Raw genomic sequence first — 144,179 nt, forward strand, 5'->3', positions numbered from 1 at the left:
ATCAGTATCAGGTTGAACGCCATCTGACCATGATGCATGATCTGATAGAGAAGGTGAATTAAAGCTGCTGATCGGTCCTTAATATCCTGGACACTGGTACTTTGACAGAGTTGACTTCTCAGACGGTCCCACACGTTCCATGGGGGATAGATCTAGATACCTTGATACACTCGGAAATACCTCACTGTCATGCAGACATTTCATAGACCATGCGCCATGTTTAGAAGAGCATTGTCCTGTTTGTAAAATAACATCACGAAACAGTGAATGAGAGGTAACACTTGAGGACACAGGATGTCCAAGACGTATGGCAGCATGATGGCTTATATGGTTGAATGTTCTGTGAAGTCTTCCTCGGCCCCTTGAGTCACTAGTAGCGTTGACGTGAAAGTCTTTCCCGTTGGCTTCCAACACCACGATGACAGGAATAACACCACTATGCATCCCCAAAAAATTGGAAAATCGAGTTTATCAGCTGAACACAGTGAGATGCCATTCATCAATGATCCATTTTTCTCGGTCAGGACACCACTCTAAGTGCAGGCGGTTGCAGCCTATGAATGGAACAGTAATTCCCTAGTTCAACTGATGCTAGTCTCAGACACGGGGATAGCGCAGAATGTTGCATGGAGTGCATTACTTGTTATTAGGTGGCAGGTGCAGACATGAAGGTGTTGCGATATGCTTGGTTCACAATACAGCTAGCTGGCTTCTAGTGGCCAGTGGTCATCGAGCAGAACCTTGACGGAGATTATGCCTGACCACACGTTGCCTTGCAGTCCTACTTCAGGTGATTGCCACGTCCAAATGCCCCCCAGATCCCGATGCTCCTCGATTCGACCCGCCTTCCAAATGAAGATCCACAATAAAGCTCATCTGTAACTCTCTCCGGTGCTGATAACGCTTTCACACACGAGTACTTGCCATCTCCATGTCCTTCACAATGACCAAACAGAATCTGACTGTTCAAGCCCCTTACATACCATATTAGGTCTAGTAACGGCACTGACCATTAACAACATCAATGCAGTCTGGTGGTCGTAGTGCCTTTCACGGAGAACTGGTTTTACATACCCGTCACTCGTGTGTACGTCCACCGAGTTATGTTGATATCCGACCACGTCTTCTGAGTGCTTCATTTATTTCTTCACGTAGTGAGCTTGCAAGGAAAACTCCCCATCACACCCGTCTCACCAGATTTAGTGCTCAAATGGCCCTGTGGACAGTCTGTCAAAAACTAAACACAGACCAAGGGTGAAAACGGGAATAAGGTGTATTAAACTGTGAAAAAAGAAGAAAACTAGGAACAGTGAACGGTACAAGCTAAAGTTGTGGAATGGCGATCAAAATCCAAAGACAACTTTGTCGTGGTTGTATGGTCATGGTCTCGCAGTGCAAAGTGGGAGATCCATGTTCAAATCTTACTCGCACACCATTTTTTCCACAAAATTATAAACGTTCTGACCATTCATTGACGTGACTGTTCTCCTTCTGTAGTCTTGGTGATTGTCATACTGTATACTGGTTATAGAACATGAATCATGTGGTAAGAATATATTACAAGTAAATGTGATGAATAGTGACAGCAGGCGAGATCCAGCACAGACCTCTCTCAGAAATGAAAACAACAAACAAACGGGTGTGACCTGTGTTACAACAAAGGAAATCTAGAGTCAAAACTTCCAAAACGTAAGGCAAGAATCATAACATGTGGTACATGTATAGAACAAATAGGAGGTACATACGTCTGGAGGTCCCTTACTTACAACTCGTTGTTGCAAAAGACACGTCATTGTCCGGACCGCTAGTAGACAAATTTGTGGGGAAAAATGGATGTAAGGGAGATTTGAGTACAAGTGTCCCACATCACAGTCAATCACCGTGGCAACATAACCACTACCCCGGAAAACTGAATTAACACGATGTGGCAAACTTTAATTGTGGACTGATCACCGTTTCTATTTCGCTTATGTTCTCACAGTTCTGTAGACTTTCCTTTTCTCATGCTTCATTTGTGTTCAGTTTTTAACGGGCTACCTACGGCACCATCTTACCACTGAACCTGAAGGAGGTGTGGTGGGGAGTTTGTCTTGTCAGTAAGGCACTGTGTCAGGCGTGGTAGCTGCTAGCTTAGGGAACTGATCCGATGAGTGCCTGAATGTTTAGAGACTGGCGATGTTCATTAAGAAAGAAACCCTTCTTTTAATTTTAAAATTAATAACGTCCAACAAAATTCATTACAGGAGGAAATATAACTTAATTTAGTAATGTGCTCCCTCCAGTGTTCTTTGTTTTGGGCTATCACTTGTTTGAAATATGGCTGGTACCTGTTGGGTGTAATTTTCGCGCATTTTATTAAATATTCATCAGTTAGTTCAGAAAGTCATTTAGGGGTCATATAATACTTGTGTAGAGACTCAGCCAAATTTCCGGCTGAATCGCTCAATAGCTGAACAACCGGTCCGTTTAAGCCCCTTCAGTCCATCCGCTCTTACAATTCTGGTAGCTCCAGTTCTAAAGCTGAAAGTAATTGATCGTGAAACAGGACAGCCATCCCCACAGTGTAATCAGCAATTGAATTTTCCAAGTACGAAAATATAGGTTCAAGTGTCTTCATATCATCAGACTTGTGATTTATCTCTTCAGCGAGGCCATAAATTTTACATAAATAATGTTGCTTTCCCATCTGAACGTCGGAAAGAGTTTCAGTGCTGTTTTCCAAATATTTTAAATGACTTAATGTTTCATTCTCAGCATCTTCCCGAGATTATTATATTGTTATGAAAGCTAACATACACTGAACTAAATCAGAAATAGGTTATCCATTCCCTTGTGTTGATATGTTTAGCGTTTATAAATGCTCAACAATATCAATGCAAATAAAAATGTAACACTACGTTTTTTTCAGAATCGTGTATCTACGAAAGTTCTTGACCGAATGCATTGAAATTTTCACACAACGTTGCATTCTAATAAAAATGGTTCAAATGGCTCTGAGCACTATGGGACTTAACTTCTCAGCTCATCAGTCCCTTAGAAATTAGAACTACTGAAACCTAACCAACCTAAGGACATCACACACATCCATGCCCGAGGCAGGATTCGAACCTGCGACCGTAGCGGTCGCGCGGTTCCAGACTGTAGAGTCGGCCGGTGTGGCCGTGCGGTTACAGGCGTTTCAGTCTGGAACCGCGTGACCGCTACGGTCGCAGGTTCGAATCCTGCCTCGGGCATGGATGTGTGTGATGTCCTTAGGTTAGTTAGGTTTAATTAGTTCTAAGTTCTAGGCGACTGATGACCTCAGAAGTTAAGTCGCATATTGCTCAGAGCCATTTGAACCATTTTGAACCAGACTGTATAGCGCCTAGAACCGCTCGGCCACTCCGGCCGGCTGCATTCTAATACAGGAGTGTTTTTAGATACCTGTTTCTATATATATATTTACATAACTTTTTGAGTTTTTTTTGTAACAACACTCCCCTATTATTGAATTTATAATAAATTATATAATACATATGTTAAAAAGTACGCATATAAGAACAACAAAGCAACGTTGTGTCAAAATTTCAAGTCATTTGGTCACAAACATTGAGATATTTGTGATTAGGAACATTTTCAGTTCCTGTATACGTACAAACGTAATGTTCGTTTCGTCAAATTCTAAAATCACCGAAAATTCTTCACTGATTGCTTTTCAATTTCGACATAACATTGCATTCGTATATTCACGTGTTTTTATAATAACTACTGGAAAGACATCTGGTATATGCATAATTTATATGTAAAAATGTGGGAAACGTTATAAAAATGTAAACGTTGGTTTGCTTAAAGCCGTTAATCTCCAAAAGTTCTTTAGCAACTACTTTGAAATTTGGACATAACGTTCCATTTGTATACACGCGTTTTTATTTACCTGCTTTTTAAATACATGTAATACATACATTTATATAAATTCAATTACAGTGAAACGTTGTTAGCAAAACAGGAAAGTAATATTTTTGGCTTATTCGTTTATGAGTAGAATACTACTACAGAATCTGAATTTTCGGTAACGATAAACAAGGCTCAAGCCTGGAGACAGGGGGCAAGAGGAGATAGACAGGAGTGTGGGAAGAAATGGACATATAAAACGGGAAGGAGGGGGTGGACAACGAGAGACGGCAGAAAGAGGTGGTGAGAGGGGGGTCAGGGGTAGAAGATGGACAGAGAAAGATGGGAGGCAGTGGTTGACTGAGGGAGCGAGAGAGAGAGGGAGCAAGAGGAGATGGAGAGAGAGAAGAGGGGAGGAAGTGGACAGAAAGAGGGGTGGAGGTGATGGGCAGAGAGAGCATAAGGAGGAGGATATGGAGATGGAAACGGGGAACTGGAGATGGACAGGGACAGGGGAGAAAACGAGATTAGGACGTATTTCCAACTCTAATACATATTAGAAAGGTGTGATTTTCTGTTTCGTCTTTCTGTTTAAACAGACTACGTCACCACAAAGCGTGACCGGATACAGCTACTATATAGTGAGAACCGTTTTTATGGCCCACTTTTGATGAAATTGAAGGTAAGGTTTTCCTCTTTGTTGCAGAAATACAGGGTGGCGCACGAAATGTGTTACCATTTTGTTTTTGAATATAAACTTTATTGTCAATACAATCTGAAAGGAACATATACTACAATGAAGAGCCGTCCATGGAGATTTGTTCTAACTCAGCACATGCTCAATATGTCCACCATTTCGTTTCCTAACTTCCTTCAAACGAACACTGAAGTTAGTGATTACCCTACGGCACACGTCTTCCGTAATTTCACTGCAAGCTTGAAGAATAAGTCTTTTAGGCTCCATTAAATCACGTGGACGTTTCGGGATCATTTTTTTCCTCTAGGTACCCCCAAAGAAAGCGACCTGGAAACCTCAGTGAAATGATCCGCATGTCGAAATACTCGTGTAAAAACTCTAACACAGTGTTTGCAGTATGTGGCCTAGCTCCATTTGCATGAACCACTGCGTGTTGAAGGACAACGCGGTAGCAAGAAGCTGTGGAATTTAATGGAGCTCAGAAGACTTATTCTTCAAGCCTGCAGTGAAATTACGGAAGACATGTACCATAGGGTAATCACCAACTTCAGTGTTCGTTTGAAGGAAGTTAGGAAACGAAATGGTGGACATATTGTGCATGTGCTGAGTTAGAACAAATCTCCATGGACGGCTCTTCATTGTAGCATGTGTTTCTTTCAGATTGTATTGACAATAAAGCTTATATTCTAAAACAAAATGGTAACACATTTCGTGCGCCACCCTGTAATTTGATTGTATCCAGTGACGAAGTAATGCCAAGATACATCAGAAAGCTCGTCAGTATACGTTTTATTTATGAAGGATTTGAAATGTTGGTGTGTTTTTCCGTTTAAGAGGACGTAGTTGAGAATGTTTAGAGGTACCTGCATAAAATATGGTACTGAAAATATCTGCCGTGTACGTCCTGTAATTATGCCGAAAAAGTGACTTGTTAAGCGAAATATGTATCGTGAGCTGCGTGTTACCATCCCTCTGTCTAACGAAAATTACATTTATGCTTCCACTATAAAAGCAAAGAGCCCCTGATCGTCCGGAAAAGTATCTTGTTACACTATCTTTCACTTAAAACATTTTGGAAACAGTTACGAAAGACCAAGACCGGTATTCACTCTCTCATCAATAGTCTCCTGACACCTATAAGTGGACATTAAGATGGAACAAATCCACCCTTCCCATTTATGAATGCTGTGTATGGCCACATATACCCAAACAAGTGGTACATTTTTCTGTGGGTTTTACATATTTCCCATTAGCCACCTTCGGCAGAGATGTTTTGCTGTCAACGAATACGGTTTTCTGCTACTAGCGACAGTACTTCTCCGAAATGACTGAATAGGATGCTCCACAAGAGCTTATGCTGGTCGGCCATCTATGAGGATATCGACGTAGTTTGCTATCGTTTTTATAGTGGTCGACAGCGGAGGATTTTTCTGTACAGTGGCCTCACCTCCAAGGAAGGTTTCACTATTTGGTTTTCCAGGTTGCGGCGGTGGTAGTCTGGGCGATTCTACGCCATGACGCATCTTGTTGTGTTCTCTGTTACCATTCCGCACACACACTTTGCACTGCTGCAACACTTCATCCCACACAAGCAGCAATTTCCCGGGTGGGTGCATCATATTCTCTCATGCTAATAATTCGCCCTTTTTCTAACTCATTGATTTGATGGTAAGGTCAAGGCATCCATCTATGAGGCACCCTGCACGTATGCTCAAGTCACACTAATCCATTACCTTCGGTTTATAGCGACAATGAGAGCTGCTGGCACATTTTACCCCCAGATGGTGGTCTGCAACGACATCGGTGCTGACCTTGAACTAGCGGGCCAACATGGTTCAATTGCAAATACTTTCTGCAGAACACGGAGGTTTCCCTACTTGAATTGAAGTGCACTCATCTTAAAGCCTGCAGGATCTGGTTTACGACGAGGCCGTGCACCCTCGTGACCACAGCTCTTACTTCTGGCAGTCCACGCGCGCCTCCAGCAGTTACGGCGTGTTCTCGCAATGCGCGGACCTGGCTCCTCCTGAGTCCCCAACCGATCTACCACACTCACACGACACGGAAAAACAACGACGTCGCCCCAAAAGTAGGTCAACAGTTACTACGTATCGATAACCGCCGCTGCTGCCACTAGTGGACAGACAACGCTTGTGAAACGAGTGGAGCCAGTCAAGACGAGAAGAAGACAAGCTACCGCAACCTTACCAACTGAAGGATATGGTCTGGCCTCCAACAGAGAGCGGAAACCTACAAAATGCACCAACGAGAGCTGCAGCCAGTCCTGAGCAGTCCATTTGGCATGCCGCTGGGCCCACCTGTACCACGCTGCATAGTGTCGTGGTTGCAAAGATGGACATTGTCATGGAGGTCGGGAGTGAAGTTCCGCATCATGCAGCCTATTTTGTACAGTTTGAGTCATAACACGACGTCCTGTGCCTGCACGAAATGCATTATTCAACATGGTGCCACTGCTGTCAGGGTTCCTCCGTGCCTTAATCGGTAGGTAGCGGTCATTCACTGTAGTAGTAGCGCTCAGGCGGCTTGAGCGAGGCATGTCATTGACATTTCCTGTCTATCTCCTCCATGTCTGAACAACATCGCTTAGGTTAACTCTAAGACGCCTGGACACTTCCCTTGTTGAAAGCCCTTCCTGGCACAAAGTAACAATGCGGACGTGATCGAACCGCGGCACTGACTGTTTAAATGCATGGTTGAACTACAGACAACACGAGCCGTGTACCTCCTTCCAGGTACTGAAACTGATCGGCTTTCGAACACCGTCCGTCTAATAGGCGCTGCTCCTGCATGGTTGTTTATATCTTTGGGCGGATTTAGTGTGGGCGGATTTAGTGACATCTGTGAACAGTGAAAGTGACTGTGTCTGTGACACAATATCCACAGTCAATGTCTATCTTCAGAAGTTCTGGGAACTGGGGTTATGCATTTTTTTGATGTGTGTATATACAGTACCACATTCACGCGAGTTCAACCTGTTCCCCGCCGAGAAGTCTGTGTTATGTTCTATGAAGGTATTGGCAAGTAAAACATAAGTTTTTCCCGAAAGGCGGGTCACATTGGCCCTTTTCAGTAGCAGAACCTTAGTCATCATCTGTACTTATTACTCCCAGGGTCGCTTCGGTAGCACACAGCGTTTAGAACCGAAACGGCATTTGATCAATGGCATAAATTGCGATTTTGCTGGAGGTATCTTCGGGTTACAGAAAGCCATCTGTGAAGCCACTACTCTGGAAGTCACCTACTTGCCGCTACTTTACGTGCTGACACTTTACTTTGGATGCCATTTGAATATTACATTTGATCTGTCTCTTACAACCTGCAGTATGTGCTTGGACACGTGAAGGATAGCGATATCAATGAGCAGCACAGGATCATTGATGTAGGAACTACCACATCTCTGAGCATTCTGATGAGAGCAGGCATAGTTTACTGCCACCACAAGGGCAGAGTTGCCCTGGTCCCATCTTACCACTCTCGAAAGTGCAGGTTCACAAAAATAGTATCAGCACGAGAGAAGAAGTTATCCTGTCTTTTGGGAACGAAGTGAGGCAGTGCAGAGCGAGAATAAAAAACACAGTGATTGATCCAATAGAATGTGGAATGCTCTAAAAAGTGTAAATATAAAGCGTGGAATAAAGAATACACACATACGTATAATTTATACATACAGGAATTCAGTGGGTAATTACTTCAATAAGTAAGGAGTTCAGCCATGCTCCGCAGTGCAACATACCTGCCTTGACGTGTATAAAAGCTGACAATATGGCCAGGCTGTGTGTGTTGCGACTGCTGAGCTTCGAAACAACATCTGCTGTGTGTTGGCTGCCACTGTGAGGCCACCAGAGTCCTTCCACCATCCAGGCACGACCAATGATATGGGCTTCACTTGCAGTCTGGGAATGGGTCGAGCTAACATCCTCTCAGCTTGGAGCCATGGGGGTCGGAATGCGCCAACCTCCACACTTCAGACTTAGGACGACCACTGCTACCACTGAGGTTCGTTCTGCTGGTTCGTTCCGACGGATGTTACGTGAGCAAAGTCGCTGCCCTCTGACGCAGCACAAAGGCACAACAATAAGCTGTTAGGAAGGCGCCACTAAGCAGAGTTGACCGAGAGAACTGACACTAGTACGCCTTCGTACGCCCACCGCTACCTGGATTCACCGACAGCCGCCACTGCCCGCACCCTGTGCGCAATGCATGTATGCCTACTAACTCAGAAGTCTATTAAGTAGTTGTCACCACTGGCTGCTTTCATCTTCTGCACTTCTCTCCACCTGTACCACTCGTGTGCATGCGAGAGCACCATTCGCATTATACAGATATTATACCTATATCTGTCAAAGGATGCAAATAAAGAGTTCGAAATATACAAAGAGGTCCATCTGAAGTTTCAGATGAGATTATCTCGAAAACTATACATCGGGTAAAAATAGTAGGAAAGACAAGATTGTATGATCGAAGGGGGACATCAAATGATACTACACCTGATCTCCAGCCTCCGCCCCCTTGGATGGGGCGGGGGGGGGGGGGCAACTTTTAAATCTTAAATGGAAGCACCCATTTTTTATTACAGATTTGGATTCTCCATAAAAAGTACTCAAGTTTTGTCTGAAACGGTTTTTTGAACCATTGACAGATGGCGCTGAAATTGAGAAACAATTAAAATTGGGGAAGGACTCTGGTTTATTGAGAATTGTCCGAGAAAGACGCATCAAATCGATAAAAAATTTACTGTCTCTGATGGACACACTTCCAGATCATCCGCTCTCAAAACTCCACCATCTCTCTCCCCACATCCACCACTGCTGGCGGTTCACCTCCAACTGCGCAACGCTACGCGCTGTTCACATCCAACTGCTCAACACTACAATAGCGAATATTACAACAATTCCAGTCAGCCACAGACTGCACACAACACAGACAGTGATTTTCATACAGAGCGCTACGTGGCGTCACCAATATAAAAACCTAAACAGCCTACCTACAAACTAATCTTGTAGTACATTAGTGCCTGTATTTTACAGTATTTGTATAGTTCAGTGCAATGATCCTTCAGACATGAATGTATGTCCGAAGGAACCATGCATCGAACTATACTGAAACTGTAAAATACAGTCACTGCACTAATATACCACATGCAAAAGTGAAGCCAACGTGACGAGAAAACTACGAAAGTTGTCTGAAAAGTACTGCATTTTTTCTTCAACAATTCTTTATTGAACATAAAGAGAATTACACGAAAGAATGGTGTTTTATCTATATACCATGTTTTTCCCTGTAATCTCTATCCCGTTCTATGGCCTTCCTCCAGCGCGAAATTAATCGTTGTCCTGGTGGCGGAGCCAGTGCTGCACTGTGTGAATCACCTCCTCATAGTTCTCAAAAGGTCTTCCACTGTCCAGTCGTAATGAGTATGTCCTCGCGAATGACGTCAGCTTGCTGCAACATGTCAGGTGTGACAGCTGGAGATGGTCTCCCCGACCGCTGCAAATCGAGGAGCTCCTCTGACTTTTTATGAAACAGATCTGATGATGGTCATTTTAGACCGAAAACGGTACTCTGTTAGCAAACAGTTTGTGATCATAGACTTAAAGTAGAGGAAACTTATTGCATGTACGGGTCACTGTCTTATTCGCGACAGTGTCGCAGCTTGTGAGACTAACTGCTCTTCTGTCCACAGTAGATGCTCCACCGACTTTGCACAAGCGTCCGTGAAAATTTCCCACAGTTTATTTCTCTGCAGTTATAAATTCAATGAGGGCACTTTGCTTGTAACCTACATCACCTACAGACGTCATTTTGAAACTGTTCTGCAGCTACGCCATCTATCGGAAATGACGGAGCGTTCTCAGGAGACTTGAAATAACACTTACGTAACTTTACGCATTTGTGGCATTGTTTTCGGCTCAGGAAAAAAATGCGGTGCATTACTTTCTTGGTAACCCTCATAAATAGGTCTTTTCCTGTGTGGAAAACAAAAATCATGCGAGCAGCGAGGGATGTGGACACTGCGACATGTGGAGGTATGAGTCGTTCACGCAAGAGGCTTCGGATAGCCGAAGTGTTTAGGGTACCTCCTTGCGACGTTTCGAAAATCTGGGTTCGAGTCCCACTCTGATACTAATTTGCATAGGTTCCTGGCAGACTGTATATCTGTTGCGTAATCGTATTCAAAATTTGCTAATACGTTTCATAATAAAATGTTGCAATAGATAGAAATTAGGAAGTGGCTAGTGCGCATATTTTTAGGTAACTACTGACAAATTTTTTATCTCTCAATTCAGTATGTACTAGCGCCTTTTAATGTAGCAAGTATCTTTTATTGTAGCTGCGCTTTCAACTCATAGCTTTGGGCTACAGTGTTGTAAAGTGTGTAACTATGTTACGATTGCTTGTTAAACTGTCTATATTAAAGTAATGTTTTGTCGTTGTTCTAGCTTCGAAATATGTTTACACTAGGCTTTAATTAGCATTTATAAGAGTTCTGGGTGTTGCATACGATTTCAACTTGTACCGCCGGCCGTGGTGGCTACGGTCGCAGGTTCGAATCCTCCCTCGGGCATGGATGTGTGTGATATCCTTAGGTTAGTTAGGTTTAAGTACTTCTACGTTCTATGGGACTGATGACCTCAGATGTTAAGTGCCATAGTGCTTGGAGCCATTTGATTTTTTGATCAACTTGTACACATAAACTACGCCTCTCACATGCTTTCGGCTCGGCGGTCTCCCCTCCCTGGGATTTTGATATGAGCGCAGCCAACTTACCTGGCGTTACGACTACCTCGAATCCGGCTGCTGGCTTCGTCACCAGGATACTGGAAAGTTAGGTGAATTGTCGCTGCTACATCGTAGCATGGCGCCTCCATCAGCTGTTAATGGAATACAGTTCTTCACCTAACTTTACTATCTATCTTTTCGTGCGAAAATAATTTTATTTCTATTCTTGGTTGGTCTTTGAGCATTCGATTCAATTTTTACTTGTCTTCTTTTTGGGTTGTGATAAACAGTTTACTTTGTTTCATAAGATTCTGTGTATACTGGCACTCCTGCTTCATATACTTTTATTAAGGTTCTATGGGTTCTACCGTGCCTGACTGTATGTAAAGGGCAACCTCCCGTCTAACTGACTCAGTGACTCATCGTCGGTGAGCACAAATTACTAAGGGTAGAAACTTCACATTTGGAAAAGTTGTTGGTCTTATACTGCAGGCGTCGTTTACGAAGAGATATGCCGAAATATCACCCCTAATGGAGTGAAATAGGGGATGAGAAGTTTTTTGAAAAAATGTCGTTATTAAGGCAGTTTTGAAGCTAAACTTTCGAAAACTAGCGTCTCGTTTATCGGTGAGAAATAAGGAAATACATGTTTCAGCATTTTTGAAAAGTTAACCCCAATAGGGGTGAAGTAGTGGGTGGAAGTTTGTTTTGAAAACAAATCCTTATTAAAGAATTACTGAAGTATTTTTAAAGCTACATCTATGAGAACAGATATTTGGCATATTAGTTCAAATAACGGAGATGAAGTATGTTATGAAGATACTTCATCATGAAATAGTTTCAAACCTAAATCTATGAAAATTAGAATCTGACTTCCCAGCTAGAATATATAGAAGAGACTTTGGAAACTCAACCCATATAGGGGTGAAAGAGGGGATTAAAGTTTTATGGAAATACTTGATCTCTGAAAATTTGTATTTGACATCTCTGGCATTAATAAAAAAAATACACATCTCACTGCTTTAGGAAATTCAACCCCTAAGGGAGTGAATTAGGTGCTGAAATGATTTATGAAAGTCTGTTATTGTGAAAGCGCTTATAAAGCTAAATTTTTGAAAATAATTTTTGGCTACTCGGTAGGAAATTAAAAAACAGATCTTTCACTGTTGTTTTTGTTAATTCAACTGTTAAAGGGGGTGAAATAGGGCCAGACAGATTCATTGACTCATAATCGCCTAGCTTAAAGTGCTAGGAACAGAAACTTGAAATTTGGAGAGGTGTGGATATCATACTGCAGGCATCGTTTAAGAAGCGATTGTCCGAAATTCCACTCCTAAGAGGGTGAAATAGGGGATTTATGGCATTTCGAAACTATAATCTCCATTAAGGCTATTTGGAAGCTAGAACTACGAAAATTGGTATTCGATTTCTCAGTCAGAAACAAAAACAGTTGTTTCAGTAATCAACCACGAAGGGGGTAATATAGTGGACGAAATTCTTTTGAAAACAAATCAATGTTAAAGAAACTATTAAAACATTTTTCAAGCTACAACTGGAAAAAAATGAGAGTAGACATCTCGGTTAGAAAGAAAGAAATAGTGTTTGGGGATGGAAGTTTCTTTGGCAATATCTCCACAAGAACGCAAAGGACATGATGAATTGGACTCCTGCTACTAGAATCACTTTTTGGTCAGAAGTAAATTCGGAAAAGACCACGCTTCTGTGAACTTATTTAGCCTGCAAAAGTTTAAAAGGTGCTGCAATGTGCGAACAACAAAAAAATTCCATTAAAGAAAAAGAAAAATAAATCTTTGCAGGCCTTGATTACTATTCTTCGCATATATTACGTATTATTTTCGATCTGATACTATCAATTACTTCAATAAAGTATGTTGTCCTTTCGAATGCTGAACAGCTGTACATCCGTTTTAACAAACCTGTTACACTTTTCTGATTTGTTTCAATGAACTTTTCATATTATTTACTGATTCTTTGTAGGATATCTTTATCGTCCGATCCTTACGTGACGTTGACGTACCTATGATTTAAGCCTGTACAAACTTCTGAAGATGGAAGATTAATCTATTGAAACAGGTAAGATAAAATTCATAAAGCTTTTGTACAGATTACGATTGATTTTTGGTGAAATGAATCTGCACTGAGCTGCTGAGAGGCAGCTATGAACAACATTAATAACCATTAATTAGGTTTCATCTAGAAATGTTTAATTCATGTTATCTGAAAGTCTTTTCTTACCAGTTCGCGACTTCTTAACAATTTTTTCGTCATTTCACGCTGATGTAAGGACTTGAGCTGTTTTATCTCCGCACGCATGTAGCGTTCTGGTTTTGCTGTGCGTATGTAATCCCCAATTTTTTTTTACTTAAGGAAGACTCAGAGAGCAAGTGCATCAGGAGACAAGCCGAACTGCGCAGTATCTATCTCGAAAGTGTTATTAAACCCTTACAGCAGTCTCAAAGACGAAATAAAATTACAATTATCGTTGCCCATTTAGTCAACAGGGAGAGCGGTGTGCTGGCCACATGCCCATCCACACCCGCATCCAGTGACGCCTGTGGGCCGAGGATGACACGGCGGCCGGTCGGTACCGTTCGGCCTTCATAGCCTGTTCGGGTGGAGTTTAGTTCTTTATTGAGTCAGATTTACCTGCAGGTACCGTTGTATTTAACGTAGTAGGCAGTTATAGGAATGACACCTGAGTAATTCTCACATGAACGATCTTATAGCATAGAGGCTTCGTTAGTGCGAAACAAAATGGAAATAAACTACGAGTGAAATGTGCCATTTGTGAGGAGGTGTCTAGAAACTCCTTCCATCACTAACCTAGGTGAACCTCTTCCTCTTAGTTAGGGCTCTGTCTTCCTCAAGGTGTCCAAAAATTTTAAAGATCGTTCACAAGTCGTTTCTGGCTTTTATTGACAAAACATCAGTTACAGTACAAGCATAGCGAGTAAACCATGCATTCATTTCCTTCGACTTTTATGAACTGAATGACGTTTTTTCATGAGGGTGACATATTCGAGATATTATTCCCATAGTTTTGTATTCCATATTCTCCATTCTGAGCACGACTGTTTTCCCATTCTTGTTACCAGAAGCTGAAATGGAACTTGCAGTGCTCTCGTTCACTGGTTTCATTTTGTTCACAGCATTCTGAATCCGTCTTTTCGGTCATTCCGTAAGATTTCCTTGCACTGCTTCTTTTGTTTGAAGCTTCAGCTCATTATGAGGTTATGAAATTATTTTTGCGAGCGTTCGCATTTTGCGATTGCGATCTATTCAATTGTGTTTTTAAGCGTAGGAAGCCATTCTGAAGAAAAATTGTATCTAAATGCTCAATATTATTTTTGGGCATTCTGTCAGTGGCCGGCTAGAGTGGCCGAGCTGTTCTAGGCGCTACAGTCTAGACCGCTACGGTCGCAGGTTCGAATCCTGCCTCGGGCATGGATGTGTGTGATGTCCTTAGGTTAGTTAGGTTTAAGTAGCTCTAAGTTCTAGGGGACTGATGACCTCAGATGTTAAGTCCCATACTGCTCAGAGCCATTTTGAACCTTCTATCAGTACTAAAACTAAATAATCTCATAGTAGTTCTGAGAAGCTTCGTGACTATGACAGAGACCTGCATACAGACACCGACTATGTCCAGGTAAAAACACGTGAAGTTTTGTGTAGACTCATATTATAGATATTTTATGTTTCATTAAAGTCTGGATACAACTCTCTTGGTAACTGTAATTTCCAGGGTTTCTTCCGCATGTATTTTCTCTTCAATTCCAGATTAGCAGGAAGTGAAAAGAAATTCCTTGCTGAACGATGGGATACGTTTGTTTATCAGATCTACAAATTTTCGGCCCGATTTCACAGTTTTCTGTGCATCATCAAGTTGACGCATACGTCTTACCATTCTGTATCATGTTTAAGTTATATAACTATCCACTGCTTCCCTTGAAATCACTGTAACCTACGTCGTGCGCAGTTTGACGTGCGTATCGTAATAGGTCGCTATCACACTAATCCTACACGCTGTACAGAGCATCCTTGAAACTGGCTAACAAGTGTGCCTTGTCCACCCATGAATATTCGCCATTCTTCTTATAAACTGTACGTTCATATTACTGCCAATTTATTCGAAATTCGTTCATAGTTGTCTTTTTCCTATGCTGCAGATAATCTCTCATGTACGTAATTATGTTCTGTATGCCCTCTTTGGACCACGATTGTCCTTTACTACATTGCACTAGAGACGAGAATTGTGGATTCCTGTCTGACAAGAATGATTAATATAATGTTCGGAACTTGTTTCAACATCACTTTCACTTGTTAAGCGTGTATCGTCATCATTGTGATCCTCATGTTGATTGTCCGCACAGTTGAGCAAAATACGACACGACGCATTTCACTGACGCACCCTGCAGAAACGCTAATATTTCATCTTCACTTTTTTCCTGCAGAATTCCTTTGTTTCCTTTCTGAAGAGATGTTGTTCATATGTTTGCACTGTCTGCTTTATTTGTCGTTGGCATTGGTCTGCTTTCTATCGACACCACTAGCACTGTAGCACTGTTATGAATTACTTGTCGACTAAGCAGTTGAACTACGCTTCGTAGCCTCATGCTATGCTTACCATTGGATACGTCCAGTACTACTCCCTGTTGCATTAGCAGCCGATATTGTGGTTGCATCGTAGGCAACATTTGGGGCTACCCTTTGCTTGGCTACTCTTTGATTGTGGAGATGTTTTGCTCACGCATAGTATCTTTTTGTATATTTGATGTATAGGCGCCAAATTCAGCAGCTGTAACGATACGGAATACGAATTCTCCGTGGTGACACAATGATCAACTGGAAATGTAGCTCTGATCACCTGTTTCATTTACACTGCTGTGAATTATAGCACCCAGTGTCCCCAAACCCAAATTTTGACCTTTGCTCACTGCATACAACTTTCGGACGAACAAATGTGAATGGTCACAGTTATCAGATTTGGCACTGCCGTGAACCACACTGATAACTCTAAACATGTTCGTCATTAAAACCCATTGTGTTTAGAAACTGCGAATAGTTTACGGCGGAATGATCGTAATTGAAACAGGGGAACATTATTCTGAGATGACTTCCCGATGGCACTGGCCGCATTATGCGACAAATGTTTAGACCTACTTTCGCCGCCTTTATGTGTGCTGTAGGTCATAGGCACAAGGCATGATGCGTCGCGATCACCTGACCAATGGCGGCCAACGCATGGAGCCCGGCGAAGAGCGGTGGTTGACCCAAGTGCGCTTCTGCTGAACCACGCTAAAACTGTTCCCATCTGGAAAGACAGGCAGGAGCTATTTCGTGGAAATGTTATTAGATGTTCTGTGGGTCGTAAAATAAAGTGAGTTACTCTGAGTCTCCATAAGAGCTATTCTTTTGGCAGACAGACGAAGCACGAATAATCTCAACCCATCAACTTCGCGCTTACAATGCTTGGTTTAACAACAACGCTACTAATATACTGACGGAAAAAAATCAAAACATCAAGAAGCAGTTGTGCGACATAAAAGGCGTGTTTCTACATGTGAAAGATGATGTCCACTCAAATTTCGCATCAGTTCTATAAGAGTCGCGCTATTACTCCCACTATGAGGATAAAAATTGCTTTAAATACAAAGTTGTAACTGTCGTGAGGGACAGTTATCTCTGAGATTGGACGTCTTGAGTTGATGTTAGTCGAGAATACTTCATGGCGACAGATGCACTATTATCAACTAAATTAAATTAAACTCCGTCCGAACAGGCCTTCTACATCTACATTTATACTCCGCAATCCACCCAACGGTGTGTGGCGGAGGGCACTTGACGTGCCACTGTCATTACCTCCCTTTCCTTTTCCAGTCGCGTATAGTTCGCGGGAAGAACGACTGCAGGAAAGCCTCCGTGCGCGCTCGAATCTCTCTAATTTTACATTCGTCATTTCTTCGGGAGGTATAAGTAGGAGGAAGCAATATATTCGATACCTCATCCAGAAACGCACCCTCTCGAAACCTGGACAGCAAGCTACAGCGCAATGCAGAGCGTCTCTCTTGCAGAGTCTGCCACTTGAGTTTGCTAAACATCTCCGTAACGCTATCACGCTTACCAAATAACCCTGTGACGAAACGCGCCGCTCTTCTTTGGATCTTCTCTATCTCCTCCGTCAACCCGACCTGGTACGGATCCACCACTGATGAGCAATACTCATGTATAGGTCGAACGAGTGTTTTGTAAGCCACCTCCTTTCTTGATAGACTACATTTTCTAAGGACTCTCCCAATGAAGATCATTCCACTTCAAATCGTTCCACACGCATACTCCCAGATATTTTACAGAAATAACTGCTACCAGTGTTTGTTCCGCTATCACATAATCATACAATAAAGGGTCCTTCTTTCTATGTATTCGCAATACATTACATTTGTCTATGTTAAGGGTCAGTTGCCACTCTTTGCACCAAGTGCCTATCCGCTGCAGCATTTCGCTGCAATTATCTAATGCTGCCACATTTCTGTATACTACACCATCATCCGTGGAAAGCCGCATGGAACTTCCGACACTATCTACTAGGTCATTTATATATATTGTGAAAAGCAATGGTCCCATTACACTCCCCTGTGGCACGCCAGAGGTTACTTTAACGTCTGTAGACGTCTCTGCATTGAGCACAATATGCTGTGTTCTGTTTGCTAAAAACTCTTCAATCCAGCCACACAGCTCGTCTGATATTCCGTAGGCTCTTACTTTGTTTATCAGGCGACAGTGCGGAACTGTATCGAACGCCTTCCGAAAGTCAAGGAAAATGGTATCTACCTGGGAGCCCGTATCTAATATTTTCTGGGTCTCATGAAGGCCCAACTGTACCGACCGGCCTCCGTGTCATCCTCAGACCACAGGCGTTACTGGATGCGGATATAGAGATGCATGTGATCAGCACACCGTCTCCCGGCCCCATGTCAGTTCGAGAGACCGGAGCCGCTACTTCTCAGTCAAGCAGGTCCTCAGTTTTCCTCACAAGGAGTGAGTGGATCCCGCTTACCAACAGCGCACACCAGACTGGATGGTCACCTATCCCAGCCCGACAGTGCTCAACTGCTTTGATCTCACGGGAACCTGTGTTACCACTGCGGCAAGGCCGTTGCCCACGATTATCAACATCTAACTGATTTTGAACGAGGTCGTGTAATAGGGCTACAAGAAGCTAGACGTTCCTTCTGCGACACTGCAGATATATTTGGCGGTAATGTAGCAGCTGTACGTGATTGCTGGCAGTGGTGTTCACGAGAATGTAACGTCGGAAAAAGACCGGACTCCGGTTGCCCACATGGCATTACCGACAGGGAAGACTATCGTGTTCGGCGTATGGCTCTGGCGCTTCGTACTGCAACTCTGCAACTGCAGCAGCAATTTGAGCAGCAGTTGGCGTCACAGTGACCCAACGAACTGCTAAAAATCGCTTACTTCAAGGACAGCTCCGATCGAGTCACCCTGTAGCGTACTTTTTTCTACTGACCCCGAAGCACCACCAGTGGTGTCAAGCGAGAGCTCGTTGGAGGGCAGTGGACAGGTCTGTTGTATTTTTGACATGAAAGCTACTTCTGCCTCAATGCCTATAATGACCGTGCGGTGGTTAGAAGGTGACCAGTTGATGGCCTGCAAGTAAACCTGTCTGCGTGCTAGGCACACTGGACTTACACCGGTATAGGATACGATTTCGTTTGACAGCATGAGCACTCCCGTGGTTTCTCACGTGCCGTGTCTGCAAAATTGTACGTCAGTCTTTTGACTGGACCTGTAGATCTGCCATTCATGAAAAGCATTCCAGGGTGTGATTTCCAACAGGATAACGCTCAACTCTATATTGATCTTGTAACTCAACATGCTCTACAGAGCGTTGACGTGTTGCCTTGACCTGCTCCAGCACCTAATTTGTCACCAATCGAGCACATGTGGGACATCATCGGACAACAAATTCAGCATCACCCGCAAACAACATTAACCGTCCTGTATTAACTGACCATGCGCAATGAGCATGGAACTCCATCCCACAAACTCACATCTAGCACCTGTAAAACACAATGCATGCACGTCTGTATACTTAAATTCAACATTCTGGCTGCTCCACCGGTTACTAATGCACCAGCATTTCACAATTTCCATGACTTGTCTCACGCTCACATTAACCTGTGATATTTCAATGTTAATTATTTAAATATTATACCCAAAATTTCGTTAATATGAATTACCTTTTAGTTTTGAGATTTTTTTCCAGGCAGTGGATATGCAGTACCACAGCAGTTCAAGTGGAAAACAACACTGCCAATAGAAATCTCCTCATCCCACAGTGTGGGCAGTTTGTGCAAATGGCCATTTGATTTTGTTTCAGTGATTACAAAGTCAAATCGAAAGAAAGCTTTGCGTAACCGTGGCGGCATGTGAACGGCGGTGCGGTCGAAGAAGGAAATGAATGTACTGAACAGGCTGTAATCGACCTGAGGGAGTCAGATCTCTCATCCAGTGTGGCACATTATTCGTCACCCCAATATCATGAGCTACATGAATGTGAAATTAGGTAGTCTGTTGGACTCTGAAGTTTTGGTTCGATTCATATTCCAGACAGTCTTAACTGCCACAAACAGACCCACTTCACCTTTGGTAAAGCCAATTGAACAACGTAGGTTTGCACCATGATTCCAAATCATGATCAGACTTGATATGAGTATTCATTCATTACCAACTGGAGGAGAGTCGCTTCAACTTGAGCCATGGCAGAGGAGTGAGTCAGGGAAGTAGAAACTCTGTGACTAGTAAGCATTCTTATGTTCGAAAGACTCGTATGTTTTTGTGTTTGAAATTTTGATGTGGAAAATATTGCTGCTGGATTGGGATCCGGGCCCAGAATTCCGCTTTGGTGGATTTAACCCTTTCGAGATGATACAGTTCCACCATTCTGCTGTTTCCCAGAAATTCCAATTTAATCAAGATCTCCACGAAAGGTATACCACCACGGATTCAGAAAAAGTTCTTTATTCACACGAAGTGATAAGTACTATTGTCAGGCGGTGTCTGATTGATTCTATATTCTTGATTTCCAGAAGGCGTTTGATACCGTACATCAAAAGCGAGTTCTAATCAAATTGCATCCCTACAGACTGTTATCTCAGTTGTGCGACTGGATTCGTGATTTCCTGTCACACAGGTTACAGTTCTTAGTAACTGGCAGAATGTCATTGACTGAAACAGAAGTAATATCTGACGCTTCCCGAGGATATGTCATAGGCCGTCTGTTGCTCCTATCTACATCTGAGTAGCAGTCTTAGATTATTTACAGATGATGCTGTCACATACTGTATTATAAAGTCATCAGATGATCAAAAACAAATTGCAAAACGATTTAGACGAGGTGTCCGTATGGTGCGAAAGTTGCAGTTCATTGTAAATAATGAAACGTGTGCAGTCATCCACATGAATACCAAAAGGAATCCTCTAATTTACGTCACACAAATTTAAAGACTGTAAATTCAACTAAATACTCAGGGATTACAACTGCAAATAACTTTAGTTGGAATGGGTAATGCAAGCCAGAGTGTACGATTTATTAGCAGAAAGCTGAAAAATTTCAACAGATGCACTACGCTTGTACTTCCTCTTCTGGAGCATTGCTGTGCGGTGTGGAATCCGCAGCAGATAGGATGGACGGAGGACATCGAAAACGTTCAAAGAAGGGCAGCTCGTTTTCTATTGTCGCAAAATAAGGGAAAGAGCGCCATGGAAATTGGGGTTAGCAATCGTTTTTCGATGCTGCAGGATCTTCTCACAAAATTTCAACTATAAACTTTCTCTTCAGTGTGTGAAAGTATTTTGTTGCACCCACCTACATAAGGGAGGAATGATCATCATAGTAAAATAAGAAAACTATAAGCACGGACAGAAAGACTGTGTTTGTTTTTCCTGCGCGCTATTCGAGAGTGGAACGGTAGAGAAATAGAAAGAAGATGGTTCTATGAAATCTGTGCCAGGTACTTAATTGTGTATTGCAGAGGAATCACTTCGATTTGGATGTAGATGCCGATGTGTGTCTGATTTAGAGTACTCGCCTGTTACAAAAATGTTCGTCATGTCATATACAGCTGTAGCATACGCACTCCAAACAACCGCTGAAAAATTATTACGATTTTTTAATATGTATTGCCAACAGTATTGGTACGTGCCGGTTTCAACTCCCAGTGAAACACAGAATTTATTGTCGTGCTTTTTATTCTAGCTCAGACCCGCACCATCTCGCTACACGTGGAACAAACCCATATGTACCGTCTATTTGTGGCTAGGAAACAATGGCGCTGGGTGCCAGGTTAGAATACCGGTAAATCAATCATGCTCTCCTCGTCACTTTAGTTAAATTATCTGGCTACTGTTGAAAAATTTCGATATCTGATGTTCGACTGTGCGTAGTTAACAACATGATTAGGTGCTAGATTCACAACCTCGTCTAATACAAAACTTTATGTCACGTCTCTGTAAGTTTAAACATGTACAGCCTTTGTTAGTTGTCATATTTACCATCTTCCGTTGTTAGTTTACAAAGATAGTAGTTGATGGGTACGAGTCCAGGGCCTCGACCAAGAAAATATTTTCGTTATGTAATTTGGAAGGAAGAGTAGAAGTAAATGTATATCCAGTTTATAAGGCGATTCGCAAAGTAAGACTTGACTGGAAGGACAGCCAATTTAGTTTTGAGTATATACAAAAAGTCAAAGAACTGAAGTACATATCTGCGGTGAGAAGAAAGAAGCATACGTCACAGTGGTAGTAAGACAGGGTTGCCTTCTTCACATTACTCATTTAATACGTTCATCGAGGGGGCAATAACATCAATGAAAGAAAAGACGACTGGAATTAAAATTAATCGTATTCATGTCCACGGCATCAAAACATCAGAACTGCTGATGACGCTGCAATGGTGGCTCTAGTACCTTCCGCCGCGGAAGTCGAACACGCGGCAGAACGAATGGACGTGGTCAGCCCATAGAGGGCTCCGCCTCCGCGGCGGCTGTTCCGCGCAGCGGCTCTCGCGCAGCGAGGGCGCCACCGGTAAGCCACGTGCAGACAGCGGCCAATAGCCGCTCCTTCCGGTTTCGTATGTAGAGACCCGCTCTGCCGCAGTCCAGCCAGTCTGGTACTCGCTCTGGATTTCGTTTCTATCTCGGCGGTACTGCGTTCTGGTCGTTGCTCGTTGTTGACATTTGCCTGGCTCTGGTTCCGAGTGGATTTAAGTTTGGTGTTGTGGTTTCCACAAGCCTCCGTTGTTTATCTCTTCCTTGCTATGTCGCTCATAGTCGGTCGTGGTCGGTTGTTGTCAGTTGTCGCTGGTCTGTCGTCCGACTCGTCCTGTGTTTACCCGGTGGTGCGTGCTCCACCGCCGGCGGCTTCCCCGCCTGGCGGCTCCGATCCGCAGCCCAAGGCGTTCCCGCTGTTGGTTGTGGTTACTACAGGGGCAGACTCAGAGGAAGAACTGAGCACAATGTTTCTAAATCTACATCTGCATCAGTAATCCGCAAGTCGCCTTATGGCATTTGATGGACAGTAATTTGTGCACCACTGTCACTTCCCCATTTTCCATTCCAGTTTTGCATGGTTAGTGGAAAGAACAGAAGGTGATACCTTTATCTTCTTTTGCGACATGTACGCGGAGGAAGCAGTATGTTGGTTGACTCTTCTAGGAGAACACTGTCTTCAATCTTGACAACAAACTATGCTGTAATGGAGAGCGTCTCTCTTGCAGCGTCTTCCCCTTTCTTGAGCACGTTAGAAAGGTACCGGTCAGAGACTTCGACACCCACTCAGCTGGGTGGTGCCCCGTGGCTACTCTAGTGCCTGAGGGCAGACATCGCTTTTTGTACCCCTTAGTTGAGGTTGCATGCCCTCAGGCGCTACAGCAGCCACGAGGCACCACTCAGCTGAGTGGGTGTCGATATCTCTGACCGGTGCCTTTATAACGTGCTCAAAAAACGTTTGTGGGTCGCTCTGAATACGTTGCCAAACTGAATATCTTAGAGAGCCCCTTAGACGCTTTATTTACAAACATTTCAATGTTGCACTCCTGCTGATCACACCACAGGCGAGCCGGAGACGGAGAGCCGCTTCGGATCACTTTCATATTTCGTCGAATGGTTTTGAACCGTCCCTAGAGGATCCACCCTGTATACCAGAGCAAAAATTGGAGTGAGATCGCGTTCAATGGGTATGCTCACCAGTGATGTCGTTAGTATAGTGGTGAATTGTTTGGAGGATGTCGACATTGTAACAAAATCAAAACAAAAAATAAATATAAAGAAGAAAAAAATCATGATTATAGACAAAAAAGTTGGTGGAGGTAAGCACGACATGAAAATTTACAACCCGAGCAAGAAACCGAATTTCAATCTCTATGTAGCACTGTGGATGGAACTGATAGATGTCTGAATGAAATCAAGAGTAGAATGAGGCCTAGAGTGTCCTCCAAAATAGGAAGAAACTTCAATGAAACTAACACATCAGCATCCACACCAATAAATGATAGGTAAAGACCTTAGGCTGGAGGTCCTGGAATATGGCTCAAAATGGCTCTGAGCACTATGCGACTTAACTTCTAAGGTCATCAGTCGCCTAGAACTAGAACTAATTAAACCTAACTAACCTAAGGACATCAAACACATCCATGCCCGAGGCAGGATACGAACCTGCGACCGTAGCGGTCGCGCGGATCCAGACTGTAGCGCCTTTAACCGCTTGGCCACCACGGCCGTCTCCTGGAATATGGATGTGAAATCTGGACGTTACAAAAGCAGAAGAAAGCTGGCCTTGAAGCTGCGTGAAGGTGGCTCTGAAGGAACTGCGAGAACTAATTGGACCGATAGAGAAACAAATAAGATGGTACTGCACGAAACAGGAGAGAAGGAAGAAGTACTCAAAGATGTGAGCTAACGCAAAGTACAACTCATTGGACTCATAATTAGACATGCTATTCAATCTGTATATTGAGCAAGCAGTAAAGGAATTATTCTGTCAGAGACAGCAAAGGACTTGGAAGAGCAGTTGAACGGGATGGACAGTGTCTTGAAAGGAGGATATAAGATGAACATCAACAAAAGCAAAACGAGGATAATGGAATGTAGTCGAATTAAGTCGGCTGATGCTGAGGGAATTAGATTAGGAAATGAGAAACACTTAAATTAGTAAAGGAGTTTTGCTATTTGGGGAGCAAAATAAGTGATGATGGTCGAAGTAGAGAGGATATAAAATGTAGACTGGCAATGGCAAGGAAATCGTTTCTGAAGAAGAGAAATTTGTTAACATCGAGTATAGATTAAAGTGTCAGAAAGTCTTTTCTGAAAGTATTTGTATGGAGTGTAGCCATGTACGGAAGTCAAACGTGGACGATAAATAATTTAGACAAAAAGAGAATAGAAGCTTTCGAAATGTGGTGTTACAGAAGAATGCTGAAGATTAGATGGATAGACCACATAACTAGTGAGGATTTATTGAATAGAATTGGGGAGGAGTTTGTGGCACAACTTCACAAGAAGAAGGGACCGGTTGGTAGGACATGTTCTGGGATCACAAATTTAGCATTGGAGGGCAGCGTGGAGGGTAAAAATCGTAGAGGGAGACCAAGAGATGAGTACAGTAAGCAGATTGAGAAGGATGTAGGTTGCAGTAAGTACTGGCAGATGAAGAAGCTTGCATAGGATAGGGTAGCATGGAGAGCTGCATCAAACCAGTCTCAGGACTGAAAACCACAACAACAACATTCTTCTAGATAGCGTTTTCGAAGACAAGATCGCAGGGGATGGAACAGATAGACTATCGAGAACATCCTATTTAAAAGGAATATGATCAGTGATATGGAGTGTTCCTCATACATGTAAATGAAGAGAACTGCTGAAGAGAGGAAGCTGTGGCTGCAGACGCAACGCTTAGCCTTTGTAAATAAGACGATGTAATTTTAAGCTCACACTTGTTTTTTGAAATATCCCTTCCTCTAATATCTTTGTGTGTGCAAGCATTAAAATCAGTGTCATGTTCAGTAACCTGTCGCGCGACATTTGCTCCATCGGAGTACTAATTTGCATCTGGAGTGACTAAATTACAATGCTGTATTATCTAGTGATGCGTTGTGGTGACTATTTTATATAGTCACATGACTGTATCAAAATGTGACTAAGGACTAACTAGGATGTTACGTTATGCGGGCTGCACGAAAATCCGGCCCAACGCAGTTCATGGCGGTCGGATACTTTTGGACATGATAGAACACAGGCGAATAAAATACGCCACGGAAAAGACAATAGAAGGACTTTATTACTATATTTGCCATCGTTCAAGTTTATTATCGAGGTGGATGGTCCACTGATGTTAGTAAACAAAATTTTATGTGTGTTTGCTAAAGTAAGTATAGGTGAAGAATGAGTCAGATCACACACTTTCAAGTCCATACGTGTCAGCTCCTTCTGTAGACAGCCCTGCTTTAGGGCGTATCAAGTTCTCGGGGTGATACGCACGTTGATGCCTCCGAGAGGAGACGCCACAGCTGCCTTCGGATCCATCTGGAGCTTTGCAGGTGTTTTGCTCGTGGCGCTGAAGACAAACTTGGAGACCAATGAAGCGATGCCGAGCTTGGTCTGTATCAGGCCGAAACGCATACCTGCAGAGAGAAAACAAGGGTTGCTCTAAGTTGTAGGTGGCATTTGTTTTCCAGTAGCATGTTACAATATTAATGCAAACGTGTCTGTGGTTCGTAGGAAACCTTCAGAGGACAAGAAAACTTTATGAAGCCTTCTACATACCCTACATTTTACGGATCACTGGCATGTATATGGCAAGGGGTTGCTTCTACTGCGAATATACTGGAGTTTTCACTCGTTCCACTGATAGATCTAGGACGAAAAAAATTGCAGCTTTGTGTGAGCTGTTAGTAGGCCATTTTCCTTTCTGCATGGACAACGCGGAGTAGATACAATGAAACTCTAGAACATTCATTATATCTACCATGAACGACTGTTCTTGAAGTAGTCTAGCTCTTGCAATACTTTTTTTACACTCTCGCTTGCCACAGAAGCGTTGTTCCCGTTCGACGGGATCCCTTTTCTTGTGCACTTTATGTATTCTGATACTTGGACCTGATATGTGTCCCATACGCTTGAGCAATATTCAAGCATCTGCCACATAAAAATTTTGTAAGCAGTAACTTTTATGATAAAAAGGAACTTTCCCATAATTTTACGCTTGCTTTAACCACATCCGTGCCTATATGATAGCTCAACTTCATCTTTCCACATGTTATTGCGTATGAATGATTGATACAATGCACTGCACGAGTGAGCAATACATTCAGTGCTTACATACATTAGACTATCAGATGTCCGTGTGGAGTAACAACCCACACAATAAGAGAAAATCAGCATCTAGTCATTTACTTCTCCCCTTTGTCCATCTACCATCTGAAATCAACCTTGAACTTGGCATGAAGGTAACAAGACAGCTCTGAAATTACCTGAGCCCCGAGATGAAAACAGCAGAGGCTGACGATTTCGAATCCGAGGAACCAATTAGGCCACGATGCAAGCGATAATCAGAACTTCCCAAAACTTCTCAAACCACAGGAAATAAAACTTTTGGTTATCTTCAACGAAAGTCGCCAAACGAGGGAAACTCGGCGGACGACTTTTTTGACAGATGCTGAAATTTTGTGTTTCAAATTCTCTACAAGACACAAATTTTATAGTTAAGCTCACAAACAGAAATTTACATCTATCGAACACTGCTTCCAGGTACATACTGGTTACATTGTTGTAACGTCATCTCACAGTTAAATGCACCAATAAGGCCTTCAGATAGATGAACCCACATCGACATTTATATCTACAGTATTAAAACCGACAAACTCTGGGAGGTTGTAGGGGACTTCAAAACAAATATGTTTCCCTAATGTCATTTTTTCCTATGGTGAGTATTTAAACCGGCAAATTAATAGAGCCAACAAACACTTTTCCATTTTTTTATGACGGAGAGGCAACACATCAACACCACCCAATTTCAATTACCGTAAATTTTCAAAAATGCCTCCATTGACACGTAAACAAAGGTTACACCGTCGGATCATGTTCTGTCTGACACGGGCGAAAACATCAGGAGTATCCTGAATTGTTCCTGCTGCTGCTACTATCCGGGCCACCAGATCCTCTTCTGATGCAACAGGAGTTGTGTAAACAAGGTTGCGCATCTCTCCCCACACAATAAAGTCCAGAGGGGACATATCTGGGGATCGAGCAGACCATGGTACAGGACTGTGGTGTCACCGCCAGACACCACACTTGCTAGGTGGTAGCTTAAATCGGCCGCGGTCCATTTAGTACATGTCGGACCCGCGTGTCGCCACTGTGTGATCGCAGACCGAGCGCCACCACAAGGCAGGTCTCGAGATACGGACGAGCACTCGCCCCAGTTGTACGGACGACATTGCTAGCGACAATACGGACGAAGCCTTCCTCTCATTTGCCGAGAGACAGTTAGAATAGCCTTCTGCTAAGTCCATGGCTACGACCTAGCAAGGCGCCATTAGCCTTACCTAGTTTGAGAGTTATCGTATAAATGTCTCAAGAAGAACTTTGTACACCAACAAAGAATAAAGTTAAGTATATTCCAAAGCTACGTATTTTCTTTATAGCAGTCATAACGTATCTTGTTCCAGAATTGACGGCAGTCGGCGTGTGTGTACGCGTGCCTTTCTTTCGGCTCCCTTCCCAGTGTGGCGTAGCAAGCTTGTTACGCCACAACAAGGACCACCTCTGCCAATCCACGTTTCTGGGAACCGTCGGTCCAGGAATCGACGCACACGACGACTGAAACGTGTCGGCGCCCCGTCATGTTGGAATCACATGCGTTGTCTTGTAGAGAGTGGGACGTCTTCCAGCAATTCTGGCAATGCTCTGGTGAGAAAATTGTAATAGTGCCCGCCATTTAATGACCTAGGTAGCAGATACGGCCCAATTAAACAGTCCCCAACAACACCGACCCACACATTAAGAAAGAACCACACTTGATGAGCGCTAGTACCTGTGGCATGTGTGTTATCTTCACTCCAAACATGCGAATTGTGCATGTTGAAGACTCCATCAATCCCGAACGTTGCTTTATCGGTAAACAATACAAGGATGGAAATGTAGGATGCATTTCACACTGTTCCAGGTACCACTGCGAAAAATGTGCTCTGGATGGATAATCAACTAGATCCAGGTTGTGGAAACGCTGTAAGTGAAATGGACGTAACAACTGCTCTCGAAGGATTGTTCTTACATTCGTCTGATTCGTCCCCACGTTACGTGCAATTGCACAAGTGCTGATTGAAGGATCCCGCTCCACATGCAGCAAGATGGCTTCCTCAAATTGCAGCGTTCTTACCGCGCGACGGCGTCGCTGTCCACGTAATCTGCTAAATGACCCGGTCTCACGCAGACGTTGGTACACAACAGCAAAGGTCGTATGATGCGGGATATGGCGATTAGGATATTGTTGTTGATAAACCCGCTGTGCAGCTCGTCCGGTGTGGTGCTCTATGTAGTACGCACCAACCATATCAGTGTACTCAGTCCAGGTGTATCGCTCCATTAGTAAACAGAGACAATGCACTACTACATTGGTGGACAGCAGTTACCCACAACTGAAGAGCGTAATATGCCCTCTAACAACTGAAGAGCGTAATACGGCCTCCAATGGTTTAAATAATCCCCATAGGAAAAATTAACATTAGGAAAAAAGATTTGTTTTGATGCCCCCTACAATCTCCCAGAGTTTGTCGGTTTAAATACTTTTCACTCTGTATATCCAGGGTATCCCAGGAGCAATGGTTAATATTCAGGGATACACCTGGAACTATCATTCGGAGCAAAGGTATCTAACAAATATGGGCTCAAAATTGCATACATTGAGAGCTACGAGCCCTTATTCTTCCTCACCACACAGGTGTTCGTAACTCGCAAAATATGCATTTTGGAGTCCGTGTCTGTTGGTCATTTTTTTCTTGTTTTTGTCCATACGACCATCTTTCAAAATATGGAAGGCAAAGAAACAGCAGAAGAATAGATTTGTTTTACTGTATCGAAGATGAAGAAGTGGTCATAGCTCATGTTTATCTGCCTTTTTTTGCTTCAAATGACCGTTGCTGTAATATCTCTGAACAGTGACCATTCCTCCTGGGAGCCAATGTGTACAGAATGAGAACACTGGATATCTCAGCCACTTTTAGTGATAGCAGAAAATTTTTCACAGAAAAGTTTCTTCGCTTGAATGTTGTTTTCATAATCTTTAGGAATGCGGAGGTCTAGAGGCTGGCGCGATATATTAACCTTTTAATAATGCGTTTGTACAATAATTCTATTACATCACGTCTATTAGAACGTGGAAAAAATCCAATGTGTTGGTATCACACGAGTTGTCGCATGACCAGTCGGATGTTTTCTGGTAACAGAAACAGTGCCGCTGTTAATAGATCAAAATGTTTCGCGATATTTAAGATCCCATCCATAATTCTTTAGAAGGCCGCATCACACGTTGAGTGACAAAGGTTTTTGTTCTTCCACTTCTCTCATCCAGTGTGGGTTTTCAGAGTGCCATTAGTGAATGTTGCTGATGTTAGTGTGCCCATGGTTTCTAAATGAACATGTTGGTTAGGAACATGTCATCTCATTGCTATTTCCGTAGCCCCCATTCGGAAAATATTATCCTTTATTGAAATTCATCGTCTTGGAGTTCCTGATGAAGTTATATGTGGTATGGATGAAATTTGTTGAAATTTAGTATTCAAAGAAAACATCACTGGCTGATCCCACTCTCGCGTTAGAGATTTCTCAAGGATTATGTGCTGCTAAGATGACAATTGCACGTTGCACGTTGCACGTTGAGCTATCAACGTTTTTCGCTATCTTGTTTCCTGAAGCGTTTGTACTACGTCTGCAAAGGTAAATAGCGAAGGTGTTGCACAATAAGGACATGTCTCACCATACAAGGACCTTGTCGTCCTCATACTCGGCACCTTTCGCCGTAAATAAAAATCGTGTCGTTTCTCACATCACTTGCGTAGAACATTGTGAAGATCTCATAATGACATTTTTACTCTGTAGTGGAGCGTGCACTGATTTGAATCTTACCGGCAGATTAAATCACTGTGCCTGACCGAGACTCGAACTAGGGGTCTTTGCCTTTCACTGGCAAGTAATATCGATGGAGTATTTTCCAGCGAAATACAAAGGTCCCGAATTTGAGTCTCAGTCCGCCATTAAGTTTCCAGATCTGATAACTGTATGAAGACGTCGTCTACTCGCTACTATAGCAAACTATATTCTAATGGCCTTCATGCAACAAAAATGGCTCTGAGCACTATGGGATTTAACATCTGTGGTCATCAGTCCCCTAGAACATAGAACTACTTAAACCTAACTAACCTAAGGACATCACACACATCAATGCCCGAGGCAGGATTCGAATCTACGGCCGTAGCGGTGTCGCGGTTCCAGACTGTAGCGCCGAGAACCGCTCGGCCACCCCGGTCGGCTGTATACTTCCTAATTGGGTGTAACAACTTGTTAAGATTCCAGCAGCGTGTACCTGAATTCATTCGAAGCCAGCTTTCACGCTCATCTGATCTGGACACCAAACACTGGAAGAAGACTCTGCAGTTGTTCGTAACCAGCGCCCGTCTTCCAATATCCAGCACAGAGGAACCTCACTTCCCTAGCAATATCCCAAGAAACCTCTGTTTTCCTTTCACCATCCTTATTACAGTTCTTAGTGTTCACCCATTTCATAGTCGCTAGTTAGCATTAACATCATACTAAGTGGATTACGCTCCTACCTCTCCCCAGTTCCCGCCCCCCCCCCTTTCCTTACATGGGTGTACATCCAGCACTGTCGCACTTTATCGTTTTGGTGATGTTATGGCGCAGGGAGGGATAGTGTTGCATCTACATCTACATCTATACTCTGCAAGCCACCTGACGTTGTGGCGGAGGGTACCTTGAGTATCTCTATTGGTTCTCCCTTCTATTCCAGTATCGCATTGTTCGTGGAAAGAAAGACTGTCGGTATGCCTCTGGGTGGGCTCTTCGTGAGATATACGTAGGAGAGAGCAATATACTGCTTGACTCCTAGGTGAAGGTATGTTCTCGAAGCATCAACAAAAGCCCGTACCCAGATACTGAGCGTCTCTCTTGCACAGTCTTCCACTTGAGTTTATCTATCATCACCGTAACGCTTTCGTGATTACTAAATGGTCCTGTAACGAAGCGCGCTTCTCTCCACTGGATCTTCTCTATCTCTTCTATCAACCCTATCTGGTACGGATCCCACACCGGTGAGCAGTACTCAAGCAGTGGGCGAACAAGTGTACTGTAACCTTCTTCCTTTGTTTTCGGACTGCATTTCCTTAGGATTCTTCCAATGAATCTCAGTCTGGCATCTGCTTTACCGACGATTAATTTTATATGGCCATTCCATTTTAAATCACTCCTAATGCCTACTCCCAGATAATTTATGGAATTAACTGCTTCCAGTTGCTGACCAGCTATATTGTAGCTAAATGAGAAAGGATCTTTCTTTCTATGTATTTGCAGCACCTTACTCTTGTCTACGTTGAGATTCAGTTGCAATTTCCTGCACCATGCGTCAATTCGTTGCAGAACCTTCTGCATTTCAGTACAATTTTTCATTGTTACAACCTCTCGATAAACTATAGCATCATCCCCAAAAAGCCTCAGTGAACTTCCGATGTTATCCACAAGATCATTTATATATATTGTGAATAGCAACGGTCCTACGACACCCCCCTGCGGCACACCTGAAATCACTCTTACTTCGAAAGACTTCTCTCCATTTGAGAATGACATGCTGTGTTCTGTTATGCACGGGAGTATTAATCAACGAATCTTTTAATACGTACAGTCACCGGTCAGCGCCATTGTTACACTGTACTCTGTCCTAACGTGCGCCTTTTCATTGGTACATTCGGCCCTGAATTTACTTTTATGGATGAGAACGTGCGACGAAATCGAATAGAGCAAGTAGAGGAGCTCATGGAACGAGAGAGTATTGGGCTGTCCTTCCAGTTCCCCAGACTTAAATCCCATTAAGTAAATGTGGGATGCGTTGGGGAGACACCATGCAGTCCGCCCACAGGTATCCAGCAGTTGTAAGTCGCACTGGTAGAGAAATGGAGCGCCTCACCATAACAACCACTTACCAACCCTGTGGCCAGCTAGGCGTCACATTGTAGAACATGCATTGCCATCCGTGGTCATAATACACCCTACTACATCCCGAATAAAATTATTTTGTTACTGACGTTGCAGCGGGTCTAGTAATAGGGTACAGAGAATACCCAACAGTAATACTGGAACGCCTCATGCTCGCGTCTCTGTTTTGAAGTTACATACAGAACCTTGTGATTGTGAAGCGTGACTGGCTGCCTGGTGGCAACAGTACCCCTCCCCACCGCCTTCCCGGGCACTGCACGACAAAGTAATGGGTATGGAACCGAAATAAATAGCGCTGAATTCTGTGTAATTATTGCCCTTGAATGAATGTGTCATTTCAGTACTGTACTCAACTATACCAGCACTTTCAAAGCATGGTCCAAGTTTCTTCGAGCTATGTTACTTGGCAGGGACACATCGTACGAAAATTACTTTTGTCCTTAAGTTTTGCACTCCAGCGTACAGAGAGCATTAGAAGCTCAGGCAGTAGTCCTCTGGATACACCATCAACCTTGTTTTTCTTTGTATCATACATTCACAGCACAGTACTGGGTACGATTTGTGGAAAAGTCATCGAGCCGATCGCATTCCTGTGAAGACACACCGGACGATGAATACGAAACTGTCAGTGGACAGGGTGGTGCAGTGTCTAACGCTCTCGGAAAATCACCATCTACTAGATAATGTAAGTAAGTACAGAAATATGTGTTCTGCACGAATTTCCCTTTGATTCTCACTGATGTTTGAAGATTTCTTTCTTTTCCATTACGAGCGTCAGAGTACTTTGCCTTAGAAAATGCTCCAAGATACTGGAACAGACGAACGTTTTCTACACTCATGCTCATAAAATAAGGATAATTACAGAATTTGGAGCCACACAACGTGGCACTACGCAAAACTGACCCTAACAGCATAGGCACATGGGAAACACACACGACACAGATCTGTAAGTCCACGGTATTGGTGATAAGTTGAGAAAACCGTCCCGAAACACATGCGGTACAAAACGCCACTGTTTCCTGCGCATGTACCCCGTCATCAATATGGAATATGATCACCATGCTCACGTAGACAGGCCGCACAACGGTTTGGCATACTCTGGATCAGGTGGTCGAGCAGCTGCTGGAGTACAGCCTCCCATTCCTGCACCAGTGCCTGTCGGAGCTCCTGAAGTGTCATAGGGGTTTGAAGACTTGCAGCGATACATCTACCGAAAGCACCCCAGACGCGCTCGATTGGATTTAGGTCTGGAGAACAGGCAGTCCACTCCATTCGCATGATATCTTCTGTTTCTAGATACTCCTCCACGATAGCAGCTCCGTGGGGCCGTGCTTTATCATCCACCAGGAGGAAGGTGGGGTCCAGTGCACCCCTGAAAAGGCGGACATACTGGTGCAAAATGACGACCGATACACGTAACCTGTTACAGTTCCTCGATCGAAGACATGCAGGGGTGTACATGCACCAATCAGAATCCCACCCAACACCATCAAACCACGACCTCCATGCAGGTTCCTTCCAAGGACATTAAGAGGTTGGTATGTGGTTCCTGGTTCACGCCAGATGAAAACCCGTCGAGAATCACTGTTCAGACTATACCTGGACCCGTCTGTGAACATAACCTGGGACCACTGTTTCAATGACCATGTACTGTGTTCTTGACACCAGGCTTTATGGTCTCTCCTGTGACCAGGGGTCAGTGAAATGCACCTTGCAGGTCTCCGGACGAATAAAACATATCTGTTCAGTCGTCTGTAGACTGTGTGTCTGGCGACAACTGTTCCAGTGGCTGCGGTAAAGTCCCGAGCAGGGCTATCTGCAGTACTCCGTGGCCGTCTGCGGGCACTGGTGGTGAGATATCGGTCTTCTTGTGGTGTTGTACACTGTGGACGTTCCATACTGTAGCGCCTGGACACGTTTCCGGTCTGCTGGAATCGTTGTCATAATCTTGAGATCACACTTTGTAGCACACGGAGGGCCCGTGCTACGGCCTGTTGTGTTTGACCAGCCTCCAGTCGCCCTAGTATTCTACCCCTCATAACGTCATCAAGATGTGTTGTTTGAGCCATTTTCAACACACAGTCACCATTAGTAATACGGAAAACATCTGTACAGTTACTCGCTGCACCGTACTCTGACATGCACCGACACACCTCTGCATATGTGGATTGCTGCCAGCGCCACTTTGCGACGACCGCAGGTCAAATGCACCCCATGGTCATACCCCGAGGTGATTTAAATCCGCAAACTGCCCACCAGAGCGTTGTTTCACCATGTATCACCATTACCCTTAATTTATGAGCATGACTGTATACTGGTACGTAATTTTGTGAATCAGTTCTCTTTTTTTCTCTGTGGAATGAGGAGTGCCCTGCATTCTTTTCAACAGTAATCGTAAATGAGGCGGTTGCTTTCCTTTTGTCTGGAACTGGTGGAACTGTAGTTAGTAGTCTATTAATAGAAGTACTAGTAGCAGGCTTCTAAGGGACTCGAAGCTTTCGTTCCGATCTCACATGATGTTGGTAGTCTATTTGGAAACAAAATATTTGAGGTGAATGTACGATAACAGAGGCTAATATAAGAACGTTAAAAAAGAAACGAGCAGGAGGCATAATCACAGAAACCAGTACCTGTATGTTAGACGTATTGACCCTTGTTGTTGAGACACTTGTCCCACTGTGACGCAAAGTGGTGAATGGCTGTCTCATAAAATTCCCGGGGCTGTGTGTTAACCAGGTCCGCACGTCCAGCTGGACGTCGTCTTCCGTGGTGAATAGTTTGTCCCTCAAAAAGGGGACCAGAAATGGCGTAATCACTGGGAGAGAGGTCCGGATTGTATGGAATTTCTGCAGGAGTGCCGCGATTGTGTTGGCCATGTGAGGCTTTGCAATGTCGCGGAGCAGAATGACCCCACAGGTGAGACTGCCTGGTCATTTTGATTTGATCGCATGTCGAAGCGTGGTCATGGTGTGCGAGTAACGCTGGGCATTCACTGTTGTCCCGTGTTGCAGGAAGTGAATCAGAAAGGAGCCATCTTGGTCAAAGAAGAACGTCCGCATTACTTTCCCTGCACTCGTGTGGATGGCTTTGGCTTTTTTTTGGTGGTGGTGACCCTCGATGCTTCCACAGGAGGCTATGTCTTTTTGATTCTGGTTCAAAGTGATGACACCATGACTCATCTCCAGCCACGACTCGTGCCAGGAACGAATTCCCTTGCCGAGCATAACGCTGCAGATGAGCGAGACAGTTGGACATTCGACGTGCTTCCTGGTGCGGTTGAAGACTGTGAGGCACTCTTTGGGCACACATTCTGCGCACGTGCAACTGTACCTTCATGATGGTGTGAACACTTACGATGCTCAATCCGACAACGGTGGCTATGGCTTTCTCACTCGGTGGTCCTGGGTAATGAGTGCATCCACCAGCTGGACGATGTCATCGGTAATGCAGAGTGGTGCTCCAGGCCGTGCATCATCGGGTAACGACACCCGTCCTTTCCTGAAGCGCTTCTGCCACGCCTTAACCCTTGCAAGGGACATGCAGTGTTCGCCGTACACTTGTGACATTCATCGATGAATGTCCGTTCCTCGTACTCCTTCCACTGGCTGAAAACAAACACCTCTTTGCTCTTCTTTTGACCCCCGCCCCCTGTCATTTTTTGCAATGCGACTGGCAGCGTTGGACGATACATCTACATTTACAGCCATATTTACATGATCACTCTGCAATCCACTGTCAAGTGCCTGGTAGAGGGTTCATCGAACCACCCTTAAGCTACTCCTCTATCGTTCCACTCTCGAAAAGAACGTGGAAAAAACAAAAACTTAAATCTCTCCGTGCGAGCTCTGATTAAGTATTTTATTATGATGATTTCTCCGTATGTAGGTGGGCGCAATTAAATTATTTTCACACTCATAGGAGAGAGTTGGTGTTTGAAATTTTGTGACAAGGCCCTGCGGCAGCCAAAAACGCCTTTGTTTCAATGATTGAAACCCCAGTTCGTGTATAATACCCGTGGCACTCTTTCGTTTATTTTACGATAATACAAAACGAGCTACCCTCCTTTCAAGTTTTTCGATGTCCTCCATCAGTCCTGTCTGATACGGATCCCATATCGCACAACAGTACTCCAAAAGGGAACGGACAAGCGTAGCTTACTTGTAAGCAGTCTCTGATAGTAGACCTGCTGGTTTTCCTAAGAGTTCTTCCAATAACTCGCAGTCTTTCGTTGGCTATTCCCACAACATACCCGTGTAATCGTTCCACTTTATGTTATTCGTAATTGTAATGCATAAGTATTTAAGATTACAGCCTCTAGATTTGCGAGATTTGTAGTGTAACGGATTCCTTTTAGCACTCATGTGGATAACTTCACACTTTTCATCACTTAGAATCAACTGCCACTTTTTGTACAATATAGGTACTTTGTCTAAATCATTTTTCAATTCGTTTGATCTGATGACTTTACAATACCGTAAATGACAGCATAATCTGCAAAGAATCTAAGAGGGCTTCCATGATTGCGCCCTAAATCATTTATGTAGATCAGGAACGCAGGATATAACCTTACTTGGTGACTCTGCACCAGTTATTACGAAGTATGGCGTTTCTGTCAGAAAATCACGAATCCATTTACACAGCTGAGACGATAGTCCATAGGTCACAATTTAATTAGACTCCGCTTGTGAGGAACGGCATCAAAAGCCTTCTGGAAATCTAAAAATATGGATTCAGTTTAGCATTCCCTGTCGATAGCACTCATTACTTCGTGAGAACGATGTGCTATTTGTGTTTCACAGAATGAATCCATGTTGGTTGGTTGTTAATAAATCGTTTTATTCGAGATAATGTTCGAGCACAGTATACGTTCTAGAATGCTAATACAAATCGAAGTTTGTGAAATGGGTCTGTAATTCATTGGAGTACTATTTCCTTTCTTGGGTATTCGTGTGACTTCTGTAGTTTTCCAGTGTTTGGGCAAGGCTCTTTCTACGAGCGAGCCATTGTATACGACTGCTAAGTATGGATCTACTGTATTACCATACTCTGAAAGGAGCCTCACTGGTATACAACATGGACCAGAGGCCTTGCCTTTCTTAAGGGTTTTAAGCTCCATCACTACACCGAGGATATCTTCTTCTAAATTACTTATATTGGCAGTTCACAAAGGTTTTCTCTTTCATTTTGCATTCGCCCCATATGTGCCAAAAAGTTTTCAGCATTCTGCTAGTATTCCATTAACTGAAGTTGAGTACTAGTATGTTAGATGCTCTGTTGGTTTAGTGGGAAATCTTGTTACACCGTCAATTCTTCTTAGAAATCTCGGTCCACATCCATGCATAACATTTTATTTTTGTGACTCTCCAGGTTTCCTTCATATGCCAACGTTGGCACGATTACTGTTTTGTATACGTCGTAATTGTTTCTCTGCTTACATTTTGGTTTAAGAATTCAAAGACTGTGGCACATATGGATTGCTAGCGTTCTGCGTTTTCCATTAGCGGTACTGCCTTGGAAATATGAGCTGTCACAACCCTAGTAGCTGAAACATGTAATATGGGTTTTATTCCTCAGTGCGATGTACGACCGAACCAGACCCTCGTCATAGGATGCCATTTCTATGTTTTTGCAGTAAAGACCTTGCATATTTGGTACTTTGTAAACAAAGGAGAGCTTGTACAGCAATGTTTGGAACTCGTGTTCAGGTTCACCTTGGGTAATTCGGTCATCGATGAAACAGAATGGCTTTAGTAGAACAATTGCTATTAACCCTCCTTATCTTTTCAGTTCAGAGTGCTGTTATGCACACCAAGAAGATATTTATGATAAGCTACATCATAATGTCATAGTGTTAACCACTATTCCTCTCGTCTTAAATTTCTCCGCCTTGCAATTTCATTCTAATACCAGCCATAAAGCTTGCAAAACCTGGAATAAGATGAGTACATTCCCCCCTTCTACATCTACATCTACATGGATGCTCTGTAAATCGCATTTAAGAGCCTGGCAGAGGGCTCATCGAACCACCTTCACAATTCTCTATTATTCCAGTCTCGTATAGTGCGCGTAAAAGAATGAACACCTATATCTTTCCGTACAACTTCTGATTTCCCTTATTTTATCGTGTTGATCGTTCCGCCCTATGTAGGTCGGTGTCAACAAAATATTTTTGCATTCGGAGGAGAAAGTTGGTGATTGGAATTTCGTGAGGAGTTTCCGTCGCAACGAGAAACGCCTTTACTTCAATGATTTCCAGCCCAAACGCTGTATCATTTGTGTGACACACCTCCCACATATTTCGCGGTAATATAAAACGTGCTGCCTTTGTTTGAACTTTTTCGATGTACTCCGTCAGTCCTACCTGGTAAGGATCCCACACCGCGCAGCAGTATTCTAAAAGAGGACGGACAAGCGTAGTGTAGGCAGTCTCCTTAGTAGGTCTGTTACGTTTTCTAAGTGCCCTGCCAATAAAACGCTGCCTTTAGTTAGCCTTCCCCACGACATTTTCTATGTGTTCTTTCCAATTTAAGTTACTCGTAATTGTAATACCTAGGTAGTTAGCTGAATTTACGGCTTTTAGATTAGACTGATTTATCGTGTAACCGAAGTTTAACGAGTTCCTTTTAACACTCATGTTGATGACCTCACACTTTTCGTTATCGAGGGTCAGCTGCCACTTTTCGCACCATTCAGATATTTTTTTCTAAATCGTTTAACAGTTTGTTTTGATCTTCTGATGTCTTTAGTCGTCGGTAAACGACAGCGTCATCTGCAAACAACCGAAGACGGCTGCTCAAATTGTCTTCCAGATCGTTTATATAGATAACGAACAGCAATAGGACTATAATACTACCTGGGGGAAAGCCTGAAATCACTTCTGTTTAACTCGATGACTTTCCGTCAATTACTACTAACTGTGACCTCTCTGACAGGAAATTGCAAATCCAGTCACATAACTGAGACGATATTCCATAAGCACGCATTTTTACTACGAGCCGCTTGTGTGGTACAGTGTCAAATGCCTTCCGGAAACCCGGAAATACGGAATCGATCTGAAACTTCTTGTCAATAGCACTCAGCACTTCATGTGAATAAAGAACTAGTTGTGTTTCACAGGAACGATGTTTTCTAAACCCATGTTGACTGTGTGTTAATAGACCGTTTCCTTCGAGGTAATTCATAATGTTCGAACACAATATATGTTCTAAAATCCTGCTGCATATCGAAGTTAACGATAAGGCCAGTAATTTAGTGAATTACTCCGACGACCTTTCTTGAATATTGGTGTGGCCTGTGCAACTTTCCAGTCTTTGGGTACGGATCTTTCGTCGAGTGAACGGTTATATACGATTGTTAAGTATGGAGCTAATGCATCAGCATACTCCGAAAGGAACCTAATTGGTATACAGTCTGGACCAGGAGACTTGCTTTTATTAAGTGATTTGAGTTGATTCACTACTCCGAGGATATTTACTTCTACGTTACTCATGCTGGCAGCTGTTCTCGATTCGAATTCTGGAATATTTACTTCGTCTTCTTCTGTGAAGACATTTCGGAAGGCTGTGTTTAGTAAGTATGCTTTGGCAGATTTACAGTTTCTTGCAAAGGATAACTTCTTTCATCACAGAAGGCTCTTCAGGGACTTGAAATACTATTTGGGTGTTTGGTTTTTTCTATATTCTTTTCAATCAATTCCTGATGCATCACCATAATTTTTTATTTAAAACTAGGTGCATAACGCAAAGCCCTTACCTATGCAGATACGGGGTCCCTCACCGAAAGGCAGGTAAACAAAATGATGGCGTGACGCCTTTCGCTCTTCCGTAAAGCGTTCCGGGTCAAACTTTTCCGGATCCGGGTAGTATTTGGGGTCGTGGTGTATGGCGTAGACCGGTATGATAAGCTTGGTCCCCTCCTCTATCTTGACACTGCTGCCTGGAATAGTGTACGCCACTGTGCAGATTCTGTCCAACTCCGTCACAGGAGGGTACTTCCGGAGTGTCTCTGTAAATGGAACAAGAAAATCATACGATAATTTTAAATCTTATTATTACCACACATATGAGAAAAATAGAGAAAAACTTAATAATAAGCGCTTTTGCTAACATAAATTTGGAAGTCACAACTTCATCCTCACAGTTCAGGTTTTTATGTAAGGAGCTTCATAGCGCTGTCAGTACGCCAGAAATGAGTAGATGAAAATGCTGATTTGTCATGTATATGACACCACTATGAAACAGCTCCTAAATCTTCAACATGCAAAGCTTCAAAGAATGTGACAGATTGCCAATAACACCCAATTGGGCTACCGTTAAAATATATTGTATGTTACCTTTTTCAGATTCAAGACTTCGCACAGTGCGGTTTTATTTACTTACTTAAGTAAAGGTCTAATCAGAAAGTTATTTATGCCATTCATTCAATCGTTTACTTCCTCACGTTCTATTAAGATTGTGAAACTTCAGGGATGCGAAACGAGTCAAATACCAGAAACAAACACTGTAACGTATTTCTGAATTGTAGATAAGCAATCAGTAATGACTAGCGCTGATCCACATAATTTAATGCTTCTGAAAATTATTTACGGAGTTCTTTGTTAGCAGAAACTCAGCTACATCAAAAAAGCTTATGTTTCTCCTTTCAAATTACTGATTTGCTGCATTTATGTAATACTGGAAACTAAGAATTAATGTAATCTTACACAGAAATATTGTCTGCATATACGCTGGTGAAGCTAAAGGCCTGTATAATGTGACCTTTAATGACAACTGGAATTCACATCTTGGAGTCAAAATATTATGATAAATAGCTATTATAGAAAGAGTGTGTAATAAGGGAATCTACCACTTCAGTTCCGAATAGTGATGGATTTTCAACCCTCTGCTTGATGTCTCACGGGAAGCAACAGACTTTTGCACCAGAATTTGAAACTCCGTTCGGAGTATTAGCCCTGGAGTCATAGTCTACAGTGAGATGTTTTGAATGGCTCCAGGACCACCTGCAACTGTCAACATCTTGCTCTGCTGGTAAGATTGTTCAGCTTCAGCTTTAAAAGGTTTTTAAGTAAATCAGATGGAATAATTCATCAAATTTGCGATGCTAAATATTATTGCGATGCTAAATATTACGATAGTAGTCTCTTGATCGGTCTGCTATATCAATAAACATACTGATACTAGTGGTTTCGAGATCGATATAGATTATACTGCTGAAAGTATCAAGTAGCAACATAAATTATAGATACACTACATTAGGTTATATTCAAATTCACTTATAAGTAGAAATGTATACCCTTCATAATTATCAGTTGGAATCCGTCTAATTACGAATGACTGCAACGAATTTTCTCGTGTCACACGCGAGTCGCGTTTGTTATTCTAAAGACATCTCTATTGGCCTGAAATATAACCATATTCGTAATTTATACTATTTCATCGTAGATATTGTACTTTCTACATTGGGGATATAAACAGTTCTGTTACTAATAAACAATTCTCTCGGTGATCTCTCTCTCTCTCTCTCTCTCTCTCTGCGTGTGTGTGAATGTGTGTGTATGTGTGTGTGTGTGTGTGTGTGTGTGTGTGTGTGTGTGTGTGCGCGCGCGGGTGGCCATGTGTCTCTGTTGACCTGAATTTTTGACTAAAATAAATACAAACTGTGTCTCATACGCATACATAAAATTATTTAAAAAAAGTTAATAATAATACTAATAATAAAAGCAGTAAGCTTGCACACACCTAACTGTAGTAAAACAAATACAATTCACATAAATGTAAGCACACATATACATTCACAGAACACTAAAATCATAAACACTTGGCAATAACATTCAACAGTTGGCTACATCATTCAAAACGTAGCATGAAGAAAACGTCTTTATTCCCTCTTACTGTGTAAATGATATTTTGTATGAACACAAACAGAAGAAGAGTTGTAAAACCTAAACAATAAAGTGTATAGGGAAAAATCTGTGAAATCTGTAAACAGAAATTTAAACTATAATGTCGCCATAAAAAATCTCAAAATGACAAAAGGGTTATAATGTCAATGTAAAAACTGGGCTATTTTGGAAATCAGCCTTATGCAAACACATTTAGTTTCTTTTTAAATTTCGCCAGATATATTTTAACCCCAATGTGTCATCTTCTGTGGGTGAAAATTTTATTTTCTGTAAAGTACAACATTTGTAATAATTTAATTACTGTAGGCCTAAGAAATACAATATTTGCAATTTGCTTTGTTTTGTTTGGGCACTCATCTTAAAATTAGATCGATAATTTAACTGCATTATTAAACATCTATTTTAGTGCTCGTTTCCTTCGTTTTTTTTATTTTTTTTTATCTTTTATTTTACAGCATGTCATCAGCAAACTAGTCATGAACAGAAATTACTGCGTATTTGTGGAGAGCTGTTTCTAGATTAGAGGTTATGTACGTCTTTGTACTTACGTTTTCCGTCCTGTTTCGTGTCCCTGGTTGTATAGTTCATTGAGTGTTCCAAACAGTGTTTTATTGCAAAGTGTTGTATTTTCATTCAGGACTCTCTTTCCCTATATTATTGCTTTTTGTATTTGGTAGTTCTCCTCTGTTGTGAGTTTTTCATAGAGATTTTTGCATTCTCTGAGGATCTTAAGATCAGTCTCCATGTTTTTTAGGTGGTGGTTTTCTTGTATTACATTGTCTACATACGTGGAGTGTGTACTATGACTTCTTAGCGCTCTGAGGTGTTTGGAGTACCTCTTTTTGAAATATCAGCATGTTTGGCCTGTGTAGACCGACTGGCATGCACTGCAGGTTAAGTGATATATTCCAACTTTGGAGAATTAGCCTGCAGAGGTGTTCTTAGATCTTAGATTCTTGTGTACTGTATTGTTTGTGGGGAGTGAAATTTGTAGCCCTTGTTTCTTCAGTATGATTCGAATCCTGTGTGCGTTTTTGTTGCTGTATGTTAGTATGTGCCATGCCATACTCTTTGTAGGGTGTTCCTGGTATCCTGTGTTTGCCTGGAGAGTGTGTTCTTGGTTCTCTGTTGTGGCTGGTGATTTCTTGATGGTTTGTTCCCTTTTAATTTTTTTTTATTTTGTTGTTCAGTTTGTTTATCATTTGTGTGTTGTACCCGTCCTCTCTGGCTATTTGGTGTATTTTATTTAGTTCCTGTGTGTAGTTCAGTTTGTCCAGTCGAGTTCTGCTGAGCCTGTGTAGCATGTGTCAGAAACTTGAGAGTTTGTGTGCTTGTTGGTGGTTGATGTGAGCGGTTGTACTACTGGCTGTAGGTTTCCTGAAAATTCCAAAATTATGTTCGTTGTTGATATTGGCTATGGTAATGTCTTATAAATTAAGCTTTGTTTCCCCTTCTGTCTAAAGGTTGAATTTCATTATTGGGTGAACTGTATTTATGTCACTGTGCAACTTTATTATTCGGGTATGTGTTTCATCAAACAAGCAAATGATGTAATCTACATATCGGCACCAGTATATAATCTTGTAGAGTTTTTGATGTATGATTCCACTGAATATTTTGTTTTCAAAAAATAGCACACAAACTCTCAAGTTTCAGACACATGCTACACAGGCTCAGCAGTATGGGAGACTTTCCAGAATGATATCTTCAGTCTGCAGCGGAGTGTGCGCTGATATGAAACTTCCTGGCAGATTAAAACTGTGTGTCGGACCGAGACTCGAACTCAGGACCTTTGCCTTTCGCGGGCAAGTGCTCTACCGTCTGAGCTACCCAAGCACGACTCACGCCCCGTCCTCACAGCTTCACTTCTGCCAGTACCTCGTCTCCTACCTTCCAAACCTACAGAGCACTTGCCCGCGAAAGGCAAAGTGCCTGAGTTCGAGTCTCGGTCCGGCACACAGTTTTAATCTGCCAGGAAGTATGGGAGACTGTTACCAGAGGGTTGCAGACGTTAGTGGGCCTTCTATTCCGGCACCAGGTTAACCTTGGCGCTGTGAAGACAGGAATATACATAACAGCTTTAAAAAGACGTCTCTTGTAGCTGCTAGACAGAAATGAAAGAAAAAGCAGCTCAAGATAGGAAAACACGGAGGACATGGTCAAACTTGTGATGAGCCTGACTGAGAAATGATCTCATATACTTTCATAGCACAGAGCTTTGGATCATGATCTTAACTGCCGTCCATCAGTTCCGCTGCAAATGTTGTGTTCCCAAGTATGAAAGAAAAGCTCTCGTGTTTCCAGCCAGTCCGCAGAGTTTAGAAACTGCAACATTTCGACTTCAGCCATCTTCACCATTCCCTGCGGAAGGGAGGGATAACAACACTATCAACCTTCTGGAAGATCGTGAGCTTTTAATCACTGTTCTCACTTGTCTCGTGTTTACAGGTGTAAGCTGTAAGCTTTTCATTTTTCCATGAGTGTATTTAATGTCGGTAGTTGAATTCCCCGTACCTGCGACCACCATGTCGAGGTAGGACATCTCGTGCACGGCTTCGTACGTCACCTGCCCTCCATGTTTGCTGAGCACGCTGTCGACTTCATTCCTGAGGCGGTCCTGGATATGCGGGTTGACTGCCAGTTCGTGGACGCAGAAGCTCATTGTGGTCGATGATGTCTCGAAGCCCGCTACGAAGAAGACGAGGCACTGTGCAGCGAGTAGCTCGTCTGTGAGCGCTGCAACACGATAGACCAACGGTTGTCTGTACACTCAGCTGTTTACTTTCATAAAATAGATAACACTCCATAGAACTACCGAACTAGAGCTAAGTCTTTCTGAATACTCGTCATAGAATACTGTGATTACCAAGACAGCTCACCTTAAATATATCAGGTCAGTAATATAGCAGGTCAGCAACTGGAAGCAGTTAATTCAATAAATTATCTGGGAGTAGGCATTAGGAGTGATATAAAATGGAATGACCATATAAAATTAATCGTCGGTAAAGCAGATGCCAGACTGAGATTCATTGGAATAATCCTAAGGCCGGTGTGGCCGAGCGGTTCTAGGCGCTTCAGTCAGGAACCGCGCGACCGCTACGGTCGCAGGTTCGAATCCTGCCTCTGGCATGGATGTGTGTCATGTCATTAGGTTAGTTAGGTTTAAGTAGTTCTAAGTTCTAGGGGACTAATGACCTCAGATGTTAAGTCCCATAGTGCTCAGAGCCATTTGAACCAACCAATCCTAAGGAAATGCAGTCCGAAAACAAAGGAAGTAGGTTACAGTACACTTGTTCGGCCACTGCTTGAATACTGCTCACCGGTGTGGGTTCCGCACCAGATAGGGTTGATAGAAGTGATAGAGAAGATCCAACGGAGAGCAGCGCGTTTCGATACAGGATCATTTAGTAATCGCGGAAGCGTTACGGAGATGATATACTGCGGTGGAAGACTCTGCAAAAGAGACGCTCAGTAGCTCGGTACTGGCCTTTTGTTGAAGTTTCGAGAATATACCTTCACCGAAGAGCCAAGCAGTATATTGCTCCCTCCTACGTATATCTCGAGAAGAGGCCACGAGCATAAAATCAGAGAGATTAGAGCCCACACAGAGGCAGTTGACCCTAAATAACGAAACGTGTGAGGTCATGCACATGAGTGCCAAAAGGAACTCGTTAAACTTCGGTTACACGATAAATAAGTCTAATCTAAAAGCCGTAAACTCAACTAAATAGCCAGGTATTACAATTACGAAAAACTTAAAATGGAAAGAACACATAGTAAATGTTGTGGGGAAGGCTAACCAAAGGCTGCGTTTTATTGGGAGGACCCTTAGAAAAATTAACGGACCTACTAAGGAGACTGCCTACACTACGCTTGTCCGTCCTCTTTTAGAATACTGCTGCGCGGTGTGGGATCCTTACCAGGTAGGACTGACGGAGTACATCGAAGAAGTTAAAAGAAGGGCAGCACGTTTTGTATTATCGTGTAATATGGGAGAGAGTGTCACAGGATTTGGGCTGGAAATCGTTGAAAGAAAGGCGTTTTTCGTTGCGACGGAATCTTCTCACGAAATTCCAATCACCAATTTTCTCCTCCGAATGGGCAAATATTTTGTTGACACCGGCCTACATAGGGCGGAACGATCACCACGATAAAATAAGGGAAATCAGATGTTGTACGGAAAGATATAGGTGTTCATTATTTAATGCGCGCTATACGAGATTGGAATAATAGAGAATTGTGAAGGTGGTTCGATGAACCCCCTGCCAGGCTCTTCAATGTGATTTGCAGACTATCCACATAGATGTAGATCGTTGCACCATGACGATGGACATGAAACAGAATGACCCCTTCGGACACCGAGAAGACCGTTGCCGTGACTGTCCCAGCGGAGAGTGTGGCTTTGACGTTTTTCTCCGACGGAGAAGTGGTGTAGCGCCACTCAGTGGATTGCCGTTTTCACGACCAGAACCGTAGCGGCCAAACAATTACGCACAGACAGTCCGTCGTTGCACTTTGTGGTCTTCCGTTAGGCGCGAGGAATCCAGCAGGCTTTGAGTACACCAAATGGTGGACGAGTGTGTCGGCACTACCAACACGGTCATCTATTCATACAGCGACATGTTTGACTGTGATCCGTCATTCACCTCAAATGAGAGGGTCCGCACGTTCCATCATTGCAGGAGCTACTGCTGTGTACGGCCAGCCGGCACGCGATGGATGGGAGAGGTTGGTGCCACCTTGTTGCGATAATGACAGACACCTCGTCCAACGACTCACCGCGCTTTTGTTCAATGCCCGGTCTCCGCAGACTTTCTGCTAGCGGCATTTTGAAGTGTACATATAGCGCCACCACCTATTGAAACTTCATGAAACTACATGTGCTCAAGCGGAAATATTCCACGCCGCCCGCAACAAACTCCGTATTTTTTCAGCTGAAAATGGCCAAGAGTGTATTCGAGCCTTCATCTCACTATAATCATATTTTTATCCCTCACACCTACCACATTTAAGAAATTTAATGTTCCTTGATGCCATAGTTGTATGGTGGTGACCTATCCCTTCACTTTTTGAAGTTGTGCTGTGAAACTCTTGCCTTCGAGATTCAAATCAGTAGATCCTCTTTAGCTACACGATTGTCGATATAATCTCAAGAAATTTCCTGTGCCGTCGTAGTTGAGTTTACTCTTAATCATCCGTACTTCAGCGCACTTAAACTCCACAAAAATACCTTCAGGAAACGCTTCTTAAACCACATTTATACTCTACACCAACAGTTTCCCTTCGTTAAGAGAACAGTTTCTTTCTACTCCCAGGCTGCATGGTTAAAATCTGTTCCCGTCAGTTGTTTTACTGTCCAAATAGACAGAGCTTCATTTCCGAATCAAATTTGCCCAGCGTCGCCTGATTCTTTTTTTTTAATACACACCATTACCTACAATTTACTTTTACTGACACGTGCCTTATAGCTTTTCTTCTGGATAAATACTCATTCCTGTCACCTTGGGAGTCTCTGAAGGAATTGTAATGCCATCGGAAATACTTAAAATTTTCGTCTCTTCCCCGGGCTCTCTGATCCGCTCTCCGAAATTTTTCCTTCGTTACCTTTGCTGTTGGTTTCGTGTACTGATTCAATAAAAATGGTATATACCACTGATTTGTCGCACTGCCTCCTCAACTACTGGTTCCCTTCCCTGCCTTTCCAATGCTACCACGGAATTTGTTTTCTAAATCTATGTCTGCGTCTACATCTATACCACACAAGCCACCATATTGTGTGTTTAAGAAAGTACTTCGTGTATCAGTATCACCCCGCTATTTTCTAGTCTGGACGGTTCGCGGAAAGAGCGATTGATATTAAGCCTCCATGTAAGCTAAAGTCTCTCTAGTCTTTCTATGAAATATCCATACGAGGACCATCAGTTTTTGACGTTTTAAGGCAAACCACAACGTGATGCAGAGCGCCCTTCTTGAAGTATCTCCCAGTGGAGTTGGCTGAGCATCTCCGTGACGCTTTCGCGTATACTAAACGAACCTGTAACGAAACGTGCAGCTATTCTTTGTATCTCCTCTATTTGCTGTCTCAGTCCTGTCCGGTACGGATCCCAGAATGTCGAGCAATATTCAAATACTGGTAGAACGAGGGTTTTATAAGCTACCGCTTTTGTGAGCGATACACATTTTCTCGCTATTCTCCCTATCAATCTCAGTATGGCGCCTGTCTTATTTACAATTAGTTTTATGTCATACGCATACTCACAGATATTTTATGAATGTGGCTGCTTGTAGTAGTACAGTTGTTAAAATATCGATGTATCGGTACACCGAGACCACACGCGACAATATCTATTTTCGTATAAGCGATACAATTACACTGATATATCGATATCAAAATGTCAACATCGAGTGCATATATTTTTATTATATATTAAATTTTTTTCACAATTTCTGGTAAATATCTGAAGTTGTTCTTTTGAAACTGTAGTAGAACATAATGTACTTTCAATGTGTGAAGGGGTCTTGCTACTTTTTAAGATTTCACCAAGTGCGATCTGTCCCTCTGACTGTGTGAAGGAAGCATATGTGGCGCAAAAGAAGAGGTTCGATTGTACTGAGGGGAGGAGGGGGGGATGTTAATGGAATAGAAAGATTTCCGATGTGAAGAAACAGCACAGCTGATATTTCTTCACATAGGAATTATTCAAAAACAGTTGCCGAAAATGATGAACAAAAATCTAAATGAGGAAATTGGTCTGCATAGTAGACGGAGACGTGTGAGAGGACATTCTGACGTAATCGACACTCGGCACTACAAAAAGAAACTGCAATGTTTAGCTTCGCCACGCAAATTTGTCTCTCCAGCTGCTAGGACGCCGGCGTTGGCTGAAACAGGAAAACAGGGAAGTCGAGATGAAGTGTTCCAAACAAATCCTATATGTCTCGAAACCGAACGAAGGACCCATCGGACACCTTTCATTACGTCACTTACTCGTATATGCAATTACAATTGTTATCAAAGTGACTATCGCCAAGAGTAAATGTGTGTAGTTTTCCTTTCAATTATTGCTCTAAGGAGGATAGGTAGAGTGCTAGCTTGTTGATGTAAAGAATATCTAATAATAAATCAATACTTTCCGTCGATACATCTAAGGACGGTAATGAATATTTTCAAATATCGATACATCGGAATCCCTATATTTTTAAAAATATGAACAGTCCTGGTTTCTAGTGATTGTTCTTCAATCTTATATCCATGCAATAATTAATCAGCCTTTCTGCCTACTTAAGCACAATATTCTACATTTGTTTACTTTGAGAGGCAGCTGCCAGTCCCTCTACATCTGCATCTGTACTCAGCAAGCTACCTTATGTTGTAAGGTACTTCGTGCATCATTGTTGCTTCTCCATTTTCTTGCTTCAGTCGTAAATGGTTCGCGGAAAGAACGATTGCTGTTAAGCTCCCGTGTGAGCTTCGATCCCTCTACTTTTACGTCCAAAGCCTTTCCGGGAGATACAGGTAGCAGAAAAGAATTGACTCGTTGACTTTAGCAGAAACACACTCGCTCAGAACTTTGACCGCAAAGCACACGGTGATCCAAAACACCTCTCTTACAGCGTCTGTCTCTAGATTTGACTGACTGTCTCCGAGCCGCTTTTCTCTATTTTCAAAAGAAATGGCTCTGAGCACTATGGAACTTAACATCTGTGGTCATCAGTCCCCTAGAACTTAGAACTACTTAAACCTAACTAACCTAAGGACATCACACACATTCATGCCCGAGGCAGGATTCGAACCTGCGACCGTAGCGGTCACGCGGTTCCAGACTGAAGCGCCTAGAACCCCACAGCCACACCGGCCGGCTCTCTATTTTCCGTATCGGTCATATCGTGATACCGACCGCCGAGTAGCGAGCAACGAGCAATATTGGAATATTGGTCGAACGAGTGGTTTGTAAACTATGTCCTTTGTGGGTGGGCCACACTTCCTGGTGATTCTTCAGACAAGTCTATGCCTGGCACCTGTCTTACCCGTGATGTTTTATTCACCTCACTCCATCTTAAATCGCTCTGTACGCGTAATCATAGATATTGATTTTTCTGGAGTCGTTTTATCATACAATAATTGGTATTCCTGCCTGCCTAGGCTCATTACGTTACTTTTATTTATGTTGTGGGTCAGTTGAAACTCCCTTTAACAGTTTTGATCCCCTGCGGGTCTCCTTTCTTTTCGCTATTACTTTGCAGCGTTACGGCTTTTCTGTACACATCATCCTCGAAAATCCTCACGGTACTTCCAACACCACCCACTAGGTCAGTTACTGCGAAAATTAATAGTCCTATAACACTCCCTTGAGGTTCGAACGATACTAGTTTTGCGTGTGAAGGCTCCTCTCAGTTGATAATGTCATGTTGTGTTCTGTTTGCTAGATACTTCTCATTCCACAATCCAAACCTTTGTCCATTCATGCTCAAAACTGTCAGAGCTGGAGATGGAATTTTCAAGTTGACCGTTCAGGTAATATGTAGCCTGATTTTAGCTAGCCTGATACTGTAATGTGTAATAACGCTTCACTTTTTCGGCGACCTACGCTACAATGTTATAAGAAGAGCAAGTACATTCGTATACTCTGTATGCAGTCGTTATGTGTATCCCCGCAGGTTCAGTGCCCTTTCCACTGTTGAGCGATTTCGGTAGCTTCCTACGCAAGCTTTCTTATTTCGATATCTGTCATTCTGTCGTTCGTCCATCGCAGTAACGGAGGAATTTCAGCACGACCTTTTTTCAGTTAAACAGGTATGCACAAAGGCTTTTAGTATTTCGGCCTTATTTGTGTCATGCTAAGTTCCGATGTCATTGCGGGCACGGGGTTTCTGCACAGATGGCTTGGTCCGTTTACTGATTTAATATAAGTTATTGCTTCTGAGGCTTGTCTGTGGAGTCGTTAGACAGAACCTTTCTTCAGAATTCGTTGAAAGCCTTACGTCTTAGTCTGCTTACGCTAATTGTGGCTTCATTGAGTACTTGTTTCTGTTTAGCCATGTTTAAATTTGTAGTGAAGCTATCTTTGGCTTCGTAGCAGCTTTCTGCCATAGCTATAGAACCACGGAGGGTCTTTCTCATTCCTCAAAACCTTGCTCTGCATATACTTGCTTAAAGCGTATTTTCCAATACTTCTGAAAATTGAAACTTCTTGGCAGATTAAAACTTTATACCGGACCGAGACTCGAACTTAGGTCCCTTGCCTCTCACAGGCAAGGGCTCTGCCAACTGGGCTACCTAGGCACGACACACGATCCGTCCTCACAGCTACACATCCGCCAGTATCTCGTCTCCTACAATGGTTCCGAGTTCGAGTCTCAGTCCGGGACACAGTTTTAATCTGCCACGAAGTTTCCTATCAGCGCATAGCTGTTGCAGAGTGAAAATTTCATACTTTTGAACATTGATCACCGATGTTCAACAATGGTAGCGTTGGAGATGAATTTTCATGTTGGCCATTTAGGTAATCAGAAATCTTTATTCGCTCTTGCTAAGGACAAACACCTATATCCCTACCGATAAGATGGAGGAGCTTAGCGTTTAACGTTCCGTCGACTACGAGGTTATTAAAGACAGAGCACAAGCTCGGATTATGGAAGGATGGAGAAGGAAAGCGGCCGGGCAATTGCCTTAAGAGGTTTAGGGAGATGACGGATAACCTAAATGAGGACGGCCGGTGGCAGGTTTGAACAGTCGTCCTCCCGAATGCGAGTCCAGTGTGCTGACAATTGCGGTGCCTCACTCGGTTCTAGCTACCGTTCTTTGGATTCCTATGTGCAACAGAATTCAGCGAGGCTGTAAGGACCTGCTTCCCTGTTATACGCTGAGTCGAAAAACGCTGGCCTGGTGGTGATCAGGAGACCGAACAGGTTGCCTTCACGAGTCGGCTCTCGTATGCTGGAGTAATTTTCGGAAAAGGCATTTAGAACAGTGCCCCTCTCCCAACTGGCTGCCTTAATCACTTGAATCTCACAGGAAATGGCTGGTAAGTTTAAATTTCCCATGCAATAGCCAGTTCATCGAAATCTCCACCTTGTACTATAACATTACGAGGAAGTTTGGGCGTAATAATCTCTTTGATTCCACTCTGATGTTCAGCATCTGCTACGTCCGAGCAAGGGAGTATATAAAAGCATCCGATGACCATGTCTGATCTTCCTTTAACACTTATCTTGACACAAATAATTTCGTATTCGCAATCTGTACTAACATAACTAGATATTACCATATTTTTTATGTCTGTAAACAAGCCTCCATCGTCGGAAGTGGAATATACACTACTGGCCATTAAAATTGCTACACCACGAAGATGACTTCCTATAGATGCGAAATTTAACCGACAGGAAGAAGATGCTGTGATATGCAAATGATTAGCTTTACAGAGCATTCACACAAGGTTGGCGCCGGTGGCTACACCTACAACGTGCTGACATGAGGAAAGTTTCCAACCGATGTCTCTTACACAAACAGCAGTTGACCGGCGTTGCCTTGTGAAACGTTGTTGTGATGCCTCGTGTAAGAAGGAGAAATGCGTACCATCACGTTTCCGACTTTGATAAAGGTTCGATTGTAGCCCATCGCGATTGCGGTTTATCGTATCGCGACATCGCTGATCGCATTGGTCGAGATCGAATGACTGTTAGCAGAATATGGAATCGGTGGGTTCAGGAGAGTAATACGGAACGCCGTGCTGGATTCTAACGGGCTCGTATCACTAGCAGTCGAGATGACAGGCATCTTATCCGAATGGCTGTGACGGATCGTGCAGCCACGTCTCGATCCCTGAGTCAACAGATGGGGACGTTTGCAGGACAACAACCATCTGCCCGAACAGTTCGACGAAGTTCGCAGCAGCATGGACTATCAGCTCGGAGACCATGGCTGCGGTTACCCTTGACGCTGCATCACAGACAGGAGCGCCTGCGATGCTGTACTCAACGACGAACCTGGGTGCACGAATGGCAAAACGTCATTTTTTCGGATGAATCCAGGTTCTGTTTACAGCATCATGATGGTAGCATCCGTATTTGGCGACATCGCGGTGAATGCACATTGGAAGCGTATATTCGTCATCGCCATACTGGCGTATCACCTGGCGTGATGGTATGGGGTGCCATTGGTTACACGTCTCGGTCACTTCTCGTTCACATTGACGGTACTTTGAACTGTGGATTTTACATTTCAGATGTGTTACGAACCGTGGCTCTACCCTTCCTTCGGTCCCTGTGAATCCCTACATTTCAGCAGGATAATGCACGACCGCATGTTGCAGGTCCTGTACGGGCCTTTCTGGATACAGAAAGTGTTCGACTGCTGCCCTGGCCAGCACATTCTCCAGATCTCTCACCAATTGAAAACGTCTGGTCAATGGTGGCCGAGCAAGTGGCTCGTCACAATACGGCGGTCACTATTCTTGATGAACTATGGTATCGTGTTGAAGCTGCCTGGACAGCTGTACCTGTACACGCCATCCAAGCTCTGGCTCAATGCCCAGGCGTATCAAGGCCGTTATTACGGCCAGAGGTGGTTGTTCTGGGTACCAATTTCTCTGGATCTATGCACCAAAATTGCGTGAAAATGTAATCACATGTCAGTTCAAGTATAATATATTGGTCCAATGAATACCCGTTTATCATCTGCATTTCTTCTTGGTGTAGCAATTTTAATGGCCACTAGTGTAGAATGCTATTGCTGTTGATGTCCACTTTTAGCCAGGTCTCTGTTCGTAGTACTATGTGGGCATTATTAGCATGTACAAGCGAGACTGATTCTGGAATATTTCCAGAGACCCTCCGGTAGTTAAGTAATACCGCATTAAATTTTTCTTTCCTTGTAACATTTTCTTTCTGTTTACTTAAACAGCACTAAATTGAGGGGACCTTGTGGTTGGCAAGTCAACAGTTTCCAGCCATGGTACCGATACTTGGGAAGCAAGGGTGTGTATAATATGCGCACCAAAAACATGACAGTTCTCACCAAATCTATTATGAAATCCTTTAAAGATCCAAATCAGGGCCGCTCGACTCGATTCGGGTAATTTGGCAGAGTCCAGTTCCCACACTACAAGCCAGGTTCGGTATTGCAAACGTGTCAAACACACCACAACCTCTGCGTCGTGCCCCGGCCTGCCCAACCACGCTTCCACTGATTCCCCAGCGCCGCGCTGCTTTCCGGCTGTCCACTTTCTAGCGCCACACTCCCGTCGCGGCCAAAATGCACATCAAACGGCCGAGCCCAAAGATCACACCATGCCGACCCGATCGATCAATCGACACGTGCTGGCATGGCTCATTTGTTATGACGAATGCTACGCTCTGTAACTGAAGAGGCTTGTATTCTGTGCTGTCTGTCTTACGGGCTTTTGAAGGGATTTCGTTATGGGAGATAGTACAATTCTTCACCCGATATCGGAGGACGATAAATCCACAGCCAAGATCGTCAGAGAACCGTCTGAGCCACTGGCTGAAGCCTTCCACTTTGTTCCTAACCAGATGACCGCGACTGGGTCTAGGGACGATGCAGCAAAATGAATGCTGCTTTGCTTCTACACCACGCACGTCCTCATCAAAGGAGCCAGCCGCCTGTAGGATTAGAGGATTGGCACTGTAAACTTGTGGCTGCCCTTATTTAATTCTTGATAATTTGACAATTTCAGTTAGTGCGCACTGATTAACCATTTTCATAGGAAGAAATGTCATCTTCCTGCAAATCTTGCTGCATACTTTTAGTGGCTTGCGTGTACTTACTGAGGTCGGTGTCCGGTGAGTGAGAAGCTTTCTTGCCCTGGTCAGGACTCTCGTGGTCAGGGTCGACGTGCCCCTTCTCCTGCAGCTGAAGCAGCAGGTTGACGAAATCGTTCCTGACCACGCCATTCTTCTTCCTGTACTCCACGGTCTCACGCACGACGCCCATGAAGAAGCGCTCGTGTTCGGGACTCAGAAATTTTATGCGCAGTAGGTAACCAAGTCGCACCTGGAACACAGAATTGAATATTATTACGTCAGACACGTAAGGTACGTCCACTTCTTTCCTTGCCGGAGACGTAAATGAAATCCACAGAGGTGCATCGAGAAACAGTAAGACGTCTATAATTTATTATTTTATCCACGATGGATTGTGAAAACCGCTGGTGTTTTCGGAAACCAGTGAAGCAGTAACCTGAAATGAGTCATGCTAGTAGCACATGTGTCCAAGACGTCGTGCGTAGACTGGCTCATTGTTAACCCTTGATAATTGCAACGAAGGTGGTCTCTATTACTGTAATAAGTTAAGAATATCTCTTTCTCAGGATAAATACATATGTAAATGTATATACAGGGTGAGTCACCTAACGTTACCGCTGGATATATTTCGTAAACCACATCAAATACGGACGAATCGATTCCACAGACCGAACGTGAGGAGAGGGGCTAGTGTAATTGGTTAATACAAACCATAAAAAAATGCACGGAAGTATGTTTTTTAACACAAACCTACGTTCTTTTATATGGAACCCCGTTAGTTTTGTTAGCACATCTGAACATATAAACAAATACGTAATCAGTGCCGTTTGTTGCATTGTAAAATGTTAATTACATCCGGAGATATTGTAACCTAAATTTGACGCTTGAGTACCGCTCCTCCGCTGTTCGATCGTGTATATCGGAGAGCACCGAATTACGTAGGGATCCAAAGGGAATGGTGATGGACTTTAGGTACAGAAGAGACGTGGTTTCCGTTTTCAATTACGGAGTGGAATAGATAGTGTCCCGAAATGTCAGGCCAATAGATTTTCAATGTGGTGGCCATCATTTGCTGCACACAATTGCAATCTCTGGCGTAATGAATGTCGTACACGCCGCAGTGCATCTGGCGTAATGTCGCCGCAGGCTGCCACAATACGTTGTTTCATATCCTCTGGGGTTGTAGGCACATCACGGTACACATTCTCCTTTAACGTACCCCACAGAAAGAAGTCCAGAGATGTAAGATCAGGAGGACGGGCTGGCCAATTTATGCGTCCTCCACGTCCTATGAAACGCCCATCGAACGTGTACCTCACCCCTCATGGTAATGTACATGTGCGTCAGTGAAAAAGACCAATAAAAAGGTGTTAGCATGTGGACGTAATGTGTACCTAAGGTCCATCACCGTTCCCTTTGGATCCCTACGTAATTCGGTGCTCTCCGATACACACGATCGAACAGCGGAGGAGTGGTACTCAAGCGTCAACTTTAGGTTACAATATCTCCGGATGTAATTAACATTTTACATGCAGCAAACGGCACTGATTACGTATTTGTTTATATGTTCAGATGTGCTAACAAAACTAACGGGGTTCCATATAAAAGAACGTAGGTTTGTGTTAAAAAACATACTTCCGTGCATTTTTTTATGGTTTGTATTAACCAATTACACTAGCCCCTCTCCTCACGTTCGGTCTGTGGAATCGATTCGTCAATATTTGATGTGGTTTACGAAATATATCCAGCGGTAACGTTAGGTGACTCAGCCTGTATATCTTATGTAGAGTCTGTATTTCCAATAAAATACGTTTACTATTCTCAACTGCGACTACCATTAGTGCCACAGGGAAAGAAATCCATACGAGGAACAGCACGAACAATTAAACCCAGGAGTCTGCAACCATCGATTTCAACCTAGCTCCACCGGGAAAAAAAGAAAGAAGGAAAGAAAGGGAGGTGAAACGTTACGATTCGTCATCCGTTTCGGAACAGTAGAAATAGTTGTAACACTAGATAATAACGATATGTTACTTATACAGGGTGGCAATTACTGAACTCCACAAAATAAAATAGTCTTAGTTAGGATGGCCAAACTGCACGGTTGGCCGCGGGCTATGATGAGAGTCAGTAAGCGCATGCGCACTCGCAGGACTTTGACGTGAATATCGTCTGTTTTAGCGACGAAGGCCACTTTCACGTGTTTGGGTTCATCAATAAGCTAAATTGGCGCATTTGGGGGACTGAGAGTCCGCATTCAACGGCAAACTTATTTCTAAATGAGTTAGATAAGATATCTCTATGGTGCGAGAGTTGGCAATTGACCCTGAATAAAGAAAAGTACGAAATTATTCACATGAGTACTAAAAGAAATCCGCTAACTTTCGATTACGCGTCAAGTCACAAAAACCTGAGGGCTGTAAATTCAACTAAATACTTACGGATTACAATTACAATTAACCTAAATTGGAACGATCACATAGATAATGTTGTGGGTAGAGCAAACCAAAGACTGCGATTCGTCTGCAGAACACTTAAAAGGTGCTTCAGGTCTACTAACGAGACTGCTTACACCAAGATTGTCCGTCCTGTTCTGGAGTATTACTGTGCGATGTGGGATCCGATAACGTGGGACTGACGGATGACATCGAAAAAGTTTAAAGAAGGGTAGCTCGTTTTGTATTATCGCGAAATAGGGGAGATAGTGCCACAGACATGATACGTGAATTGTAGATGAAGTCATTCAAACAAAGCCGTTTTTCGTTGCTAAGGGATCTTCTCATGAAATTTCAATCACCAATTTTCTCCTCCGATTGCGAAAACATTCTGTTGGCACCCACCTACAAAGAGAGAAATGATCATCACGACAAAATTCGAGAAATCAGAGTTCGCACAGAAAAATTTGAGTGCTCGTGTTTCACGAACGGTAGAGAGACAGAGTCAAGGTGGTTCATTGGACCCTCTGCCAGGCACTTTATTGTGAATAGCAGAGTAATCACGTAGAAGTAGATATGCCTGTGTGGTGTACAATGTCCAGTTACGGAATAATGGTTGTGATATTCCTTGATGGCACGGTGAGTACCAAACGGTACGTGAAGGTTTTGGAAGATGATTTCATCCCCATTGTCCAAAGTGATTCTGATTTCCACAAGATGCGGTTCATGCAAGACGGAGCTCCGCTACTGACCACTGTAGTTGTGCGCCCTAAAACCAGACACAAAAAACAGACGGAGCTCGACCCCATTGAAGCAGGAGAATGTTTGATGTCCTGGAGGAGAACTTTGGGGACCGCATTCTGGCTCTGGGGTACCCAGAGGCAATTGGCATAGGCTGCTATATTTTCCGGATCTGAAGAGATGCGACTCCTTTTTGTTGAGCTATATTAAAGACAAGGTGTACAGCAATAGCCTCAAAAGCATTGCTCAGCTGAAAACATCCATTCAGGAGGTCATCCACAGCATCGATGTTGAGATACTTCCGGGAATCATGCAGAATTTCGCTGTTTGTCTGCGCCACATCATAGCCAATGACGGTAGGTATATTGAACATATCGTCATTTAAATCCGAATATCTGTAATTACGTTTACATTTTGAATAAACTGTGCGCACGCCGTCGTTTGTAACTAATTTACATTTCTTTTCATATATTTGAACAATTGCCACCCTGTACATATCAGGTAAGAAACCTTATATACAGACCAGTGGAGGGTATCTAAAGCCTGTTGGGGGGACGAGGGCAACGGTGGAGTCGTCGTAATTCGGGAACGGAGCGATTTATCTGACATGCAGCCGCGCAGAGTGGCCGCACGGTCAGAGGCGCCATGTCACCGATTGCGCGGCCCCCTCCCACCGGTGGTTCGAGTCCTCACTCGGACATATATATATATACATATACATATATATATATATATATATATATATATATATATATATATATATATATATATATATAATTGCTGTTAGCAAAAGTTAGTTTAAGTTACTTTAAGTAGAGTGTCAGTCTAGGGACCGATGGCCTCAGCAGTTTGGTTCCTTAGGAATGCACACACATTTGAACATTTATCTGACATGCAAAAGCTTGTTATCACTGGCTCTTGGGCCAAAGGTGGAAGCATTTCCGAAGCGGCTAAATTTGTAAACTGTAGGCGTGCTACCATGCTTAAAATATACCGTAACACGTCAAAATGTCGCTATTCAAAACCGGCTCCGAGGCAACTGTTGTGCACCAAGGGGCACAGACGAGAGGGTTGGAGAACAGCAGCGGAGATGTGTGTGTGCGAATGAACGTGAAACTGACAGACGAAATGAACGAAGGAGGTAGCAACAGTATCTTCTCAACGATCGTTCAGTTAATGTTACTGTGTATGAGTCTCGGCAGCAGGCGCCTATTCGATGCACCCATGCCGACTCACGTACATGGGCATCGAAGGCTGGAATTAGCACGCCAGCACCGCAGTTGGATGACCACAGATTTCCGACAGGTGACCTCTCTAGATGACTCACGTTTTATTCTCTATCGGAAAAATGGCCATATGCGTGTACCATGTGTACGGCGTGAAATGTCTAAAAGCCAACACCCTGTAACAGCCTTCGGAAGGGACCACGGTGGAGGAGAGAGCCTTATGATCTGGGTAATGTTTTCGTGACATTCTGTGCGTGATCTCGAAGTTATGCAATGCAAAAGGGATTGACAAAAGTTTGCATCTATCCTTGGGGACCATGTCAAACCTTATATGCAGTGTGTTCTTGATTGGCACGATGGAATCTTCCAGTATGGCACTGCAACGCGTTACACAGTTCACAGTGTAAGTGTGTGGTTCAAAGAGCGCCAGCCTGAGCTTACCGTACTCCCTTGGCCGCCAAACAACCCGGATTTAATCTGTGGTGTCACCGCCAGACACCACACTTGCTAGGTGGTAGCCTTTAAATCGGCCGCGGTCCGTTAGTATACATCGGACCCTCGCGTCGCCATTATCAGTGATTGCAGACCGAGCGCCGCCACATGGCAGGTCTAGTCTAGACTCCCTAGCACTGGCCCCAGTTGTACAGCCGACTTTGCTAGCGATGGTTCACTGTCTACATAGGCTCACATTTGCAGAGACGACAGTTTAGCATAGCCTTCAGCATGAATGTATTCTGAACAGATAATATTGTGCATCATATACCGTCAAGAGCGACGTTCATCATTAATGGATTAAAGTTAAGTATCAAACTAATTACGTCCGCTTTCTGAATTCTAATTCCTTGTCATGTTCTAGACCTCCTCACACCAGCCTGCGTGAGCTAAAACGCGTGCATTTCGGCCTCCACTCGTAACACGATGCTGGTTCTTCTGCCAACACAACATAAACCTAATCGAGAATCTATGGGACCACCTGGATCAAGCTGTTCACGTCAAGGATTCTCAGCCGTGAAACCTAGCGCAGCTGAGCACGGCTCTAGGATCGACATGGCTCCACATCTTTGACAGTACCTTCCAGAAACTCACTGATGCTCTTCTTGCACGTCTGGCAACAGTCCGCTTTGCAAAAGGTGATTATTCAGGCTTTCGACAGACGATCACATTGTAGTTTCCGAGAAGCCATTGAGTAGTGGTTTCGGGCCGTAGTCAGTACACTAGAAGAGAAGAGTCTGGGTACCTGGGGAGTCGTAAAAGGACTGTGTTCATATCGCTGAAATCTTATGTGTGAGTGGGTTGAAAGTGCACTTGTGCGAGTAGTACTTACAACTGCAAGTTGAAAAATAAAAATTGTTCAGCAACAGTTACTGCATTGTAAAACTGCGAAAGATTGCATTGGGTTTGGAAGATCATTTGAACGGAATGGATGGAATATATAGTGTCTTGGAAAGTATTTTTTTCTGTTTGTAATGAAAAAATCTAAATAAGCAGGACAGTAGGAAATTATGGTGTAATCAAATGAAATCAGATAATGCTGATGGAATCAGATTAGAAACTGAGACAGTGAAAGTAGTAGGTCGGTTTGTTTTTGGGCAGAAGAAGAACTGCCACTGGCTGTGGTATGCTAAATGTAAACTGTAAACTTAATGATAGAAAGAGGAAAGTTTCTGAAAAGGAGAAAAATGCGAACATCGAATGTAATTATACGTGTTTTGGAAGATTTACTCAAAGTATTTGATTGAAATGTAGAAAAATGAATGAAGGCCAATATATCGACCTCAGCGGGCATGTGGTGCCCTGGAGATTGTTATGGAACTGTCAGGTGCAAGTGCGCAGGTATAAAGTCTGCAGTGATGAACACGGTATAATACCTCTGTCTCGATATCACACGGGACGAACCCTCCGTGTGCAGAATTAGTCTGCAGTTTCCTGGTTATTGCTACAAGCTCGCCCTGGGAAAAGGGTTGTAAAAGGACTGTATAAAATCACTTCCACCAGAAGGTGGACACTTGTTGAATAAAGAGAAATATTATCCCAAAAGGAATATATACTCAACAGAGACCCAAAATCTATGTATCAGTCCTCACCCACGCACAGCGGAGGAGAACGGAGCTGACGCCCGTCGAAGAGATTCATCCATTTCCTTGCCTGAGAGCAGAACACATCTATAGGGCCAAACTCTCTTGCGACTTGTACTGCTTAAATTTAAAGACGCTGCATTGTGCTCTTGGACTTTACAATTCATGCTCTCCAAATACCGTACGAGGTGTAATAAGTTTTGTTAGCACCACGGTGGCGTCAAGAGTTCTTTTAACAATCTTCGTTCCATTAATTGCCGGCATGCGGCTCTCTCATCGGGAATCATTCTTAGAAACTAAAATAAAAAGTTTGTAACATCTCAGGGACGAATAGTTAAATAAATGAGTATTCGTATGGAATACTAACTTCTATGTCATTTGTCTGCTATTCATATGAATATGTGATGAATGTTCTTCTGGACATTGTCTGCTATTTACGAATTGGGGTTCCGTTGGGTTGTTTGGGGGAAGAGACCAAACTGCGAGGTCATCGGTCTCATCAGATTATGGAAGGACGGTGAAGGAGGCCGGCCGTGCCCTTTCAAAGCAACCATACCGGAAAACCTAAATCAGGATTGCCGGACGCGAGACTGAACCGTCATCCTCCTGCTATTTACCAGGGTCATTCATAATTAAAAATTTGTCTGGGGGAAAAAGCTGTTAGGGCAAGTTTGGTGCTTTTATGACTAAGTTGGCATCACTGGGATCAGCCCTGATCAGCTGATGTGCCAACATCACGCGGAATCTGCAGCTATGACATATGTTATGTAAAATGAAGGTGGAAAGACAAAGAGAAAGGAAATGAAAAGGAAGGAACTCATGATTTCATTTGCATCGGGACTTTATGTGGAATCAGTAGCGGAGACTGAAAATGTGTGTGGCTCTCGTACCGGGCGCCTCGGGTTTCTAATCCGCGCCAGACAGCATGGACCTCGATTACCACTAGAGGAGTCTCCAGTCGTCGCGACGTAATCCGTGGCTGTGCGCACGCTCCTGGCCCGCGTATAATCTGAGGGCGCCAGCGTGGAGCACGTGGTCCCAGCGGCAAGTATCAACATACTCTATCATGTATCTAAGCGCCTGCCCCTCGCTCAGCAGGCAGTCTTATATTCGCGTTAGTATATTCGACATCTCGCCTACAGACAGCGTGTTTACTAGGTTTCAGTGTACGAGTGGACATTGTGGATTCGTGAGGTTTTGCTTATGACCCCGTTGCTATTTGTGTGTTGTTGTTCGTTAGATTTTGCTCGGTCGTCTGTCGTTGTTCGTTTTGTTTGTTCGTTGGCCTCTCTCGTTTGGTCCCGCCGTTTTCGGCAACCCCGCGACAGGAACGGTCGCGGTTACAACCGTCGCACCTGGTCCCGATTCCGGCATCCCCTCCTGACTGCGCAGTTGCGTTAACAACTGCACCGCCCGGACGCGGAGTCCACCACAGCTGCGAGTTCTATCTCGGTACGTCTCTCGACCAGCCCACACTCTAACCCAGCGCCACCTGTCCGCAGTGCCCGCCCATGTCCTCCATGCTCGCTACTTTGAGACTCCTGCAGACGGCACGCATTCGTGTAACTGAGTCGTCTCGATGGGAAATGATACCGCTTCCTTCAGTGCGAATCCTCAATCGGTTTGAGCTCCTGTGAATATACTAAATCTGGTTTGAGATCCTATGAGGATCTCAAAGTAGTGAGGATGTAGGGCACGGACGGAGACTGCAGAGAGGTGGCACTAGGGGGGAATGTGGATCGGTCGAGGGACGTACCAAGGTAGGAAGCGCAAGTGCGTTAACATTTTAACCGGGCTGCACAGCGGTTGCAGCAACTGTCTAGCAAGCAGGAGATCCCGGATTCGAATCCCAGCATGACACACATTTTCACTCGGCTTAACTTACCCCGCATAAAATGCCGATGCAGCTTAAATCATCAGTTCTTTCCTTTTCCTTTCCGCCATCTCCCCATCTACGTTCAATTTACGAGGGTGAGTCAAATGAAAACCTTAAATTTGTAATAACAAATTGAAATTTCGCGCCTTATCCTGTAAGTTGTTAAGCATGCTAAAAACAGCGTGCAGAATGGCCAGTAGGTGGCAGCATAGTGCAGATGCACACATACCGTCGCAGTATCAGTATAAAGATGGCCGCTCCACTTGCGACTTGCACCAGGGAAGAACAACGTTCTGTTATTCGGTTTCTGCGTAGTAAAGGTGTGAAACCTATTGAAATTCATCGACGAATGAAGGTTCAGTACGGTGATAGATGTTCGTCACAGCAGCAAGTCTATGAATGGAGTGGGAAGTTAGCAAATGGTGTGACTTCAGTGGAAGATGCTCCTCGTCCTTGTCAGGCACAACTAGTTGTGACTCCACATAACATTGCAGCAGTTGAAGCCATAGTGAAGGAAAACCGCCTAGTGACACTGAATGACACTGCAGCATGTTTACAGATGAGTCACGGGTCAGCACACCACATTGTGCATGACGTGCTCCAGTTTCACAAAGTGTCTGCAAGGTCGGTGCCATGGCAGCTGACTCTTGAAATAAGAGAACGACGTGTTGATGCTTGTGAAGAACTTCTTCGGAGCTTTGAACGAGAAGGTGATGGCTTTCTTGCAAGAATGTTACTGGGGACGAAACCTGGATTCACTTCCGCCAATCGGAAACGAAGAAGGCGAGGAAGGAATGGCGCCATTCCTCATCACCAAAACAAGAACCATCAGCAGGGAAGGTTACGCTGACTCTCTTTTGGGACGAAAAAGGCGTCATTTTGGTGCATTACATGACTACAGGGACCACTGCCACCTGTGCATCATACACAGATCTCCTAAAACGTCGTCTGTGGCCTGCAAACAAATCAAAGCGACTTAGATTGCTGTCACCAGGTGTCCTTTTGCAACATGACAATTCAAGGCGCCACGCTGCCCGTACAACAGTTGCAACAATCACAGACCAGCATTTTGAGCGTTTTCCTCGTCCACCATGCTCACCACACCTTGCCACAAGTGATTTCCATATGTTTGGACCACTCAAAGACGTAACGGAAGGAAAGAAGTTCCGTTCTGATGAAGAGGTACGCCACGCGGTGGATGAGTCGTTGCGCGGACTACCAAAAGAATCTTTTTGTAAAGGAAAGCGCTGGAGGACTTGCATTAAGCGTGGGGGAGATTGTGGTGTCACCGCCAGACACCACACTTGCTAGGTGGTAGCTTAAATCGGCCGCGGTCCATTTAGTACATGTCGGACCCGCGTGTCGCCACTGTGTGATCGCAGACCGAGCGCCACCACAAGGCAGGTCTCGAGCTACGATATAGCACTCGCCCCAGTTGTACGACGACTTTGCTAGCGACTAAAATGACGAAGCCTTTGCTCTCATTTGCCGAGAGACAGTTAGAATAGCCTTCAGCTAAGTCCATGGCTACGACCTAGCAAGGCGCCATCAGCCTTACATAGTTTGATAGTTATCGTATAAATGTCTCAAGAAGAACGTTGTAAACCAACAAAGAATAAAGTTAAGTATTCGAGGAGCTGCATACTTTTCTTATTAGCATTCAATAGTTATCCTGTTCCAGACTTCACGCCAGTCGGCGTGTGTGTACGCGTGCCTTTCTTTCGGCTACCCGTCACTGTGGACTGGCTACATTGTCAGTCGACATCAGAGATTATGTTTGAAAGTGATACAGCTTTGTACCACTTGTGCACATTAAATAATATTTAAAAAAATTTTTTAAGGTTTTCATTTGACTCGCCCTCGTACATAATAATGCCCATTTTTATTTCATGTTGCTGTTATACAGGATGACGCAACGACAACAATTGGAAGAAGGGCTCGAAAAGGTTGTCTTTATAATTTACACAAACGGTACACACATATAGGTTGCGTTCAGGTACAAGTTAACATGGTCAATGATGTTCCAAGCAAATCAAATTCTTCAGAAAATCAGTTTCGCCGTGATTAGCTTAGATCGCTATAATGATAAGCAAGAAGATGGTTTTGGAAGAGCTTGGCCTATTTCGTTCCTGATCCTTCCCCGATGCCAGGTTGTGCGTCATCCTCACGAATTCGTTACGTATCATTCTGAATAAGCATTATGTCTATCATCTTTTTTGTTACGCAACCACGCACGTCTAATTTGAATTCCAAACAATTTGAACAGTCCCACTTATGCCAACACAGCATCTTTAGATATTAAAAATACCTATATCAATGTACCTACGTGCCAAGCACAGACTGTTACTGCTGAAAATTTTCGCACTCGTTGCAGTCGTCCGCTTGACGAAATTAATGAAACGCTGAAGTTGTTAGGAATTGTTTTAATTATACTTATTTCAACTTCGGTAATTCTTTTCTTATTAAAAATAAGAACTAGCAATCGTTATCCATTGTCTTAATACCTTGCTAATATTTTTCGTTTAAGTTCTGACTCGTTTTTGTGCAACAACACCCATGTTACGATGTAAAAATCCTTGGTTGGTTTCGTTATGTTAATTACATTACCTTATTATATAAATGCCTCAAGGAGTTTTGCGGTGCCCTACTGAACCATCTGAACTCGCAGCAGTCTGGTATTCAATCTGCAATCGAAGACAGTGTTAATGGCACACTCCCTTACCCTGACTTCTAAATCACATTAAAAAACAATACTTTTGTTTTAGATATTTACCGGAAACTGTCAACCACTGACACCTTACTTCATAGTTCTTCATATCATTCCATAAAATGACTGTCTCCCGATCGCTTCTCCACCGCCTCCATCACATCCCCCTAACCCCCCAGGCAAGAACACAAAGATTTATTCAATGTCCTGTAATGTCTGTTCACCAATGGGCAACTGGTAGAGGTTTCTAAATGCGCTTTAAGAACATCTCAAAGTGAGCAGCTCGAAATCCGCACTAACTTTTCACTTACGTGATAATCAACATCCTATTTCAGATCTCCAAAATAACTTGGAGATACTACATAAAGAGAGATGGGACTGTTTTTTAAAGGTGCTTAAGGAGATACATACGAGGATTGCCAGAAAGTAATGCACCACTTTTTTTTTTGCTCAGCCGATAACAATGCTACGAATGCGAAACGTTACGTATGTATGATTAGAAGTCTAGTGAGCGAGTTTCCTTCACTTGCGACAGATAGCGTAGCTGCAGGACAGTTTCAAAATGGCGTCTGTAGGTGATGTACGTTACAAGCAACGTGGCGTCATTCAGTTTCTCACTGCAGAGAAAGAAACTGTGGGCCGTATTCACAAACGCTTGTGCAAAGCCTATGGAGCATCTGCTGTCCACAGAAGTACAGTTAGTCGCTGGGCACGGTGGGTGAGGTCATCAGAATGCGGTTTATCGGAGCTTTACGATTTGCAGGGGTCGGGGAGACCACCCTCCATACAGCCCTGACCTAGTCCCTTCGGACTTCCAGTTGTCTGGGCCATTAAAGGATGCAATTCGTGGAAGACAGTTTGAGGACGATGAGTAGCTGATCCACACAGTGAAGCACTGATTCCACCACCAGGACAGAGACCAGTACTGACAGAGCATACACGACCTCGTTTCGCGCTGGAGGAAGGCCATAGAACGGGATGGAGATAAAACATTATTCTTTCGTATGTGTAATTCTCATTATTTTCGATAAAGAATTGTTGAAGAGAAGAAAATGTGGTGCGTTACTTTCTGGGCAACCCTCGTATAATAAAAATAAGACCTCTGGTAATAATCTCAACTACCAAACGGAATCAAGACACCGAGCTTTATTGGCCAGCTTCCACTATTTGAATATTTAAGTAAGGTGTATCAGCAGCTAACTAGCTGCTTAACTTATTACAGTCTTTTATGTTAATATCCAAGTTTATTGCCACTGCCAGTCCACATCTATGTCATCTGATTCATTCAATGTTCACACTGTTGTGTTGGTGCAGAAATAACTATCAATTTTTACAATTTTCACGTTAGTAACATTATTAGATCAGTGTCACCCAGGTTTAGTTTGTATGTAATAGAGAGAGCAGAGCGTAATAGTTTTCGAAGTGACCGCAGTTCCTCAACAGAACACTAGCAATGCGCATCTTCCGTGATGCCCGCGTTAATTGATTTCCTTAACCGTCTTAGTATACAGACGTCGGTCACTGCACACGCTCCGACAACAAGCACAACGCCTCGTAGCTTGTGTTATGAGCTGATACGATTATTATTATGCTGGTGACAGGCACACAAGCGTGCCGGCTTTCGGTAACTGTGACCGTCAGCATAGCCTTCCTTTCGATCATTGGTGGTCCCCAAAACATGGTAACAATGGCTTTTCATTGTATTACAATACATTAATTTTATTAGTTTTCATCATTAACTTTTATTTTATTCTCCAGTCACGTCACGACCTATTACTTTTCTGCATAGGAGCTACCAGGGACACTGTCTGTTGCTTGATCGGTAAAGTGATGACAGCTCGTGATTTTAACATAGGTCAGTCCTGTTTTTCGCAGTTGTTCCACGTTATATGGGGACTGCAGCCATCTCTTTTTCATTTTAGTTACCACTTCGCTGTTTTTGAATCCAGCATCAGTTTCTGATTCCTAACTCTATTCCTTCGTATTTTAGTTTGTACTGGGTAGTTGAGGAGGGCTGAAAGTTTGCCTAGCCACGCCAACTATTACTCTGCTAAATTCTCTAACAGCTCCTTATGTCATATTGTGTAGGATTGTAAGTAACCTTCTTTTTCTACGAAATTATAAATCTCTTTTATTAAATACGTATAGGCCCGTTCTTTGTGGGGGGTATGTGATTCACACTTAGTTACCTAACTAGATGCGTCATATTTTATTCCTTGTTCAAGTCTATTCTCACTGTACTTTACTATATGTCACATAACGTCAGTCCCCCATTGTCAAAACATTAGTAATTTATAAAATTTTCTGTAGAGGTACTCACCAGAAGACACAACTTAGAAGCTGCGAATGCGGTCAAGTGGGTCTCTAATCTACTTGAGTAGATACAGCTACAGCGCACTACTGGAATTTTCATTCAGTGTTGTATTTTAGTACCCTTTGGACCTTATTTAATTGAATTGACATCAATTACGTATAACCTGAGTCGGTGTCGATGGAACGTTATACCCTAGCGAACCTTCTTTCTCGAAAATACGAAACATCTGCTGCGTTACTTCCATATGCCTGTTCCTCTGATGCGTGGTATAACTGGGCATCCTCTAGTATTGCTTTTCGTCAACAGTATCTGTCGATGCCAGTGCTATTTTTCTAATTTTGGACAGGTCAGTATTATCTCAGCTGCTTTTATGAAAACTTTCATATAACTTTATACGCTGTATGTTGGATTTCAAGCTAAATTTATGAAAAGGAATTACTTTAGTTTCGTTGTTATAATCGGTAAGTACTAGTTCTGAATGTACAGTTAAAATTATTAATTGTAGAAACTTTTGAAATTACGAACTTTTGGCACTCTTAAAATTTCTGTTATTAATTGAGCAATACTGTACTGGTTACTATGTTTATTTCTGGATTCATTTATAAAATAATCATCGAAATTAATAATGTAACAAAAACTATTAGAAATCCATTTGTTAAGAAAAATTGTAAACCCTTTGGAATATTTTTATTTCCGCTGAGTGAGATTGTCGTAAGCAGGCCTCTGATGTGATCGGACGTATTTTTGTATTTTGTGCGAACAATGTAATTTCGGCTTTGTTAATGTGAAAAATCAAAAGACCTTATGATATACTAAAATGTGACAAAATATATTAACGTAACAACAAAAATTCTCCAGCAACAATCTTGGTATTTATTTCATCAATCCAGCAGTGATGACCTAAAACGTGACGTTTTCAGCTTCAAGAATCAGTCCCCTAGACAAGAAGGACTGGAGTCAAATCTACACGAAAAGCTAAGTAAAGTCAAATGTTTATTATAATATTCGTTCTTCTCAAATTTTTCATGAAAGACATTGCTTATTGTGGACAATAGGTGCAAGTAGGTAGGAGGGGGCTGATTACAATAGTCCTCTGTGTTTTCATCTGTTTTCTTAGGTTTACGTCGTACAGTACTGGAGAGGAAGTGTTACGTCCTGAAATACATTTCAATTGGTCATAATATTCGCGAAATTGTAAAAAAATGTTAGACTGGTACTGAATAAGGCTTCATTTACTTTGAATTGACACTCACTTGTCTAGAGACTGTTCGCAGTTTTTCTTCTATCTTCTATCAGGACATGTGTAGAAATACATTCAATCAGGTTAATATTTTACCAGTAAGGATGTATTTGTATCAGTTACTCTTTTTGTTTCAAATTTCTGGTGGTTTATTATCTGTTCTGCTTTCAGAACAAAATAATGGAGATAGGGTTAACACCAGCCATTTTAATCAAGAATAGTAAGTGGTACAAAAATACTATGACGGGAAAAACGTTACGGTGACTGCCTGTCTCAACTACCAGGGAGGGACAAACTTGTACAATTATTTAATAAGAAACCACAACACACCTCTGCACAGAATTTTGACCCCCTTTACAATCTGAGCAACTTTCTTGTACTTCTGAAGGCAACGTAACTTTTTTCAAAGGTAACAGAATTTAATCTTCTACGTTGCTGTTCGCACTGTAAAAAGTGCTTCGGTAAACTGCAATACATTCAGGAGAACATTGTAACGACTACCCAAAGCACTTATGAGGACTCGAGGCATACCGGTACAAAGGTTAATTCAAGGACTGGCTACCTTTACCGTGCCTCCCTCAGTGAAATGGTATATTCCTGTGTATCCCTGATGTTCTGAGATTGCCGATCACTGGTCAAACGTCCGCTTTTAAATAGCACTGTTAGAGACTGGGCATCAGAAGGACGTAGCGAGCATACCAATAGAAGACGGTTTAATTCTTATCCCTGGTATCAGAACATCTCTTTTCGTTGTTGAATACAGGTCAGAAGATGGCTACACCCGGTGATTCAGCTGACACTATCCGTTGGTTTTATACAACCCGTAACACCCACTACGTATCATTTTCATATCCTCTCGCTTATTGTGACACAGTTACAGATGTAAAAAAAAAAAAAAAAAGAAAAGAGGACGAACAGTTTAAAAAAGGAGAACGAAGTTAGATAAAAATTCAATAAATGAATTAATTGTTAGAAATAACATACGTCCTCTAAGTTTCAAGGTACTTCGCTGAAGATCCAATTCTCTGTAGAAGTGTAGGCTAGCTTAGCAGACAGTTGTAAAAAGATACATAGGTAAATTCTTTTAAATTATTATACTCGATCATCAAAAAACCTTCAACAGATTGAAGGTTTAGCCTAGTCCTGTCATCAGTCCACTGTGTTGTAATGAGCGAAAATACATCTTCTACTGCTGTGTTGTGTCCCCATATTCTGAAAAAGTTTTCGGCAAGATTTAACAAATCTGAATGACAATCAACAGAATTACTTTGACAAAAATACTTGGCCCATGTTTAACTAGAAGATAACCCACTAACTTCAGCATCATTACTATTCAGTTTCACAAACCGTCTAAAACTACACAACTGGTTAAAACATTTTACATCTTCAATTCAAAAAGCTTTAAATTTATCTTGTAATCACAAAAGGCATTTTTCAATATCATTGTAACTAACTTCGTTCTTAAGAGACATCCATTTGAAACAGGAAAAGCCGTCAGACATACAGAGCCATCGTTTAAAATATTCATGGCACTATTCCATCTTCTGTTTAACCTTTAGGCAAATGAATGTTTCATTAAATTGGTTCTCAAACACCTTACATTCTGAATCTAAAATTTCAGTCACTTCAAGCACAGAACTGCCCGTCTTTTCTATCTGCATAGCATTGGAAGTGAACACAGACGCCCTGAATATAAGTGCCATACGTAGGCTTCTCTTAATCTATTCTCAAAAAACTGAAACGAAACCTTGGGTGGCTGGGTTTCAGACAGAAAGTAAGATTTCAGAGCAGGATATGTTTCCAGTACATTTTTAATAGCCGGGAAAGAAAGGTAACCACCTAGTTTTCACATGCTGTTCCTTTCTAACAGCGTATATAGAAAAGTATTTATGAACTGTCACAATGCCAGATAATTTATGAAACTCATTCGGTTACAATAAGCAGCAAACACTCACACATGAATACTGAGTACATGACAACAAATCTACGATGCCAAGCCAAGAGAATATGAAAACGGAACTGAAAATACGGCAGACAAATTATAAACAGTCGATATCTGCCATTGCTTGTGGATCGATCCATGAGTGGGGCATCGATAAAATCAAAGAACCTGCTACCATCTATAGGTAAGGTAGTCCATTAAATTTCGTGCATGCAGCCACGCAAATAAAATTTCCTCCACTGATATTTCGGCCGCGTATCGTCCGGCCATCCACAGAGTGAGTCACAAGCCTGACGACAAGATGCCAAGCGGGGCCTTAGATGCTCCACCCCGGCGGTATTGCGCATGCGGGTCACAGATGCTGGTCGGTGGCACAGATATACGTTCACACAAGCGCCGCCTGTCCCGAAAGCGTACAGCATGGAATCCGACTCTTGGGGGTAATTAAACTGCAGAGAAGTCGTCTTGGTGTCACCCCCGCCGATCATACTATTTCCTGTCGTTATGTAGACAGGAGTGACACCACCAGCAGTCGACCAATGGTGTAAACGCCCAGAAGATGACCCTTACGTCGGGATGAAACCGATTGGAGGTGTAATAATAATAAATGCGATTAAGACTGTTTTTGAGTAATTGATGAATGTCTGTAATCCTTCGCCACAGGCGGCGCATGTGTAAACGTATTTCTCTGCCGCCGACCAGCATATGTGACCCGCATGCGCAGTACCGCCGCGGTGGGGCATATAAGGCCGCGCTTGGCATCTTGTCGTCAGTCTTTTGACTCACTCTGAGGATGGCCGGACGATACGCGGCCGAAATATCAGTGGGCGAAATTTTATTTGCGCGGCTGCATGCCCGTAATTTAGTGGACTATTCATAACACCACGAGAAGTTGAAAATGTGTAGGTAATGTATTTAAGAAAAGAACGATAACAATCGCAAATAAAAGTTTTATTACGGTCAACTGTGCGCTAAAGAAAGACAATGAAAAAATATCCACATGGACCGTGGGGAAAGAGATAAAAAGGAGGATATTTCCGGATTCATCCAGACGTCTGGTCACCCTACTCTCGCTCACTATGTGCAAGCTATTAGTCCCACAGCAAGAAATGAACAGGATCTTTTTGTAGGAAATTTAATGGAATAAATTTTTTTATGGGAACCGTTTTCGCTAGTGGCTGTAGCTTTAGAATTATCCGACGAAAACCTACAAAAGTGACCATCAAACGTCTTTTTCTTGACTAACACGAAAACCGTGGCTTCCAGCGAAAACGTATGCCAGTACGAAACTTAACTGCAATGAATTTCTTACAAAAAGATCCTGTTCAGTTTCTCTGTAGGAAATTCTGTATGAAATTTATGCGCTTTGAGGTCCGCCAGTTACGCAAAACACCGTTTTCCTCAGTATCCAAACATGTTTCGGTACCACTGTGCCATTATCAGTGGGTTTTCGTTTTTATTTATTCTTTACATTTTGTGAGCATGAATTTTGTGGACCACTTTTGTGTTAATTATTAAAGGTAGCTTGTCATGTTTTCGTGTCGCAAGCACTTCCATTCTCCCCATCATGCTGAGATGTTGTGATGCATACGTAGCTATAACGAATATTTTCCACAAATAATGTAGTAAAACGCTTTTCACTACACCAGAACACAGCGTGATTTTGGTATGAAATTCTCGCTCATGGTTTTTGAAGGCATTGCGGGTTGCATAAAGCCTTTCGGTAGGGGAAGCTGAGTCACTGTGTACATGGGGGGAAAGATGGCTATACAGGTTGATTCAGCTGCCCCTGCCGATGGGTTTCATGCAACCCACAATAACCACCACGAAGGATTTTCATATTCTCTCGCTCACTATGTGCAAAGTATTAGTCCCACAGAGGAATCGCTTTTAGTCTCAAATAAGCAGAGCGTGTGTACGTTACCAGCACAAAATTGAAGAGGTTCCGGATGGGCGAGGTGAAGATGCCGCGGCCCATCCTGCGGAACTCGGACTCAGGGTCCCGCAGCGAGTTGCACTGGATGCCGAAGGCGCAGGTGCCGATGACGTCGGTGGTGAACCTGGCGTTCCAATCCTTCATCTCGACGTCCTCACCGCGGTCGGCGAGCGGCTGCAGGGCGGCGACCATCTCGCGCGCGCACGCCTCCATCAGCGGGAACATGAGCTTCATCTTGCCCGACGTGAACGTCGGCGTCAGCTTGGTGCGAAGGGCGCGCCACCGCGGCCCGCCCAGGTTGAACAAGTGCGCGCTCAGCGGGTCGTGCTCCTCGTCCACCTGCAGACACAGGAAGTCGGCCGACACGGGCCAAAATGGACCAGGTGCTCCAGAAGACTCACAAACACCACAAGGCACCTCAGTTTCAACCACATCTCTTAGAGGAATCATCTACATCGTACTGGCCTGGTCGCAACCCCATTGCGCGACTCTGTTGAAGAAGAAGGTGTCAGTCACATTTGTCTTGGCTGTAGAAACACATACATCGCCAAAGGCCTCCTCCTACAGTCTTTGGATGATCTCTGGTTGTTGTTTCCTGACTTGTATCTCCGTACTGGTTCAAATGGCTCTGAGTACTATGGGACTTAACTTCAGAGGTCGTCAGTCCCCTAGAACTTAGAACGACTTAAACCTGACTAACCTAAAGACATCACACACATCCATGCCCGAGGCAGAATTCAAACCTGCGACCGTAGCGGTCGTGTGGTTTCAGACTGTAGCGCCTAGAACCGCTCGGCCACCTCGGCCGGCCTGTATCACCGTACTGTTCTGCTTCAAAAACTTGAGAATATATCGCCTTTTACGCGAACGGAAAAAATCCCAGCACCAAGAAGGAGTTTTGCGACATAAACCAAAGTTGGTAGGTGTGTTTCTACATGTGAAAGATGATGCCTGTTCAGATTTAGCGCCAGTCACTTAAGAGTGGTGCCAGTTGGGGCATCCGCCGATCCAAATCAGTTTTGATTTAAATATACGCACTAACGTTCGTGAGCGTAAGTTGCCTTTGAAACTGGACATGGTGAACTGATGTTATTCAAGAATGACTTTATTGCGGCAAAGACGCCATAACGCCTCAGTGTGTTTGAAGGAGGTCGTCTAATAGGGCTACGAGAACCTGGATGTTCCTTCTGTGATACTGCAGAAAGCCTTAGCAGGAATGTAGCCACTGTATATGATTCCTGGCAGCGGTGGTCACAAGAAAATATTAGATACAGACTTCCAGGTAGATGCCATTTTCCTTGACTTCCGGAAGGCGTTCGATACAGTTCCGCACTGTCGCCTGATAAACGAAGTAAGAGCTTAGGGAATATCAGACCAGCTGTGTGGCTGGATTGAAGGGTTTTTAGCAAACAGAACACAGCAAGTTGTTCTCAATGGAGAGACGTCTATAGACGTTAAAGTAACCTCTGGCGTTCCTCAGGGGAGAATTATAGGATCATTGCTTTTCACAATATACATAAATGACCTAGTAGATAGTGTCGGAAGTTCCATGCGGCTTTTCACGGATGATGGTGTAGTATACAGAAATGTGGCAGCATTAGATAATTGCAACGAAATGCTGCAGCGGGTAGGCACTTGGTGCAAGGAGTGGCAACTGACCCTTAACATAGACAAATGTAATGTATTGCGAATACATAGAAAGAAGGATCCTTTATTGTATGATTATATGATAGCAGAACAAACACTGGTAGCAGTTACTTCTGTAAAATATCTGGGAGTATGCGTACGGAACGATTTGAAGTGGAATGATCATATAAAATTAAGTGTTTGGTAAGGCGGGTACCAGGTTGAGATTCATTGCGAGAGTCCTTAGAAAATGTAGTTCATCAACAAAGGAGGTTGCTAACAAAACACTCATTCGACCTATACTTGAGTATCGCTCATCAGTGTGGGATCCGTACCATATCGGGTTGACAGAGGAGATAGAGCAGATGCAAAGAAGAGCTGCGCGTTCGTCTCAGAGTTATTTGGTAACCGTGATAGCGTTACGGAGATGTTTAGGAAACTCAAGTGGCAGACTCTGCAAGAGAGGCGCTCTGCATCGCGGTGTAGCTTACTGTCCAGATTTCGAGAGGGTGCGTTTCTGGATGAGATATCGAATATATCGGTTCCAGCTACTTACACCTCCCGAGGAGATCACGAATGTAAAATTAGAGAGATTCGAGCGCGCACGGAGGCTTTCCGGCAGTCGTTCTTCCCGCGAACCATACGCGACTGGATCAGGAAAGGGAGGTAATGACAGTGGCACGTAAAGTGCCCTCCGCCACACACCATTTGGTGGCTTGCGGAGTATAAATGTAGATGTAGATCTAGAAGAATGTACGGTCGCAACAAGACCGGCCTCTGGTCGGTCACGTGACGCCACCGAGAGGGAAGACCATCGTTTTCGGCGAACGCCTCTGGAGCATCGTACTGCATATGCAGCGGCAATATGAGCAACAGTTGGCGACGTACAGACGTAAAGAAACTGTTAAAAATAGGTCTCACAGCCTACAGCGTGCGTTCCACTGACAGGCAACCATCGCCATTTGCGACCTCAGTGGTGTCAAGTGAGAGCTCATTCGAGGGCAGGATGGAGGTCATTTGTGTTTCCTGATGAAAGCTGTTTCTGCGTCAATGCCAGCGATCTCGAAGTGTTGGCTAGGAGGAGGCCAGCTGAGGGCCTGCAACAAACGTGTCTGCGTGATAGACACATAGGACTTGATTGATTCATTGATTGATTTTAACAGGAGTGCTGAAACAGCTTAGGTCTAACCCTCCACTGCCCGCACCGAAACTAGGTTTATTGTGCGGTATCGCTCCCTGTATATCTAGTAAAGCCAACTAGTGCCCTTAAATATTGCAAGGAGTCCCTCTACCAGTTTTTTGTTAGACATAATTTCGTCTGGTGTAGTTGTCCCGAAGATTCTGTATCTTTTACTCTCCAATGCCATGCATTCAAAGATTAGGTGTGATGCAGTTTCTTCACCCTCATCACAGATCCTACATTTAGGGTCGTCTTCCATTATACCCATTGTGTGTAGGTGTTTTTTGAAGTTCCCATGGCCGATCATCAGTCCATTCATGAGTTTGATCTCTTTCCTGTTCAATCCCAGGATTACAGAGCTTCTTTTAAAACATGGCTTGAACATCATTACCTTAACATGTTTTTGTTTATGAACCTTGGTCCAATATCCTACGTGCTGTTTCCTAAGCCAGTTCCGTAGTTCTAATTTGATCATAGTCTTGGTGATTGTGAAGACGGGCTCCGGTCCAGTAAATGGAGTTGTTGCCCCTATCCTAGCCAATCTATCGGCTTGTTCATTGACACAGATCCCTGACTGGCGAGGGACTCACACAAGGTACACCCTATTGCTTCCCGCTAGCTCCACCAGAGCCCTGTGGCAATCTGCAACAATCTTAGATCTAGTTGTAGGAGCTGCCAAGTATTTCAGGGTTGCCTAGCTGTCTGAATGGATGTAGAGGCTATGGTCATTGTAGCACCTACTCGTATTCTCCTCCACATATGCCCTGATTGCAGTAATTTCGGCTTGGAATACAGAGGCCAGTTTCCCTAGAGAGATGCTGCTCTCCAGTCTTGGCTGAACTTCGTACAACCCAGCCCCAACGCCTTGATCTGTTTTCGACCCATCAGTGAACCAAATGATGTCCCCCTTACGGTGTCGAACTGTTTTCTCCCACTGCTCCCTACTTCCGATTATTATGTTGTAAGGCTTGTCAAAGCAGTTCGGAGTTATAATATAGTCAGCAGGCATTTCCCCAGCCATACCTATATTTACCTCACTCACTATGTTAGTGTGTGATTATGGATATCCGAATGAGACCCAATTTAGGCCAGTTTTCTGTATGACCCAGCTGCTGCCTCCATCTTAACCCAAAGGTGAAGTGGAGGCCTGTCTAGCATGGCTTCCATTCCAGCGGTTGGTGTGCTGCTAATTCCGCCCATTATGGCTAAGCAGGCCAATCTCAGCACCTCAGCAAGCTCTTTAGCAGCAACCTGCTGTTCTACCTTCTTCCACCACACTACGGCCCCATAGGAAATCCTAGGTCTAACCGTTGTGGTGTATATCCAGTGCATACCCCTGAGGCTTAGGCCCCAGTTTTTGCCACAAGCCCTCCTAGTACTCACTAAAGTGCTTTTTTCCTTGGAGCATATACTCTTAAAATGAGGGGCCCAAGTTAGCTTCTCATCCAAGATCAGCCCTACATATTTCACATAGGACTTACGTTTCGTATGGTGACAGGAACACACTCGTGGTTATCCCGTGCAACCTGACTACAAATTTGTACGTCAGTCCGGTGACTCGATGTTCTGTGCTGCCATTCATGAACAACATTCCAGGGGGTGGGGAGAGGGAGGGGGGATGGTGTGATTTTGCGACTGCGTAACACTCGTCCATATAGCGCTCATGTTGTTGTAAACCAACGTGCTCTACAGAGTGTCGTCTTGGCATGCTCCATCGCAGCACTGCCTCTGATCGAGAACATGTGGAACATTATCGCACGACAACTCCAACGACTTCCATAAACAGCATTAACCGTCCGTGTTTTGGGCGACCAATAGAAACAGGCACAGAAGTCTAGCCTACAATTTGACACCCGGAACCTATAAAGCACAGTGCATACACGTTTGCACGCTTGCATTCAACTTTCTGGTGGTAACACCAGATTTTAATATACCGAACTAAACTCCGTCCGAACACGTCTCGGAAGACTCAACGGTACTGACAGACCGCCGTGTCATCCTCAGCCTATAGGCGTCACTGAATGCGGACATGGGGGGGGGGGGGGGGGGGGCGGGGAGGGGGGTGCATGTGGTGAGCACACTGCTCTCGCGGCCATTGTCAGTTTTCGAGGCCGAAGCCGCTACCTTTCAGTCAAGAAGCTCCTCAATTTTCCTCACAAGGGCTGAGTGCACCGAAGTTCTAGCCAAGTCAGATAGCGCATAACTTCGGTAATCCGATGGAAACCGCTGTTACCATTGGCTGTTACTAATGTATTAACATTTCATATTTGCAGTGGCTAATTTCGCATTTATATTAACCTGCAACTTGCAATTTCAATCGCTGAAATATATTACCTAGGCAAATGTATTATTGAAGTAGAGAGGATATTAAATGTAAACTGGCAAGAAGAGAATAGAAGCTTTCGAAATGTGGTGCTACAGAAGAATGCTGAAGATTAGATGGGTAGATCACATAACTAATGAGGAAGCATTGAATAGGATTGGGGAGAAGAGAAGTTTGTGGCACAACTTGACCAGATGAAGGGATCGGTTGGTAGGAGGCAGCGTGGAGGGTAAAAATCGTAGGGGGAGACCAAGAGATGAATACACTAAGCAGATTCAGAAGGATGTAGGTTTCAGTAGGTACTGGGAGATGAAGAAGCTTGCACAGGATAGAGTAGCATGGAGAGCTGCATCAAACCAGTCTCAGGACTGAAGACCACAACAACAACAACAGTAATTACTTTTTGATGTGATTTTTTTCTGTCTGTGAATATGACTTTTTGTTGTACGATCACATTAGTTACTAATATGACTGCACTGCAACTGTTTGTTTACGACTATGTGCAATGTATTAAATCCAACGCGTATGTTGCTCTCGTACTGGTGAACCCTTTTCCGTATGATGATGTCTGTATGATTTCTGCTTAGATGTCGAAACAAAGGGGAGAAAATTAAATTGTACCACAGTTCCTCCATGAATAACAGCAGAATCCCAGAGATTTCTGGACGCACTCCAGAGCAGAGGTTATCATCTGCTATATTCCTCAAACTACAAACACAATTTGTCCCCTAGGAAATATAGGAATCCATATACAAGGCGACACAGCTGCACCTGCTGCTGTCGTTTTGTGCAGCGCTCGTTGTTATTTCTGACCTTAAAAACCACGTGCCACGTTTTCATTTTCTCAGTGGGATCTTTCCTGCAGGAAATGTAATCTAGTAATCTTTGTACCAGGATATGTTTTCGCTAGACGCCGTAGTTTTCGAGTTATTCAAGAAAAGGGCACAAACAGGCCTTCAAACGCGCCCCCACTCCCACACTCAACCGCCACTGGTCAGGATTTCAAGTTCTTGCTCATGGCAGTGCCTCCTACCACCGCACAAAAATTTGCTACTGCGCGAACCATTTCCCGCAGTCCATCTTTTTTGCTCTTCATTGACTCGCGTTATTATGCCACCAGCTTAGTCGCGCACTCAGAATTTGTAAAATTGAAGTTTATGTATATTTCACCTAACAGTCTTGTGAATGTTAGCAGCATAAAATAAAGAATTTTATCGGTGTACTCGTCAGGCCTTCTGACTACAAAACTACCGTGCTTGGAAGTACTAAGGTTGGAAACAAGTGCCAACATAGTTTTAGTGCAGCGATTACAGAAGTCGTTCATGGGCACGTTTAAATTTATAATGTTACCGACATAGCCGACCATGCAGGTGCTATAATAGCCCAATCAATGGAGACCAAAAAGGTTGAGTATCGGGAACACCTCGTATAGTCGAAAATTTTGGTACCGTGATGGGAGAAAGTGCCACGACCAGCATACTAGAAATTCTGACCGTTGCCGGATGGTGGTGTAAGTGCATCTGAGGTGCAATACTGTTTTGTGACATTCTCTTGTGTGGTTATTGAAGGCCACATACAACACTGACGGTTGCGTAAAACGACAGCAGTGGGGGCAGCTGAGTCACTGCCAGTCAAGTTGCCCCAGTACTTCTGTTACACTTTTGTACAAGCTACACCGACCTGGTACGATACTAGCAGTGCGTCCCTAAATTCTATTGATGTCTGTTGCCATGACTACTTGATAACAATTCCAAACACTGCAGCAGTGCAAATCGTCGCAGTAGCGTCTTGTGTCCCATTTCCTTTCCAGATTAACTGCTCCTTGCCCGCACTCTTACAACAGAGAAGCATAAGTCGAAACTTCTGTGCTTTCTCTTGATGTATACGCGAGCTTCTCGCCAGACTGGGAATTTACAAAGGCTGTCTAAGCACCACCGTATCGTCCTCCGCATTGCAGCGTCATGTAGAAGAAGTATGTAGGGTGTGTGGTGGGCACACAGTTCTCCTGGCCGTTTTGCAGACTTTCCATACCTTGGAGCCACTACAATTTGGTCAAGTATCTCCTCAATTGGCATCAAGAAGCTGATTGCACCCTGTAACAGCCCTCCCACAAAGGAAAAACCCTTGGCATTTACTGGAATCGAACTTGGATCCTCCACATCACAGTCTACCGCACCGAGCACTCAGCTACGAATGCTGACTGATGCGTGCACAGTTAATAATGGAAATATAGCGATCTATATTACTATGCGAAACTTGAAAATGAAAATAAAAAATCTGAAAAAAAATGTGAAATGTTTTGTAAAATACTTTGTCTAAAATTAAGAAATAAACTATGAGTTTCAGTCAAATGAAAACTGGACACCTGTCACAACACCATGCAACGGTTCCATTCAAAAGCAATCACCACACGTGCTAAGGCATTTGTCACACTGGGAGACGAGGTGATCAATTCTTGTTTTGTAGAATGCAGTTGACATCTGACGGATCCACAACTGTACCCACTCTTGCACTTTCTCGTTCGATTGAAATCGTCTGCGACTGATTTTTTTTTTTTTTTTTTTTTTTTTTTTTTTTTTTTTTTTTTTACGTGCGTGCGTGCGATGCACCAATTGCGACTGATTATACGTTGCTGCTGCAATGTAATTTCTTTCATAATTTTTGTTCATCTACCTCTTTACAGCGGTAGATCTTCGCACGTAAACGCCTGACTGCAGCTACTTACGAGATCACAGAAAAGCAGTGTTGAAGAAACTATAACCTCATAGGTACATGCCGGAGCCCGCTATAAGTAAAATTTGCTGAAAATTGTCTATGTACTTTAAAGAAATGATTCGGAAAGGGGATGTCACTCGTACTTTAAACATGAAGTTCAAATTTAAACCTTCAATAGATCTTTATTGCCGTTAAGCAAGATCATTAGCCCCCATTTACGAAAATTACTAAAGTTTCTGCTCACAGTTATCACCATACCTAAAACAGCCAGAACTTTTACCTTCCCAAATTCCGAAACCAATTACTTGTAACACAGTCAATGATCGTCCAATTACTTCTGCACACGATATTCAGTGGTTGTCTTTAGTTAAAGGTTATGCTCGCCATAAAATACGCAGTAAGAATATACTCAGTACCGCCACGCTATATAATTCAAAGCTCACTCGCGATTTTCATCGGAACGAATTATCACAACACTCTAAAGTTTTCACAAACAGTTTCTGGTCACTACCAGATACCATTAACACTGGACCATAATGCAGAAGTCATCCCAAGACTTCATCTTACACATAATGCGAAAAGTCACATCCCGCATAACCGCCTCCAATCAAAGCTAGCTCGCGACTCTCTTCTCACTCTCCCACACTCAAAACTATATCTCCTCGCTAGTGCGGCTGTTCCCGGCGAAGGTTCAAGTCCTCCCTCGGGCATGGGTGTGTGTGTTTGTCCTTAGGATAATTTAGGTTAAGTTGTTTGTAAGCTTAGGGACTGATGACCTTAGCAGTTAAGTCTCAAAAGATTTCACACACATTTGAACATTTTTTTCTCCTCGCTAGGCGGCCAACCGTCTCGCTTCTCATTGGCTGTCAGCACTTACGACCAATGAGAACTCACTTCTAGAGCGCGGCTCGCGCAAAAATCTAGCAAGTACCAACCACTCCTCTAGGCTCATTGACGTCATCAAATTAAGTAACACAAAACTCTCTAATTAAATAAACAAACCAAAATGAACTATAAGCTTTACTCTACATCTGGAAATTTATTATGTAGTCGTGAATGTTCTGGCTGTCTTATACATAAACATACATACTTGGACATCCGATATTAACTAGTAGGGGAACCACTAGTGTAGTAGGGGAACCACTAGTGGATTCGTTCCCACGTTACAGAGTTGGAACACTTGCATCTTGTAGAGCATTACATGAATGATATTTTAATAATGCCGAACGTCCCACATACTCTCACGCACGCATTCTCATTCACACACACACCCTAACACACAATACACGTATGTACTTAGAATTCTTGACTTTATTATTACAGAAAAGTCGCAGAGGTTTTCTGAAACTAAAAACTTCCCAAATTTATATATGAACACTGAAAGTGTTATCAGATCTTCGTACATAGTCACTGAAGGTGAACTATTACATCACTGTATTTATTTAAATTCTTGACTGTCGGAAAATTACGTTTTTTTATGGAATTTTACTAACTTCCAAAATACAACTATTTTTGATCTCAGACTTTGACATATTGTTTGTTTTCACAACAGAAGGATGTACATCCAATATGACGTTCCTCTAAGTTGCCTGCCAGCGCTACTCCACTGCTTTCTCACGCGCAGCTGCAACAGATGGTCGTTACGTCAGTCTGCAGGACACAACTCGTCCGTTACTGACCGTATAATACTCTACCGGCTTAGATTGCAGCCCACACAAATTCTGAAGTAGAGCTTTTAATAGACAAACGGGCTATCGCGCACTAGTTGCGACGCCACACGTCGTCCACCCATCTCTTTCTTCAGGTCGCCGAAGATGAGAAAATCACACGGTGAATGATCTGCGCTGAACGGAGGATATTGCAGTGTTTCCCAAGCAAATCGATCAAATGTAGACTCCATGCGACTGGCAGTGTGGGGGCGGGCGTCACAGTACAACAGGATGTTCCAGTCCGACAGCATCGCTGGGAATTTTGACTGTGCTTCACGTCAAAGTTTCTGCAAGTGTCTCGATAGCACTGATCACTAATTGTGGTTCTCAACTGGCACATGGCGACTGCAGTCAAAGACGAAGGTCATCGTGGCTCTACCGAAACTTGTGTGGACAACTTAGGATTTCTTATTCGGGGTACATGTGGAATGTTCCATTGTTGGCTTTGCCTTTTCCCTCGGGCTGTCGGAATGCTGTTGGTCAGATTCATCCCGTTTCACAGCAGCTCCCACCCCCTCACTGCCAATCAGATGAAGGCTGCACTTCAGCGATCTCGTTGGGAAAGACGCAACATCTTCCGTACAGCCAGTATCTTTCCTCATGTGGTTGTTATATCCTTGCGAACCTGAAGAAAGACATGCGTGCATGTTGGCTTCACTTGCCGATCACTTTCTGCTAAACAGTATTGAATTGTCTTGTCTCCCAGTTGGATAAATGTTTTAACGCGTCTCGTGATATCATCTGAAAAGAACCGTCCCATGGTCACATTGTGGCGGGTGTTCAGTTTTCATTTGATAGCTCCTTATCGATTAGAGAAATGTTGGACGCGCCTTTGAACGTTGCTCGAAATCATGTGCAGCAAATAAAGTGCTGACTTAGAATCAGAAGTTCTTTCGCACCTTAAAGAGTACAGGAGGTTGTTCGTCTAGTGGACTTCCACTCGATGGTTTCCTTATGCCACTGAAGTGTGAACTGAGCCGTGGTAAAAACTGCTGTTTTGAAGAGCGCGCCGCTGTTCGTAGTCCGAAGCAGTCGCCCTCTGTTTCAGTGGTGGCGCCGCTGTGGCAGTTGCAGCTTTGGTGTCTCCATCAGGTGGGAAAGGGGAAAGGTTGCCTGTTCACATATGCATTTAACGGGGCGCTATTAGCTCACCAGTGAGTCAGTCTGGGTTAGTCTCTCGTCCCCAGCTTGCTAGTCCATCTCACGTCCGCATTTGTTATGCAGTTCGTGTCTGTCTGTCGTTCGGAGTGCTAATATGTCTGTCGTTCGGATCAACCTTTAAAGCCGGCAAAATGAGAGTCTTTCCACTCCACCAGTAAGAGAACTCGCCCGGTCGGGGCTTAGTTCCTGCATCTGAGTCTGTGCGTTAGGCCGCCAGTCTGCTTGAGTTTGCTTAGGCAATGGTCATTGGCGGTTGGATTGATCGGTTGGTCGGTCGCGCACTGAGACACAAGATAATTGTACGTCTTGATCATCGGCGCATGTGAGGCCGCCACTTGAGTCCAGTGGGCCGCGGCGTATAGCGAGGGGTAGTGACTTCGCGGTCGACACGAGAGCAACAGGAGTCAACCCACGACATCCGTCTGGCCGGTGCGAGCAGACGGGAGATCGGCGCGCCTTACTGCGTCCGTTGAAGCGGCTGGCAGCGGACGGTTCGGGAGAGCGATTTCGGGGTGCCACGCCAGGTCTTCTCGAAAAATCGCAGTTTATTAGAAGTTAAGTGATTGGTGATATGTTGGTTGATTTACTCTTGTTAAATTCTACTTGTTTTCTTGGTGAGGTCACCAGCTATTTTGATTTAGGGTTGTCCCACCATTCTTCTCCGTTTTCCCACCCGCAGTAAGGTGGTTGTTTATAAATTGGTTGCCCGTTTTTCCCTTGTGGAGTAGGGGCGGGTTAGAGTAACCTGCGGTTCGGGTTGTTTAGTAATCTCCCTATCAATCTACTGTACGTTAGTAGCTGCCTCTGTCATGTTTGTCGGATTTGGTGTGTTAACGAATTTATTACTTGGAGTGTAATCGCCTAATACCTGAAATATGTTTTGATCTTTGGAAACTTTCATATTATCGCCTATGATCTTGAGAAGCAGTATCTGTGTACTGTTGAGCATCTTAACTATCGTTTGGCCAACCTTGTAGAATTTTATATAAGATTGCATTTCATGGGCTTTTATTTAAATGATAATTTTAGTATATAAAGTTGCCACCCTTTCGCCAGAAGACTTTTCTTAGATGTTAAAATCAAGTTGCACCTTCGGTGGCAAGGTTAATATTTTAATTGTTAGTGTTTTGTACCATTTCCATCCCTCCTACGGGGGGTGCATAGTTTGTGTGCTTGTGTAAATTGTTAAAACTCTTAGTTTAAAGTAATCTGGTGTGTTGCAGATTTGCACCAGTGTAGTATTTCAGAGGCTGTTGTGAGCGGTCGTAACTACGGTCGTGTCGAAAGGTAGCGGCAAGGTTCTCTGCGCGAAAGCTCTCATAGTCAAAACTTGTTTCTTTCTGCCTCTGAATAAACTGTAACTTTGGTATTTAGAGGGTGCTTTCTGATTATAATTTTAAATCTGTTTCATTTAAAAAATGCTATTATGCACTATTAAAGTGAATAAAATTCCCATTTGTTAAAAGGAATTTGGTTATGATTTCATCAGTTACTCCCTGGAAACTACTTCTATGCTTACATAGTGTGATTAAATGTTCTTGACGAATCGGTAGTAAATAAAGTAAATTCTTAAGAATATTCTTTGAAAATAAATCACAGTTCATGAACATTTCAGATTATGCACATAATTTCAAGCTTATTTAAAAGGTCTGTCAAAGTTTCTCTAATCAGTTTTATTTCCAAATAGTAATAACTACGGTATACACCTTTTATAGCATACAAAAAAGTGTTTTTTGGTCTGTTTTAACTCTGCTGATAAAGTATGAATAAGCAAAATATTAAAAAATCACTTGCAATGTAGGCGCTTTACCGGTACCCACCTTGACTCCCCTGTGCTGGAAGTGGCCGAAGTCTTTGAGGAGGCAGCTCTTGATGAGCTCTGGGTCTCTGACGATCAGCATTGGTCTCAGGGACATGAAGATCCCGCCGTAAGGGTGAGGGTCCAGGCGCCGGTACAGCTCCAGCAGGCCTTCACCGAAGTGTTTGCGGTACAGAAGCATGTCCTTGCAATTGCCGAAGATAGATTCCGTCTCGAGAGACGGCACTCCACGGCGTTCCCAGTAGCCATAGAACCACCTGCAGGCGATGACGAGCAGCGTGGCCACGAAGGCCGCAGCAGCCACCACGTCACCCAGGCAGGACCCGGTGAGGGACATTGTTCCGAACTCTGCGAAAGCAAGACGTGCGTGGTTAGTATTGTGTCTGTTCATCCAACTGGAGTTGGCGGTAGTGTGGTGCGTGAGGTATGCTTGATTGCGTTTTTGTGAAGGGTGTGTGTACGCGAGCCGCGCCCGTGTGTGTGTGTGTGTGTGTGTGTGTCTTTTACTGACAAAAGCTGTGGCCGAAAGCTTTGTGTGAATGTTTTTTAGTTGTGCCTGTCTGCAACTTGACGCGCCTTCTTTAAGGTAAATAGCAATTGGGTTTTCCTACAGTGTTAACTTTTAATATTGCTGTTCCATTTGATTTCACTTTCCTAGCCGGCCGGGGTGGCCGAGCGGTTCTAGGCGCTTCATTCCGGATCCACGCAGCTGCTACGGTCGAAGGATCGAATACTGCCTCGAGCATGGATGTGTGTGATGTCCTTAATTAGGTTTAAGTAGTTATTAGTCTAGAGGACTGATGACCTCAGATGTTAAGTTCCGTAGTGCTTAGAGCCATTTGAAGCATTTTCACTTTCCTATTAATGATGCGTAGTAGAGTAATAACGTAACGGATAGGCTATGAGGTACATCTCTCACAAGGTTTTATCGACTGCAACGCTTTTAAATTTAAGTCATGTTGTACCTTAGAACATGTTTTCTCTTTTGCACAAATATTAATTTTTCCGGACTATTATTTGTGATGTATTAGAAAGACTGCACGACATGACACGAAAATGCCACCATTTAAAAGTGGATAAGAAAACACAGACTTCTGTTACTGGGCGCTCTAGCTGTGAATGTCTAAGAAACGTACAGAGATACAACATCGCCCCCTATGTCTTCCTGGGACCGAGTTTTGATACACATACCGTCTGGATCACTCTTCTGCAACTCGGCGGTTTTTCGAAAGTCAACGTGCTACTTGATATGCCTCCTGTTAAGCACTATTTTGACGATGGACTAGTACCAACAGAAGCTCACATTTTCTAAGGACTACGTCTGATACATAGTACGACGTTTACCGCTTGCGAGCCGTTATTTACTTTCTCAGCAATTAACGTCGCCATCTGTCGATAAGCTACGACCTCTAGGCTAGGTAATACGCCACCATCTACCACTGTCGCTCCTCATTGTCCACATTGTTCTCTCGCTCGATCATCCCTATAATTCCTTTCCACACTTCAAAACACTGGACTCGCATTCCGAAGGACGACGGTTCAATCCTGCGTCCGGCCATCCTGATTTATGTTTTCCGTGATTTCCCTAAATCGCTCCAGGCAAATGGCGGGATGGTTTCTTCGAAAGGGCACGGCCGACTTCCTTCCCCGTCCTTCTCTAATCCGATGAGACCAATGACCTGACTGTTTGGTCTTTTCCCCCAAACAACCCAACCCAATCCCACTCTTCAAAACATATTCATTTTATAATTTGTTTTTCATCGTCCTTTTGTTAACCAGCGTAATCTAATGACCAAACTAGTGCACTGTTTTTCTCTGATAATGAATTTTTTCTTCAAATACACTACCTGAACAAGAAAGTGAACCACCCAGAAGACATCGTCAGATCTCAATGAAACATTGTACATTTACGCACAATCGGGATGTGTGGCAATGATTATAGTTTGAACTCTCTGGGACGGACGTTATAGCCATTAGAGTACATTAGTGTTTTTTTCTGTTTAATGTTGTTACCGGGCCTGGTAGCGTTTAAGTGGCGTGACAGTATCAGATCGTGAGCGATCACTGTGAAGATGCCGCGTGCTCGTATGAGACAGGGTTATCAGTACCTAAAAGAGTCATCCTTAATAGTGTGTGTCTTCACCACGGACGGCAATAGATGTCTACAATGTGCTCCACGGATTTCCTTGCCTCCATCAAAGCCGTTGACAAATGCTCGATGGTCGTCGGTGCATTTTGACGCGTTGCAATACGTCTCAGCAACGCACCCCACACTTGCTCGGTGGGACTTAAGTCGAGGGAACAGGTAGGCAAGTCGATTAACCGAATATCCTCTGTTTCCAAGAGTTCGTCCTCCTTCTTCGTTGTTTCATACCGATCAGTGTTCCGGAAACGCTGTGACAAGGCGAGAGTTGTGAACACGAAATGTACCGAGCAAAATTGTCATTTCGCTGGTCCAAGTATTATCGTTTGAGGAGGCATAAAGTTTCATAGGTGCGCTGACCTCGAAATCTTTGAATAAAGTACGCTCACCGTTCTAAATAATTGTGACACAGTATTTCTTCCCCATTAGAGTCTTTTCAGATGTGCATTCGTGCTGACTTCAATTTTGTGGATGACAATGAGTAATTGCATCGAGCAACACCGGAGGAAGAGCTCTTTGAATCAGAGGATATTTAGAGAATGGACAGACCTACAGCCCCCCCTCCCTCCCGACGTAACCACATCGACCGCATGTGGGCTGCCTTGGGGGAGACGTATCGCAGCTCACCCACATGCCCCAAACCGTCCATCGAGTGGTAGTGAACCGTGCTCGTGGAGGATTGGAACGTCATACCATCAGATTGAAATATTGTAGTCTGCTCCGTATATTTTGTATAGTGCGGTGTGCATGTCGACTGGGGTTTAGCAGTCGTTCGGGAACGCTGCCTGCCACACTTGCGAACACAACACACAAATAACCAAGCAAGCAGTTCTATGCTTTGATAGAATACGACACAATCGCACAACTGTTATAATGACAATTATTCACGCTGCTAAGTGCTTATTCATTTGAAGTTTCATTGTCGACAAAACTATATTCAATTAGAATTAGTAGAATGGAATAATTAATAACACAAGAAAGGACACAGCTAACTTGCTAGATAAAAACAAAAGACTATCTTTCTCGTAATGGCAGCTGTATTAAATTGGGAACACTGTCAAAGTGAGTCTGCGATTCAGTGAGCTGCAGTCCTGCGACTATACTTATTGCAGTGAAAAGTGTCGCCTCATCAGAATATTGAAGGAGGAAATTATGGAGTGAGGAAAAGTTATGTTCAAAATAGTAACTTATTTGTGCTCAATCAATATTGCTCAAGTTTTGGTTGCTCTAATTTACAATAACTTTCATTGAAAAGGTAAATATCAATAGAGATACAATTTCAAGGTCATTTTCAATATTGCTCAAATTAAAGTTGTATTAATTTACCATTACTTTCATCAAATATGGTAAATATCAGTGGACGTAGGATGTAAAGTTCTTTTTAATCACCATTGTGATAATATTCCAATTTAGAGGCACTTTATCAGCGCAGAAGCCACCTTCATGCTCTCTGGAAGACAGTAAATCGAGATGCAAATACTTCCAAAAAATTAGGCAACTCACAGAAGGCGGACATACTGGATAACATCAACCCTTGATCCCAGTATGATAAAGAAATATCCATAGAAGCAACCACAAGTTACGAACAGTCTCCCAAAGTATGAGCTACGCAGTGCAAAGGCAACGCAAACGCTGTATGTGACACTTGTCTCAAAACAGATAAAGAAGCAGCAAGCTGAAGCCGGGCACCGAACAGCAACACTCCAACGACGAGACACGAACAGCCACCACTTACGCTCCCCAAAGAAACCATAGGAGGTGAACTGGCTCTCTCTCATGTTGCACGCAGGGAAAGCCTACAGACTTTACTCCTCCAGCGATTGTTGTGTTCTCTGATAACGAACTAAAGGTTGGCGATGTATTAGCCGTCGCTTTGCCGTTGGCGGAAAGATGGCAGGACATCCTTCCCTTACTGTTTAGTAAAACATAGCGTTCGCTCTTTCTCTTTATCTGACTCTTGGGAAACATGTGGGCCTCTGTGCAACTCTCACGGGAAATCGCCTGGCTCGCATAGCCTGGAAGGGCGCTTCTGAAGTACCCTGGCTTAGGAGATATCCAAGGCGGCTTACTCGGGTGACCACTACCTGTAGGAATTCCAGGACGGAAACCTCACGGATTTCTGCTATTGTTTATCCAGCGCTTAAGGCTTGCGGCAAGACCTCCTCACCACATTCGAAATATGGGGAAAAACACGAGCTAAAACTCCAGAATTCGCTGACCGTTCTCTTCCACTCAGAAACTTCACGAGAATACAGTACAAAAATATACAGGGTGGTCCATTTATAGTGACCGGGCCAAATATCTCACGAAATAAGCATCAAACGAAAAAACTGCAAAGGACGAAACTTGTCTAGCTTGTAGGGGGAAACCAGATGGCGCTATAGTTGCCCGCTAGATGGCGCTGCCATAGGTCAAACGGATATCAACTGCGATGTTATAAATAGCAACCCCCATTTTTTGTTAAATATTCGTGTAGTACGTAAAGAAATATGAATGTTTTAGTTGGACCACCTTTTTCGCTTCGTGATAGATGGCGCTGTAATAGTCACAAACGTATAAGTACGTGGTATCACGTAACATTCCGCCAGTGCGGTCGGTATTTGCATCGTGATACATTACCTGTGATAAAACGGACCGTTTACCAATTGCGGAAAAGGTCGATGTCGTGTTCATGTATGGCAATTGTGATCAAAATGCCTAACGGGTGTGTGCTATGTATGCTGCTCGGTATCCTGGACGACATCATCCAAGTGTCCGGATCGTTCGCCGGATAGCTACGTTGTTTAAGGAAACAGGAAGTGTTCAGCCTCCTGTGAAACGTGAACCACGACCTGCAACAAATGATGATGCCCAAGTAGGTGTTTTACCTGCTGTCGCGGCTAATCCGCACATCAATAGCAGACAAAGTGCGCGAGAATCGGGAATCTGAAAAACGTCGGTGTTGAGAACGCTACATCAACATCGATTGCACCCGTACCATATTTCTATGCACCAGGAATTTCATGGCGAGGACTTTGAACGTTGTGTACACTTCTTCCACTAGGCACAAGAAAAATTACGGGACGATGACAGACTTTTTACACGCGTTCTATTTTGCGAGGAAGCATCATTCACCAACAGCGGTAACGTTAACCGTCATAATATGCGCTATTGGGGAACGGAAAATCCACGATGGCTGCGACAGTTGGAACATCAGCGACCCTGGTGAGTTCATGTATGGTGCGGCATTATGGGAGGAAGGATAATTTGCCCCCATTTTATCGATGGCATTGTAAATGGTGCAATGTATCCTGATTTCCTACGTAATGTTCTACCGATGTTACTACAAGATGTTTCACTGGATAACAGAATGGCGATGTACTCCCAACATGATCGATATCCGGCAGCCGGCCGGTGTGGCCGTGCGGTTCTAGGCGCTTCAGTCTGGAACCGCGTGACGGCTACGGTCGCAGGTTCGTATCCTGCCTCGGGCATGGATGTGTGTGATGTCCTTAGGTTAGTTAGGTTTAATTAGTTCTACGTTCTAGGGGACTGATGACCACAGATGTTAAGTCCCATAGTGCTCAGAGCCATTTTTGATATCCGGCACGTAGCTCGCGTTCGGTTGAAGCGGTATTGAATAGCATATTTGATGACAGGTGGATTGGTCGTCGAAGCACCATACCATGGCCCGCACGTTCACCGCATCTGACGTCCCCTGATTTTTTTCTGTGGAGGTAGTTGAAGGATATGTGCTATCGTGATCCACCGACAACGCCTCACAACATGCGTCACAGCATTGTCAGTGTATGTGTGAACGTTACGGAACGCGAACTACTCGCTGTTGAGAGGAATGTCGTTACACGTATTGCCAAATGCATTGAGGTTGACGGACATCATTTTGAGCATTTATTGCATTAATGCGGTATTTACAGGCAAGCACGCTGTAACAGCATGCGTTCTCAGAAATGATAAGTTCACAAAGGTACATTTATCACATTGGAAAAACCGAAATAAAATGTTCAAACGTACCTACGCTCTGTATTTTAATTTAAAAAACCTATCTGTTACTAACTGTTCGTCAAAAATTGTGAGCCTTATGTTTGTGGCTATTACAGCGCTATCTATCACAATGCAAAAAAAGTGGTCCAATTAAAACATTCATATTCCTTTACGTGCTACACGAATATGTGATAAACAATGGGGGTTCTTATTTATAAAAACGCAGTAGATATCCGTATGACCTATGGCAGCGCCATCTAGCAGGCCAACCATAGCGCCAATTCGTTTCCCCCTTCAAGCTAGACAAGTTTATTTCTTTGTAGTGTTTTCATTTGACGCTTATTTCGTGAGATATTTGGCCCGGTCACGATAAATGGTCTACCCTGTATTGTCGCTTAACGACGTGTCATGAACCAGTGTCGTCACACTATCTGCTTACTAATTTCGTGGCCATCAAGGGAGGACCTTCCAGAGCATTCCAGAGCTTACATCGTGGTCAATCACCATCCCAAGAAGCATGTCGTGCAGTTTGTAATCGTCACGTTGACATCAGTCTGACATTGTTTTTGAGTAAAAAAAAAAAAATGGTTCAAATGGCTCTGAGCACTATGGGCCTTAACTACGGAGGTCATCAGTACCTTAGAACTACTTAAACCTAACTAACCTAAGGACATCACACACATCCATGCCCGAGGGAGGATTCGAACCTGTGACCGTCCCGCTCACGCGGTTCCAGACTGTAGCGCCTAGAACCGCTCAGCCAAATCCGGCTGGCTTTTGAGTAAAAGTGTCTTTGCTCTTCGTGTCATGTGTTTCTATCGGTTCCCTTCTGGACTACACATTGGCATTCCAGGTGGTCGTGCGATAACAATTAGGAGTATGATTGTAGGACTAATATTAAATGAGAACTAGCAAATAAACCAAATAAAGAGCATATATTTCAGTATACGGAACACATTGGGCATGCAAAGGATAGCAAGTTATCATTTGTAGACAAGCAAACTTAAGACACGGGCAACAGGAGAGGCTGCAGTTCATGTAAAATTCTGCTCTTGGCTGATCACGAGATGCGGAGCCAGAGGCTCTGCATCCCAGAACAGACGTCTGTTACTGTCAAGGTCTGGATCACAAGAGACAGAAACGACTGTGTTATGCTCTCCACAACCCTCCAGTATCAACACATGTCACCCACTCCACGTGCTCAATATTGGATAAAGTGAAGGCGTGAATTCGTCAGCAACATCAGCAGAGAACCGAAATCATCTATTGCCAACAGCTTTAAGCAGACAGAACTCACTTGTTTCTGAAACTAAGGCAGCTAGGATCACGGAAGAGCAGCCAAAGTTACACTGGAAGGAAACTTCTAAAGACTTGGTTCAAGCCACTGAAATAAAGTTTTTTAAACCAATTCTCTACAATAATCCTTGCATCACTACCAATCTGTACAGCAAGGTCCAAGTTTCATTGAGTTACTCGTGTGTTACTTAGCAGTGATGCATCATACGGGAGTATTGGAACAACATTCGTGCCACCCCTAAGTACTGTTATCCAAGATGGATGCGATGATGTCATCCACGATGGTGGCGATGACGTCAATCAAGATGGCGGATTTTGGTGGAACGTTTGAATTTTGGCAGGAAAGTGCCACGCCCTCCTTCCCCCCCCCAGAAAAATGATGCAAAGTTCAAATTCCAGCAGGATGATACCCAAACCACAGTTATCTCTACTAAGCAAAGAAAATTGTGGGAAAAAAGGACTTGTCTTTATTATTTAACCAATTTCAAGCAGGTGTGTTCTGCACTGGGTCTGGACCCCAACTGGCTTAGTTCATATTGTCGCCACCAGAGGACGCCACTGTGACGCCAGGTGACAGCGCAAGTCGCGTTATTCAAGATGGCCCCACCCAGTATGTTCATAACGTGCTCCAGAGCCCAACTGGCTTAGTTCATATCATCGCGACCAGAGGACATAACCATGACGCCAGATCATGACGCAAGTGCAGTTATTCAAGATGGCAGCAATCAGTGTACCCACCACGAGCTCCAGAGCCCAACTAAATTAGTTTGTATCATCGTTGCCAGACAATGCTACTGCGACATCAGGTGATGACAGAAGATCGTCTGCTCTCTCTGACGGTAGTGGCTCTGGAAATAGAAAAATCTGTACCTTCCTTATGACTGGACATACTCTTTATTTTGCTATCACTGTACTCCAAGTCAAATCCATACCATCCTGATGACTGGACATGGCTTGTAAATTAGAGAGATGATATGGAATATGTTAAATTAGTGAGATCAGTATTCGCGGGTGGAGATATAATTTTTCATATGTCTGTTTCTAGTTACTAAATGGTCTAGCAGATGCTCCACATAGCTAAAGTTTCGTGTTTGTAGAGAAATGATTTCGGGTCTATATCTTGGGAATTATGTTGCGTGAGCGATCGGAAGGCTACTGCTGAGTGCTTTATATCTAGAAGTACCGTGATCATCATATAATATTATGACTGATGATGCAGAAATACTTCCGTTGGTGTAATCCCAGAGTCTGGGGATGGGTGTAGAAAGGCAAGCAAGCAGACAGGTCCGGACTACAAACAATAGCGCATTAGTATCGATAGGGAAAGGAGGATGTCTTTGCACATCAGTTCTGAGAGTGACTTCGATTCAATGAGGGCTTTCTGATGTAAAATGTGTGATTTTGTATGGTGTAGGATGTGAACTGTATGTTTAATATATAGATAGGGTACGCATTGATATATTGCTGTGTTGGAGATCGGTTTCACTCACTAATATTCAAGCTCCTGTCCCCAGTAGGAGGAGAGTGTAAATGAGTAGGTATGTTTACGTATTTGACGATATTTATGGCACATTGCGAGGTTTAGCTGTCGGTGCAATGTGGCAATGAGTGTAAAATACTTTATTGCCTCTGAATGTCACGTCTGTAGAAAGAAAGAAAAGGTGGACGGTGCTTCCCTAGGACTGAGGAGCATAGTGAGATAAAGTGGGTGTGAGTGTAGACATACAGTAACTTTTTCAGTAGCTGTACAGGTATAAAAGATAACTGCACTGTTTGTCTAAAATTTTTATATATTGTATTGTAAAGTTGGTGTGGCTTACTTTGGTAAAATGTGTTTATATTGCATTGTAAAGTTAGTATCGTTTATGTTATGGCATGACTAGAGAGGATGACTGTGTGTACTATCGTGAGGGATGTATAGATTGAGCAGATTGATAATGACAAGGCTATGAGTGAGAGTTTTAAGTGGAAAATTATATGTGCTATAGATACTGAAGCACACTTGTCCAGAGCAGGGATTAACTCTACAACGCCGGCCGGAGTGGCCGAGCGGTTAAAGGCGCTACAGTCTGGAACCGCACGACCGCGACGGTCGCAGGTTCGAATCCTGCCTCGGGCATGGATGTGTGTGATGTCCTTAGGTTAGTTAGGTTTAAGTAGTTCTAAGTTCTAGGGGACTTATGACCACAGCAGTTGAGTCCCATAGTGCTCAGAGCCATTTGAACCAACTCTACAACGATGGGTGCCAGACTGTAGCAGCAATGGTAATATTTAATTGTAGTTACACTGGTAGATATGTTCGTGGCTTCCAATATCATTGTGAGTATGGTATGCATTTGATGATCTATAGACAAGGTTAAAGGTTTAATTATAATCCACTTTAGCGATCTGTGCAAAATAATTTTACTGCTGAAAGTCCCAGAAAGAAGAGGTGGAAGGTGCTTGGATACCGGCAGCATCAGTAATTTGGCTGTAAATTCGATAAGAGCAAATGATTATGTTGGATTCATTTACATGCTTTGTGCTGGTATATGGTAGCCTCTACATAGCTGTGTGAACAGTTGCACATGTCGAGAGCCTGTTAGGGCAAGAATTCCATGCATACAGGCTGCGAGGAGACGAAAACTACTAGAAAACCACACATTAAGAATTTCTGGGGGACTATGGAATTTACTAGAGTTTGACTTGGTTATTATTTTAGAAAGCAACGTGACTTGAGTATAAGATTGAGAACGTTGCTAAATGTGCTTGCGATGGTAAGTAGCTACGCATGCCAAAGTGTCAGTCAAACATCACGTAAGGTCTGCTAGAATGGGTAAGGAGAAAGCAGGTTCTGCTATTCTGGAATGTATTTCTGCAGCGTCTTCTCTGGACCACAGTTAGAGTGCGGGTAACGAGGAACGCCGCACGCGCCCGTCCCTGCTTGTAGTGCACGCTCTGTAAATGAGCCTTCAACCATGACAGGTCGCATCATCAATGGCACCTACATACAACTTTCACCTGCGTTCGGCATCAGATCGCAGCTACACTCCCGCCCTATCATGTCAGCACGTGTGTCTAGGTGAACACGTATTTGGATAGGAATTTTCAGAAATGAAGTATGAATGAGATGTTGCCACCTCATGCTTGCAGGACCCAGGCGGGGACCTGTACGTGATTTGACAGCTGATGACTGCGCCACATCATTGGGGTTGCCTGTGCGCTCTACTCAACAGTGTTGGCAGAGGGTACTTGCATACATTCATTGAATTATTTTGCGAGTGGGTCGGTAGGCTGTGCGATGAGTTATTGGGACAGTTTAAGAGTACTGAGCGTGTCTATGCATAACTGTGCTGAATTATTTGGGAGGAGTCTGTACTTAAATTATTTGTGTAAATTAGGAGTTGTTTGCATGTCTGAAGACTGTGTATTGTGACCCCAGGCGTAAGATGGCAAGTGTTTTGCGTCAGTGTGATAAATATGTTCCATCGCTAAATAAAATGTTCGAAACTAAATAGAGTGCACTCCTTCCTTACTCTCCCCAGCAGCCCAGCGGAGTGTGACTCATTTTCACATCATTTTCCTCCTACAGACCATCATCTGGGGTTAGGTCACAAGAGGGACGACAGTACCCTATGGCAGCAGTAATGTGTACTATGTCAGCTATAGTCTAGATCTCGCGGTGGAGACATTGATCGCAAAATAAAAACTTATATTTAGAAAAGAGAGAGTGGATTTCCCGCCATTTCGCCCCATCATCTCAGATTACATCATGCACAATGCATGTTGTGCATGTTAGTACACGTTAGCACGCCAACATAGGTCGGTAAGAGGACATGGTGCTGGGTTGCGGATAGTGGTGGAGATTTTAACTGTTTGACTCCAAATCCAGGTGGGTGTGACACTGGTGAATATTGATTCCAAGTCCTAGGTTCTACAAAGTCGAATCACGTGACTGGTGCAGTAGCCAAGAGGAGAGTAGCATTCTAGAGGTGGTGGGGGGTGCTAGGTCATGAATGAATACTGCGTTCATAGTGGCAAAATGTGGAACTTCTCATTTGATGATTGAATATTGAAATTGTAATTTCACTTATTGAATATGATTAAAATTAAAATGGAATGAAGTACTTAGGTAATTAATAGGTTAGATGAGCGATGTTGGTGTCACATGTGTGCAGTTAAATTCGTTAGCATATTTACAGAAGACAGTGTCCAGTGCAAGTGTCTAGGCTGGAGACCGTGAGGTCAGTAGCTTTTCACTTGCGGGCCGCTGACGCTGCGCATATCTGGTTATAGCGCCTGGGAGAGAAAGAGCAGATGATATCGTGTCATCACCCGACGGCATGGTTGCGTCCTCTGGCAGTGACGATATGAACTAATTCAGTTGGTCTCTGGAGCTTGTAGTGGATACACGGGTGCAGCCATCTTGAATTACTGCACTTGTGTCGTGATCTGACATCATGGTTGCATCTTCTGGTGGCGACGATATGAGCTAAGCGAGTTGGGCTCATGAGATTGTTGTGAACACACTGGGTGCGACCATCTTGAATAACGCTACTTGCGTCATCACCTGACGTCACGTTGGCGTCCTCTGAAGGCGACGATATGAACTAAGCCAGTTGGAGTCCAGACCCAGTGGAGAACACAAGTGCTTTTAATTGGTTAAATAATAAAGAGGAGTCCTTTTTTCCTGCCATTTTCTTTGTATAGTAGAGATAACCGGGGTGTGGTGCATTATTCTGCTGGAATTTGAACTTCACGCCATTTTCTGGGCGGAGGTGGGCGTGGCACTTCCCTGCCAAAATTCAAGCTTACCGCCAAAATCCGCCATTTTGATTGACGTCATTGCCGCCATATGAACTAATTCATTGCCGCCATCTTTGATAGCAGTACTTTGAGGGAGTACAAACATTGTTCCAATACTTAGAGGAGTTACTTTCCTCTGTAAGTGAAGGACTGTAGTGTTTTGTAAAGTTTCAATTAAAAAATTGTTGCGAATTTATGCTAGTAAAATTTGCCATCATTTTTTATATAGATGTAGGCAACCCTATTTTACCCTGTGAAGAGGGTATATGCCAGCTGCGTGCAAGAAAACCACCTTGTAAGATTAATTACTTTTGGTGGTAGGTGGTTCTCATCCTGAATTGATACATATGCCACCAATCGTATTTGGTTAACACAGCTTTACACACTCAGCAAATGACTGTTTAGTACATAGCGGAAACTATTTTGTACCACTACAGTCGACCCTAACCTATTATACGATAACTGGATGACAAGTGTCTCTTGTGCAATTTCCTATTCAGGTATATCGCCTATTCGCGGAACGGTAGCACCAAGTCTTAATCTTCCATTCACATTCTCTAATAATGATCTTATATTTCCGTCCTATTTAATATAACTTCTTAATATTAACATTGAAGAACTAAACAAAGTCACGCATTGCAGGTACTGATCACTAGTCTCGTAATTGGATTGTGGCTGGTCGTTGCTCATTGTTATAGGCATTGCAATGCATTTTCGAAACTTACACATGTATATTATTCATTATATGGAATGGAAGGTTTGCACTAGTCATTGTAAGTTTCTCTTCGATCGGCAAACGACGATTCGTTCCTTTCCACAACAGTAACGCCACTGAACAATGTCGTGAAGTTGTTGAACCTATCTGATAACTTTTCCTACGTAAATTGAGAATATAAGAGGTTCTATGAGGGTTCCAGGCGGTGCTTTCCTCCTGTTGAAATGTGCATCTGGCTAGCGCCTGCCAACGGGTAGACCGGTAGCCTGGTGCAAGCCTATTTAACTGACACCATTTCGACGACTTGCGTGTCTGAGGTGCTGAAATGATGATGATAGAACAACCAGTCTCCCAGTGGAGAAAATCTCCGATCTGGCTGTGAGTCGAACCACTGCTCCTCACACAGTATTCTGCCATACTGACCACTGAGCTACGGAGGCTAACTGTTTGTCTTGAATAATCCTTCTCCAATGTGCCTACTGGATTCCGAAGGGAAAAACGAGGAAAAATTGCGTGTAGGACACGCGCTGCCAGGATTCTGTACCAACTTCACTATTTATATGAATAATTAAACCACAGGCTCTGATGAATGAGTTGCCAGTATCAAAATATTTGACATAAACAGTCGTCTCTTTTGACTGCATTGACATAGACGCTTAAAATCATTTACATCGCAAATGTACCGTAGAACTTAGGTTGGACATAAATTTCAACTTGATACCTCTACCTGAGTAAAGGAAACAAAAGAAAAATTCGGCGTAGGAATTAAAATCCATGGAGAAGAGATAATAACTTTAAAGTTCGCCGATGACATTTTAATTCTGTCAGAGACAGCAAAAGACCTGATAGAGCAGCTGAACGGCATGGACAGTGTCTTGAAAGGAGGATATAAGATGGACATGAACAAAAGCAAAACGAGCATAATGGAATGTAGTCGAATTAAATCGGAGGACGCTGAGGGTATTAGATTAAGAAATGAGAGGCATAAAGTACTAAAGGAGTTTTGCTATTTGGGGAGAAAAATAACTGATGATGGTGGAAGTAGAGAGGATATAAAATGTAGACTGGCAATGGCACGGAAAGCGTTTCTGAAGAAGAGAAATTTGTTAACATCGTATAGATTTAAGTGTCAGGAAGTCGTTTCTGTAAGGATTTGTGTGGAGTGTAGCCATGTATGGAAGTGAAACGTGGATAATAAATAGTTTAGAAAAAAAGAGAATAGAAGCTTTCGAAATATGGTGCTACAGAAGCATGCTGAAGATTAGATGAGTAGATCACATAACTAATGAGGAGGTATTGACTAGAATTGGGGAGAAGAGAAATTTGTGGCACAACTCGACTAGAAGAAGGGACCGGTTTGTCGGACATATTCTGAGGCATCAAGGGATCACTAATTTAGTATTGGAGAGCAGCGTGGAGCGTAAAAATCGTAGAAGGAGACCAAGAGATGTATACACTAAACAGATTCAGAAGATTGTAGGCTGCCGTAGGTACTGGGAGATAAAGAAACTTGCACAGGATAGAGTAGCATGGAGTGCTTTATCAAATCAGTCTCTGGACTGAAGACCACCACAACAACAACAACAATAATCTCTATCTGATCCTGAGAAAAGCAGGACAGGCAGGGGGACAGTTGCTGTCCAATAAGGTTTCCGTTTTTATCGACCGAGCTACGCAACCCTAAAAATCGTCGAATCTGTCGCATAGCTAGCGAAAATACACTGTACGAACGTAACTTGAATATTTACGATGTGGTATAGCGTCGATTGCCATTTGGAATCCTCTAAAGGCTGTTTGACACGAGTGACCTTGTTGTCTCAACAGTCTGCCCGTGGTAAGCAAGTCTACTGCAGCGTCCCCTTGGTTTTTTATTTCTGTACTGCGTCGCAGATGTCACACGCGGTTATTTTCTGTCCACACGGACGCACCAAAATTGCCTGTGTTGTCAGAAATGTCTGCTGGACAGTTTGCCACCAAAACGGTGAAAGTGAGACTATCAGGACCATTGTCATTCACAAAATTCTATCGTTGTTTGGAAATATTAAGTACATGAATGACTGCTAATGGCCTCCAAATAGGCGGACAGAATCAGTGATCGGTCCAGTTGGACCACAAGACCTAGTGCATTCCATGTATACACAGCTCACACCATTGTGGAGCCACCACCAGCTTGCACAGTGCCATGTTGACAACTTGGATCCATGGCTTCGTGGAGTCTGCACCAAACTGAAACCCTACCATCAACTCTTACTAAGTGAAATCGGGACTCATCTGACCAGGTCATGGTTTTCTAATTGTCCAAGCTGTCAGCAAAGGGAATCGGTCGGTCGTGTGCCGCCATTAACACCAAACGGCCTCACTGTCCTAACGGATATGTTGGTCGTACATTGCTTTTTGCGGCTATTTCACGCAATATTGCTTTGTTTCTTAGCACTGACGACCACGCAAACGCCGCTGCTGTCGGTTGTTTACTAACGGCCGTCGATCACTGTTATACTAGATCTATCTGTATGTGTTCGTATCGCTATTCCATGACGTTACTCACCTCAGTGTAAGTCACTCCACAACCACGGCGCCGGTCGATCAGTAACGTCAATGACTCTGCCGAATGGGAAGCTCTGGAATTCTGAGTGTGCTGCAGACAGCGAATTCACAGAAGAAGGAGATTCTCGCTTCACCTGCTAACATACGGAGTTAATTATTACGGCATACTGATAATTTTTACTTTATGGACCGTCTGGCTACATCTGAATGAAACACAATTTTCGTGCCACACGCGTTTCGCCTTTATTCTCTGCAAGGAATCTTCAGTGGCAAGTTGCATTGACGATTTTCTACATATTACGCTCCTGTTCCATTTTTGGGGTCGTTCCTCTTCTTATAAATGCCACTTGCGGTTTTTTCCACATTTCATAGCACTAGGAACTCAATACTCGTAATATGTGGAATATTGTCCACGCAACCTGCCACTGAAGATGCCTTGCAGACAATAAAGGTGAAACGCGTATGGAACGAAAACTGTGTTTCATTCAGTTGTAGTCAGACGGTCCATAAAGCAGAAATTATCCGTATACCGTAATATAATAAACAACTGAGGACTACAAAAAAATACGGAGTTAATCTATTCTCGCCGTATACACTCTTTTCTAGTAATGGATTTTGTGCCTTCTTAATCTTTACATTCTTTTCGTCTTTGTTTTTGTCAAACTTTGCGAAGATTTATCGATGTCCTGGTATTTTTCCTACTAGTGTTCTCCCACAAAAGAGACGAAAGCTCTGAAACCAAAAAGATTGTTCCCGTATTACAATATGTCAACGAATGATAAGGGAACTCTATAGAAAAAATAAAATCATAAAGGGAGAAACATTTCAATGAAAACTGTTTCGGCAGACGTACTTAATCAGAAAAAATATTTTTTTATGATATTCGACACTTAGAAAGAAAACGAGACCTAAAGCAGAAGGGTGTTATTATCTGTCTTTTAAACAGTCTTTGATGTGTTTCTAAATATATATTTCGTCGACCATGTTCAAAAATTGCGTTGTGCTACAGACATCTACACTAATTCATTTTTATTGAAGGCAATCGACTTTGGTGCTGAATCAGATCATCTGCAAGTCCTGTATCAAAAGGAGAAAAGAAAAACCAAGCGTATGTAGTTCTAAGACATAAATAATTTTTTACCATGTGTACAAATATTATACGCACAGTGTCACGTGATAGTACCCCACAGTACTTACAAGAAGCTACGCAGCTAGTTATTGTCAAACTGCAATGTGAAATGCGACTAACAGAATGCTGCATTGTTATTAATAGCTGTCTATGGGTAACAGTTATGTACTGAGAACATCTGTACATCGTGTCCACTCTATTCTCTCACTATGAACTGAATAACACACAGACCTTACGATCACGTTGCAGAGATATCTGACTATCGATTTACTTGGTGTGTCAACACGAAAAAGCCAATGCTCCGTAATCTGACTGGTGTCTGCATGACCAGGTCTTACTTTGCATATTTGTTCACTATTAGCATTGATTATGTTATTGTATTGCCATAGTGGCATCAATAAGACCTTTAAGGGGACTTAGAACAAATAAGAAAACAGCACATACTAATTTAGTAAAAAATATAGAAAGATAATGTGTTAATGTATACAATTATGTTGAACAACAGTCCTCAATGGAGAAAAACCAGTTGCAGTATTATAGTTCATTAGATACTTGTGTAAATGCTAGTAGTCTATGCCCTTTTTCATACAGATTTCAAATGTAAAAAATTATAATGATGCATGGAAACAAACGTCATGCAGTTATATGATAAGTAATATGTGGGAGAATACAAACACAGTGTGTAATCGTCTACATTAATTATGAGTTAAAATGAACTGAATGTACCTACGGTGCTCTGAGGTCAATGAAATGTCCGAAAGAGCAGACACCATGCATTTATGTCACTGATTTGCCTAGATGGGCAATGGATCCACCTTCTTCAGTGAGAATGCACAAGTACGTCTGATCTCCTATTGGAATTTCAGAGTAGCGACCTTGGAAGAAATGGAGACGGACTGCCGATGGGGGACACTATGTGAGAATGTGGGTCGGTCGTAAGGGTGGCGCAGTGGTTAACGCATGTTCCTAGTAAGCAGGAGAGCCTGGGTTCGAATCCCGGTACAGTGCACATTTTCACTTGTCATCGCTATTTTCGGGTAATGTCCAAATGCAGCTGATAACATTAATCCCTTTCCTTTCTTCCCCCCTCCCCTTTCCATCTTCATAGCTTGCACTGTGCAAGCTGGTGGTGGATCCATAATGGTGTGAGCTGCGTATACTGTAAGTAGGCTGTTTGGGTTTTTATGCTGGTAACGCCACGTAGCGCTCTCTATGAAAATCACTGATTGTGATTTGTGCAGTCTGTGGCTGGTTTGCATTGTTGGAATTTGCTATTGTAGTGTTGGGCAGTTGGCTGTTAACAGGACATAGCGTTGCGCAGTTGGAGCTGAGCCGCCAACACTGGTGGATGTGGGGAGAGAGATGGGGGAGTTTTGAAAGCAGATGATCTGGACGTGTGTCCATCAGAGACAGTAAATTTGTAAGACTGGATGTCATGAACTGATATATATATATAATGACTTTTGAACACTATTAAGGTAAATACATTGTTTGTTCTTTATCGAAATCTTTCATTTGCTAACTATGCCTATCAGTAGTTAGTGCCTACGTAGTTTAGTATCTTTTATTTAGCTGGCAGTATTGGCGCTCGCTGTATTGCAGTAGTTCGAGTAACGAAGATTTTTGTGATGCAAGTGATTCATGAAAGGTATAGGTTATTGTTAGTCAGAGCCATTCTTTTGTGGGAATTTTTGAAAGTCAGATTGCGTTGCGCTAAAAATATTGTGTGTCAGTTTAGTGTTGATTGGTTTACCAGCACAGTAATTCAGTAATTTTTCTAAGGGGACGTTTCAATACATGGAATGTATTAGGTCTACTGGTCCAAATGAACCTATCAATGACCTTGTCCGGCTACTTGGAAGCCATTAGCAGTCATTCATGTACTTAATATTCCCAAACAACGAAAGAATTTTGTGAGTTACAATTGGCCATGTCACGGGGTCACAATTGTTCGCGAATGGTTTGAAGAATTTTCTGCACAGTTCGAGTTGAATATTTGGCTACCTACTGAACATTTATGGCACATTAACGAGACATCAGTCCGTGCACAAAGTCCTACAACGGCAACACTTTCGCAATTATAGACGGCTATAGAGGCACCATGGCTCAATGTTTCTGTAATCGAGTTGGTGCATTGTGCCAGGGGAAAGGACGTCCGACACGAAACTACGGGATATCTCATGACTTTTGCCGCCTCGGTGTAAGGTGCAATTCCGATCGCGGACACAGCAACCGACCAAACAGATACAGGCGTCAATGATGCCGCCTCCAGTAAGTGCGTTGCGGAGCGCAACGGTATGTACAACCAATGCACTTCTGGACGTTGTCGCCGCGTTCGGCACACGAGGCTTAAGATCCGCATGCAAGAATGTCTGTCACTCCGTTTACATATGGCTCCGAAAACGGGATGTCGCGACCGATTTCCCAATACCGCTTCTGGATGGTCACGTAGACACGTAAAAATCGATTCTGGAAATCCGCTTCTAGTTGCCGGTTTTCCAGTTCAGCTATCGATTTTGCCTCTCATGTAAATGCAACCCATTTAAAAATTTTCGACTAATATGAACGGAGCGGCTTTTTGTATAGTGAAGGATAAGTATAAATATAAGACTGAAGCTGTTTACACGTCGTCTAATTGAATTACCGATTGTGGTCAGAAAGCCTAACAGCTGTTTGCCAGGTGTAACACCACAGCTTAGACACTACATACCTTTTGTTTATTCATTTAGCTTTCTGTTTTGTTCAACATCTGTAATTAGTGTATGATTAATTCGATACTGCAATGAAGTGTAATCTCCGTAATATGCACAAAATGAGAAAATTATATTGTTTGTCTTTCTCACATAATCTCTTTGGTTGTCTTTAAAATTGAATAACTGTATTTAAATAATTTTTTGTGGAACTACCAATATATGTAAATAATATGTTTTGTTTAAAGTGATTGTTTGCTGTTATGTAAACTGCTGACCTTCACTTAGGGTTCTTAGTTATTTTGTATGTAGAAGGTGGTGTGGTTCCCCTCCGGAACGGAACTCAGTAGTGCGCGCAAATTGTTGCTGGCATAGGTAGAAGAGGTGAATTAAGAGTTAGACGGGGACGAGTTACCAAACTATCAACTGCTCATGTAAAAGTTGTGTATTGTGCTGGTGCCGAGAGAGGCTTTTGGTGCCGTTTTCCAAAGTGCTAATGCCTCGGATGGATGGATAAAGAGCTGGAACTATTCTGGAATTGGTATCTATCAACGCCACCGAGAAATGACAGAGTCCAGCTTTTCCGCCTGCAAATCCACCCATCGACATGCACTCGCCATCACATTGCGCAATCACTGAAAAGGAACCAAGGAATTGTAGAAATGTACAGTGAAAGATCAGCTAATGTGGATGATTTATTTGTTTTCAATTATAAGGTAAAGCAAAAGACTATTAATGAAAACTTACCTTGATTTATCGTCTGTCACATTTCCACTTAGGATCCTTCCCATGCTAAAGTAATTACCGAGTGTCCTTATTGGAAGAACATTTAAAGCCCAGTGTTTTACTAATTAATGCCATTTGAAGATAGTGAGATGAAACTAAGTTAAAGTTAATGTAGCAGAACTGAGTAATATAGTAAATGATGCTTGCTGAAAATAATTTTTCTATTACAACTGCTTATTAATATTTTGTTGCCAACTTCTAAAATGAACGTTCTCAAAACTGTGGCTTATAGAGGTTTTCAAATTAAATGATCACAGTGCAGCCTGTTGAAAATCACCCAAAGGTGAGCTATTGTCTTATAACCACGTCAAGTTGTGTTCTACTGCAGTAACAGTTGAGAACTATTGCTGTTGAAAGCTGCATGTTCATGCTCGTTAAGGGCTTGTTTCTCTAGTGTATTGAAGTGTGTTTAGTTTGCTCTGCTACAGTGGTTAAGATTAAGGGCCACCCTCCATTGAAAGTAGTTCAAATGCTCGAAGTTACTTAATTATAGAAAGCTTCAATTACTCTTGCTATTCAAGTCGAATTCTGTACAATATTGGGTTCCTCTTGTGTATTAAAAGTGCGTATTAATGGTGTAACATGATCCACAGTTTGTCTATTGTACTCATGCTAGATAACGATTAATAGGAAGACCACTATCTATGAAAACAGTAACTTCTTTATTCAAAAGACAGTGAGAAGTAATTTGTTGGTGAACTCAATTTAATTTTCATTCTAAGTAGAAATGTGTTTAGTAGTGAGAGACGTAATCTATGCACAATAACTAATTTTGCTGTGAACCATATCCACATTTCATGTCACGTTGGAATATGTTTGAAAAGTAATATTGAACCTATGTCCAATTTACGATTCTACAGTGAATATTAATAGTAACGTTATTGAGACCATTCAGTTTGACGAAGTCCTCAAGGTAATTGTGTGTTTCGTTATCTGTTATACTTATGCAAACAGTTTGCTTTGCTCTGTCAGCTCCAGCCTTAACGTGAACATATGCAGGTCCCAGAGTTCATTGGACTCTCGTTTGACAAAGTATATGCTGTGTTTGCCAATTGAAGTTACTTATTTTCAGTTTCTTGAACAAGAACGGTATTCATTAGGCTGGCGACCGTTTTCATTATCATTTGGACACTGTGGATAGGTAAATTATTGTTCGTCACTGTTCAAATATTTACGTAGTTCTGACGTTCACTTCCGATAAGACTTCCCCGTTAGGTACATCACGATCAACATAACGAAATTCCTTTCAGAGGGTAACACTGCTCTACTTCTTTATGCTGTAAATGCTCTAATAAAAATAATTTCACTATACGAACTGCCTCCAACTATGAGGTTATGGTATAAGAATAAGAGGCGATAGTGCTATGCAGGCGCCATATTTTACGGAGCTAGCCGATCCGCTGCATGCCTTAACACGTGAACACGACCGCGAAAAACGGTTTCCGAAATTCGGTTTTCGTCTTTGGGAAGATGTGTCGGATGTAAAGGCAGTGAATGTGAACGCAGTCACAGCAGCCACGTACTTTTGCGGCTAAGCCGGCGGCGGTCAGGTGCGTCCCGCATTTGGTCACCTGAGCATTTAGACGAACACGCCAGGAGTGTGGCGTTATCACGCATGCTACTATGCGTTCTCTCGTATACAGGCGGGAAAAAGTATTCAGACACAGGTCGCATACGTACCTCACGGTCCATTGTGACTGACGCGTACACGGAATGTGTATCTACTTATGTGCCATAATGCAGGGAACATTTCGAAAGACGTCGACTATGCGAATTTCAGCGCACGCTCTATCTGGAACGATTAGTTCCGTGTTACCATCGCAGGCGTGTGTTTCACGCGGGACAAAAGTAATCAGACACCACCTCGCTTGTCGAGGTAACAGCAGTCTGAAGGCACAACTCGTCTGCAGCAAGCAGTCATTGTACGCTAGACAATCTGCCTATTGGCTTCTGTCTCGGCTTCTTCCGCCGACGTTCATCTAATGATTTTACTGATGTTTTGCCAGCATGAATGGCTGGCATTGTCAAAGCTTCACCCTCCATTGCCGGTGGTGAAATGGAGCCGAGCTCGCGGCCGCAGACTATATGTACCTGGCACGCCAACGTCCGAGGGCTTCTCCGCTGTCATTTCTGGTGCGGTTCTCCTCTTGCTACCTGCGGCAGTCGTTCGATGTATTACTGGAAGCCAAGATCTGTTTACCTTTAGGCTTTCCTCTTTCTTGTTGAAACTGCTCGCGCGTTTTTGTATTTCTAATAATTCTCTGAACAAGCGCGTGTGATAGTGCTTCTCTACAGCCAGAACGTAATAAAATTCGCCGACACGGAAGTTCTGGCTGTAGAGATCATTAGATGAACGTCAGCCGAAGAATCCGACACAGAAGCCTATAGGCAGTTTGCCAACAAGTGGCCACGAAAGCCTTAACAATTGTACGCTAGGCCGCTGCTCGTACTACAGAAAGCAAGGGTCCCGCCAAAAAAGACCAACGAAGTGCCATGCCTCGGAAAGGTAGGGAAACGACAGTGGAAGAGCGAATGCTTATTGTGCGGCTGCCTAGTGATGGAAAATCATATGCAGAAATAGTCAAGGGCGTCAACCGAGGCCAAAAAACTATATTTAGTACCGTCCACAAATGGAAAGAAGAAAAAACTCTCGTCAATCGTCCACGACAGGGGCGTCCTCAGAAACTCACGAACAGAGACAAGAGGAAGGTAGTTCGAGCGGTGGAAAACGACCAGCAGACGACGGCCCCTGCTATAGCGGCACAACTGGCAGAAGGCGTCGGTATTGAAGCTAGTGTTAGAACAGTGCGCAGATGCCTGAACAGTGCTGGGTGCAATGTCAGAGTGCTAAGGCATAAACCGTTCGTCAGTAGGTGTAACACAAGAAAGCGGATGGCTTTTGCAGAAGAATTTGTCGGCAAGGATGCAATCTTCTGGGACAAGATTCTGTGGAGTGATGAATGCAAATTTACTTTGAGCCACGTGGATGTACGCAGTTTAGTGTGGCGTCAAGCAAACACAGAATGGGATTCCAAAAACATGCAAGCAACCATGAAACATGGAGGCGGCAGTGTGATGGTGTGGGGATGCATGTCTTCTAGAAGGTGTTGGCGAGCTTTTCTTTATTGAAGGCACCATGAACAAATTTGTCTATCTCGATACATTCAAACATACATTCTGACGAGAAGTGCTGCGAAGTTGGCTTATGGAGATGAATTTTATACCCAAGAAGACAATGATCCTAAGCATGCTGCGGAAAATGTCAAACAGTGGATCGAATACAACACGCCTCATCGCCCCACTACCGCACCGGAGGCTCTCGTACTCAATCCAATCGAGATCATCTTGCAATGAACTCAAAACGACACTACACAAACGACATGTGAGCAGTTTGACACACTTGCGTGCATTGATAGAACAAGAATGGGTGATATCGATTCGGATATAACGAAAAAGGTTTTTACTCGATGCCATAAGGACTGAGAGCTGTAGTACAGAGTAAGGGACGCATTACCAAAGACTGACTGCTGAGTGAATACTTTTGCCCACTGTATATTTCTATTTTCTTTTTTTTTTACATAAGGTGTGTTTTGTTACTTGTTGTTCTGCTTATATTCAGACTGACATATGTACTACACATCTGTAAAGCATAAAATATATGTTTCAAGTTGAAGAACATATACGTTTACTCCCAATGTCTGAATACTTTTGTCCGCCTCAGTACATTCTTCTGTCTGTTCCCTACAGTACGTGACGGGACTTTCTCTTATGTACTCTTCCTGAGGCTCTTGTCAGTAACCTACAGACGTGACACGATCAAGGCAGATTCCCGTTTCTCGTCAAATGACTTTCTTACGGATTTATAAATATGCACAAAGAGCTACGGTGCTTTTGAAAACTGGAATTCAAATGCCGTAAAAATACGAACTGAAAGACTGAAGCTTATGATACTAGTGGCGTTAATGCGAAGCGAACCGCGACTACGTTGAAAAAAAAAAAAAAAAAAAAACAAAAACAGATCTTCTGGGGCTTATTAAGAAAGGAACGGAAGAAAGTGTACGACAGTAAGCGAAGGGCAGATCTCTCGATTACATTCATGTACCACCACCTTTGTAGTATTATGGAGATAGTATATCGTGGCAATCGGCCGCGAATGTAAACAAACAAGAACTTAGATTACCCGAGGGGAGAGGAGTGGTGCTGAGGGAATAATCTTCGCCTCCTTCTGGGAGGGCTGCCGTCCTCGACTGCGTTCTGTGTTTCCACGAAAACAGAACTGACATAATGCTCTTCGGAATCGCTGATTCCTTTTGATGTGGCGAGAGTCCCATTGGACTTCTTTTATATACTAGGATTAGGCTCTTCACACATTTCAAGATTAGGTAGAAAAAGTAATCTACAACGCAGTGGAGACTGGTAGTGGCTACAGCGCAATTGTTTGCTGCGGCTGACAGTGGTAATTCAGGCCCGACCTCTACCCATATCTTACGCAACCATAGTTAAAAGCACTCCCCGCCTAAAACTGTACGGTAAAGTGTCTTTTGTATCCCTCCTGGAAGGTGACGCGAGGGTCTGCTCCTGAAATTTGAAAGGTAGGCAGCCGGCCGAAGTGGCCGTGCGGTTAAAGGCGCTGCAGTCTGGAACCGCAAGACCGCTACGGTCGCAGGTTCGAATCCTGCCTCGGGCATGGATGTTTGTGATGTCCTTAGGTTAGTTAGGTTTAACTAGTTCTAAGTTCTAGGGGACTAATGACCTCAGCAGTTGAGTCCCATAGTGCTCAGAGCCATTTGAACCATTTTTTTTTTAAAGGTAGGCCGAATGTTGGAAGCGAGTAGGAGCAGGTGTGGCAAAGCACATCGGCCCTGCAAGTAAAGTAAAAGAGGTTTTACTATAGTATAAACATATGCAAACATAATACATAACTTTAGGCTATGAGCACTTAAGAGTGCAGCCAAAGTCCAGATAAGAAAGTCTCAATGGCAAGATAAGCTAAAGCGATGGTTCCCGGCCGTCTGCTCTTCATGAACTGGGGCGAAAGTGGAGCGGCGCTCGTAGAGCTGCACAGCGCCGGCTAGAGCAGGCTGTTCCATCCGACCTCCAGGGAGCCGGAGCGCTCCGGAGCTCTCACTGCGGCAGCTCGGAGCCCGCGTGGAGGGGGAAAGCGAACTCACTGCCCCCCGGCCGCATGCAGCCGCAACTGACGCAATAATCCGTGTTCTATGAAAGCTATTACTAGCCGCGGGAGCCCTGTACCTCTATTGGAGAATACCTTTCTATTCACTGAGAGGCATGGTCGTCCGCAGTGTCTTGTATGTCATAAAGTATTTAATTCTGCGAAGAGGTACAGTAATCAACGACATTATACACGTCTTCACGCAGCGCACTACGATCAGGTATGAGGCGTTGCACGCAGAGAACTGCTAACCAGGCTGAAGAAAGACATACCAGGAGATGTAAGTTTAAAAACGGTTTCCTAATACGGAGGGTATCAAAACATGCAACATAGTTCGTGTTCTGAAATGAGTTTATAATTTTCAGGTAAATGAGAGCGGAGAAAACACTACTGAATCTGCAATTCGAGCAAGCTACAGGGTCGCTCACATCATTGCGACGAGTGGCAAGCCGTTTTCGGTGGGACCACTCGCAAAATCGTGCATGGTAGCAGTCGCAGAATGTTTGTTTCCAAGGGAGGTGCAGCAAGTGAAGGGGTTTGCCTGTCGAGGCAAACAATGTCTCGTCGAATCCTGGACATGGCTGCGGATTTACAGACACAGCTCAAAAGCTCATGAAAAAGGCGCAGAGCTTTGTTGCATTTTCGCTAGCGCTTGACGAAAGCACCGACATATCGGACTGTGCTCATCTTGCAGTCTTTGTGCGTGGTGTCGACATGAAGCTGCAAGTAACTGAAGAACTCTTGGATGTGGTACCCCTCGATTACACCGCAACAGGACGTGACGTTTTTGAAGCTGTTTGTGAATCAGTGGACAATATGAATTTGCCGTGGGATAAGCTCCATTCTGTAGCGACAGACGATGCACCACAAATGATTGGGCGTCACCAAGGTCTTGCTTCTCGTTTGAAAAATAAACTCAGGAACGAATTCGGGAAAGACATTTTGACTCTTCATCGTTTTATTCACCAAGAGGCACTGTGTGCTGAAACAGAGCTAGGTAGCCTAATGAAAGATGTGAAGTGTGTGAATTTGTGCGGCGTCACGGTATGAATCATCGCCAATTCAAAGGATTCCTGAAAGATATGGAAGCGGAGAACGGGGATATACCTTATACCACAGTAGAGTTCTTTGGATGAGTCGGGGAAAAGTTCCTGATGTTTTCTATGCCATTCGTGAGGAAATATCCCTTCTTCTCGAAATGAAAAGGGCAGAAATGCGTTGTCTGAAAGATATGAAATGGATATCAGATCTGGCGTTCCTAGCTGACATAACTGTGCATCTGAATAATTGAAATCTGTCATTGCAGGGCGAAGGGCAGCTATTCGTTGACATGCACGACCAGATCAAAGCGTGTGAAAAAGTTACGTTTATTTGAGAGGCAGATGAGTAATGGACATTTAACGTTCTTCAATCGTCTTGCTTCTTTACCTGAAGGTACTACTTTCGGCGATTACCAAGGAAAGTTAAAGCAGCTCATCACGTCGTTTGAAACACGATTCAGAGACCTCACTAGTTGGGAAATGGAACTTAAGGTGTTCAGAACTCCTTTTTCAGTTTCCCCCGATGACTTGTCATCGTCACTTCAATTGGAGATTGTCGATTTGCAAAATCCAACTTTGTTGAAAGAGAGGTATTACAACACTTTGGATTTGTCACGATGGTATCGTTCATTACAACAAAAAACATTTCCCAAGTTTCACAACAATGCCGCTCAGATCATGTGCATGTTTGGATCTACGTATTGCTGTGAGCAGCTTTTTTCAGCAATGAAAAGAGTAAACAGTAATGAACGATCGTTTCTTCAGGATGCAACAATGAAGGCCATCCTCCGCATTAACGCTGCGAACACTTTTACGCCTGATGTTTCCGATCTTGTAATGAAAAGAAAATGTCAAGCTACAGAGGCCCAATAAATTTAGTATGCAATTTCTTGTAAAACAGTTGTTTCTTAATTATTTCCTGAACATCGTATTTCCTGGTTTAGCATGTCACCACGTGTTAGCAGCTAAAAGTATAAGGTTGTCGATCTTGTAAGACGCAGCTGGCACATCAAAACGCTTGCCTTGCCGCCTGCCTCAGCCAGCCGTGCCACGTGCCACGTGCCGGCCCACTTGAATGGCCACAGGGAGCGACACGGCTCCCTGGAGCAGGGAGAGCTCCGCGGCACACAACGGAGCCGCCGATCTGCAACAGCCTCGGCTAGAGGGTGCTGTGTCGGCGAAAATCTTCCGCTCCCGTAGTGCGAACTTACGCTGTGGCACTGGAACTATGGATACCACAGTGACAGCATAATAATTCGGCTTCGTTTTGTTTACTGCGCCACAAAACTTGTCAAGATCTTCCTGAAACTTTGACTACACATATCTGTGTGATAATAACATATGTAGTAGGCTGTTACCAGCAGCATTCCATGCTTCGACAGATTTTTCTCTTTCGTCTCATTCTGCATCTAACAGATTTCTGTCCCAGATCAAAGCACTACATCCCTTAACATGTTCTACACCAACTCAGTAATTACATGACCACAGCGTAACAAAAGTGCCTAGTCTTCTTTCTCGTTTTCAAGCAGTGATGCCACTAAAAATTTTACTTGGAAGTCTGTGCGACTTTTCCTCCGCCTAAGTTTCAATTATTTCTTAATTAAAAATATTGATACAATAGCTAGCACTTTTAATTGTTTATCCTCGTGTCCTCTAGGCGTTATGCATCATAAAGTACTTCTCATATCTCAGGAATTACTTCAGACAACGACTATCTGGGCAAATTTTAAACCTGCGAGGGAGTGACCGTATTCAAAAATCTGAGAATAGCTGTAGGCTGTAGCTCTGTAGAAACGCTGTTCTTCTTAACTGTGTCGTTCCAGCTGTTTATATTCTTGACAGTGTCCAACAATGTATCATTCTTAAATAGATTCGATAATTCGGTAATCGTGTCACAGCTCTTTAATCAAAGAAGTATCTACATGATTACTCTGCAGTCCCCATTAAGTGCGTGGCGAGGTTCATCCAACCACCTTCAAACTATTTCTCCACGGCTTCCACTCTCTAACAGAGCGCGATAAAAACGAGCACAAATCTTTCTGTGAGAACTCTGATTTCTCTTATTTTATCATTTTCAACATTTATCGCTATATATGTGAGAGCCAACAGAATATTTCCGCATTCGGAGGAGAACGTAGCAGACTGAAATTTCATGAGAAGATTCTGCCGCAACGAAAAACCCCTTTGTTTTACTGACAGCCACTCTAAATCACGCATCATGTCCATTGCACTCTCTTCCTTATTTTACGATAATACAAAATCGAGCTACCGTTCTTCGAACTTTCTCGATGTCCTCCTTCAGTCCCATGTGATGCCGATCCCACACCGCACAGCAACAGTCCAGAAAGGAGGGGACCAGAGTGGTATACGCAGTATCTTTAGTCGAACTCTTGCATTTTCTAAGTATTTTACCAATAAATTACAGGCTTTGGTTTGCTTAACCAGCAACATTATCTATGTGATCGTTCCAACTGAAGTTATTCATAATTGTAATCCCTTAGTATTTAGTTGAAGTTACAGCCTTTATGTTTGTGTGCTTCATTGTGTAACCGAAAAATCTTTTATTCTCATGTGGATAGCTAACACTTTTCATAATTTAGAATCAATTGCCACTTTTTGCACCGTACAGATATCTTGTTTAAATCATTTTGCAGTTGGTTTTCATATCTGATGACTTTACAAGACGGCAAATGACAGCATCATCTGCAAACAATCTAAGAGGACTGCTCAGTGTCTCCTATGTCGTCTACGTAGATCGGGAACAGCAGAGGGCCTATAACACTTCCCTGGGGAACGCCAGCTACACTACTGGCCATTAAAAATGCTACAACAAGAAGAAATGCAGATGATAAACGGGTATTCAATGGACCAATATATTATACTAGAACTGACCTGCGATTACATTTCCTCGCAATTTGAGTGCATAGATCCTGAGAAATCAGTACGCAGAGCAACCACCTCTGGCCGTAATGACGGCCTTGATACGCCTGGGCATTGACTCAAACAGAGCTTGGATGGAATGTACAGGTACAGCTACCCATGCAGCTTCAACACGATACCACAGTTCTTCAAGAGTAGTGACTGACGTACTGTGACGAGCCAGTTGCTCGGCCACCATTGACCAGACGTTTTCAATTGGTGAGAGATCTGGAGAATGTGCTGGCCAAGACAGCAGTCGAACATTTTTGTATCCAGAAAGGCCCAAACAGGACCTGGAAGATGCGATCATGCATTATCCTGGTAAAATGTAGGGTTTCGCAGGGATCGAATGAAGGGTAGAGCCACTGGTCGTAACACATCTGAAATGTAACGTCCACTGTTCAAAGTGCCGTCAATGCGAACAAGAGGTGACCGAGACGTGTAACCAATGGCACCCCGTACCATCACGCCAGGTGATACGCCAGTATGCCGATGACGAATACACGCTTTCAATGTACGTTCACCGCGATGTCGCCAAACACCGATGCGACCATCATGATGCTGTAAACCTAGCCTCAATTCATCCGAATAAATGACGTTTCACCATTCGTGCACCCAGGTTCGTCGTTGAGTACACCATCGGAAGCGCTGCTGTCTGTGATGCAGTGTCAAGGGTCACCGCAGCCATGGTCTCCGAGCTGATAGTCCATGCTGCTGCAAACGTCGTCGAACTGTTCGTGCAGATGGTTGTTGTCTAGCAAACGTCCCAATCTGTTGACTCAGGGATCGAGACGTGGCATGCTGGTTAGATGCCATGCGGGTTAGATGCCTGTCATCTCGACTGTTAGTGATATGAGGCCGTTGTTATCCAGCACGGAGTTCCGCATTACCTTCCTGAACCCACCGATTCCATATTCCGCTAACAGTCATTGGATCTCGACCAACTCGAGCTGCAGTGTCGCGATACGGTAAACCGCAATTGCGATAGTCTACAATACGACCTTTGTCAAAGTCGGACACGTGATGGTCCGCATTCCTCCTCCTTACACGAGGCATCACAACAACGTTTCACCAGGCAACGCCGGTCATCTGCTGTTTGTGTATGAGAAATCGGTTGGAAACTTTCCTCATGTCAGAACGTTGTAGGTGTCGCCACCGGCGCCACCCTTGTGTGAATGCTGTGAAAAGCTAATCATTTGCATATCACAGCATCTTCTTCCTGTCGTTTAAATTTCGTGTCTGTAGCACTTCATCTTCATGGTGTAGCAATTTTAATGGCAGTGGTGTATATTGTGACGGTAAGTGTGCTCCTTAGGACGTTTGCTTGGTTCATGTTCACAGCTGCAATACCTATTGCGGCAGTGCCAATAACAATATGTTTTTGAAGCGTTTACGTACGGAACATGGTTGCAACTATCGTACTCGCCAAGCACACGCCACGCAACATTTTAGAACTGACGAAACTCCACACGCCACATTGGGGCCGATATATACGCTCATGTTTCAGCACACGCAGATGCTTGCCCGTGCGACTCCTGAACGCCGACTTCCCTTCACTCCATGCATCTGAGCGCCACGGTTTTGCGCACGTGCATGCTCGCTGGCAGGTGCGCAGCCTAAAGTCGCACGGCTATAACTGTACATGTGAGGACCAACAATGTGAGCGAGTGGTGCCGCATGTGGCGGGTCAGAGCGGTTTGCCATCTTCGGTCGTATTCGTAATTGTAGCTTCACGCTCTAGCACATGACGCGTAACTACAATAAGCGGTCGATTTTGGCCAGAAAGCCACTCGTCTAAAACGGACTTCAGATGAGTACCTATTAACCTGGATCAGTGTTTTGTAAGATACTGTGTTTGAATCGATAAAGCAATGACTCCATGAATGTATCTGCCTTGTCAGGCCGGTATTACGCTATTTCTTTGACAAAGAAATATGATAAAATATTCGTCAAATTTCTTTGACGTGGCTCTAAAAAGGGGTATTACGCTGTCGTTACATTTTTCTCAAATTTGAGGATAGCGGACGACAACTTGTTGCTATGCGGTGCAGTTGCTAGTACCATAGTTACATTGTGTGTGTATTTTGAAGAAAAGCGGCTGAAAAAAAGGAAGCATTCTTGGATGAAGCCCTAGGTATTACGTCGAGAAAATACAGCATTCAGCAAAATTTGTTACGAGAGCTACAGGTGGAGGAAGTCAGGTATTAACATATAAATCACTTTCTAGTGGATGAGAATGTATTTCAGTATTTGCTCAGTGCAGTGGCTTGTTGTATTAAAAAACAGAATACTGTCTTGAGAAATGCTGTGTGTGAAGAAGATAGGGAAACTGTGACACTGCGATTACTTGGTACATGAGAGAGCTATTCTAGTTTACAACACGGTACTCGAATATCACTTTGCACATTAACCAAAATAGTTCCAGAAACGTGTGAAGCGATTTATAGAGCAATCAAGGGGGAATATGTGAAGGTAAATAAATGTTTAGAACACTATATGGACAATAAGATTTTTAATTTGGTATAATTTAATTAATGGAATTAGTGTTCCAACAACTACAAAATAATTAAAAATTACGAAAGCGATGATGCACTTTTTAACTTGTGGCATACAGAGATGAAAAATAGACAAAGCAGGATGAAAAGTTAACAAATAACTTTTTATATTATAGAGTGCTACCATATCCTCTATTCCGGCTTGCTGAATAACTGCCTGGAAGTTGCCAGATTTAGAGGTGGATGGCTGTAGCTGTGATTGTGAACATGAATTCGCCTGCAGCATATTTCACCTGCCCATCAACGCACAATTAAAAGGATGCACTGTGCCCCTTTTTACACCCCCCTCCCCCCCATCCTAGTCGAAGCAAGTTTGTTTAAAAAAATAAAAGAGTCGAAGGAAAAAACCAACTGTGAAGCAATTTTTACAAACACACTACAGAGACGTCAATTAGCTTTAGCGACGCCAGCGCTCGAAGCGGTTACATTTCACATTGCAGTCAATAGAAGACGAACGACTTTTATGATCAAATCTACGGCGAGGCCCTAGATTTGATCATATTCATTTGACGACAGGCGAGATTTGACGAAGTTCCCTATTACACCATCAAATTTCTTTGACATAAATATTTGACAAATAAATATGATAGTGTAATTACAGACCTCACGCGTCGCTGACCTCGAGACTTTGTCCAGAAGGTACTCACCAGTGTCTGCCTGTGACGCAGCAGTCCAGCACTGTGCAGGAGCAGCTATTCGACGGCGCGTTTCTGTTGCAACGGACGGCCGGCGTCTCTCCCACGGGGGCGTGGCACAAAAAGGCACGCGGTCAGGGTCGGGCTAGTCACAGGAAGGAGAAACCGGTTATTCTGCCTCTGGGGAGCGGACAGTTGCAGCAACGCGCGCTTTGCCTGCGCAGGTTCACGCTTCACACTCACAGTCAGTCACGAAACGAAGATACAGACTCAAGGAGAGGTCGACTGGTCTCACCACCTGCGAGTACGCACTATGGCTCAGGGTCTAGAGCCATTTTATTCCACTGAATATTCCAGGAATATAGGTCCATTTCGACGAGATGATAAAAATGATCATCGTTAACTGTATTTTTCTTCAGTAATTTGAATACACAAGGTAAACGTTGCGCAATAATATTTATTTAATAGTTCGTTATGAACCGGCTTTCGGCTTCTTAGGCCATGGTCAGAGAACTTAATACTAAACAGATAGTCCACATAACTTCAGCGACAGTTCATAGCTGCACAAACTTTGTTGTACAAAGATGTGTGACATTTTATGGCTATATCGGCACAAGAGACAGGCATAATGTAACACCTAACGAGATTCTGGAGAGATAAATCTTACATTAGAGTATATTCAAATATTAAAAATACATCCGTATATAACCCGAATAAGCTGTGCAAGTGAGTAGTAGTACACGCCACTAAATAGTATGTACACACTTTAATGTCATGAATGGGCCGAAAAAATGGGGAGGGAAGGGGGGCAGAAAGAAGTCTATGGAATGTGGGTCTGGATTGGCTACAACAACGAATTATCCAGTGGTCAGAGAAATAATTATGAAAGGGTCTGGAGACTGAAAAAGAAAGATTCAACCTTTGCTGAACATGCTCTGAAAGAATGTCATTCACATGCTGTGAAATCTGGTGTTCTCTGTAGAAACAGTAAAGGCAGAAAACTAATATTACTCGAAGTTCTGGCCATTAATAAACAACAATCAATTAATCCTGACCTGGTCCTTAACGACCAACAGAGTTCCATTACTCACTATTAGAAAAATATCAGCAGTCAGTTATTATTTCTTTCACCAATAGTTAACAAGCTTGTTATAACTGTTCCACACCCACATTCTTTAGACTTTTTCACTCCTCCCCCCCCCCCTTCCACTATTTTTTGCCTGTTCATCACATTCACCAGTTGTTCCATGTGACATATTAGCCTGTGCCATTACCCACTTGTACTACATATTTAGCTAATATAGTCACACAGTTTTAATATTTGAATTTACTGTAATATAAGATTTATTTGTTCAGGGTTCTTCAGATATTACATTATGCTTGTGCTTGTGATAGTATCGATTAGTCATGAAATGTCATACAGCTGTGTACAACGATGTTTCTAGAGCTAGGAATTCTTCCTGAATTTGTGTGGACTGTCTGTTTTGTATTATCTGAAGACAAACTGCCTATTGGCTTCTGTCTCGGGTACTTCGGCCGACGTTCATCTAATGATTTTACTGACTTTTACCAGCACGAGTGGCTGGCATTGTCAAAGCTTCACCCTCCATGCTCAGTTCACCACCGGTAATGGAGGGTGAAGCTTTGACAATGCCAGCCACTTGTGCTGGCGAATGGTCGGTCAAAGAACCCGAGACGGAAGCCAATAGGCAGTTTGTCAACAAGTGGCCACGACAGCCTTAACAATTTCGTATTGTCTGAAGAATTCGAAAGCCGGTTCATAACGAACTATTAAATAAATACTATTGTGAAGCATTAATACTGTGTATTCACGTTTTTAGTATATCCATATTTCTCCAAGAATTGGGGGAATATTCCATAACTATTTTTCTTATTTTAAAATGAGAACTGTTACGAAATTTACCACAAGTTTCTGATCTCCATAGAAAGAGCAATCATAAATGAGTTAACTATGAAATGTAAACGTTCGCGGCCGGAAATGTTACACTTATTAAAACAATGCAGGCTACTGTTCAATGGTGGAATGAATTTCAAAATGCAACCATGAGATACACCTAACCATTATTCCGGTTTTGTTAGCTTTGATTACTGCACACCTTCACTCACGAATGCACACAATGCGTGTGACGTGAGCCCACAGGGCTCGAAATGCATGGTCTATTGAAGTAAAAGCGTAAGTTGGCCTTTTTTCCTTTGAAAAACTAAGCACACCAGTAAGATTTCGGACGATACGGAACAATGTCCTGGTTTCACTTCGAGCGGCATTATTTTACGGCCTTCTACATTTCCGTTGAAACTATTCTTGTTGTTGGCTCAATCACTGCTCTTCATTTGGCGGTCTAGTTAGCCATATTTTCGACTAGCATCTTCAATCATTTCCTAATATTTAGATTGTTCACTTTTATTCGTGAACTCTGTATGGTTTCACAGAGGTTACTGCAGAGAAATAAATTTAAGATTCATTTGAAACGCTTCTGCTGTCCTATCGCTTGAGCCTTGTCCAAAGGCTCTGAGCACTATGGGACTTAACATCTATGGTTAGCAGTCCCTTAGAACTACTTAAACCTAACTAACCTAAAGACATCACACAACACCCAGTCATCACGAGGCATAGAAGAGCCTTGTCCCGCAGCTACACAGGGTCAGCCATCGTTAATCGGATTTGGCATGTTAATGTTTAAGGGGTGGCCGGATCCTCTTCCTGCCGCCTCCATGTACCCCCTGGGACGGAATAGTGAATTAGTGGACCCCAACTGTCTGCGCGACTGTAATCCATGGAATAGTGCGAAAGTGTCCAGGTAACTGAGGCGGAACATGGGGACCAGCCCGGTATTCACCTAGCGCGATGTGGGAAACCTCCTAAACACCACATCCAGGCTGGCGGGCCCATCGGCTCTCATCGTTTATCCTTCGGGCGTATTCGATCTGGAGCCGGCGCGCCTACCCGAGTCCAGGAAGCAGCGCGTTATTGCTCTCGGCTACCCTGGCGGGTCTGAAACGCTTCTGCTGTCCGGCAAATATTTTATTTCTATGGGAAGATTGTCAAAAAGTCCATATTTCCCTGTTGTACTCTATTGAGTGCTAAAGTCACATTCACAAGAAGGTAGTGCTACTACTGTTCTGCTTTATTTGGGTTATTGGGGAGAGGATTTCCAGTTCTGGCATTCGCCTTAAGACGGAAAGAAGCACCCAGGAAATCTTCTTCGCAACTAGTGTATTGATCCCTTTATTAATTTTTTGAAGAGCGAATGAACAGCGCTGACCCAGGCAAAATTAAAATGTATTTGTGTCTGCGTATGTATTTCTGCAAGAATACATCATTTAACCTCACAGTTCTAATTACTTTCTTTTGTGCAACGAATACTGCTTGTCTAGAAGCCACGATGCGCACTGAAGAAATTACATCTTTCAGTTCTGTCTACTATTTCTGTCGGAACGTCAAGTTAATAGCAAGGGGGTTATTTTTGCAGTGTAGATCTGGGTGTCCAATTTTCTTTAAATAAAAGATAGCCCAGCAGTGTAAGACCAGATAATTTTAACAAAAACTTTATTAACTGTTTATCTGCGCGTGTTCATATTAACTCGTGAATCACACGTAAGAAGTTCTAAGTTTGGTGACCTATGGCCAACTGAATAGTAGATCATGAGCGTAGAGCAAGAATAGGAACGAGCACATGGTCGGATACAGAGGAACGGCCATTGTGATTTTTCTTTATGGAAATCATGTAGTTGCACTCTTTTCGCTGACGAAACATCTTAGTGTAGCTTGTTCCTACATCCTGCTTCGTAAACAGGAGCTAAACCATGTGTGTGGTGAAGCACGGATTTTATAAAAGCTTAACTTCTTTGTCAGATTGTTATGATGGAACGAATCAAATGATATTGGTAAGACGAAGAAAGATCTAAGCTCGTCATATTTATTTTTTCCACTTCAAAATTTTATTATATGCTCTTTCAAAGTACAGAAGACAGTTTCAGTTTGTAATACTGTGACTTTTGGACCCGTTTAGAGCCCGTAATGAAACCTGAACAGCAGTCCAGTCCAGCCCCATAACACTGGTGATGTGACGAACGTCGTTGGATACCGGTATGCACATATACAGATGGCGGTAGTATCACGTACACAAGGGCAGTGCATTGGCGGAGCTGTTATTTGCACTCAGATGATTCATGTGAAAAGGTTTCTGGCGTCGTGTTGGCCACCCGACAGAAACTAACACACTGTGAATATGAAATAGTAGTTGGTGCTAGGCGCATGGGGCTTTCCATTTCGGTAATCGTTAGGGGATTCAATATTCTGAGATTCAAACTATTGAGAGAGTGCCGAGAATACCACAATTCAGGCATTATCTCTCACCTCAGACAACTCAGTGGCCGACGGCCTTCACTTAACGACCGAGAGCAGCGGTGTTTCCGTAGAGCTGTCAGTGCTAACAGACAAGCAACACTGCGTGAAATAACCCAAGAAATAAATGTGCGACGTACAGAGTGCGTTCCATAACTAAGGAGACCAATTTTTTTCTGACGCAACGGTACACCACACAGTGTTGTAACTGGCTGGGATACTCGGAGTGGGGGGGGGGGGGGGGTAGGGGGAGGGTGTTAGCTTCAAAACGCTCTTTGTCTCATTCAGCTGCGAGTTGCCAGAGAGTCAGGATGTGCGTTTTCGTCAACCCCGTTTTGAGTTTATTTAACACGGCACAATGGATCATTCTGTAGAGCAATGGAACGCTTTCAAAATTTGCGTTAAACTTGGGAAGTCCGCCACCGAGACGTTTCCATTACTTCAGCACGCCTTTGGGACTGATTGCTTGTCCAAACCACAAGCTTTCGGTGGCACAAGTCATTCATGGAGGGCCGAGAGATCACCGACGAACCTCGCAGTGGACGGCCATCAACCGCGCGAGTCGACGAAAATGTGTCGCGTGTGTGCGATTGTTTGAACTCTGGCAGACGGCTGAGCCTTCAATTGATAGCACAAACTCTAAACATGTCAAAAACAGCCATTTCCCGCATTGTGACCGAAGATTTGAACATGAGAAAGGTGTGTGTGAAACTCGTCCCAAAAGTGTTGAACGACGACCACAAGCACATGCGACTGCTTCGGTGCTGAGAAATGTTGTAAATGTGTGAAAATGATCCTCATATTTTAAACTCAGTTATCACTGGTGATGAGTTGTGGATTTTTGAGTACGATCCTGAGACAAAAAGGCAGATTTCAGAGTGGCACACCCCATCGTCGCCCCATCACAAGAAGGCACGGTTTAGCAAGTCCAGGATCAAAACCATGCTCATTGTCTTCTTTTACGTCAGAGGCATTTTCCACCACGAATTCGTACCTACTGGGACTACTGTGAACACTCAGCTTTCTACTTGGAAGTGCTCAAAAGACTGAAAAGGAGGGTCTCGCGCTGCCGAAGCGACATCAAGGACACGTGGAAAGTTCACCACGACAACGCGCCGAGTCACAGCGCCTTCATTGCCAACGACTTTCTCGCCGGGACCATGTCCCATAGGTTCCCCAGCCTCCCTACAGTTCTAACCTGGCTCCCGCTGACTTTTTTTATTGTTTCCTCGGTTAAAAGGAGTAATGACAGGAAAACACGATTGAAAGCATCCAGGCGCATGTTACATCAGCTCTAAAGGACATTTCGGAAAAGGCATTCCAAGATGCCTTCCAGCTATGGAAACACAGCCTCCAGAAGTGCATCGACGCAAGAGGGTGCTATTTTGAAAATTTTTGATTATTTGTACGAATGTATTCAATAAACGATTTTTTATGAATTTGGTCGCATTACTTATGGAATGCACCTTATACGACGAACGTATGCTTTAGGGTAGAGCAGTGAAATTTGACGTTAATGAGCTATGACAGCAGACGACCGACAAGAGTGCGTTTGCTAACAGTATGACGTCGCCGCCAGCGCCTCTTCTGGGTGCGTGACCATATCGGTGGGACCCTAGACGACTGAAAAATCACAACCTGGTCAGATGAGTCGAGTGTGACGCAGACCCCACAAAGTCATGGACCCAAGTTGCCAGAAGTGCACTGTGCCGGCTTGTGGTGGCTCCATAATAGTGTGTGGGCTGTGATTACATTGAACGGCCAACTGAATGTAGTCAGTTGTGTTCGCGTAATTGGAGACCATCTGCAGCCATTCATAGACTCCTTGTTCCCAGACAATTACGGAATTTTTATGGGTGACAATGCGCCATGTCATCGGTTTGAAGAACATTCTAGGCAACTGAGCGTACGATTGGCCACACAGATCGCCTGATATGAATCCCATAGAGCATTTATGGGACGTAGTCAACAGGTCAGTTCGTACACAGGGTCCTGCACCAGCAACACTTTGGCGATCACGGACAGCACCAAAGAGGCACCATAACTCAATACTGTATTTCTGCAGGTGAGTTCCAACGACATGTTGACTCTATTACACGTCGAGTTGCTGAACTACGCAACGATATTAGAAAGTATCCCATGACATTTGTCACCTCAGTGACATCTTTAAGTTAAAAAGTTGACGAATTTAATCTAAGAGCTCAGATGGAAACCCAGTTCTAAACAAAGAAGGGAAAGCAGAAAGGTGGAAGGAGTATATAGAGGGTCTATAGAAGGGCGATGTACTTGAGGACAATATTATGGAAATGGAAGAGGATGTAGATGAAGATGAAATAGGAAGTATGATACTGCGTGAAGAGTTTGACAGAACAGTGAAAGACCTGAATCGAAACAAGACCCCAGGAGTAGACGACATTCCATTAGAACTACTGACAGACTTGAAAGAGACAGTCCTGACAAAACCCTACCATCTGGTGAGCAAGATGTATGAGACACGCGAAATACCCTCAGATTTCGAGAAGAATATAATAATTCCAATCCCAAAGAAAGCAGGTGTTGACAGATGTGAAAATTACCGAACTATCTGTTTAATAAGTCAGAGCTGCAAAATACTAACGAGAATTCTGTACAGACGAATGGAGAAACTGGTAGAAGCCGACCTCGGAGAAGATCAGTTTGGATTCCGTAGAAATATTGGAACACGTGAGGCAGTACTAACCATACGACTTACCTTAGAAGATAGATTAAGGAAAGGTAAAAATAAGTTTCTAGCATTTGTATACTTAGAGAAAGCTTTTGACAATGTTGCCTGGAATACTTTCAAATTCTGAAGGTGGCAAGGGTAAAATACAGGGAGCGAAAGGCTATTTACACTTTGCACAAAAACCAGATGGCAGTTATAAGAGTTGATGCATATGAAAAGGAAGCAGTGGTTAGGAAGGGAGTGAAACAGGGTTGTTGCCTCCCTCCAATGTTATTCAATCTCTATATTGAGCAAGCAGTAAAGGAAACAAAAGATATATTGACAGTAGGTCTTAAAATCCATGGAGAAGAAATAAAAACTTTGAGACTCGCCGATGACATTGTAATTCTGTAAGAGACAGCAAAGGACTTGGAAGAGCAGTTGAACAGAATGGACAGTGTCTTGAAAGGAGGATATAAGAGGAACATCAACAAAACCAAAACAAGGATAATGGAATGTAGTCTAATTAAATCGGGTGATGCTGCGGGAAATAGATTAGGAAATGAGACACTTAAAGTAGTAAAGGAGTTTTGCTATTAGGGGAGCAAAATAACTGATGATGGTCGAAGTAGATGGGATATAAAATGGCAATGGCAAGGAAAGAGTTTCTGAAGAACAGAAATTTGTTAACATCGAGTATAGATTTAAGAGTCAGGAAGTCTTTTCTGAAAGTATTTGTACGGAGTGTAGCCATGGATGGAAGTGAAACGTGGACGATAAATAGTTTAGACGAGAAGAGAAAAGAAGATTTCGAAATGTGGTGCTACAGAAGAGTGCTGAAGATTAGATGGGTAGATCATATAACTAATGAGGAGGTATTGAAGAGAACTGGGGAGAAGAGAAATTTGTGGCGCAACTTGACTAGAAGAAGGGATCGGTTGGTAGGACATGTTCTGAGTCATCAAGAGATCACCCATTTAGAATTAGTGGGCATCGTGGAGGGTAAAAATTGTAGAGGGAGACTAAGAGATGAATACACTAAGCAGATTCAGAAGGATGCAGGTTACAGTAGGTACTGGGAGATGAAGCTTGCACAGCATAGAGTAGCATGGAGATGTGCATCAAACCAGTCTCAGGACTGAAGGCCATAACAACAACAACAACATTTATACATTATTAGAAGTAACTGTTCGAAACTGACTGAAGCCACCGATAGCTTGCATAGTATAGGACTACAGAATTGGGGGGGGGGGGGGGGGGGAGTGGGGCCTAACGATTTTAGTGATCACCAATCGTTTAATTTAAAAAAATACACAAGACCGCATAAATCGATAGAAGATCCAGTGTAGTCTCACACTGTTCCATTCACTGATCAATTAATTTTAATAGGCAATCGAAATGCCTTCCAGACGTGAAGGAGCCTGACGTCACCACGGTCCTGTTAGCAGGAGACTAGCGGGAGAAGTAATTCAGATCTGATCACAGAGAAGACGGCAACAGGCCGAACACATCACTTTAACAATCACTACAAAGCTAACCAGTTCACAAGAGACGAGAGCCCTTTCTATACGAATCTTGCCTCCTTTTAGAATGCTCAGCCAGAAACAAGTCTCGCGACTGCCGTTCCCTCTTTCGTAGCTAGCCGAGTCTAAATCCTCAGAAAAAAAAAAGACGACACGAAAATGATCGTCGGAGATATTATTGTGTTTGTCTTAAGTATATACTGTTTTATGCGAAAAGCAAAGTTAAGTGCTACTTATATCCATTATAAAAGAACAGACGTGTTTTAACCTATTCCGGGCCATATAATCGTTTGTCCCGCAGTCCTACACTCGCTGCCAGCTGCATGGCATGTGACGCTTACTCTTCACTGAGCAAGTGTCTGCGGAGAACTAACGCGCAGATCGTGTTGCAACAGCTGCAATGAGCCAGAGGCGCGCCAGAGGCGCGCCTGCAATGAGCCAGAGGCGCGACCGGAAAATGACCTCACTGTAACATCGCTGCCGGTTCTCAGGCGCGCTTGTATAACAGCGACTGCAACCGCGGCCAACGATAAATAAAGGCCTGAGTGCTTGTCTTTGCGACGTCAGCAATGTAGTATTGGCGGCCAATGATAAATACTAGTCAATGCCCTTCGGTCATATCTTTCAAATTGTTGCAGGGAAGCTTCCCGCCAAGATCTTTGAAATAAAGTTCGAGCGAGGGCGATTGCTTACATGTAGCCTCGCTTGCCTTAGTGCCTTTAACCTTCAAATGACGAAGTACTATTGGTGCATAGCTATCACCACAGCAATCTTTGCAAAGTACAAATAATTAGAAATTCTTCATAATACAAATTACGATGACTACAAAAACGGTAATAAGCGGATGGCATCTTACAAAGAAATTGCTGCAGCGTCAGGAAAGGATGTGGAAGGAGATGGAGATTTAAAAAGCCAAGTGTGTTCAAAGTGTACATAAGCAAAATAAATGTATTTATTTGCTCTCTAATTAACCTACTTACGCTTCGTAAATTCCTCATTGGGTGATTTATAGATTCGTTTACATCTCTCGGAAATAATACGTAAAATGCTACACTGAAGAATTCGAGTAATACATTACCTCTTGAGAGGACCTTTAGCAGAAATGGCATTCATGATAAAAATAATGAAATTGTGCATCATTTAAGTATTTTTTGACGATGTGTACAATTCTTTGCGAGAATTTGTTCTCATGATCAAGTACAAATATTTACGTAGGTAAATTATATGATTCTTCGAGAAATCGGGCAAAAGAAGTCAATCCGATTGCAATAAACCACGAAAATACAACTACATGGCGACAGAGTAGAACAACACACATACAAACACCACGTAAAATGTGTGTGTAAATCTTTTCTCTTGATAATGAGAACAAATTCTCAAAAGGCGTCATTTTAAGCGTGAAAAAAAAAAAAAACGTAACTAGTACAGTGTTTCATTATTTAAATCCTTAATGAAAGCTGCATCGTAGCTATCCAAAAACATTGGTTCTGATGATGAAATTAAGAAATGACATTTCTTAAGTGAGTACCATATATGAGGGACCAAGCTCATGAGGGCAAATTGAAAATTTTTTCGCCATTCTCAAATTTTTTTGTTGTTTCTTATGGCCTCGCACTGTAGCTTAAGAAGTAAATTCTGGTGAACGAGTGTCACGTATAAGCGTTTCCATTTCTCTTTCTTTTCAAGCAATTCGCTTGGCAGTAGCCACCAACAAACGGTATGGTAAGAGAAAACTGTGCTGTTCATATTCCCAGATAACTACAGCGAAAAATTTCGTCTCTTGTAAAAGTTCCAGTGAAGTAGTTTGCTCTAAGAAGTTCGACGAAATCTTATACAAAGATCTTTTACAGTTCAATACGTGTCTCCAATGTTTGTGTCGGCTGGCAGTAACACTACATTGCTGACGTCATGCAGTCGTGCACACAGACATGTATATTTCGTAGGCCACGACTGAAACAGGTCTACGTCACCATCACGGGAGGAGGCACAACCGCCCAGAAACACTTCTTCTTAGGGACAACTAACCACCTGTGGGAGTCTTAAATTAAGCAAAAAAATATGACATCGTTTTGACTAGCAACGGAATACACCGATTTCTACATCATCATTTCGCCAGTAATTTCTCTTCGTCGACATCAATGTTTTTTGCGGCCAATATAGCACGTCGGCTCTACCGAACATGATTTTTGCAGTTTTCAACAATGTTTGGGAACACCTCTCGGACGAGACGAGTTCGGTCCTTGATTCAGTAGTTTTGAAAATGTCCGAAGACTGGTCGTACTCTATTTCGACACTCATGTTCATACTTAATTAGAGTGTTTTAACGTGATTGCACAAAACGGACAGTTTCAAACAAGCATTAAGTTCATCGGCTGGCGTTGAGCGTGCAATCTCTAGAAATGATTGGCGAAAATCAGCTGCCAGATGAATCATCGCACCTCTCTCGATCTGGTGTCTCAAAAAACTCTTTATGGGTCATCGTACATTTATACAAAACGATCTATTTGCATTGCTGCAAATTTGACAGTTCTTTGAAAGGTTGCACGTTGGAGTTTCATTGATTTCCATATTCAACGGTAACCTGAACGCTGAATGAGCTCTTCGATCGTCTTCGACGACGTGAGTGCATTGCCTGATAGGGAAAGTGATAGTGTAATGCCATTCTGCGCGCGAATCGTTGCCAAAATCAGTGTGACCACAAATTGTTTTCCACTCCCACGAGGAGTGTCCGAGAAGAAAATCCCTCCATTTTAGTAGTTCGCAGCTTTCATGAGAACGTCGCACGCATATTCTCGTTGCCGATTCAACAGCGGAACTTTCGTTCGAATTGAACTTTCTCACTGCATTGCAGTCGTATTGTTTTTCTCGCTTCAAGTCTTGATTAAATGCCTCGTGCATTGGACAACTATGAGTTGTCATGCCTATTGTATTGTATTGTATGTTAACGGGGGACCTAGAAACGACGGAGAGGCTCCGTCCCCGCCGCAGCCGCAGTTGTCCACAACCCCACGACGACTACCGCAGTCCATTTCACCCCTCCGCCGCTCCACACCAAACCCAGGGTTATTGTGTGGTTCGGCCCCAAGTGGACCCCTCCAAGGAACGTCTCACACCTGACGAATGTAGCCCCTACGTTTGCGTGGTAGAGTAATGGTGGTGTACGCGTACGTGCAGAACTTGTTTGTGCAGCAATCGCCGACATAGTGTAACTGAGGCGGAATAAGGGGAACCAGCCCGCATTCACCGAGGCAGATGGAAAACCGCCTAAAAACCATCCACAGACTAACCAGCTCACCGGACCTCGATACAAATCCGCTGGGCGGATTCGTGCCGGGGACCAGGCGCTCCTTCCCGCCTCGAAAGCCGTGCGTTAGACCGCACGGCCAATCGGGCGGTCTGTCATGCCTCAGTTAAGTAATACATTGTTCGATATCATCATGCAACAGTCCTCATTTAATTTCAGTTCCTCGTTGTGGATTACCTTGCTTTGATTTTCTAGTAAGCATCTGACGCAAAATATCATCAGATATGTCACCTTCGAATATGGTCGACAACTCAGACGATTTAGAAGTGAGGCATGTCCAGAAATAGCCTCTACGAGGATATAATCCAAATGGGTGTCATTTTCTAGCAGTTTCAAACAGTGACAGCCTCGTCTGTATTTGCCACACCATTCACCATTAACAATTCGTAGATTTTAGAATGATGTTGGGCAACGAACGCTGACTAACAGCAAACGCAAACAGAAACACTGGTCGTTACTTGGATGGATTGTCTCAGTGCGATCTAATGCAAGGATGGGAAGTGGATGCGGTAACCTGTAACTTGAATTCCTTGTTTCCGCCCTTGAAATTTCTTTGGAGATGATTCCAGTTATAATATATCGGAGTATTGCAGCTTTCAGGGAAAATCAACATTCTGGCGCACTTCCCAAAAACTGTCATTGTTGTAGATGGCGGTCGATGGGCTCGTTGTAAAGCGATCTCCACAGTGAAGTATAGTCTTTGGCCATTCTCCAGATTTACGGCCAACTCAACAAAAGTGGATTGTCTTTCATGAATGAAGAATGAAACAAATGTGCCAAACCGCTTCCTTATTGCTAATATAGAGGCCCATTTGATGCTGAGTGACTTCACCGTTGGAATTCTCCACACAGGCTCCATTCACGTTCATGACACCTCCTTAGATGACACCGGGCCAGGTGGAGCACAGGTCAGCACACTGGATTTGCATTCGGTAGGACGACTGTTCAAACGTGCGTCCAGCCATCCAAATTTAGGTTTTGCGGGATTTTCCTACATCAGTCCAGGCAAATGGAGGGATAGTCACTTTGGAAGCGCACGGCCGATTTCCTTCCCATTCCGAGCTTGTTCTCCCTCTCTAATGACCTCGATGTCGACGGGACTTCAAACCAAATCTTCCTTTCATCCTTCCTTCCTGTGGTCATATTGTTACAGACATATCTGATGGATTCCAAGGAATGACAAGATTCTACATTGATGTACGCATTAAATCTCTTCGAGGCTAATGGCGAATACGGAATATTCCAACGATTATTAACATCCATTTCATATAGACTCACTTTGACAACAGTTAATCCTGCGTTGTCCAGAGTCGATCGATGACAATACATTGATGAAAGCCACTTCCAGTAATTATTTCTGCTACTGTGCCCGTCGATAAGGCTTCGAATATTTTCCGTCGACCATACACGGCGAGCAAGTATGTAACGCACTGCAGCGGCCATGAATCATGGTGCCAGTAACCTCATGCAAGCCTATATCTTCTTCTTCATACGGAATTTCGACTGCTATCACATCATCGATTTCTTTCGGTCTTATCTTCCCAGTCAGCCAAACGAGAATACGTGCGTGGTGCAAGCCGCGGTTCTGCCACTTCACTGAATACATCCACTAGAGCATCTCGCCAAACACATGATGCTTCGCAATGAAATATATCGGTGATTTCAGCTTTATCTGAAGACTCTCGCAGTGATGCCATGGCGATCGATGCGTGATTGGCCAAGAAATCTCTATCCACGGGGGACACAACGTGTACGTGATGAACAAACCTGGTGTGCCGCAATGCCAAACATGCGATATGGCATCTTCAGCCTATTCATGCGTGTGTTGCACATGCGACGTGCGTACATTGCTGTTGTAAGTAAGCTGTTTAGGTTTTTATGTAGCGCTCTGTATGAAAATCACTGACTGTGATGTGTGCAGTCTGTGGCTGGTTGGACTCATTGTTGGAATATTCGCTTGTGTAGTGTTGGGCAGTTGGATGCGAACTGCGCGTAGCGCAGTGTTGCCAATTTAGCGACTTTTTCGCTAGAAATGGCGACTTTTGTATTCGTCTTAGCGACAAAAAAAATTTTTTAGGGACAAAAATTATTTAGCGACTTATCTGGCGACTTTTGAAGTACTGACGACTTTTCAAGTACAAATCAAAACTATTTTGGGCCAGTATTTTCATTAAAAAAACTAAGATTTTAACTATATAATGGGTACTACACTGACTTTGTTCTAGATTTACCCAGTTAAATTAAGTTCGTAGCAGATCATGTAGCATTGTTCAGCATTTGGTAAACCTGAATGTGGGAATTGCCTACAGAGTAAGAAAACCTTGACTATAAAACAATTCATTATTCATTACCCACTAGCCTGTTATCGTCGATAGCGTATCGATCTATAATACTTCAACTTTTGAACTCCCTTTATTTTTCGAATTGACAAAAAACATACTTAATATTAAGTATAATAAAATACATTTCTGTCCAGTAACCTCTAATTTTTCGAAATGTTAACTCGCAGTCAAATTATTACCGCATGCACAGTGGTAACGCAACAACAATTCGGTGGGGGTATCTCAGACATTATTACGTTTTAAACAATGAACAATAGGACTAATACGAGTTGCCGAGTGAGTAGATTGTTTCATGACCTCTAGTTCGCCTGAGTTTTAATGCATTTTCAGTGACTGTAAATTGGTGAAACTTATGTTGTGGTGGCTTACATAATGGATTTACCGCAGAAGAAGAAGCAGTACGCTCAAAAATATCGGGATGCGTGGGAAGCAGAACCTGAATTCAATGGGTGGCTGAAACCAGTCGTTGGAGACTTATCCAAGACAAGATGTCAAGTATGAGCAACAGAGTTTTATGCCAAATTGTGTGATATTAAAAAGCATTCGAAAACTATTAAACATAAACAAAAAATTGATTTAAAAAAAACACAAACCACCTTACCTGTGAAAATTGTTCCGAAAACTACAGTTAGAATAGCAAGCAGAGCGGAAGGCGCCCTTTCTTTATTTATTACTGAACATTGTTCTATTTTGGCTGTAGATCATTTAGGAATACTGTGCAAGAAGGTGTTTTCCGGTGATGAGGGCGCTAAAATCATGCAATTACATCGTACAAAGTGCACTAACATTATAACTGAAGTTTTGGCTCCATATTTTACACAATCATCGATTGAAGATATAGGTAACCAAAAATACAGTGTACTAATAGATGAATCCACAGACGTATCAATATCTAAAATGCTAGGTATCGTTATACGGTACTATAGTGTAAACAACCAAACCATTAGATCAGCATTTCTCAAACTCGCTGTAGTAGAAACTGCAGATGCAAGAAATCTGGCTGCTGTTCTTGTGAGTTCTTTGAAAGATCTCAAACTTCCAATCGCTAATATGGTAGGAATTGGCACAGATAATGCTTCCGTAATGGTTGGAATAAACAATGGGCTTTTCGAACAACTCAAGAGAGAATATGGTTTGAAGCATTTGGTATTGATCCGTTGCATTTGTCACTCTCTTCAGCTTGCAGTTTCGCACGCCTCAGTGAATACCATACCTAGAAACATAGAGTTTCTTGTACGGGAAACCTACAATTGGTTCTCCATTTCACCCAAAAGAGAAGAGGAATATAAAAAGGTTTATGAGACAATAAATTGTGGAAAACAGCCACTAAAAATTTTGAAGGTCTGTGCAACACGTTGGCTTTCAATTGAACCAGCAATACGAAGAATTCTGGAGCAGTGGGAAGAACTAAAGCTACATTTTTCACTTGCCATGGTTCAAGACAATTGTTACACTGCCGATCTTTTATACAAGATGTATTGTGACGAATCAAATCATCTTTACATGTTTCTCCTTAAACATGCTTTAAAAGACGTACAAATAGCAATAAAGGCTTTTGAAGGGGAAGACAATGACCCCACTAAATTACTAGATACACTTGTATTTCTCATGCAGTCACTCGGACAAAACATAGTTTTTCCAACTGTTGATTTGTTGACAACACCAGTTTCAAGCGAATGTATGTACGCAAATCCGAACCTTGGCTTTATGTTTGAACAGAAATTGTCTAAGTCAAGTTTGTTTGAAGAAAATAAAGTTTATGTGAAGAAGAGATGCATTCAGTTTAGTCTGAAACTCATTAAAGAAATTCAACAAAGACTACCAAGTAACGTTACGATCCTCAAAAAAATGTCAATGCTGAATGTTGAAGAAACACTAAAAGTGAAAAAAAATAATGCTGTAGCGGATGTAGCCAAAGAATTGGGTTTTAGTGGCGATTTCATAGACGGTATGCTGCAAGAATGGCATAATATCAACTTCATTAGGTGGAATAACACTACTAACACTGTTCGATTTTGGAGTGAGGTTTTGCAGTATAAAAATTCCGCAGGGGAGAATCCTTTTTCTTTGATTTCACAGCTAGCAATGACTGTTCTATGCCTACCGCATTCAAATGCAGAAGTGGATAGAATATTCAGTTCTATGAACATTATAAAAACTAAACAACGTAACAGATTATCGTTAAAGACAATTAATGCTTTGATCGCATTGAGAGACCAGCTGAAGAAACAAAATAAAGATTGTGCCTCTTTTGACATACCGTCAGACTTATTGCAGCTTATTGGAACGAACAAAAGTTACTCTTTTGCGACAAAACCAGTCGAACTGCAACATCATCTTTTGAGCGACGTTCAACCCTCTACATCAACTATAGTTCTGTCAGAGCATGAAACAGAAGAGTTATTCGGTCTTCTGAGTGACGACGATGAATAGCTCACATACCGGTATGTATATATTTTGTAACCTAATTTGAGTTCTTGCTTTCTTTTGTTACAAATATAGTTGTACATTTCTAGTATATTGGACTACTGTCACTGAAACAACAATTTATGTGTTGCATCAATTATAATAACATGTTTCATTAAACGTTAGCGTATTTTATATGTATGTTGTTGCAAGCGATGCGTCATTTAATTAAGACAATATAGCAATTACGTATGAGACAATTTTTATTAATATTTTATTAACTCCCCCCCCCACACACACACACACACACACTGGCTTATTGCACAATTCACAACACGAAATTTTCAGTACACCCCTAGTAAAATCAGTTTTAGCGACTTTCTAGCGACTTTTGATATTGAATCTAGCGACTCGGGTTTTTTTGAGTTGGCAACGCTGGCGTAGCGTTGCTCAGTTGAAGGTGAGCCGCCAACAGTGGTGGATGTGGGGAGAGAGATGACAGAGTTTTGAGAGGTTACTATAAGCGGACGACCTGGAGGTGTGTCCGCCATAAAAAGGAAATTTGTAAAGATGGATATTATGAATTGATAGATATGCATATGATGACTTTTGAACATTATTAAGGTAAATACATTGTTTGTTCTCTATCAAAATATTTCATTTGCTAACTATGCCTATCAGTAGTTAGTGCCTTCAGTAGTTAGAATCTTTTATTTAGCTGGCAGTATTGGCGTTAGCCGTATTGCGGTAGTTCGAGTAACGAAGATTTTTGTGAGGTAAGTGATTCACAAAAGGTATAGGTTATTGTTAGTCAGTTCCAGTTTCTTTGGGGGGGGGGGGGGGGGAATTATTGGGAGTCAGATTGCGTTACGCTAAAAATATTGTGTGTCAGTATAGTGATGAGCAAATGGTTCAAATGGCTCTGAGCACAATGGGACTTACCATCTGAGGTCATCAGTCTCCTAGAACTTAGAACTATTTAAACCTAACTAACCTAAGGACACCACACACATCCATGCCCGAGGCAGGATTGGAACCTGCGACCGTAGTGGTCGATCGGTTCCAGACTGAAGCGCCTAGAACCGCTCGGCCACATCGGCCGGCAGTGATGAGCAGAATAAATAAAGACGGAAATGTCTGAGTACCTTCAGTTTTGCTCAGCTGTGTGAAAATCAAATACCGCAAGAGGTTTTCCAGCACAGTCATTCATAACTTTTCCAAAGGGACGTTTTACTGGGAGAATCGTCGGTCGGACGACATTCTGTGCCTTAATGTCAGCATGATGGCATATCGGAGGTGAATACACTTTTTTGAACGAAGTTCTGTTTGGTTCAATCTGATAACACGGAAAAACCATGCCACATTTATAAAAACGCAAAATCCCCAAGGTTGGAGAAGTTTTACAGAAGCTCGAAATTTAGCACGAGCTTCATTGCGAGACGCCTTTAACATTTTCCACAACGAAACACTGTCTCGTAATCTGGCAAAAACTCAAAGGAATTCAAGTCATATGTAAAGCTCACCAGCGTCAAGACGCATCAGTACCCTCACTGCGCGATATCAGTGGTGACATTATTAACGACAGTGCCAGTAAAGCAGAGTTACTGAATACGTTTTTCCGAAACTACTTCGCAGAAAATGGTGAATCAAATACTCCGGAATTCGAACCAAGAACAACTGTCAACATGAATAACTGAGAAGCAGATATCTTCAGTCTAGCGAGCAACGTAAAACATTTTAGGACGTCTAGGATTCCGTTCCAGACTGTATACCAGTCAGGTTCATTTCACAGTATGCTTATAGAATAGCTTCAAACTTAGCAGTCACATACAACCACTTGCTCGTAGAAATATCAGTATCCAAAGACTGGAAAGTTGCAAAAGTCACATCGAATACAAGAAAATTAATTGGAGTAATCCGTTGCGTTACGGACCAGTATCACTAACTGTCGATTTGCAGGACGATTTTAGAATATAATACAGTGCTCGAACATTATCAGTCACCTCGAAAAAAAAAGAAAGAAAAAAAACCGATATAGTGACAAATAGCCAACACGGATTGAGAAAATAAAGTTCCTGTGGAGCACAACTACCTTTTTATCCTCACGAAGTAATGAGTGCTATCGACAATGGACGTCGTACTGATTCCATATATTTAGGTCCCCGGAAGTCTTTTGGCACAAGCGACTTCTAATTAAATTGCATGCCTATGGAGTATAGTCTCAGTTGTGTGACTGGATTCGTCATTTCCTGTCAGAAGGTCACAGTTCGTAGTAACTGAAGAAAAGTCATCGATTAAAACAAAAGTAATATTTGGTGTTCGCCAAGGAAGTGTAATACGCCACTTTTTGTGCCTGATCTACAGGAACGATTTTTTACGCGACTTTCTGAGGTGCGCTCTTAGATTGTTTGCAGGATAATGCTGTCATTTACCATCATGTAATGTCATGAGGTGATCAAAGCGAATTGCAAAATGATTTATACGAGGTATCCGTGGTGTGCAGGAAGTGGCAATTAACTCAAAATCATAAAGAGTGTGAGGCCATCCACATGAGCACTAAAAATAATCTGCTAAATTTCAGTTACACGAAAAATCAAATTTAAAAGCTGTAAACTGAACTAAGTACTTAGGGATTACAATTACGAACAACTTAAATCGAAACGGTCACATAGATAATGTTGTGGGGAAAGCAAACCAAAGACTGCGATTTATTACTTACAAAATGTATCAGGTGTAGTAAGGAGACTAGAAGCTCGCCATGATGCAGCTTCATACACGTAAGGTGAGGAGTGGTACAAAAATGAATTGAGGTACAAGCGACAGATGGTACAGTATGTACGAGTCCAGTGGGAGAGTCCATAAATTGTGCTGAACTCTCTTCTGATTGGTCGGCACATTCCGGTGCTGCGGACCAAAACGCCTAACTTCTCTTTTTATTAATTTATATACTTTTCATTGTATTTCTCACGGTTACCCTACCAGTCTACTGTTTTCGTTTATTAAATTTCGCCGACCGAAGTGGCCGTGCGGTTCTAGGCGTTGCAGTCTGGAACCGCGAGACCGCTACGGTCACAGGTTCGAATCCTGCCTCGGGCATGGATGTGTGTGATGTCCTTAGGTTAGTTAGGTTTAACTAGTTCTAAGTTCTAGGGACTAATGACCTCAGAAGTTGAGTCCCATAGTGCTCAGAGCCATTTTAACCATTTTTATTAAATTTCACTGGTTTAGAGAAACATAAGAGTAACGGTATTGCAACCGAAGTGCTTCACACATCTTTGGGTTGCTTTGGCACGCCTCGGAGAAGAAGTACTTCTGCTGTGGTAGTCACTCTGTTTTGGGAGTTTTGGAGGGACGGACATGTCGTATTCTGTAGTAAAGCACAGTGTAAAATGTGTGAATATTTGAATAACAACCAAACAGGCTACATTAATGAGAGGTGTCGCCTACCATCATTGTCAGTACTACGGATCTTGCCCTCCGTAGATACAGACTAACCAGGGCAAGTGGCATCCCAAAAAAAGGCGCAATCACAGGTTCGAGACGACAGCATAGCAGCCTCTGCCGAAGAAGGTCCCACCACCGACGAGCCGTCTTCTGCGATGGGGACACAACTTTAGAAGACGATCGGTTTGTGGAGAGAACGCTTAGAGACTCTTATTCAATCTCTCCAGATCTCTCTAGCTGTCAGATCTGACTTCCAAAGGAGGCGTAATTTATAACTGACCAAAATGGATAGATCAAAAACTCATTTTTACATTTCGATAATTACTTTACATCCTTTTTTGTTTAGGGTTGTGAAAATAATCAACTTCGAGTACTTACTTGTGGATAAGAAGAAGGAGAAGAAATGGTATACCTCAAATTACAGACGAAAAATAATTAAAAAGAAGTAATTAGGAACATAGGATTTCTAATTTTTGGATATCTGTTCTCATGTGGGAGGACGGCAGAATAGTGGCTTTGCCACCAATTACTATTGGAATGGAAAAGCTAATGTTACCAGAAATCAAAATTGATGGTACAACGGTAAATATTCCTTGGCGCACATTAGTCATAAGCTATAACAATCAAATGGAAAGAGTTTAATATGCAGATCTAGTCAGGTCATTGTACAATGTTGATCATAAGTCTGCAGAATGGTGGCACAGAATATTCTGGGGCTTACTTACTGTAGTATTTATCAGCACATTTCTCATTTATTGTAGTTAGTACGAAAAAATACCTGTCTTAAAACTTATAAGACGGATGAAACAAAGGCTGATGGCCAAAAAAGAAACTGTACGTGGCTGAAAAGGAAAGGTAAAAGCAGACCAACTTGTCACACAGGAAAAGTTCTAGGCTTATAACAAAAACAAAGAGGAGGCATGGAAAGAGTTTCTCTATGTGTGGTGTCACCGCCAGACACCACACTTGCTAGGTGGTAGATTAAATCGGCCGCGGTCCATTTAGTACATGTCGGACCCGCGTGTCGCCACTGTGTAATCGCAGACCTAGCGCCACCACAAGGCAGGTCTTGTGATACGAACAAGCACTCGCCCCAGTTGGACGGACGACCTCGCTAGCGACTAGATGTACGACGCCTTTCTCTCTCATTAGCTGAGAGACTGAATAGCCTTCAGCTAAGTTAATGGCTACGAACTAGCAAGGCGCCATTAGCCTTACAGTGATTGTAATTAAAGTCTCCTGTGTATAGTCAAGAGCGATGTACCACAATGATTGATTAAAGATAAGTATTAATCCAGCTACATACTTTTCTTCATAGCATTAATTATGTAGCCTGTTCCAGTACTTGACGCCCGTCGGCGTGTGTGTGTACGCGTGCCTTTCTTTCGGCTACCCGTCACTGTGGACTGGCTGCCTTGTCAGTCCACTTCACTATGTACTTGTATTTTGTACTTAAATTAAAGAAGAAGTTGTATAACATTGTCCTAGTTGGTCGGTTGCTTTGGTAGTATTCTTCCCATGTATTAAATTTTTTGAAGCAGCATTTGCTAGTGTGGGCAGGAAAGGGTTATGTCTTTCTTGAATTTTTATTCCCTATTTCAATTTCGCATCATTTAATTACGTGACCAAGATCTGTTACTAGTGGAGGTGATATTTTACAGCTCAGGAAATATTTCGTTTGGCAGGACGTCCATGTCACAATAAAAAGAATTAGGCAGCACTATTACAGTACAAAAAAGACGTCGTCAATTCTACGTTTCATTTTCGCAGAGTAACAGCATATTTTCTCCATCTCCTGACTGTACCTCTCAGCCTGGATGCTTGCAAGAACGTTCCACTTTACTAAACATCAAGAAATGTCTTACTAAATCCAGTGGATCCTTAGAGAATAATGTAAGAGACCTACAGTACAGTCGTTCTCCTCCATGCTAGTTTTGCGTAGATTATGTCCTTGGACTCTATTCGTGAGTCGTCGTGTATGATTGATTCGACTTGTTTGTTGGGAAGTTCTCGAATTTATGTCCGTTCAGAAGCAGTATCAGCTCGACGAGGTTCTCTGTGGAGTGCAATTCTACATCCTGTGATTCTAAGTGATGAAGCATGAAGCTAAATTATTCGGAATAGCTTTCAAAGAGGATGCCATTCTGATGTATTTATTAACTAAACGCTATAAACTGATAGTACCGACACAACTGGTAATCATTAACTGAAAACTAACAATTTCCTGAGAGAGTGGTCTCATGAGGAACTAGATGGGAAGGCATCCAATCGGTGATTTGCGACAATAACGCGCAGCCAGCACTGGTACATACACTCATATTTCCTAGCTATTTTCGTTAGATGAAACATCATCCATTTATTTATCAAGATGATCGATTTATGGCACTGTAATATTGTTGTCAGAAAGTGCTTACAACCTGTAGGCTTCTCCTAATATCCGCACTGCAAAATGCGGCTTTTAGTTGCTGATATTTATTAGGCAAGATTAGTTGCTTCTCGCCAGAATAGCTGTGTTTTCTCTATGTACCTCGCTGCTGACACAACGGGTGTTCTCTTGTCTAGCCACGGCGCCCCACGCTACCGTCCACTGGCAACGACATATGGTCCAACGCAGAAACAAAAATCTTAACTGCCGACTGTCTGCTTTCTGCAATACCGGGAGTATTCACTGAATGCTACGTGACATCGCACGATGCGATGCAAAGTTGTGAAACTGGAAAGTAAAGAAACAAAATGTGGCCTGAACAGAAAGAGTACCTTACCTGCTCCAGAAAAGGTTTTAGGCCGTTAAATTCGCATTGATTAAGGTGGCCAACCGTCCCGGATTCTCGGGGACCGTCCCGCATTGGAAGACTTAATAAAAGCGTCCCACAATGTGCTTAATTTTTCCCTCATGTCCTGCGTTCCTGTAATTTTCAACTCCACCAACTGCAGATTATTTCCGCGTATCGTAACCACTACGAATCAAGATATGAACTTCGAATTTATGAGTGTGATTATGTACAGTACCTTTCGTTGTCTAGTATATATATATATATATATATATATATATATATATATATATATATATATATATATATATATGTGGTGTCACCGCCAGACACCACACTTGCTAGGTGGTAGCTTAAATCGGCCGCGGTCCATTTAGTACATGTCGGACCCGCGTGTCGCCACTGTGTGATCGCAGACCTAGCGCCACCACAAGGCAGGTCTCGATATACGATAGAGCACTCGCCCAGTTGAACGGACGACATAGCTAGCGACAATACGGACGAAGCCTTCCTCTCATTTGCCGAGAGACAGTTAGAATAGCCTTCTGCTAAGTCCATGACTACGACCTAGCAAGGCGCCATTAGCCTTACCTAGTTTGAGAGTTGTCGTATAAATGTCTCAAGAAGAACGCTGTATTCATCAAAGAATAAAAGTTAAGTATAAAGCAGCTACGTACTTTTCTTGCTACCATTCAATAGTTATCCTGTTCCAGACTTGACGCCAGTCGGCGTGTGTGTACGCGTGCCTTTCTTGCGGCTCCCTTCCCAGTGTGGCGTAGCAAACCTGTTACGCCACAACAATATATATATATATATATATATATATATAGTACGACTCGGTAAAGCACCACTTGCTGTTAGCCCCGGGTGACCACTCTTAGTTCTCTGAGGTTGGCAGCGACCTGAAAAACAATAGTTTCCAGACGAAGCATTCCGGGTGATGCCGAAGTCCAACGGAAGATGGTTTAGTTCGTAAATTAGTCCGCGCGGAGACTCGACATTACTGATTTTTGTTTGCGTGCTTCACCGAGATCCGTGAAATAATTTGCTTGTTTTACTTAGCAGTGCCACCGACTGTTAAAAAGTTGTCAATTCACGAAGGACTTGCAAAAGGAGTCCCTTTCTTACAGAAGTGTACAACACCTTCAGAAGTGCGGGGCAAAAACTGTAATGGGGTGTTCTCCGTTGTTCACGGCGGTAAACACGATATAGAACGTCATTCAACATTTGTCAAACATAGAAGGGCGCAGACTGCTCCAGGTACGTCATCACCCTCCACTCATCTCCGCCAGGAAACTTCGCTGACTACAAAGAACTTGCAAGAACCGAAGGTTTGTGGGCTTTCCACACGGTAAGTCTAGTCAGAGTTTCAGATCGATGGAATGCACTTCTAAACTGATTCAAAAAGTGTTTCAAAAGAAGTTTCACTGCGGGAAAACTAAATGCGAAGCAGTTATAAAACATGTGATTGCGCCTTTTTCTTTAGATAACCTACAGACAGAACGTAAAGACGTTCCGTTTATCTGTAACTGTGCAAACGTTTCAAACGACAGACCTTAAAATATTTCCAATACTAGTGCGGTGCTTTCATCCAAAGACTGGAATTAATGTAAAAATACTACCTAGTGAAAATGCAGTTATTATACAGTATATGATTCTTTAACGGACATTCTGGAAAAATATGAGCTCAAGGAGAATGTCATGGGAATGTGTGCAGATAATTCCAATACAAATTTTAGCGGAGTTCAAAATGAAGGACAATGTAATGTGTTACTGAAACTTTAAGAGGGCTTACGGAAAAAACTAGTTGGAGTGTGGTGCGAAGCACATATTGCACACAACGCTGTACAAACATCTGCAGATTTGTTACCAGTGGACGTCGAATATATTGTTATGAAGATTTATTCGTACTTTTACACATACACAGTGCGTGTAGAAGCTCTCAAACATTTTTGCGAAGAAGCAGAAATGTAATACAGAATGATTCTGGGATAGAGTAAAACACGATGGCTTGCACTTTTGTCTGAAGTAACAGAGCCCTGCAAATGTATGTACCATTGAAACCTTACTTTCTATTGCAGGAAAAATACCCAGCAGTGCTGCACGCATTGAATGTTGGGAGTTTTGGTTATAATTTTTACATGTATAAGCCGCTTTATTTAATGACTCTGTGAATATGATAGAAGGAGATAAAATTTATTTTACGGAAGTTTCACACTTGTTTACGGATCTCAGAAACAAGTTCACAAAGCGCTCAGAATGATCATATTCCTCCAAGAATACGAAATGAGTTAAGAGGTCTTGTGGAGAGTGGGCAAGTGGACAAAAATTATTTTATGGCATATATAGGTAACTACTATGATAGCGGCATCAAGTACTTACAGAAGTATGTGCTTCAGTACAATGAATTCAAATCATATGACTGAATTGAGTTAAAAAATAGTCCGAAATGGGATGATGTGAAGCAGATGTACCAACAAGTAATTGTGCAGATGCCAACGACGGCAACTACAATAGCTGAAGATAGATTGTTTGATGAGGTAAATGACATATCAGATTAAGTCAGTCACGATGTTCTGAAGAGATGGAAAGATATGAAGATCAGCGCGGTGGAATGATAGTTAGAGGTGTTC

At 43.1% G+C, this 144,179-nt stretch overlaps 1 protein-coding gene across 3 annotated transcripts; it reads right to left on the bottom strand.

Moving 5' to 3' along the window:
- Nucleotides 1–25,661: 25,661 nt before the first annotated feature.
- On the bottom strand, nt 25,662–118,816 carry LOC126465241 (probable cytochrome P450 6a13). Of its 3 annotated transcripts, none has more exons than XM_050096291.1 (8): nt 118,720–118,816; nt 101,782–101,914; nt 86,318–86,664; nt 73,772–74,122; nt 55,316–55,541; nt 45,044–45,265; nt 40,381–40,632; nt 25,662–26,027 (listed from the first exon to the last, which is right to left on the bottom strand). In XM_050096291.1, the coding sequence occupies exons 3-8, from the start codon at nt 86,651–86,653 to the stop codon at nt 25,861–25,863; spliced, it is 1,554 nt and encodes a 517-aa protein (XP_049952248.1). In that variant the 5' UTR covers nt 86,654–86,664; nt 101,782–101,914; nt 118,720–118,816; the 3' UTR covers nt 25,662–25,860. The 3 variants fall into 3 exon arrangements, with proteins under 3 accessions (XP_049952248.1, XP_049952249.1, XP_049952250.1); XM_050096292.1 differs by having other exon boundaries at nt 101,782–101,917; nt 118,720–118,803; XM_050096293.1 differs by lacking the exon at nt 101,782–101,914 and having other exon boundaries at nt 118,720–118,803.
- Between the last annotated feature and the right edge of the window lie 25,363 nt (nt 118,817–144,179).

The sequence above is a fragment of the Schistocerca serialis genome, chromosome 1, assembly GCF_023864345.2.
Source record: "Schistocerca serialis cubense isolate TAMUIC-IGC-003099 chromosome 1, iqSchSeri2.2, whole genome shotgun sequence".
In the NCBI taxonomy this organism is placed as follows: Eukaryota; Metazoa; Arthropoda; class Insecta; order Orthoptera; family Acrididae; genus Schistocerca; species Schistocerca serialis.

Coding starts and splice junctions, on each gene's coding strand:
- LOC126465241 (XM_050096291.1), bottom strand. CDS start 86,653: ATGTCCCTCACCGGGTCCTGCCTGGGTGACGTGGTGGCTGCTGCGGCC. Junction 74,123..86,317: donor TCCAGCACAGGGGAGTCAAG/GTGGGTACCGGT, acceptor CTGTGTCTGCAG/GTGGACGAGGAGCACGACCC. Junction 55,542..73,771: donor ACCTCTTCAATTTTGTGCTG/GTAACGTACACA, acceptor TCTGTGTTCCAG/GTGCGACTTGGTTACCTACT.